This window comes from Halichoerus grypus, chromosome 2 (assembly GCF_964656455.1).
Source record: "Halichoerus grypus chromosome 2, mHalGry1.hap1.1, whole genome shotgun sequence".
Classification (NCBI taxonomy): domain Eukaryota; kingdom Metazoa; phylum Chordata; class Mammalia; order Carnivora; family Phocidae; genus Halichoerus; species Halichoerus grypus.
In genome coordinates, this window is record NC_135713.1 from 99,956,276 (window position 1) to 100,064,010 (window position 107,735).

Consider the following 107,735-nt stretch of genomic DNA (forward strand, 5'->3'; position numbering starts at 1 on the left):
AAAAAGCCCTAGTTCTGTGTGCTATGCTCTTTTTTTTTTTTTAAAGATTTTATTTATTTATTTGACAGAGAGAGAGATAGCGAGAGCAGGAACACAAGCAGGAGGAGCGGGAGAGGGACAAGCAGGCTTCCCGCAGAGCAGGGAGTCCAATGCAGGGCTCGATCCCAGGACCCTGGGATCATGACCTGAGCGGAAGGCAGATGCTGGAGGCTGATTCCATAGGAGTGTTCGCTCAGGAAAATTCATAATCTAACATGTAGCATTGTGTATCCTTTTATATCTGCATGTAGTAGATCAATATATATATATATATTTTAAAGATTTTATTTATTTATTTGAGAGAGAGAGAGAGCATGAGGGGGGGAGGGTCAGAGGGAGAAGCAGACTCCTCGCAGAGCAAGGAGCCCAATGCGGGACTCGATCCCGGGACTCCAGGATCATGACCCGAGCCGAATGCAGTCGCTTAACCAACTGAGCCACCCAGGCGCCCCTAGATCAATATATTTTTAAAATTGTACTCCAAATTCCTCAAAATTTAAAAATAACTACCCTACTATCCAGCAATTACACTACTAGGTATTTATCCACGGGATATAAAAATACAGATTCAAAGAGATACATGCCCCCAATGTTATAGCAGCATTATCAACAATAGCCAAACTATGGAAAGAGCCCAAACGTCCATCGACTGATGAATGGATAAAGAAGATGTGGGGTGTGTGTGTGTGTGTGTGTGTGTGTGTGTGTGTGTATGATGGACTATTACTCAGCCATCACAAAGAATGAAATCTTGCCATTTGCAATGGCATGGATGGAGCTAGAGTGTATTATGCTAAGTGAAATAAGTCATTCAGAGAAAGACAGATACCATAAATCTCACTCATCTGTGGAATTTAAGAAAGAAAATAGGTGAACATATGGGAAGGGGGGAAAGAAAAGAAGAGAGGGAAACAAGCCATAAGAGACTGTTATTGAAAGAGAACAAACTGAGGGTTGATGGAGGGAGGTGGGTGGGGAATGGGCTAGATGGGTGATGGGTATTAAGGAGGGCACTTGTTGTGATGAGCACTGGGTGTTGTATGTAAGTGATGAATTACTGAATTCTACTCCAGAAACCAATATTGCACTGTATGTTAACTACCTAAAATTTAAATTAAAAATTTTTTTTAATTGTACTCCAGAATGTTGCAATTTTAGTTCTTGCAATTTAACTATCTGCATTGAAGGCTAGAATTTCAGTTTCCTGCTCTACTTTGTATTCCAATCTGGAATGTCGGCATTGCTAATTAATTTTTGTCCAATCCCACCCATTTCTCTGCCTTTAATTACATGGTTAGAGATGTGACTCTCCCATACATTAGATCTTTAGGCACAATTCAATACTTAAGGAAGTAAAAGCATTATATAAATATAAAGTATTTGAAATGATGACAGCCTTAATGGGTAGTTAATCTAATTGTGTCTGTGTGTGTGTGTAAATCATTGCTACAATTATTTTAGCATGACCATGTAGTTTTTGAATGATACAGTTTAAATTGGTGTTCTTAACACTGGGGAAGTCAGGTTAATCCTCTTAATGTTCGCTGTCAGATTACTCAAATCTCCAAACATTCCATTCAGTTTATAATTAAACAAGGGAACATTTCCTAATACTCTCAGACTTTTAAACACACGTCTATTATTTTATAGTGTACTTTGATATGTTCTGAAGAGAACTTAGTTTTCTTCCACTTTTTAAAAATTGAAATATATTTTATATACCATAAAATTCACCCTGAATTTTAAAACATGCACACAAGTCAGTGGTTTTTCTTATATTCTCAAGGTTGTACAATTACCACCACTAACTCCAGAAATCTTGTGTCCATTAGCAGTCACTCCCCATTGCCTCTTGCCTCCAGACCCTGGCAACCACTACCCTACTTTCTGTCTCAATTTGCCCATTCTGGACATTTTATATGAATGGATAATACAATATGTGGCCTTTTGTGTCTGTCTAAGAATAGCATAATATTTTCAAGGTTCAGTCATGTTGTGGTAACTGCCAGTACTCCATCCCTTTTTTCTTTTTTTTAAGATTTTATTTATTTATTTGACAGAGAGAGAGCAAGCGAGCACAAGCAGGGGGAGCAGCAGAGGGAGAGGGAGAAGCAGGCTACCCACTGAGCAGAGAGCCCCACCCTGGGCTAGATTCCAGGACCCTGAGATTGTGACCTGAGCCAAAGGCAGATGCTTAACTAACTGAGCCACCCAGGCACCCCACTCCTTTCCTTTTTATGGCTGAATGTATTCCATTGCATGGATATACCACATTTTGTTTAAACTTTCATCAGTTGATGGACATTTGGTTATTTCTATTTTTTTTTGGCTATTATCAATAATGCCGCTATGAATATGCATGTTCAAGTGTTTGTGTGGACATATGTTTTCAATTTTGGGGGGTGAATTAGGTTTCTAAATTAAACTTTTTATCATTTTAAGAGACCAACTTATGCATAGAATGTTATTTTTCTTATTCCCACACTAAACCTAAATCCAAAGGCATGTGTTAGGATAGAAGGTGAGTTGCCATATTTTATTTACTTCCCAAATTCATTCGTTCAACCACCATTTTCCAAGGGCCTACTATATGAACAGTAGTGAACAAAATCCAGAAATCCCTGTCTTTGTGAGGCTTACATTCTAGTTATTGCCAAATTCATAAAGATGAAATAATCAGATTAAGTTGAACTATATGAATTGGTAAGTTTTATCTACATTTTTAACTACAAAATGGCAATTTCATATGGTTCAATTTAATAGTGAGCTAAATTTTTATTGGAATATTATGTAGTATTTTTATTCCACTCAGGTTAATTTCCCAGACAATGCTCACAACGTTGAAAAATCTAAAAACTTTGTTCTTTTAACTATTTCCTAATGGTGTGCATATTAGGTAGTAGTTGAAAATATTCAGAAAGAAAAGCCAGCCTGAAAACCTAAAGACATCATTCTTCAATAGCAAGATAAAGTTTGTTGAATGCTACATGATGCCATGCTCAATGTAATCATGTTCTATAACAATAAATTGTAGCAAAGTTTCAATTATTTTTAATCAAATATTCCTTCCCAGCAACTCAGTAGTATTTTCAACCATCATACACTATTGAACATTGTTTGATAAAAATTCTCATGACTCAGAAACAAAGTAAATATTATTCTCAGAAGACCTGTGATTAGAAATTTATTGATTTTACATGCAGCCAAATGAATGATAAGATTTTAAAAACCAGTTTTTCTTCCTTTTTTCTATCTAAAGGAGAAAGTTCAGAGCTCAGAATATGCTGTCAGAAATTTGGGTTCAGATCTCAATGTTGCCACTTAGTAGTTGGATAAGATTAATCCTCCAGGGAAATTAAACTGCATAAGCCTCTTTTTTCTCCACTGTAAATATGGGATGACGGTAAGTAGTACTCTCTTCCTAAGACTGTTGAGCGGCACATGGACCATTCACCAAGACGGACCATATGCTGGGCCACATGACAAGTCTCAATAAATTTAACAAGTCTCTGACCCGTCTGCCCGAAAGAGTCCCTGTCACATGGTTATTCCATAAATATTTGTTGGATGAGCAAATGAATACAACCCTGATTCCCCATTCCAACACACCTGTGGAGCCGTGCCCATGTCTCGGATAACCTCCTGTCCCTGTGAAAACAGTACATTCTTTCACAGCATTTCAAGGCTTACATCCCTAGGACTAGTTTCAGGGGAGAGAAGACGAAGAGATTTAGAGTATTTCCCCTCTGCTCCTCCTGCTTAGTGAATGAATTCAGTGATTGGCATTTGTTCAAGGGCAACTCAGTTTGGAGTTGGTGAGGGCCTGGCCTAAAGTGCCTCTGGGTGCCCCACCCAATCACGAGTGGGGAGGCTCCCAGGCCCCAGAGGGCAATTTCCTTGTACAGATTTATGGAGGAATTCTTGGGGAAGTCACTGGGGAGGCAAATTCTGAGAAGATGGTGACACATATTGAACAAAATAAACAAGCCCACCTCCCACTCAAAAAATACAGTATGATTCCATTTATATAAAGTTCAAAAACAGGCAAAACTAAGCTACGTCATTTGGGGATTCTATGCGTAAGTGGTAAAACTACAAAGAAAAGCAAAGAAACTATCTTTCTTAAGAAAATAAGGTAAGCGTGAAAGAGAAGAGCAAGCTGTACTTGGGGACGCTGGCAATATTCTACTTTCTTCACCTGGGGACAGGTTACATGGCTATTAGCTTTATAACAATTTACTAAACTGTACGTGTATGTTTTATACACTTTCTGTGGGGATTTTATCTTTTATAATACACATTTTAAGGAATAGAGTTAGGGACATTCTTTTTTTTTTTTTTTTTTTTTTTTTGCTAGTGCATATTCCCTTTCTTTTTTTTTTTAATCTGTAATTTTTTTATTGTTATGTTAATCCCCATACATTACATCATTAGTTTTAGATGTAGTGTTCCATGATTCATTGTGCATAACACCCAGTGCTCCATGCAGAACGTGCCCTCCTCAATACCCATCACCAGGCCAACCCATCCTCCCACCCCCCTCCCCTCTAGAACCCTCAGTTTGTTTTTCAGAGTCCATAGTCTCTCATGGTTCGTCTACCCCTCCGATTTCCCCCCCTTCATTCTTCCCCTCCTGGTATCTTCTTCTTCTTCTTCTTTTTTTTTTTTCTTAACATATATTGCATTATTTGTTTCAGAGGTACAGATCTGAGATTCAACAGTCTTACACAATTCACAGCGCTTACCAGAGCACATACCCTCCCCAGTGTCCATCACCCAGTCACCCCATCCCTCCCACCCCACCCCCCACTCCAGCAACCCTCAGTTTGTTTCCTGAGATTAAGAATTCCTCATATCAGTGAGGTCATATGATACATGTCTTTCTCTGTTTGACTTATTTCGCTCAGCATAATACCCTCCAGTTCCATCCACGTCGTTGCAAATGGCAAGATCTCATTCCTTTTGATGGCTGCATAATATTCCATTGTATATATATACCACCTCTTCTTTATCCATTCATCTGTCGGTGGACATCTTGGCTCTTTCCACAGTTTGGCTATTGTGGACATTGCTGCTATAAACATCGGGGTGCACGTACCCTTTTGGATCCCTACTTTTGTATCTTTGGGGTAAATACCCAGTAGTGCAATTGCTGGATCATATGGTAGCTCTATTTTCAACTTTTTGAGGAACCTCCATACTGTTTTCCAGAGTGGCTGCACCAGCTTGCATTCCCACCAACAGTGTAGGAGGGTTCCCCTTTCTCCGCATCCCCGCCAACATCTGTCATTTCCTGACTTGTTAATTTTAGCCATTCTGACTGGTGTGAGGTGGTATCTCATTGAGGTTTTGATTTGGATTTCCCTGATGCCGAGTGATATTGAGCTCTTTTTCATGTGTCTGTTGGTCATTTGGATGTCTTCTTTGCAAAAATGTCTGTTCATGTCTTCTGCCCATTTCTTGATTGGATTCTTTTTTCTTTGGGTGTTGAGTTTGATAAGTTCTTTATAGATTTTGGATACTAGCCCTTTATCTGATATGTCATTTGCAAATATCTTCTCCCATTCTGTCAGTTGTCTTTTGGTTTTGTTGACTGTTTCCTTTGCTTTGCAAAAGCTTTTTATCTTGATGAAGTCCCAATAGTTAATTTTTGCCCTTGCTTCCCTTGCCTTTGGCGATGTTTCTAGGAAGAAGTTGCTGCGGCTGAGGTCGAAGAGGTTGCTGCCTGTGTTCTCCTTTAGGATTTTGATGGACTCCTGTCTCACATTGAGGCCTTTCAACCATTTGGAGTCTATTTTTGTGTGTGGTGTAAGGAAATGGTGAGTTAGGGACATTCTTAAAAGTTGGTTGGAGACCGACATTTAGTTTGTTTTGTGAATAACATTCCTCGATTACAAGCAGAAAATAACTTTCTAGGGTCAGAATAAGTTGAGACCATCGTCTAAAGAGAGAAGGGAAGGGTTTCAGTCTGGGACAGACTGCAGCCACAATTATGTAGATGATGCAGAGAAAGAGATTTGGGGCTGATCTTTGTTTTAATTATATCAGTCATCCTTGCAGTGGAAAATTGGCCTTGTAGGTTTTTTCAGGAACTGAACTTCCTGAATCTTTTAAGCTCAAAAAAAAGAAATAGGAAAAGGTAAACATTAACCAAATACTGCAAATACTGTGTTCTTATATCTAATTTTAACTTGATGGGGCTCTTTAGCTCCTGTGTCTCCAAACTTAAAAAGTACTAATAATAGAGGCGCCTTGGTGGCTCATTGAGTTGGGCTTCTGACTCTTGATTTTGGCTCAGGTCATGATCTCAGGGTCCTGGGAATGAGCCCCACGTCGGGTTCCATGCCCAATAGGGAATCTGCTTGAGGATTCTCTCTTTCCCTCTCCCTCTGCCCCTCCACCCACTCATACTCTCTCTCTCTCTCTTTCTAGGATAAATAAATAAATCTTTAAAAAAAGTACAAATAATCCTTAACTTATCACAAGGAATCCTGACCCAAGAAAAATCACTTGAACTGGGATGGTATGAAACTCATATACTCCTAGCAAACCACAACCTTCTCTTGACATTTTGTTGGGTATGAATTACAATTCTCCCGTCATTTGTTAAAGGGGTTTCTGCTTGGCAGCTTTTCTGACTTCATTTGGAGATTATTTAGGAGAAACTTTAGGAGCCTGCAAAGGGAAACTAACTACAGCTCCTGAAATGTTGACGCTAACCCACACAGGGTGTGGTCTGAGTGGCACATTTGAGATCTGTACATGAAAGGGAATATTTAGTCACTCAAAAAATATTTACTCCGTACCAGCTCTGTACCAGACCCTGTTCTGAGCCCTGGAGATACAATGGGCTCAAGACAGACAGGGTCCCTCACGGAGGCTTATACTTTAGTTGGGAGAAGACTTACAACAAAGATGATTAAACTGAAAATGAACAAGATAATTTCGAATAGTGATGAATGACTTAAAGAAGTGAAACCAGCTGGGGCGCCCGGCTGGCTTAGTCAGAGGAGCATGTGACTCTTGATCTCAGGGTTGTGAGTTCGAGTCCTGATTTGGGGGGTAGAGCTTAAATAAACAATTTGGGGGTAGCGCTTACTTACATAAACAAACAAACTTAAAAACAAAACAAGAAGTGAAACAGGCTAAGGAGACAGAGAGGGCGGGAGAGGCAATGGACAGGAACTACGTAGGGTAGAGTGGACACCCATGGCTGTCTCAAAGAGGTGATATTTGAGCTGAGACTTTAATGATGGGAAGGAGCCAGTCAGGCAGAGATCTGAGCCAAGAACATCCTAAAGCAAAATCGAGGGCCACTTCAGGCATTTAAAGAACAGGAGGCCAGGAGAAGGGGAGTTGAAGTGTGTGGGAGATGAAGTCTGAGGAAGGTGGAGGTCAGGCCTCGGATGCCCCATCACCTGCATGTGTGTTTTCATCTAACAGAATGGGAAGGCTTTGGAGCGGTTTAGGCCTTTCATAGTAATGAATTTATGTTTTAGCATTTTGTGGAATTTTAACTGTCCACCTAAGCATTTTCCTGTTTTTTTTAAAATAATTTTTGATAACACTGAGGACTTATCTTTTGAAATTTGTAGCTTCTGAACAGAAAGGACTAAACCTGAGCAAGAGAGCCAGGGTGATCAGAAACCAATTGATAGGATCTTGAGAAATGCAAACTGACTCCTATTTATCTTTCTACATGCATCTTCATTAGAAAGGTTGGTCTCTGTGCCTGAGAGGTACAAGCCGCTGGAGGGGCTAGAAACGGAGATGGTACAGGGATTTCTGCAAGTCATAGGATTATTTTTCATGCTTTTTCTATGTTTTCTAAAATTGCTCAGTGAATGAGCGTGTATTCCTTTTTTTTTTTTTTTTAAGATTTTATTTATTTATTTGAGAGAGAGAGCAGAGAGAGAAAGAGAGAGCACGAGCGGGGGTGGAGGGGCAGAGGGAGAAGGAGAAGCAGGCTCCCTGACAAACAAGGAGCCCAATGTGGGGTTTGATCCCAGGACCCCAGGATCATGACCTGAGCCAAAGGCAGACACTTAACTGAATGAGCCACCCAGGCGCCCCCAGCATGTATTCTTTTTGACAATTAGGAAAAACATAGGTTTTCATTTTTCACTTTCATCCTAAGTTACTGTGCTGGAAAATTCAAACTTACAGAAAAGTCGAGAAGATAGCACAATGAGCTATATCCTTCACCCAGATTCACCCATTGTTAAGACTGTTGTTGACATTTGCACTTGCACGCACGCACGCACACCCACACACTAACATACACGGTAATTTTTTTCTCAATCATTTATACTCATTGATATCTTTTTTGGTTCAGCAATTTAAAACTTACTTGCAGATGTGGGGGGGGTGACACTTCACCCCACATACTTCAACATGAATTCCTAAGAACTGAGACATTCTCCTACACAGCCACAGTCAGGTTGTGCTGCTGTCACAGAATACCAGCGACTACCCAGTGTTATAAATAATAGAAATTTCTTTCTCACAGTTTGGAGCATGGAAGTCGGAGATCAGGCTGCCGGCACGGTCAGGTTCTGGTGAGAAGCCTTTCCCGGGATGCAGATAATAGTTTCCTCCTTATTTGGTGAAGGGGGCCAGATCTCTCTCTGGGGTCTTTTGTGAGGGTAGGGCACTATTCCCATTCACAAGGGGTCCACCCTCATGACTTAATCACCTCCCAAAAGGCCCCACCTCCTAACACCATCAGATTGGTTAGGATTTTAACAGAGGAATTTGGGGGGATACAAACATTCAGACCATAACAACCACCATAACATTAACAAATCCCCAAAAATGAACATTAATATATAATCATATCTAATATGTAAGGACGTACTCATGTAGCTACAGTTGTTCCAAAAATGTCTTTTATGGTCTATTGTTGTTGTTGTTTAAATATTTATTTATTTGAGAGAGAGAGAGACCGTGCACAAGCTGGGGGAGAGGCAGAGGTAGAGGGAGAGAAAATATCAGACTCTGGCCGAGCATGGGCCCAGGCCGGGCCCCATCTCACGACTACAAGATCAGGACCTGATCTGAAACCAAGACTCAGACGCTCAACCGACTGAGCCCCCCGGGCACCCCTGTTGTTGTTGTTTTAAATCCAGGAGCCAGGGTGCCCAGGTGGCTCAGTCGGTTAAGCGTGTGCCTTTGGCTCAGGTCATGATCCAGTCCCCGCATCGGGCTCCCTGCTCAGCGGGGAGTCTGCTTCTCCCTCTGCCACTTCTGCTTGTGCTCTCTCTCTCACACACAAAAATAAATAAATAAAAGCTAAATAAATAAATAAATAAATAAATAAATAAATAAATAAAATCCAGGAGCCAGTCCAGGATCATTCCTTGCATTTCGTTGTCGTGTCTCTTTAGTCTCCTTAATTCTTGAACAGTCCCATTACCATTTTTGTCTTTCATGATATTGTCATTTTTAAAAAGAATCTGGTCCAATTGTCCTGTCGAATGTCTCACCATTTGGATTTGTATGCCCCCTCCCGCCTGCCAAATGTTAGAGTTAAAGCAAACCCATTGGCAAGAACACTGTATAGGGGATGCTGTGGACTTCTTATTCCATCACATCAGGAGGCTGACACTATGAAGTTGTCTCAGGACAGTGATGCTAACTTTGAATCAGGTGGTGCCTTACCCTTTATAATCAAGAAGTACTCCGTGGGGTGATACTTTGGCTGTCTTATTCTCCAGCAACCTTTCATCCGATGAAAGCTTTCAAGTATTGCATCAGCTCGTACATGTTATCTGCTAGTACTATCAAGTATTAGCATCAACACTATTGAGTGCCACCAAGAAAAAAAAAAAACACAAAGAATTTCCAAAGTGAAACACATTCTAAGTCATTAACATGTTGACCTCACATTCAAAAAGTTTCCTTTTTGTGATACAATTTTTTTCTGTGTTGCCTTTAAAAAGTCAACCAATTCCCAGGACACCTGGGTGGCTCAGTTGGCTAAGCATCTGCCTTTGGCTCAGGTCATGATCTCAGGGTCCTGGGATTGAGCTCCACATCAGGCTCCTGGCTCAGTGGGGAGCCTGCTTCTTCCTTTCCCCCTGCTTGTGCTCTCTCTCTGAAATAAATAAATAAAATCTTAAAAAATAATAAGTCAACCAATTCCCTTACCTGCATAATATGTATGAGTGTTTATTTACGAAGGAGGGCAGGTGATGCGGGGAGAATGCAAAGCCTACTTTTATATAGCACTCTTCCCTCATGCAGCCTAGGAGATGAGGTGTACATTCATTCATAAAAATAAAAAATAATAAAACAAAAGGACAGGTAAGTGCTGTGTGAGTAGTAAAGATAAGAACACTCTCTTTTCTGACTAAGTGCACCTGCAGGTGAACAGTTCTCTTCCTGGTCTTCCTACTTGTGTCTCTGCGCCTTGCCCTTTGCTCATACTAATTCCTCTACCTGGAATGTTCTCCTTCCACCTTTGCATCTGCAGGCTCATGTCTTAAGATATTGCCACTGCTTCAAGACTGAGCTACCCCCTCTTCTGTTAAAAAAAAAAAAAAAAAAAGGCAACAAAAACGGTTTCTCGGGTGCCTGGGTGGCTCAGATGGTTAAGCGTCTGCCTTCGGCTCAGGTCATGATCCCAGGGTCCTGGGATCGAGCCCCGCATCGGGCTCCCTGCTCAAGTGGGGAGCCTGCTTCTCCCTCTCCCTCTGCCATTCTCTCCACTCTGGCTCTCTGACTCTATTTCTCTGTCAAATAAATAAATAAAATCTTAAAAAAAAAAAAAAAAAGTGGTTCCTCCCAATTCTGCACAAATTCCAGAATCAATTTACCTAATCTCTTGGCTGTTCAGTCTTACACCACTTTCTAACTTGGATTATGTAAGTGGGTGGCTCCTCCTTCTCAGCTACACATTGACTGCAGGTGAGCTCCCCTTCCGCCTTGCCGGGGCTCCCAGTGGGCCCCACTTTCTGGTACTTTGCACTTGTCTTACTTTGAGTACATGAACAACAGTCAATGCTTCAATAAACCGTCCCTACGTTTGTTGAGGTTGAATTATGCTGGTAATAATCTTGATGAGAAACTCTACGTTTCCCTTCTGTGCTTACTTCTTTCCAAACATGCTCCTTACAGTAGTAAGTTAACCAGGAAGTTTCCTTTACTCCCTTCCTCTAGACAGAGGGGAAAAAATAACAGGAAACCAACCCGCAGCAAACAATGAAGATGAATATCAAATATTTGTTCCTTTCTGTACAAAAGGTGGGCACAGTATTAGGTCATCATAGTACCACTTGAAACAATCAAAGTTGCTTTGAGCTTTAAGAATTTTCAGTAGAGCAATTTGGCTGTTTTTATTGAAATGAGGTCACATTAAAATACAGCCTCTTAACAGAAATCAGTAGATATTATTCCAAGTGTCCACAAGTGTCGCCTGGAAGCTGTGCTTAGTCTCAAAGCTGTGATTCAGGAACTCGGCCTGAGGCTACTGGTAGATAACTTCCGTTCTTTCTGTGCTCCCATACATTTTGGACATCGTAAGAAAAGAAATAGCAGGTATTATCAAGTAACTTTCCTGTGTCACTACAACATCACAAGTTAAATATTAACTCCGTCTTGTAGATAAGAAAACTCAGTTTCATAGATGATAAAAATTTGCTTCCAATTACGCAGCTAGAAAAGGATAAAGAAAAAAAATACATGTCTTTCAGACCCAAATCCATGCCATCATCATAAGACTGTGCTTTTAAAAGATTTTTTAAAATTTATTTGAGAGAGAGAAAGAGACAGTGAGCGAGAGACAGAGAGAGAGAGAGAGAGAGAGAGCGCGAGCAAGGGGGGAGGAGGAGCAGAGGGAGAGGGAGGAGGGATCATGACTCCAGCCCAAGGCAGCACTTAACCAACCAACCAACCAACCAACCAACAAGCCACCCAGGCGCCCCAGGACTATGCTTTTTAGATGCCTGCCCCCTCTACCAGACTGTGAGGTCCTTAGGTCCACGATACCTACGTGGTGCATCAATACTGAATACGATCGAGTATGTACCAGTTTCCATGTCCCCTTTCCTCTGTCTCACTGAATGTCAATTTCAGTCTTATATTCACCCTCCCCATGCAGCCAGGGGGCTTCTGGAGAAGCTGACTCCACCCCAGCTCCAGGGGGAGTGGCCTGGTGGCTAAAGATAATCCTAGTCCCTTTGCCAGTGATTGGCTCAGGAACTCACCCCTAACGCCATCAGCACAAAACTGGACACGCTGCTCCACTGCTGTTGGCAGCCATCTCACAACCACAAGGGGAACCCGCATAGAGATCATGTCCACACCAGACAAAGCAGAGACAAGAGAACCAAGAAAAACCAGAGCCTAGAGCCCACTCTGGATTTCCACTTATGTAAGATAAAACATTGCCTTATTCTTTAAACAACTTCAAAAATGTTTGTTGTTGTTGCATTGAGCGCTGAAATGGTCCTGATATAGATGATACACGCACTTAATAAATATCCATTGATGAATATTTTCTTTTGTGCCAGGAATAACCCTTCCAAGGTGGGTATCATCACCCTCATTTTCTAGATAAGGAAATAAAGCCTCAGCAAGTTAAGTGATTTGCTTAAGGTCACAGAACTGGGAGGTGAAAAATGAATTTGGAACTCTAGAAACTAGGATCTTTTGATTCTGTGGGTCCCTTACCTACCATACAAATGAGGGGGGTGAAGGTCCTCACTCTGTGACACCCTTTTGCTTAAGGAAGAACTCACACACAAGAAGTGATAAAACCATTTCTTGGCAAGATTAATTTTTCTGCTTCTTTTACTAAACAGACATTTCCACAAACTTTCACTGACATTGACCAAAACATCCATGTCCAAAATGGCCAAGCAATCATGGTGATTCAATCAACATAGTCTAGGTTGCACTGAATTAACAAAAACCTCACAAAATCTTGGTGACTAAACACAACAAGGGTACATTTTTGCTCATGTTCCATGTCTAAAGAGAGTTGGTTAGGGGCACTGCGTCAGAGTTTTCTTACTCTAGGACCCAGGCTGTCAGAGAAGCCACCATTTCAAAAGTTAACATAGTAAAGGAAAAGAAAGTTCTGGAGGCTCTCACACTGACAATTAAATGTCTTAACTCAGAAGTGATGCAAGTCACTTTCATTAACCGTATATTGCCAGAACTAGACCTATGGCTCCATCCAGCCACAGTCTTCTGTGTGCCTGGAAGGGGAAGAAAACTGGGGATCTAAGTGGTGAACAGCGGTCATGACCACATGATTGCTTATACTGATGCCTGTGTTAATGTTTGTTCTTAAAATAAGACAAAATAATGTAAAATGTAGAGCTTACAAATTTCACAGAGCCCTTCAAAGCACTTTACCAAGGTAGTTTTACTAACAAGACCTCATTTTATCTTCACCACAACCCTTGAAGTAGGCATAGTAGATAAATGTTAGTATTAACCAATTTTATAGCACATTGAGGCTCATGGAGGTTTCCCAGCTTGTCCAAGATTACAAGTACCAAAGCTGAGAATCAAGAGTTGGACTCTGCATCCTATGTTACTTCCAGTACACTACACTATCTTTAAGGAGTCATCTTCAGGAGAGAGTGTGAACACATCAAAGTGTCATCAAACACAGGGACAAACATTAGCCTTAGAAACAAGACAGTATGTGAGGTTTCCTTTGGCAGATTCCACAACTCAATAAATTAATAGTACACATGGTAAGAGTCATCCATTATACACACATATAATTAGGCTGAAAGATAGAGGCAGCCTAGTTCCCTACCAGCATCATGGCCTTCTAGGGACAAAACCATATCAAGCCTTCTAAGAAGTAGTGGAAGAATGACCAAAATGTCTCTCTCCTCTTTCCTTCCCCTGTGACATCAGTCATGGTAGCAAGAGAGAAGAAAAGAGGAAGACTTCCTAAGGGAACTGGACCAGAAGCCAGGAGACCCAGTTATACTTGGGTCTGCCAGAAACCAGCTATGTAATATTTTTTCTCAGTTTTATTTATTTATTTATTTATTTATTTATTTATTTATTTGAGAGAAAGAGCAGGAGAGCTGGGGGAGGGGCAAAGGGAGAGGGAGAAGGAAAGAAGCAGATTCCCCGCTGAGTGCAGAGCCCGAAAGGGGTGGGGGAGGTGGACTCTATCCCAGCACCCTGAAATCATGACCTGAGCCAAAACCAAGAGTTGGTTGCTTAACCAACTAAGTCACCCAGACACCCCAGAAATCAGCTATGTAACTTTAAGCCAGTCATTTCATTTGTCTTTACCAGTGACAATAAAATAATGTCTATTATTTTAAAAGGTTTTATTATACATTTTATCATATATTTACAATGTCTATTATTATTATAAAAGGTTTTGAAAATATAAAGTGCTATAAGTAGTTAATCATTCAGTATTTAATACTAAGTTGCTCTTTGTTCTTGGTCTTGGGGGAATACAAGAATAATAAAGGCATGATTTTTATAATAAAGGCATCTGATGTTTTTGCATGTCTAGCTTCTGTTAAGAACACACAGCTCTGGGGCGCCTTAGGCTCAGGTCCTGATTCTGGAGTCCCAGAATCGGGATAGAGCCCCACACTGGGCTTCCTAATCAGCTCAGAGTCGGCTCTCCCTCTCCCTCTGCCCCTCCCCCCACTCGTGCTCTCTTTCTCTCTCTCTCTCTCAAATAAATAAAATCTTAAAAAAAAAAAAAGAACACACAGCTCTTCCTTTGAAGACTTGTCCCTTCCCCCACTTCATGAGGTCTGACAGAGCTGTGGGTCAGGATGCTTTGTCCCCACAGTGGTGGGTATGCTAATAAAATGTGGCGATTGGTTCAAAGATGGACATAAGACCCAACCAAGGCCTATCAGAGGCTTCCCAGAGATGTGGTAGAGGATTGCTGGAAGAGAATCTCCTTAATCCCTGGGCATAACCATGGTGCTTATGGGAGCTGAGCCATCTTCCTCAGTTACACAGAAGTATAAATAGAGGAAGATGAGACTAATATCCTGTGAGAAGCAGAGAAGACAGAAGGATGGGCTGATAGGGAGCCAGGGAGGCTGAAGCCAAGTCAATTCCTGAACTGTTGTGTTCTCTAAATCAGTATATTCAGTCAGTCTCACCTTCTCACCCTGCTTTGTAAATGCATCTCAGGGCTCAACTCCAACCCTACCTCTTTATCCAAATATTCTCTGGCCATTCCAGCCTACTGTAGCCTCTCTAGAGCTCCCCTCCCCCTCCCCAGAGTTCCTGGCTCTACTGGGGTCTGTTAATCCTGAGATAAGCTCTATAAAAGTGCTTAAGAAAGAAGGATTACATAAATGTAAAAGTAAAGTAAAAGTGAAAATGGTATGTGTTGAATTGTTAAACGTATTCCCTCATGCTCAGCTCAGTAGAACTAAAAATGCTTTTCAAACTGCTTTAAATTCCAAAGAGCACTCTACTTGCTAATACCAGCGCACTTCATCATTCTCAAACCCTGTCTAGCCTTCACATTCTTTCAAGCTTGCCTCGACCAAGCTCTGTTTTTACTGAGAACATCTACAGTACTTCATCCTTCTTGAAAGGTCTCTAGAGTCAACCCTCTTCTTCTCTCCTCCACTCCCTCCCCCTCTCCCCACATTACTCACCCTCTCAGAGTTAGCTTTTCTCTCCAAGTGCACCTCCTACGGGGCTTTCCACTAATCCCAAATTGGAAGTCCTTTCCTTGGTTCCTGTGTTCAAAAATGCAGGAGTTCCTTTTTTCTTTTTAAGGAGTAAATTTTTGTAAAACACCAAGTCATTAAAGTTATTAAAGGTAACTCATCTTTGCCATTCATAAACCAGAGTATTGGCCCTTCACTCAAGTTCACACAGAACTTGATTCAGCCTTGTGCTGAGAAGTTGAGTTGCCAGCAACTTTGCAAAGGTCCCACTATACAATTACCCAGATAGTTGGAATTCCTTAGTTTTCCAGCTAGAAGGCTTTGCTAAGGTGCATTATCAGTGTTGACTCAAGTTGGTCTTTAGGTATTAGGTTAGCTTAGTCTTTCCTTGAAATGTCAATTATTGTTAGTCTAGCTTTATTATTGTCCTTTGGTGTGTTGCTTTGCTAACCATATAGTTTTTTTTGTTTTTTAATTTTATTTATTTATTTGACAGAGAGAGACACAGCGAGAGAGGGAACACAAGCAGGGGGAGTGGGAGAGGGAGAAGCAGGCTTCCCGCGGAGCAGGGAGCCCGATGCGGGGCTTGATCCCAGGACCCTGGGATCATGACCTGAGCCGAAGGCAGACACTTAATGACTGAGCCACCCAGGCGCCCCTAACCATATAGTTTTTTAAGGCTTTATTGTATCACTAGGATTTTGAAGCCATAATTTTCAAGGAACTAGATTTTAAGATGTGTATGGTTTGTATCCTAATAGAACTCTTTTATTCCTGTATGGCTAAATCAGATGTTTTTATAATTCCCTAGAAATGTGCTCACATCTTGACACCTCACTGTTTATACGCTTTTCATGAATTTGTGCTACTTATATAACATATGACCTGGAATCCAGATGAAATGTAATGAAACCACTGGGTTATTTTTATAAGACATGTTTTATAATATAAAATCATGTGAACAAGCTCATATCCCTCTGTTATCAAGTAAATGTTGAGTGATTTTATGTTATGTACCCAGCAAATATCTACCTTCATTTGTGTATGAGGAAAAGCATATTCATGATATCCCTAGTCTATAGTGTGGTATCATGTTGTGATGCAATATTGACATTTATTGTTTTGTTTAAAATATATTGCTCTTTTATTTTTTTATTTTTTTTAAAGATTTTATTTATTTATTTGACAGAGAGAGAGACAGTGAGAGAGGGAACACAAGCAGAGGGAGTGGGAGAGGGAGAAGCAGGCTTCCTGCTGAGCAGGGAACCCAATGCGGGGCTCGATCCCAGGACCCTGGGATCACGACCTGAGCCGAAGGCAGACACTTAACGACTAAGCCACCCAGGCACCCCTAAAATATACTGCTATCTTAGACAAGTGTGCCAAGACTATTCAGTGAGGAAAGGACAGTCTTTTCAACAATTGTTGTTGAGAAAACCGGATACCCAAAGGCAAGGAAATGAAGTTACATGCCTACTTTAGACTATATAAAAAAACTAACTCATGGCACCTGGGTGGCTCAGTCAGGCAAGCGTCTGCCTTCTGCTCAGGTCATGACCCGGAGGTCCTGGGATCGAGCCCCACATCGGGCTCCTTGCTCGGCAAGGAGCCTGCTTCTCCCTCTCCCACTCCCCCTGCTTGTGTTCCCTCTTTTTTTTTTTTAATTTTTTTATTGTTATGTTAATCCCCATACATTACATCATTAGTTTTAGATATAGTGTTCCATGATTCATTGTTTGTGCATAACACCCAGTGCTCCATGCAGAACGTGCCCTCCTCAATACCCATCACCAGGCTAACCCATCCTCCCACCCCCCTCCCCGATGTGTTCCCTCTTGCTGTGTCTCTCCGTCAAATAAATAAAATCTAAAAAAAAAAAAAAAAAAAAGAATGCCAACATAAACAGGAAGCCACGGAAGAACTTTTAGTCTCAAAGTAGGGAGGGCCTTTCTAAGAATGAATTAAAACCCCCCAAAGACCAATAAATTGGACTCTATGAATAAAATGTCTTCATGGCAACATCTGACGGACTGACCCCCAGTACCTTAGAATGTAACCTCATCTGGGAATAGAGACCTTGCAGATATAGTTAAGACAAAATGGTATCGTACTGGAGTAAGGTGGGTCCTGAATCCACCATGACTGGTGTCCTTATGAGAAAAGAAGAGACAGAGAGAGACGCAGGGAAGACACCATGTGACAATAGAGACAGAGAGCCATGTGCTGCAGCTAGAAGCCAAAGAATGCTGAGGGTTGTCACAAACCACCAGGAGCTAGGAGAGAGACAGAGAAAGACTCTCTCCTCCGGGTTTTGGAGGGAACACTGCCCTCCTGTCACCAGAACTGTTTAACAATCTATTTCCGTTGTTGTAAGCCACCCAGCTTGTGGTACTTTGTTACAATATCCCTAGGAAACTAAGAGACCCAGCTTCCTTTCTGGCCCGTTCAGACAGCTAGTCTGATCCTACAAAAGGTTTTGCTCTCGATCACTCTGGGAAAATGCATGGAGGTATAAAACACAAGGTACATTTACGGAGGCTCCAGAGGTTACAAGTGGCCTTGCCTAGAAGTATACTTACCGTGATGAGCCCTGAGCAACGTATAGAATTGTTGAATCACTATATCAAACACCTGAAATGAATATAACACTGCATGTTAATTACACTGGGATTTAAAAAGTAAATAAATAGAAGTTTGTTAAAGTGGCCTCCCCTGACCCCCCAGTTTTAAGTAGCCATGCAGCTCCTCTCTTTGACATCACAATTCCTCTCTGATACTATTCTTATTTATCTTTGTCTGCTTCATGAGAATACAAACTGCATGACATCAGGAGCCTTTTCCTTCCTGTTCACCACTATGTCCTGGGGAGATGCCTAATAGATGGTAGACAATCAATACTCTTTGGATGATGAATGAATAAAAATTGTAAAGAATTCTAGCCCATCACCAACTCTGTGACCTAAGGCATGTTCTGGAGCTGTTCCAGCTCTATGGGTCTTCATCTGTAAAATGGGGAGACGGGTCCATGCTGCAGGCTGGGGGGCAATGGTGGGTGCCATGGGGAGTGGGGGTGTTTTTTGGTTTGGTTTCACTGGGCAGCAATCAACCAGACTGGGTTCTCCACCAGAGTCTGACTTACTGCCGTGTGCCCCGTGGCTACTGTGGCCTGACACATAGTAGGTGGTCAACAAATTTACTGCATAAGTGAATAGAAGGCCTCTGGAGGTGAGGGTTTTGAGAAATATTTAGCATGAAAAACCTGGTACTGAACTGGATGTTGGGAAGATTAAAGTAGTGACGCCACATCCTCTCTTTAGCCTTGGGAACTGGTGTGAGCTGTCCACAAATTTTAAAACTTGTGAAGAAAAGGAAATAACACCCCTCCAGGGCTTTTGAACTGGCAGGCTGTACCCTCTGATTTCCACCACCCCAGCCCCTCAGAGAAGAAAAGGCAGACTTTCAAAGCTGGCAAAATAACAAAGTTTGGTGTTTTAAATGGAAACAAAAACAAACATTGACAAACCTTTTTCCACTTCTCAGCCTCCTCCAGGCAAAAAAACCCACACCACTTTTCTCTTTACAATTTAATATATTAAATTAAGTGCATATGTGATATTCAAATATATATGATTCCAGTCCCTTCTTAATAGTTATTTTATAGATTAATAACACCCAGAAATTTAAAAATTATTTATTTATTCATGTTACATAAAGGTTTTATTAAGTGATTTTGGTAGAATTTTTTAATCACTTTCCCTCCTCTTGTTTGGACCATATGTTGAATAATTATAATGAAATGGCTAGATAAAAATCATTTTCTATAAAATTAGATATAACCAATTTTTGTGTTGCTATTTTGAAAATGTCCATTTTTGTCAGCATGGTGCTTCAGTTATTTGTAACATTCATGCAACTGTCTCAGCACTTAAACGCTTGTATCTTGTCTTCAGTCTAAAGGCTTAACCTAGACTCCAAACAAGGCAAAGGTTACAGTATGAAAGTAAATATTGCACTGCCTCTTAAAATAACTCTGCCAACTGCAATATTCCCATAAAACAGTGTTTCTAAAACCAGCTCTAAGGGTGAAAAGCATAACTGGGTGTTTTTAAAAATTTTAAAACTCGGGGCACCTGGGTGGCTCAGTTGTTGAGCGTCTGCCTTGGGCTCAGGTCATGATCTCGGGGTCCTGGGATCGAGCCCCGCATCGGGCTCCCTGCTCCACAGGAAGCCTGCTTCTCCCTCTCCCACTCCCCCTGCTTGTGTTCCCTCTCTCGCTGTGTCTCTTTCTCTGTCAAATAAATAAATAAATCTTTAAAAAAAATTTTTTTTAACTCTATCCCCAAATGTTTACTTCTGGACAATTACTTCCTATTCTCTTAGCTAATATTTATATATCTAAATGTCCATTCCTCAATGTCTCTGAAAGTGCTCCGCCACAGTGTACTCCCAATTTCGTTCTTATGTCTTACAGTATATTCACCAGGTGTATACTCTATCTGCTTCAGACCCTTTTGACTGAGTGAATTCAAGGATGATACACTGAATGATACACTGGAGCACTCCTTCCCCCACTACAAGCCAGGAACACCTCTGAAACTTCTCCCTTCATTTCCCACCAGTTCATGGACACTCAGGCTTAGAGTACAAAGGCCAGCAGCAGGCTTGGGCACCATGGTACCCAGAAAACACAGGTCTGAAAAGAGCCTTCACTTTTGTTGCTTGCCATTTTTGCGTGTGTGACCTACTGTCCTTACCTAATCTGGCCAGGCCAGCCAGCAGTCTATCTGTCATGCCTGTTGACTGAAGTACACATACCCCCACAACATTAAGTCCCCATCAGATTCTACTATTTTATATTATACTTCTGAAGATAATCTAATTAAGATTATTTTCTGGAGTCTGTATTTATAGATTTTTCTGATAAACAAACATGGATTTATTTTTTTATTTTTATTTTTTTAATTTTTTTAAAGATTTTATTTATTTGACAGAGAGAGACCCAGCGAGAGAGGGAACACAAGCAGGGGGAGTGGGAGAGGGAGAAGCAGGCTTCCCGCCGAGCAGGGAGCCCAATGCAGAGCTCGATCCCAGGACCCCAGGATCACGACCTGAGCTGAAGGCAGACGCTTAACGACTGAGCCACCCAGGCGCCCCTGAACAAACATGGATTTAGTCAAGTTCAAAACTAAACCAAGTCCAGAACATACAAAGAACTTTAACAACTCAACAATGAAAAAAAAACCAATAAAAAAGGAGGCAAAGGCCTTACGTAGACATTTCTCCACAGAAAATATGCCTGTGACCAATAAGCACATGAAAAGATGCTCCACATTACTAATCATTAGGGAAACATACATCAAAACCATAATGAGATATCGCTTCACAACCACTAGGGTGGCCATTTAAAAAAAAAAAGAGAGAAAGTAACAAGTGTTGGTGAGAATGTGGAGAAATTGGAACTCTCATGCACTGCTGGAGGGAATATAAAATGGTGCAGCCACTGTGGAAAATAGTTTAGTGGTTACTCAAGAAATTAAACAGAGAATTACCCCATGATCCAGCGATTTCACTCCTACGTATATAAACCATAATAACTGAAAGTGAGGATTCAAACATAACAATATTCATAGCAGCATCAGTCACAATAGCCAAAAGGTGGAAACAATCCATATCCATCAACTGATGAATAAATAAGCAAATACCCTATACAGGCAAAGAGAATTCATTGGCATAAACCAAACAACCATGTTAGAAAAAAAGCATATTTTGTGAAAATCTGCTAATCATTTGCAAATGTTTGCTCCGCTGTTGTGTGCTAAGACACTGTCCTAAGTGCGCTTTACATGTTTTAGTTCAATTAATCTTTTTTTTTTTTAAAGATTTGAATTTATTTATTTATTTGAGAGCAAGGGGGCGGGGCAGAGAGAGAGCAAGAGAGTGAGGAAGAGCTGGGGAGAGGAGCAGAGAAAGAAGCTGGTTCCCCACTAAGCAGGGAGCCCGATGCGGGGCTCAATCCCAGGACCCCGGGATCATGACCTGAGCCGAAGGCAGATGCTTAACAGACTGAGCCACCCAGGCGCCCCTAGTTCAATTAATCTTTACAAAGGCCTTAGGGGGCAAGTGATATTATTCTCATTATACCATAAGAAACCTGAGGCACAGAGAGGTGAAGTCACTTGGCAAAGGTTACACAGCACATAAGTGGCATTGCCAGGATTTGGACCCAGAGAGGCTGGTCCCAGAGCCAGTACTCTTGGTCACTCCACTCCAACTTCCCACAAAGTTCATGAGCATATGGGATGCAAACAACTTCTGTGAGAGAAAAAACAACAACAACCATGTTTACATCTCATGCGTAGTTTAAGCAAAGCACCTGCTTTGTACACGGGAGGTGCTCAAGTCACAGTCAACTAACATCACAAAGGGGAGATGGGTAGACCAGGCAGGCATTGCAAATCATTCCAGCCTAGATGTGAGCTGATGAGGACGTGAGTGTCACAAAGATGAAGAGGACTTTCTACGATCCAGTCGTGCTCATCATGAGAAGAGGGGAAAATCAAAGAGCCCCCTGCAGGGAAATAGTGGCACGATGCAAGCGACTCCTGAAGAATCACTCACTCACGCCGGCATATTGACAGCAGACACCAATAAGCACCCTCTTGCAGTATGTGATCTCGCCACATCTGCTTTCAAGCCCTTAATCCCCAGGGTTTCTAAGAAAATCCAAGATATCACCACTAATTGTACCAACAGCTGCAGACCGTTTCCACCACTCTGTTGCATCTGGGCGGCTGAACCCCTTGGCGGGCACCTTCCAAATACTTTTGAAGCAGTTCTGCATAGCTTTGTCTCACTGCTTAACTTGGGCTTGCCCTTCGGCAAGAACGATCCGCAGAGTACGCTTGAATATTAACAACGCTGGCAGGCTTCCTGGTCACGAACACCACTTAAATAGGGAAGGGTTGCTGCTTTTCACACATTACTAAGAAAGAGTATTTTCCTCACCAACCATACATCCCGCAGCCTCTTGCCCTATGCACACAGACGGTTCACAGGCATGGATACAACAAAGTTAGAGGAAAAACATGTCAACAGGTAAAAATAATTTTCAGGTTCATTCATTTGTAAACTTTCTGTTTTTGAGCCGCTCACAGAGGAAAAGGTGAAGAAAATGGTTAGAATCTGCCGTCTCACACGTGGGATTCGGTTCAAAGTCACAGACACAATCTTGGGTTTCAAGCAGGACTCAGTAAGCCAACAGTTCTAAGACTGTTGTGTTGCTCTAGCTATCAGTGTTCTCCAGAGACTACTAGAACAGTAAGCAGTTTTCAATTTATGAAAGGGTTATGTTCCTAAATTTAAACCGGGAACATACTTTTCTTCAAACATATGTGGTTGTTAAAAATTGAGGGATTACATATGTACAGTTAAAAAGAACTAATTTTAAGTGTTCAGCTTGGTGAATTTTCTTCTATGTACATACCCAGGTAACCAACCGGATCAAGGTATAACACCCAGGAGGGCCCTCCATGCCCCTTCCCAGAGGTAACCTCTATTCTGAATTCCACCAGCAGAGATTAAATTTTTTAAGTGATTATTTTTATTGATATAGAACAGACATATGTTAGGTGCAAAAAGTGAGTGAATCTCAGGTGCCTGGGTGGCTCAGTTGGTAAAGCGACTGCCTTCGGCTCAGGTCATGATCCTGGAGTCCCGGGATCGAGTCCCGCATCGGGCTCCCTGCTCGGCAGGGGGTCTGCTTCTCCCTCTGGCCCTAACCCCTCTCATGCTCTCTGTCTCTCATTCCCTCTCTCTCAAATAAATAAATAAAATCTTTAAAAAAAAAAAAAAGTGAGTGAATCTCAAGGGTAGAGTGAAACAAATATGTAAATATGTATATACCCGTGTAACTACCACCAAGAACAGTATATAGAACATTCTCATATCCCAGAATGCTCCCTCATACCCTTCCCAGTTAATAACTAGCTCTCCTGAAAAAAAAAGAAAAATTTAAAAAATGGGAGCCTGGCTGGCTCAGTCAGTAGAGCATGTGACTCTTGATCTCAGGGTCCTGAGTTCAAGCCCCATGTTGGGCGTAGAGACTACTTAAAAAAATAAATAAAATAACTGGCTCTCCTGAAGTCATCCCTATTTGTAGGTCACCCTTGCTTAATTTTGCATGTTTGGGGGCTTTAGATAAATCAAATTGTTTAGTATGCATTCTTGTCTGGCTTTTGTTCAACACTATGTCATGTTTTACATATAACAGCAATTTGTCCTTTTTTTATTGCTCTGTTGTATTCTATGACTGTATCATAATTTAATCTTATTTCTACTACTCTTTTTTTCACTCTACTGTTATTTTTTAATAAAGATTTTATTTATTTATTTATTTATTTATTTATTTATTTATTTTAGAGAAAGAGAGAGAGAGAGCGTGTACGAGCAGAGGACGGGGCAAAGGGAGAGGACCCCAAGCAGACTCCCCGATGAGCCAGGAGCCTGAAGCGGGGTTCGATCTCACGACCCTGAGTCGAAAGCAAGAGTTGGACGTTTAACTGACGGGAGCCACCCAGGTGCCCCTCTACAACTCTACTGTTGATGGACATCGGGGTTATTGCCTATTTTGGGCTATTATGTGTAAAGCTGCTAAGAACATTCATTCATTCATTCATTCATTCATTCATTCATTTATTTGACAGAGAGAGACACAGCGAGAGAGGGAACACAAGCAGGGGGAATGAGAGAGGGAGAAGCAGGCTTCCCGCGGAGCAGGGAGCCTGATACAGGGCTTGATCCCAGGACTCCGGGATCATGACCTGAGCTGAAGGCAGATGCTTAACGACTGAGCCACCCAGACGCCCCAAGAACATTCTTGTACATGTCTTTTGATAAACATTTATACTTGTTTCAGGAAGAGGTACAGGTGTATTAGAGCATATAATAGGAAAATTTGACCTGTTCTGGTAAGGCCAGGAAATTATTGCACTAAAATGCTTTTTGGGTAATAATGTTTACTGAATCTCAAACCTGGAGGTCAGGAACACATCTCCTATAACTAGGAAGTTAGTCCTGCCTTTTCTTTCATTCCTAGAAGTGCTCAGGTTAAAGATGTTTGGCACTGGCTGTCACTTATGTATCTGGACTATTCATAAATGAGTAAGATAAAGCCCTGACTACACTCACAATGAGGACAACTACTATTCTGTAGGTGATATTTCTTTTCCTTTTGCTGTCAGCATCCCGATCCCTTCACACGCTGCGGAAATCCCCAAGTGATGACTCTCAACTGGAAGGCCCAGCCCAGGTACTGAAGCTTAAAAGGCCCTTGCTACCCCAGTCTCCTTTGTAACCAGATCACGGCAGGTGACCTGCTTGCACAAATGCACCTGTCGCTCTGAGTCACCTGAATCTGAGTCAGGAGTGCTTCCAGTGTCCAAGCCTGGCAGAGCTGGTGGTGCACCTGGCACACGGAGGGCAGCAGGAGCGGCAGAGCTGTTCCCAGCAGACGGGACTGTAGGTGTCATTCTGGACACTGCTCCTGCTGCATAGCCTCCAACTCAGCTCCTCAGCCAGCCCCGCCATGCTGTAAGCTAGACAGCACATGCTAATACATTCCTCTTGTCCTTAAATCAACCAGCTTTGGTTTCTGTGGCTTATAACTAAGAACCCTGACTGCTAAATCCTCCTAACGAAATTCTCCCATTAATGATGATTACAAATATATATTGTCTTTATAGAACTAGAACAAAAAAACCCTAAAGACTGTATGAAGTCACCAAAGACTTTAACTAGCTAAAGCAAACTTGAGAAAGAACCACCAAGCTGGGGGCGCCTGGGTGGCTCAGTCAGTTAAGCGTCTGCCTTCAGCTCGGGTCATGATCCCAGGGTCCTGGGATCGAGTCCCACATCGGGCTCCCTGCTCAGTGAGGAGCCTGCTTCTCCCTCTGCCTCTGCTGCTCCCCCTGCTTGTGTTCTCTCTCTCACTCACTCTCTCTCTCTTTTTCAAATAAATAAATAAAAACTTAAAAAAAAAAAAAGAAAAGAAAAGAACCACCAAGCTGGAGTTACGGCAATACCAGATTTCAAGCCATACTACAAAGTTATAATAATCAAAACAGGAAGGTACTGGCCCAAAAAAACAGACACGCAGATCAGTGGAACAGGATGCAGAGCCCAGAAATAAGCCCACCCTTCTATGGTCAATTCATGTACAACAAAGGAGGCAAGAGTATACAACGGGAGTAAAGACAGTCTCTTCATAATGGTGCTGGGAAAACTGGAGGGTTACATGCAAAGAGTGACACTGGACCATTGCCTTACACATAAAAATAAACATGAAGTGGATTAAAGACTTAAATCTGAGACCTGACACCGTAGAACTCCTCAAAGAAAACATAGGCAGTATACTCATGGACATTAACCTTAGCACTATTTTCCTGGATATGTCTCAGGAAATATGTTTCCCAGGAAAGGGAAACAAAAGCAAAAATAAATAACTGGGGCTACATTGAACTAAAAAACTTTTGCACAGTGAAGGAAACCATAAACAAAATGAAAAGGCAACCTACTGAATGGAAGAAGATATTTACTAAAGATATATCTGATAAAGAGTGAATCTCCTAAATATATAAAGAACTCATACGACACCAAAAACACGAATCATCTGATTAAAAATGGGCAGAGAACCTGAATAGACATTTTTTAAAAGATTTTTTTATTTGTAAGTAATCTCCACACCCAACGTGGAGCTCAAACTCACAACCCTGAGACCAAGAGTCACGTGCTCTAGTGCCTGAGCCAGCCAAGTGCCCCTGAATAGACATTTTCCCAAAGCAGACATACAGATGGCCAACAGACACATGAGAAGATGCTTAGGATCACTATTCATTAGGGAAATGCAAATCACAACCACAAGGAGCTATCACCTTATACCAGTCAGAATGGCTAGACCCCAAAAAACCAAGAAATGACAAGTGTTGGTGAAGTTGTGGAGAAAAGGGAGCCCCGGTGCACTGTTGATGGGAGGGTAAATTGGTGCAGCCAGTGTGGAAAACAGTATGGAGATTCCTCAAAAACCTTAAAATAGAAGTACCATATGATCTAGTAATTCTATTTCTGGGTATTTATCCAAAGAAAGCGAACACACTAATTTGAAAATATATATGCACCCCTATGTGTATTGCAACATCATTTAAAGTAGCCAAGATATGGAAGCAACCTGGCTCCTTCGATAGATGAATAGATAAGATGTGTGTACATATATAATGAAATATCACTCAGCCATAAAAAAAGAATGAAATCTTGCTATTTGCAGCAATCTGGATGGACCTGAGGGTATGATGCTAAGTGTACTAAGTCAGAAAAAGACAAATACCATACAATTTTACTTATATGTGGAATCTGAAAACAAAACAAACAACAAAAACTAATAAATATAGAAAATAAAATCTTGGTTGCCTGAGGGGCGGGGGGCGAGTGGATAGGCAAATAGGTAAAGGGGATTAAGAGGTGCAAACTTCATTATAAAACAAATAAGTCACAGGGATGAAGAGTACAGCATAGGGAATGTAGTCAATAATACTGTAATAACTTTGTGTGGTGACTACACTGATCATGGAGAGCTTCCCACAATGTTTGTAATTGTTGAATCACTATGTTGCACACCGGAAACTAATATAACATCATGTTATATGATTAAACATATATATATTTATATATATGTATATATCTCATTTTAATTGGTAGCTCAAAAGGGTCTTTGGTGTAAAAAGAGAAACCTTGCATGCTACTTATAATTCAAACTGTCCTGGTGAATGCCTAGGAGGGGTCCAACATCTTGCAATAACTATAGTTTCTTCAAAGCAATTAAATGGTAGGGCTATCCATTAAACAAATTACAGGGCAAGCAGAATTACATCTTTAAACACATACCTGGAGGCAAGGTGCATGATAAGCTGCTCCCAACTGGTAGCCTTTTCCCCTCTCCTTGTAAAGAAGAAAGTTAAGGTGCCCAAATCTGCATTTTGTTAGCTGGAAACTGTCTCTCCTGTTCTCCAGCTTTCTCTTCTCTTTCCTCCTTTTGCTTTGCATCTGACCTTGTGGCTTTGCCAAGTCTATCAGTTGAAATGGAAATGTTATTTGAATGTGTCAAAAGACATTGTGGAGACAGTAGGCTGCACCAGAATACACAGACTTCCAAAGAAGCCCCGATTATGTGATAAATGTACTCATTAAGAGCTCGTGTTATTCATAATGAACCGCACTTCTGCTAATGAAAAGTTATCGATTACATTATCAGAACCAAAAATGTAAAATTAAATGTAAGCATTTTCATAGAGAATTTGTTTACGATATGATTGAAGGTATTTTTTTTTTCTCATATGCTCTCATTGCTCAGAAGAATTAAGTGACTTGTCTGAGGCCACACAGTTTGGACCTAGATTTAACTCCCATTCCTTGCTTTTTATAATGTGAACATCAATAACTTTAAAACAGGGACACCTGGGTGGCTCAGTCAGTTCAGCATCTGCTTTCCGCTCAGGTCATGATCCCGGGCTCCTGGGATCAAGCCCCTTGTCGGGCTCTCTGCTCAGGGGGGAGCCTGCTTCTCCCTCTCCCTCTGCATTTTCCCTCATCCCCCCATTCCCCCTGCCTTGTGTGTGCTCTCTCTGTGCCTCTCTCAAATAAATAAATAAAATCTTTAATGGAAAATAACTTTAAAAAATTAGGTAACTGAATTGCATTAAAATGAAACAGAGAACATAAAAGCTCTAAATTCAGAAAAATTAAATGATCTAGTTTTAGTTAAAACACAACATACTATATAATAAAAAAAGTGTTGTGAATACCAAAGCTCTTCTTTATGTAAGAAGTACATGCCTGAGCAAGATGAGAATGGAGGGATATGCTCCAAAATGTTACCAGGCACTATATCTGCGGGGTGGAATTATGGGCAATTTTATTTGTGTGTGTTTGGGAGGAAAAGTATGAGCTTACCTTCATTTTCTAAATTTTCTGCAATAAATGCACTACCTATATACTTTCTGAAAAATCCTTTTATTACTATTATTATCAGTGATTTTGATATTGTACCTTTAAAATAGCCAATTATTAACTCAATGAAAGGTATATTTTGAATATCTAGTCACCAGTTACTGAGCAAGCATCTTCCTGGTATGTTACATACATCATGCTGTTTTAATTTTTTTTTTTAAGATTTTATTTATTTATTTGAGAGAGAGAAAGCACAAGCAGGGGGAGCGGCAGGCAGAGGGAGAGGGAGAAGCAGGCTTCCCGTGGAGCAGGGAGCCCGATGCAGGGCTCCATCCCAGGACCCTGGGATCATGACCTGAGCTGAAGGCAGATGCTTAACCGACTGAGCCACCCAGGCGTCCCATCCCCCAACACCCCCCCCCCCGTTTTAATTTTTACAAAAGTTTCATCAGGTAATAGCGGTATCATCACGTCACAGATAAGGAGGCTGATGCTGACAGAGGTTCAATGGTCAAGATCACACAGCAAATAATGGAGTCTTGGTTGTGGCGAGCTCAAAGTCCACCTTCTTCGTCTGCTGGGCTGCACCAACCCTCCTACCTTCTGACCACTCCCAGCTTCGCTAGTATGGGAGAGTTGCTCTGTCACAGCCTGGTGTGGCCTCTCAGATACTCTTCTTTAAAAACACATTGAAGGTGTTAAAGTAGACAATGTAAAAATGATTATACGTATCATAAGAAGACTGGAAGGATATGTTCCAAACAGTATATATCGCCAAGGAGTGGAATTGATAGTGGTGGGACTTTTATTTACTTATTTTTTAAAGTACTCTACCCCCAACATGGGACTTGAACTCAAGATCCCAAGATGAAGAGTCACATGCTCTACTGAATGAGCCAGCCAGGCACCCCAATAATGGCGGAACTTTTATTTTCTAAGCTTTTATACTTACTGGTATTTTTTCCTAAAAAATTTTTCTGCAATATTTTTTTTAAAGATGAGAATCAGAAAAAAATTATAGATTTTTTCCTATATTGCCTATCTTTTGAACATTGGCCCATCTCAGTATCAGGTTCAGTACACAAACCATTTCTAGAAATGTGCATAACAAAAACGTGTACGTCATCACCAAGCCCTGGCCTTCTCAGTCAGATCTCCTCTTGGACAACAGCCTCGGGTTCCCTGCTTCACTGACTACTGTACCTTCAATGCTAGAACAGTGATCTGACCAACAAAAGCCTTTGGCACGTGACTGGCAAATGCATGACTGAAGAATATGTACTTTCTTCTAAGTTTTAGATATATTGACATATTCTCCTATTAAGTTTCAAATTAGGATATATGTTAAAGTCATCTGGAAGAAGGAAAATGTACAGGGAAATACCTTTGCTTCTGGATCTCACAACTTGCTAAAGGTGGCTGTTATGGGTTGAATAGTATCCTCCCCCCCTGCAAAAAAATGTTCTAACCTCTGGTACATCAAGATGTGATGTTATTCGGAAATAGGGTCCTTGCAGGGTAATTAGTTAAGACGAGGTCATAGATGAGAGGGTGGGTCCATAATCCAGTATGATTGGTGTCCTTATAAGAAGATAGCCAAGTGAAGACTGAAACACAAGGGAGAAGGCAATGTGAAGGCAGAGGATTGGGGTGATAAACACACAAGCCAAATATCAAAGATTGCCAGCAAACCACCAAAGCTAGGAAGGATTATCCTACTGGTTTGTGAGAGAGCTTGGCCATGCTGACACCCTGATTTCAGACTTCTGCCTGCAGAACCGTGGGACAATAGATTTCTGTTGTTGTAAGCCACTCAGCTTGGGGTACCCAGTGGCCTTGGCTTTGAATTTTTGCAAATAATGGGGGAGGAGGAAACTGGCAGCTGAACATCATGACCTACAGGTTTTCAATGACTTTCCAGTTTGTTTTCTGATAATGGAAAATATTTTCAAGAACATGCCCAGTCAACCCAGGAATGCTAGAAAAACAAACAATGAAGGGCACACAGAAGAAACAAGTAGTTGACATTTTAATATGCCTAGGTATTGACATAAAAAATTTTAAAAGTTAGTGTTACAACATTGGTTTTCAAAGATTAACATTTACGATTATAGTAAAATTAAGTTTCACAAAGTTAAATTTCTTTAACACTTCATTTCACAATGAATCTAACTCCTTACAATCTATCAAAATGGTATTATTTCATGGGTTGTTTTTTTTTTTTTTCCTTTTTTTAAAGCATTGGTGTGCTTCTTAAGTAAAATGTTAACATGGGGCCCAAATATATAAAACAGAAAGTGAAGCTGTTCCAGTTAAGGGGGGGGCTTCGAGAGGGACCTCACACTTCCCCACATGTCACCTCTTCAGACACTTAGGGCGTTAAGCATACTCTGGGAGCCACGGCATTAAAATATTAACAATAGACACTAAATGAGATTTCAAAGATAAAAGAAAAACTAGGAAGTCCATTCAGTATCCGACGCTTTTTAAGCCTCTGCTTTTCCACATGCTTTTCTTTGGTTTCACTGCTTTAGAAAATTCTCTGAACGTTACCCGTCCGAATGGCAGCTATGTGTACTTCTGCACCTAGGAAACTTGCCACAAGATAGACGCTGCTAAATAGGATCCAAGAGCAATGATATTTAAACACATTTTTTTAAGGTAGTCCATTGTTTATACAAATAAAAATAAAACACTTCTCATGGATAAAGCCCCACAGCCAAGAGAATGGTTGGGAAGATGAAGCATCACAATAAATCAAAAGGAGATTCTAAGTAAATGTAGGATCATGGGGCCTTAGCCAACAGGGCAGAAGAGGCAACAATGGTTACACAATCCTTGCACTGGGCATGTACAGGAAGGGCTGAGCTGCAGGGAGGTGGACCTCTGTGCACAGTGATAGCGATTCACGATAGGAAGGGTGTGGTGGACCCCAGTGGGCGCAGAACCACAGGGAAGCATCTGCTTAAGGCTACATGTGGTAAGAGTTATTCACTGCAAAAAAGGAAATCCATGAGACACGTGGGCCTTCTGGTTACCTGGTTGAGCGTGCTCATTAAAAGCCTTTCCTTGGCAGTTTGTTCATGTCACAATCACTTCTACAGAATGCATGCGCTAATGGACTGTGTGTAACGTGCCGGGGTCTCTTCTAAGTGCTTTACAAACATTACTCATTTCATCTTCATAACAACCCTACAAGGTAGGCACTACGGTTAGCTTCAGTTTTGCAGACAAGAAAATAAGCACAGAGAGATCGAGCAACTTGCCCGAGATCATTAAGACTTGAAAATGTTGATCTCGGGTTCAAGGCCCTTTCAAGAGAAGGCAGGACACCTTGGCTAGGAAGAGACACGTGTCCTAGAAAAACCCCAGGAGTCGGCCTGAGTTAAAAAGGGAAAAGCAGCACCAGAATGATACTCCATGTGTTCATCACACTGTGAGGCTATGATCTCTAAACGACTTTTACCTCTAACAGGATAAATATAAAGTATACACAGATGGACACAGCATTTCTTCCATTCTGAGTAAAGGTCCTTGGTAAGTTTGAATTTGTTTTGAAATGTCTGAAGTGAAGTCATACCATCAAAGCATGGCATCCCAGCTAAGCCAACTAGACGCTGATGCAGAGAGCACATACTTCTCTATCACTGACTAGCATGGAAAAGACGGTAAATAAATATTAAGTTTAATATAAAAAAAGTGGTTTCAAATAAGGTTTTAAGAATAACCTTGTACATTCCAATTCATTACTTTATCATATTCTTGAATTCTTTGCTTTATGTGAGAAAGTTTATTCTTCAGATAATCACAGCGTTCTTTTTTTTCCAGAAATGTGGGATCCTGGAGGAGAAACACAACCAATATTTTAGCTTCTAGTTTCCTCAGTGAAGAACACAGAAACGTATTATCACCTGGAAAATGACCCTTCATAGCAGATTTCCTGCAACAGATTTTAAAATCTTCCTAAGAAGAATAACAGCTCTTTACATTTTTAAAGATGATTTTATTTTTTAGAATACTAAAAGTTTCACAGCAAAATTGAGTGGGAAATACAGAGAGCTGAGACAACTTTAACTTTAGTAGTTTAAAATATATCAAAGAGCAAATAATAAGTACAGAAAGGATTAATAAAAGCTCTCTCCAGCCTCTACTGATCTGTGCAATTACGGATGGAGTGAAAAATGTAAATCAACTTAATTTTTTTTGAAGGAAATGTCAGTGAAAAGTTCTATATTGGTGCTCATTTCTCTAGGTTGCTAAAAACCAGGATGTAACAGAATGTGTTCAGGACAGAGAAGAGAAGAAAAGGCATTCAGGAGCCACTCATGTTCTCTAGTAAGTAGCATCTGAAGAAATATTAAAAAAGAGCTACTTTAGCTGAAAGAATCTAAGGTCTGTCAGCTGTCACCACTGTACCTGGATAAGAATATACTTTGAAGAAGAAAATGGGTTTACTCACATTCTTTTTTTTCTTAAACTCTTCATGGATTCTGGAAATTCTCTCATGTTCCTAAAAATAATATATTGTACACTTCAATTAAAACACCTGCATTTACTCAAATCATAGCTCAAGATTATCTAAGTACACTGGGAATTAGAACAGAAAATAATTTTTATCTAAGACGATAATTAAAGTATTCACACACTAAAATTCAATTCACTGGACAAAGATTAGAGGGCTTACCACCTGCCACACTCATTGGGATCTAGGGGTGAACATGAGAGAAAGGCCCCCGCCTGCATGAAACCAGCACCGAGTCCCAGGGCCACTACACACCAGCTGTGTGACCCTGGGCAAGCCGTTTATCCCAGCACTCCGCTCTCTTACCAGTAACCCCAAGTACCTCATTAAGTTATGAGAAGGTTCACATATTTGAAATGATCCTTGTAAAGTGCTTGGTATGTAATAACCACATTACACACTGGGATTAAGAGGTTGAGACTATTCGACTTTCAAAAATAACTAAATAAGGTTCCTTCGAACTAAGAACATATTTATAATAAATACGAAATTTGTTAATGGACTGAACAGTCTGTCCACAGGGAACAGATTACTAAGGCAATTTATCCATGTAAAACCTGTGCTTTAGAGTTGTCAGACACTGTAAACCTAAGACATAAAATATAAAATATAATGTTTAGTTCTAAAAGCCTCCCCTGAGAACATTTCTCATCACCCACCCACATTCTTTTCGTGACATATTTTAATTCTTCTGTGCCTTTCACATGAGTTTCATTTGTGCTTTGATCATTGGCCAGCATCAGGTGACCGGCTAATTCAGTTGTCACCTGTCTGAAGAGGGCCTGGACTGGAGGAAACTAGCTGCCCGGGGCCAGTGGTGCAGTGATGGAGATGCAGGCAGGGATAAGAACAGCAAAACCTATCCTAGAGGCTGTCTGAAAAACGGAATTTAAGACACTGAGGACCGGACAGATTATTTTGAGCAATATTCCTATTTTATAGGCTTAGAAAAGTCATGTGATTAATTTTTCAAGGGCACACAAGCAGGTCTTTGAGAGAACCTATACCTCCAAACCAGCCCGCTGGGCTTTGGAACACCGCCCTGGGGACCTGCCAGGAAATGAATGGGCCTTCCCTCAGATTCCCGTCCATGGCAAAGCTCAGCCTGTGGCCTACGAGAAGTTAACTTTTTGTGATACAATTAATATTTCTACTTTAGATAGGGACTTGAGGAGACATGGAGACTAACTGTGGCCTCGTCATTTGGCTACTTACTTACCATGCTGTGTACAAACCACAGGAAATGATTATTGTTGATATTGTACAGAAATATCATGGGGGGAGCCAGTCTTACCCCGTACTATAATCAGGCCCTTCCCACCCATCAATTGCAGACCCACACAGCTGAGCCCTTGCCCATCCACACAAAGCCCATAAACCAGAGCCCACTGGGTCCAGGCTCAAAAGACTACACGATTGGATTGTCAGCATCCTGTCTGTCAACCAGCTTGCTCTTCCCAGCCTGTGCCCAGCCAGTCTCCTGGGGCCTGCTCAATCCTTCCTGCACTCCTTCGAGGGCTATAAATTTGGGCGACCTCCTGGAACTGTGGACCCTGTTTATCTTTCAAATGGTACTAAGTGACTCTTGACCTGCAATATTTGCTGGATTTTTCCTGCTTCCTGGTACTGGCATCTCATAGGAAACACCATTCCTTTGCTCCAGGAGTGGGAAATTGTTACTGCTCTAGATATTTTGGCTTAGAGAGCTCATAATTATAACTGATTTAAATGTACACTTAAAAAAGTCTGTGGTCAAAACAAAGATGCCCAGTCAATATGGATCACAAGAGCAGAATACATATATATAAAATATGTATATATATATTAGTTATATACATACATTAACTTGCTTGACATTTGTTAAAAATGCTGTGAGTTTTAAAAATTTGAATTATAGGGGCGCCTAGGTGGTTCAGTCAGTTAAGCATCTGCCTTCAGCTCAGGTCATGATTCCAGGGTCCTGGGATCGAGCCCCGCATCAGGCTCCTTGCTCAGCGGGAAGCCTGCTTCTCCTTCTCCCCCTCCCCCTGCTGCTCCCCCTGCTTGTGCTCTCGTTCTGTGTCAAATAAATAAAAATTTTTATAAAAAATTTTTGAATTCTACAAATAATAGCTTAGATTAATACATCGTCTTTTAAAAGGTTAGGATATTACAGACAAATGTTCACAGCATTATTCATCACAGCCAAAAAGTGGAAACAGCCGAAATGTCCATCAGTTAATAAATGGATAAACAAAATGTGGTATATACAAACAATAAATACCACAAAAAGGAATGAAATGCTGAATCTTGCTACAATATAAATGAACCTTAAAAACATTATGGAAAGGGGTGCCTGGTGGCTCAGTCGGTTAAGCGACTGCCTTCGGCTCAGGTCCTGTTCCCAGTGTCCTGGGATCGAGCCCTGTATCGGGCTCCCTGCTCCGCGGGGAGCCTGCTTCTCCCTCTGCCTCTGCCTGCTGCTCTGCCTGCTTGTGCTCTCTCTGTGTCAAATAAATAAATAAAAATTCTTAAAAAAAAAAAAAGTTATGGAAAGCCAAACACAAAAGGCCACATAGTATATCATTCCATTTATATGAAATGTTCAAAATAAGCAAATCCGGGGTGCCTGGGTGGCTCAGTCATTAAGCGTCTGCCTTCGGCTCAGGTCATGATCCCAGGGTCCTGGGATCGAGCCCCACATCAGGCTCCCTGCTCCGCGGGAAAGCCTGCTTCTCCCTCTCCTACTCCCCCTGCTTGTGTTCCCTCTCTCGCTATGTCTCTCTCTGTCAAATAAATAAATAAAATCTTAAAAAACCAAACCAAAACAAAACAAAATAAGCAAATCCATAGAGACAAAAAGTACATTAGTAGTTGTCAGTGGTTGGAGAGGGGCAGGGATGGGGACTATGTGCTGATGGGTATGGGGTTTCTGGAGTGATGAGAATGTTCTAGAATTAGGGAGTGGTAATGGTTATACAACTTTGTGAATGTACTAAAACCCTGTGAACTGTTCAATCTGAATTTTATGGTATGTGAATTGTGTCTCAATAAAAAATGTATATCTGATAAAAAATGCCACGGATTACCAGGGCATCCTGATTCCAGAAATATTAAAATGTGATCCCCGCCCCCCCAACCTTAAACTCCAGAACATTACAGAAAGCGACTGAGTCCCTGGTGACTGCTGTGAGCTCTTCCCTGGCTCCCTCTGTCACTATCACGGTTATCAGTCTGTTGTGTGTGCCCAGCGGCTCAGATCTACTCTCTGTCCTTATGCACTGTGCTCTTTGGACCTGGGGTGCTAACTGCTTGGCTGTTACTTACCCCTGGAGAATGTGGAGAATGCATGACCCCTGGTTGCTCCCCTACACGCTGCCCACCCCTTTGTGAATAAATCTTTTTTGAATTATCTTAGTTTGAGTGTGCCATCAGTCTCCTTCGGGACCCTGATGGACTCAGTATGTATCTTAGGCAAATTTGTATTTCACTTAAGTAAGAAAATAAAACAATTGTTTTATAACTGTTTAATAATTGAGGGCAAAAGACACGAAACTATATAATGTGAACTGTAATCCTGATAGTGCCCTTGAAGATCTCAAATAACTTTCCTAGACACAGACAGCAAATGCACATGGTTATTACACCCTCCCCACATTTACGTGAAGGTTGGATTTTATCCTTCCTTTTTCAGGGCTCCTCCTAGGCAGCTGCAGGCACTGACCTGTTGGTTTTCTGAACAACGTGGCAGTCTGCTCATCACTGCATCCAGCTCATCAAACTTCCTCAAGACGGCCTGGACTTCTGCAGAGAGCTCTTTGTACTCTGAAAACTGGTCTTGGAACACAGCTTTATAGCGTTCTCGTTCATCTTCTGTCTGAATCACAGGGTATTTTCTGATGGAAAAAATTAACCAACGTTGTGACTTTTTCACTAAAAATAGGCTGAATGGAAAATCAGCCTAGCTTATTCCTCAGTGACCATGCCGTATCTTCAATTCAATATATTACCTCTCCAGGAATAAACAACTCTTTAAATATAAATGTTATTAAGCAGAGAAAATGAAATGCCCAAACGGGATCTCTCCATTTCTACCTCAAAGGAGGATTTAAACAGACACTCACGCTACATAGTCGGGCATCACGATAGGCTTAGGGATGTGGCCTGGCGGGATGTGCCCACTCAGAAGTTCAGGTTTCATTTTTGTTGGTCTCAATTCTTTGAAATTAACTTCTTGGTCTCTCTGTCTGTCAGCACCGGTGGCCATATCACACTACAGTTTGGGAGAAAAAGAGGATTTATTTGTAAACAGAGGCAGAGGAAGAGGGCAAAAAAACCCCACGAATTTATCTTAGAAGAAAATGGTGGGGAGAAGCAGGAGGAAGAAAAGTAGAAGCAGCAATTAACATTTCACTTGAGAATTACATGTTTTATAGTCACAAAATTGTTCCGAATGTCTGTAATAGCTAAGGGGAACCACACTGAGGTACAGGAAGGAGTACACGACAGGTAAAACAATCGTGTGTATGTCAAATGTGGATGATGAAATGCTAAATGTGGGGTCTTAAGTACTTTATTTAGCATTTATGCCCCAACTAGCTATAAGAGAATACAAAATGTAGGGCGCCTGGGTGGCTCAGTCGGTGAAGCGTCTGCCTTCGGCTCAGGTCATGATCCCAGGGTCCTGGGCTAGAGCCCTGCATCGGGCTCCCTGCTCAGCAGGGAGCCTGCTTCTCCCTCTGCCCCTTCCCCAGCTTGTGATCTCTCTCTCTCTCTCTCTCAAATAAATAAATAAAATCTTAAAAAAAAATACAAAATGTAGTTCAAAATAAGAAATTCAGGGGAGGGCGCCTGGGTGGCTCAGTTGGTTAAGCGACTGCCTTCGGCTCAGGTCATGATCCTGGAGTCCCTGGATCGAGTCCCACATCAGGCTCCCTGCTCGGCGGGGAGTCTGCTTCTCCCTCTGACCCTCCCGACCCTCCCCCTCTCATGTGCTCTCTCTCTCAGTCTCTCTCTCTCAAATAAATAAATAAAATCTTTAAAAAAAAAAAAAAAAAGAAATTCAGGGGAAAAAATGGAACAAGGCTACTTAAATGGAAAGGGAAAAAATGTCACGGGGAACTTGAGATGAATCAACCACAAGCAGCCACCGAGTAGGTCAGAAAGGGAGACGAGTTACATTGTTTTCATTACCTGAAAAGGAAAGCAAGCAAACACAGAGGAAAGGTGGGGGAGGCCTTTCAGCTGTCCAAGAGTTCTGAGCCTGTGGTTCCCTGGTTTAAGTCACCCCGGTTTCTCAACTGGAAAGTTCTTAGAGGTGTTTTTAGCAAAAAATGGTACATTCAAAAGAGGAGAAGTAGCACAAGATGAAACGGCCTGGAAAGGAAGTAGCGGGGCACAGGCCTCCAAGCTCTAAAATACTGATGCACGGGAAGCAGGACCGTCAATGCCCAGGGAAACCCACTCTGGAATGGGCAGGCTCACATGGACGTGCAGCATTGGGGAAAGACCATTCAGGGGCCCCAATGGGCACTGCCCAGAACACCAACCACACTGGTGAGGCAGGTGGATGCCGGGAGAGGAGTTTCCATTTTACACGGGAACCAGCCAGGTTCAGAGAGATTAAGTAAATTTTCTAGGGCCTCACAGCTGGGAAGTGGAAAAGCCATGATTAAAATCCAGAACTTTCTGGGGCATCTGGGTGGCTCAGTCTGTTAAATGTCTGACTCCTGATCACAGCTCAGGTCTTGATCTCAGGGTTATGAGTTCAAGCCCTGCCTTGGGCTCCACGATGGGCATGGAGCCTACTTAAAACAAACAGGGGTGCCTGGGTGGCTCAGTTGGTTGAGTGTCTGCCTTTGGCTCGGGTCGTGATTTTGGGGTCCTGGAACTGAGCCCTACATCAGGCTCCCTACTCAGAGGGTAATGTGCTTCTCCCTCTGCCGCTCCCCCCAGCTCGTGCTCTCTCTCAAACAAACAAACAAACGAAACAACAACAGAACTTTTTGGCTTATTGATGCTTTAAATGAATAACACGAGGAAGGTTTACTTAAATGCATACTGTTCCATCCTAAAGTGCCCTGCAATTCTGGCAGCTCCCTAGAAATGGTTGCTTTCTCATTAGAGCAGTAAGCACCCCCCTCCACTGGCCCCTTGGGACTTCAGCACACACTTGTTGAATTAAACTTCTTGAACTAAACTGAGAGCAGCTTAGCAGGGCTCCCACTTGGCTGAAAACAAATGACACATTTTAAAACTTTGCTCTTTAGCTTGCCAGGCAGAGCTTTAAAATCCTTTTGTTTCCTGATTTCCCTATCTCTGAGGCTGCCTCTTGAGGTTTGGCTTAAGATTAGCTCATCCTAAAAATCACAAGCTTTTAACTCCCCAAACAGCGCAGCCCACACATTAGCCGCGTCAGCGGGTGAGGCAGCTAACCAGCCCTGGGGAGGGTTATGAAGAGAAGCACGGCCCACGGCACCCAGGACCACAGCAGGAGGGGAACCAGATGGCCTCAGCGCAGGAGGCGCGCTGGCCACTGGGTCCCAAACAGCAAGAATGCAACTGAGGAGCAGGAAACCCCGAGGAAAGGAGATTAAACTGGAGTATTTCAGGGAACACCTTCTGAGGTTAGTATTTATTCTCCTCTGTCTCCACTATTTAAGATGCCATTTCTTCAAACTAAGGAATTCTTACCTGTTTGATCTTGATAATGAACCACAGTATTAAAAAGAGGGGAACGGGGACCCCCTGGGTGGCTTAGTCAGTTAAGCATCTGCCTTCAGCTCAGGTCATGATTCTGGGGTCCTGGGATCGAACCCCGCATGGGGCTCCCTGCTCAGCGGGGAGTCTGCTTCTCTCTCCCTCTGCCTTCTAGCTCCTCCCGCTTGTGCTCTCTCTCTCAAATAAATAAAATCTTAATAAAATAAAATGAGGGGAACCTTTTTTGGCTTAAATAAATGGATTTCTATTTTATGGCATCCTTCTTTAGCTTCTAAATATTTTTTTAATTTTTAAAAAGATTTTATTTATTTGAGAGAGAGAGAGAGAGAGAGCATGAGAGGGGGGGAGGGTCAGAGGGAGAAGCAGACTCCCTGCTGAGCAGGGAGCCTGATGCAGGACTCGATCCTGGGACTCCAGGATCATGACCTGAGCCAAAGGCAGTCGCTTAACTAACTGAGCCACCCACGCACCCTAGCTTCTAGATATTTAACAATCCATTTGCCACACAGCTGGCTGAGGGAGATGCTATGGAGCATGCTCACCCTTCAGAGCTTAACAGCAGCCCCAGGTTCAAAATTCCGGGTTAAAATCATAAATTCTGCCCAGGTAGAATTTTTTCCCCTAGGTAAAGTTTTTCAAGCAGGAACTATCATTTTCCTTATTTGCCCATCCCTAATTCCAAGATTCACTTTTTAATTTAAAAAGGGAGCTTTAAGAAGTCAGAATATTTTCAGAGACTATTTCATCTGCTTTAAATTTTTCTGTTTTTATGCTCTTAACATTTTCTTCCACTGTGTTTGGGTGAACCTCACTGATCATCAATTCAGAAAACCTTATTGAGAAAAAAAAAATCTGAAAGTACACATAAGACAAAGAATCAAAACATCGTTAGGCTCTTATCAGAAGGATGAGTTGGGCTCCAGCCGTGGGACACACAACTCTCAAACAGTATTCCTGACTACAAACACACGGCCCCAGATTTCATATGACCTTTCCTTGCTTCTAGCGAAAAATGAGTCTCGTCAGCAAATATCAAAAAAGCTTTATTGTGATGCAAGAGAAAGTAATTAAAAAACGGGGTAAGTAATGCTATGGTTATAATTATTAAGCTTTTCAAATTAAAAAATGCACTGATGAGGAGGGTGGGGGATGGGCATATGGGTGAATGTGAATGGGAGGTCCCCTTCCAGTCAACTTATTCAAGGGGATTAAAGGCACAGCATAAGGAATACAGCCAATGTAATAGTGTTTGGTGACACATGGCAGCTACACTTGTGAGCATAACATAACGTATAGAGAAGTTGAATCACCATGTTGTACACCTGAAACTAACGTAACAGTGTGTGTCAACTAACTTCAATTAAAAAAATGCTTCAGATAAAAACGGACTGAATGTGCTGCCAAGTTAGAAGTAGTGTGCATTTGTCCAGATGCTGAGCCTCTCTCCCTGAGCACACCATGCACTGATGCAGAGGCCCCGATCCCAAACCCACACCACCACCGTCAATGCTCAGATTGGATTCTGAGTTTTCTAGCTTGGAAAAAAATCTGTCCAGCACTTAGGGATTTATTAGAATTTGTTTCTATCTCTGTTTGATCTTACTTTATGTCTGTATATTTCTTTTTAAAAATGATCTTATTTGCTCTTCAAAAAGTGTATTTGTTAAAATACAAAATAAGAAGTTACAGCCCAGTAAATAGTTCCAAACAAGGGACAGGAAACTTAAGTTCAGAGAGGGTAAGTAACTTCCTCAGAATCCCAGAGCTAGTAGTGATCCAATTCAGATTTGCCTGATTCCAAACTTCATTTTGTCTTCATCATACTACGCTGCCTCTCCTGTGGCAGCCTGCCAATCCCTCCCTACGAAGAACTGGGAAGGAAGCAGGTGAAAACGAATGAGAAACTGGTGATCCAACCTTTTCTAAAAGGTTCCTAGTAGGTAAGTCCAATAGAGATGCCCCAGTTAAGTCACGTGATTCCCTCACAGAGGTCTGCCTCTAGAATACACCTAAATGTTGATCCACTGTGATTCACTTCCCAGGGAAAGAGCCCTGTGAAAGGGTGCCCTTTGCATTCAGCTCCCTTATCTTGAAAGACTGTAAATTAATGGGATTGGTATGATTTTCAAAGCAGCCCTAAGAATAGGGGTTCTAACTCTGTTAAGATTATTCCTGACTATTCCAGGACCTCTTGGGAGCTGGGACCCTGCAACACACCCTGGACATGCTGGTACCAGTTTTCCAGGTCAGCCTAGCACTTGCTGGCAGATCTCCCTAATCCTGTCCTACCTATGGAGCCTGCTTCAGCCACATTCTCACCAAACAATGACGCTGACCACCCTAGCATTCCCCAGTTCACCCAGGCCTTTCAGGCTGACTCTATTCTGCACTTATTTAGGACTCTCACCAGGCTGTGATGCAGCCATGATGGTCATTCCTGGCCAGGGTGGGGTTCACGAGTTTCCCCGTCAGTCCCTCTGAGGGAGTAGGACTTATGAAAGGGTTAAGGCAGTACTGGCAATCTGGAGTAAGAGTATTGGCAATGATCTGGCCAAACAACTCGCATGACTCCCAACTGGGAAGAGTGCTCTATTCATTTGGTCAAGGTCACCAACATTGGAAGGCAGCCCATGGGGTAAGTTAGGGAAGCTGCACTTAAATCTCAGACAAAGGGCCAGTGTTATTAATTATTTAATTATTAATTATTTAAACATCAGCTCTACGTTGCTTATGTCAATTTTATTTGAAGTATTTATTAATTTAATTTGTTAAAATCTTAAAAATTTTTTAATAGGTAATATATACACATGATATATAATTCAAAAGTCCAACAGGGTACAGAATGAAAAGTAAGTCTCCCTCTCCCCCTGTCTTCCCACAGTTAAGGCACTGGCCCTCCTAAAGGCAACTACTATCTATCTATCCATCTATCTATGTAACAGTTTAAAAGTGAGCATCCATTTCGCTTACTCTGATTGTGAGTACCCCTGAGTTAACAAGTCTAACTGAAATGCACATCCTGAAAGCAATAATAAATAAATATTTAAAACTAAAGCACAAGGGAATTAGGAAGTTAAAACAAAGTACAATAAAAGCAAAAAAAAAAACACCCACAGGTACACAGTCATGTGTGTGACTAATTCTATGAACAATGTTTCAAGTGCATAGGTTTGTAGCTTTAGGTCCACCCTGCCCTGTGAAAAAGGAACTTCAATATTCTGTAGACCAACCAATCCCAGCCTCATTTATCCCATGCCTGGTTAGTCAGGGCTGCTCAAGCATCTCATGATTTCTAAAGATTTTGTTTATTTATTTGACAGAGAGAGATACACAGCAAGAGAGAGAACACAAGCAGGGGGAGTGGGAGAGGGAGAAAGCAGGCTTCCCGCAGAGCAGGGAGCCCGATGCGGGGCTCGATCCCAGGACTCTGGGATCATGACCTGAGCCGAAGGCAGACGCTTAACGACTGAGCCACCCAGGCGCCACCAAGCATCTCATGATTTCTAAAGATTTATGGATCCTGGCAAGGTGCAACTGCAAACTGCAATTCAGATGACTTAACATACATGTCAGAAGTTATTTAAGACAACTGACCCATTAAAAACTGTGGCTAATTACAGATCCCAATTGCTTTGACCAAGTAACAATGTTGAATTTGAGACATTATCATCCAGAAATTGATTTCCCCAGGAGATAGCAGAGAACACAAATCTCTCTCTCTCTTTTTTTTTTTTTTTTGAGAAACACAAATCTTTAAGCAAGTTTAGTTTTATAGTTCTTGCTCACTCTCTCTTTCACACATACTAACACTTTGGGGTTTTCTTTTTCATTAGATTTGTAAGCCCTTGGGAAATGGAGATGATGTACCTTGTAGTATTCATATCACTAGGCCACAATCTAATTGGGACATGTTTGTTCACTGAATGAATGATGACACTGATGTATTAATCACAGTCCCTTGAACAAAGTGTCATTTGTCCACTTCATAAACCCCTTACATTACCAGGAGCAAAAAATTTTCATACTGTATTTGTGTTATAGAGAATAAAGTTAAAAAAAACCTATAAAAGGTATTTTCAAAATGCATGCACTTAAAGGACTTGTATAAATTAGCAACTCAAAAAGTAGACAGGATACAAACAGTTAACAGGGAAGGAAAAGCAAACATAATATGGGAAAATGCTCAATCTCACTCTTTATAAGAAAAATGCAAATTATAACTACCTTAGGTATCATTTTTCACCTATCAGGTTGACAGATGTCAAGAATTTTCCTAACACTGTGTTGGTCAAGGTGTAAGGAAGCCTATAGTGCTCCTGGGAGTGGAAATTGGTAAAACTTCTATCGGGCAATTTGGCAGTCAAAATAGACATATACGTTCATACAATGCAATACTGTAGCTATAAAAAGAGAATGCATAAGTTCTTTATGTAGTAATAAGTAAGTATCTTAGAAATGTATTGTTAAGAGAAAAAATAAGGGACATAACAGTGTGTGTGGTATGCCAGCATTTGCGTGAAAGGGGGAGTAAAGTGTGTGTGTGTGTGTGTATACATGTACGTTACATAGACAGATAATATAAACACACGTCTGAAAGGAAACACGTGGCACTGCTAACAATGGTTCCTTCCAAGCGGGAGAACTGGGAAGCTGAGGCATGAGGTGTGAGAGAAGACTTTGTTATTAGAGACCCTCTGAATTTGAACCAAGTAAATACACTCCCTTTTCAAAGAAACAAATCCAAAGGTTGGATTCTCAACTTCTTGCTTAGAAATAATGCCCAATATCTTAAAAAAAGGACTTTTCAATGAGGTAAAATTATGATTATTAATATATATTAGTTTTCTTTAAAGATTTTATTTATTTATTTGACAGAGAGAGAGAGAGAAAGAACGAGAGCACAAGCAGGGGGAGCAGCAGAGGGAGAGGGAGAAGCAGGCTCCCTGCGAGCAGGGAGCTTGATGTGGGGCTGGATCCCAGGATCCTGGGATCATGACCTGAGCTGAAGGCAGATGCTTAACTGACTGAGCCATCCAGGCATCCCAAAATATATTAGGTTTTTACATATATGTAAATAATTATAATAACATATCATTTAATCCTCTTGGCAAATATGTGAGGTAGGAATCAATTATTTTTTTTAAAGATTTAAAAAAAAATTTTTTTTAGGAATCAATTATTATTTTTTTTAAAGATTTTTTTTATTTTTATTTATTTGACAGAGAGAGACGCAGCGAGAGAGGGAACACAAGCAGGGGGAGTGGGAGAGGGAGAAGCAGGCTTCCCGCTGAGCAGGGAGCCCGATGCGGGGCTCGATCCCAGGACCCTGGGATCATGACCCGAGCCGAAGGCAGACGCTTAACGACTGAGCCACCCAGGTGCCCCAGGAATCAATTATTATTATTCCAATGTTACAGATGAAGAAATCAAGGCATGGAAAGGTAAATACCTTGACTACTGCCATAATGTTAGTCAATTCTGGGCATAGGAATTTTCTTTCTGCCACAACAAAATTTAACATCTGAAAGCAAGGTGAGAAGGACAGAAAAGAACAGCAAAGAACTGTAAAAAGACTAAAGAAAGTTTGAGAGAATCCCCTTGACTTAAAAAAATTTAAATTAAACTTTTTAATTTAATTTTAAACATAAGGAGAACCCTGCATAATCTTTTAACTAACAAAATGAAAAGAAGCTATAAAAACTATAGAACTGATAGTTTTGCCCAGTATACACCATATGCATGTCCAATTTGGTCCTTTCATTATGAGAAAAAAGCTAAAAGTTGAACTGGATAATCAGTCAGGAACTCAATGTAACAGATACACTTTCACAGACAGATGATCTACTCTGTAAACAGAGAAGAGAGAAAGTATTGAACAATCTAGACATAAAATACAATGTGAACTTTATTCTTACCATTTTCCTTTTGGATGGCAAAGATGGCTCACTTATCTAGAACAAAAAAAGAGTTAAAATGACTTTTCAGAGGGGTGTGAGGCTACTTTGTAAATATTTTCATCCATTTGCATTTATAGCCCAATCTCAATTTCACAGACATTGATTCTCTACTTGACAGATGTTCCTCCTCCTCATCTGGGCAACTTTCGATGGGCTAGTGGAGAAGCAGACGATGTGGGTTAACTGTAACTCCCTGTCCGTCAGTCAGGAACACACGGCAGGGTTGGAGGTACAGACATGACAGAGACTATTAGGTAATTGCTTTGAATTACCTAGAGATTTTTATTTATTCTTGGCTCCCATTACCTTGTGCAATTAAATAATTTGAAACAGTTATAGTTATAAAATTAATAGAAAAAAACCCACAGGCCATTATAGCCTCTAACTTTTAAGAAGTTACAGCAACATACAAACTGGCACAACCTCCTACATGAGAGCTAATTCAAGTCTAATCAACCATTATAAAAAGTCTTATGGAGGCGCCTGGGTGGCTCAGTCGGTTGAGCGTCTGCCTTTGGCTCAGGTCACAATCCCGGGGTCCTGGGATCCAGCCCCACATCAAGCTCCCTGCTCGCAGGGAGCCTGCTTCTCTCCCTCTCCTCCCCGCTTGTGCTCTCTCTCTCTCTCTCTCAAATAAATAAATAAAATCTTTGGAAAAAAAAGTCTTACGGAAACAAGTTTTGAGAAAGGAGAAAGAAAGGAATGTATTATGTTGGTAATTAAAGTCATACTCATGTGGAATTTTGAAATGACATTAAGAAGTCTGTTGTTGGGATGTCTGGGTGGCTCAGTTGGTTAAGCGTCTGCCTTCGGCTCAGGTCATGATCCCAGGGTCCTGGGACTGAGCCCCACATCAGGGTCCTGGGACTGAGCCCCACATCGGGCTCCCTGCTCAGCGGGGAGCCTGCTTCTCCCTCTGCCTGCCGCTCTCCCTGCTTGTGATCTGTCTCTCTCTGACAAATAAATAAATAAAATCTTAAAAAAAAAAAAAAAGTCTGTTGTTATTAGACTTACAAAAAATCATGAGTAAGTGTATGTGTTTCATATCTGCACTTCACATTGATTAAAATTTGAAATTATTTTGTATACACAGATGTAAATTTAAGAAATATGCTTAATGTGCTGAGATAAATTTTTAGAAATAACTTGAATCTATGTTCTAGTAAGTTCTAGCAAGATTAATATATTTTGTGATGAGACAGTATGGATCACAATGAGACATGCTGAGGTTCTTTGTGTAACACATAAGGTACCTGTTAGAAAATTAGTGAAGTTTTTTGTTGTTGTTATGTGTAAGATTCCTATGAGAGATTAAATACAAAATATATAGGTGAGTAAATAAATAGGTTACTGAGTAAATAAGGGCAGGACTTCATTTTTACCTATAGTTTTGCCCATATATATAGTATTTGCAATTATATAGTATCTAGGAAATCTTTTAAAAGTGGGAAAAGAGGGCGCCGGGGTGGCTCAGTAGGCTAAGCGTCTACCTTCTGCTGAGGTCATGATCCCAGGGTCCTGGGATCAAGTCCCGCATCGGGCTCCCTGCTCAGCGGGGAGTCTGCTTCTTTCTCTACCCTTCCCCATGCTCATACTTTCTCTGTATCTCACTCTTTCTCTGAAATAAAATATCTTAAAAAAAAAATGGGAAAAGAAAAATGCATAATAAGTTGACTCAAAATTAAGAAAAAATTAGTAAGACATTGTTGGTAGCATAGGAAATTCTACTACACACTTCTCTGAAGAAAACAAAACATTAACTTATTTCAGGGTATAATGAAGCTAAAGGAACATACTCTAACATTTTTGCTACTGTTCAAATAAAATAGTTTTAAATATGGCTTTTATATAACCTTATCCTCCAGGTATTATTATTAATAATAATAATTCTCCTTCTCCTTCTTCTTATATTTAATTAGTTAAATCCTAGAAATAAAAACAAATGCCAGGCTCCCATTCTAATTTGGGAACACACATCTTCCCAAAATAAGAATGAAACATCAAAATGCCTGGGCAAGTTTTCACAGAGTATGTTCATTACAACTCAGCCTCTCAATACTTAAAAAAACCAAACATGGTTCACTCTACTCTTACTTGACTTTATTTAAGTCACTGGAAGAAAGCGCTGCTCGTCGTTAACATGTATATGAGCACTTTCCTCCTATAACCTAAAAGTTTTGTTCTTTATTAAGCTTTACCACACTAAAGAATCAACCCTGTTCTCAAACTTACTTTAATGAGGAGATATTTATTGTACTGAAAGTGGTGTTATTCTTTGTTGCGGAAATTTGGTAGCTGTGTCTCCCCTTAAGCATCACAGACGTAGCGCAGCTAACAAACTCTATACTGTGTTCCGTATCTGGTGCCCAACGCAGTGCTGTGCATCGGTGACACGCCACGGTGGGTTATCCCACCAAAAGCAGATCGGACACTGAGCTAGGACTTTCGAATTTCAGATCATTTAAGAAACAAAAATGGCTTTTATAAAATCTTTGTTTTGACAACTATACATATCTAACAAGGGAGAAAATAACAGGAAAAAAATGAAGGATGGTGAATGAATGAAGGATGAATGAAGGATGGTGAAATTCCTTACCTCCTGTTGTTCCATGTACTCCCTATGTCTCCGAGCTGCCTCGTGCCTCCATAACTTTAGGCAAACCAAAGCACTAATGAGATAAACAATCATGGTGACAAACAGGAAGATCATCGCTGCTATCTGTCCTCCTTCCACCCGGCAGAACACTGCATTCATCGGCGTATTAAACAACGGATAGTAGCAGAGTCCACCTCGGTTGGTATCATTCACATAGACTATGGCCGCAGCCATATACAAAATAAACAAGGCAACGTTAACTCCAAATTCAGTTAGAGGCCACCAATTAGAATCCAAAAGAATGGTCCGGTAATACATGGACATGCCGAGAACCAGAATAATAACGGTGGCGATCCAAGCTAATCCAGCAACCACGAGTACAAACGGGGTTTTGGGGCCACTGTAGTAATAGCCCCCATAGGTGCTGCCCAGGCCACCAATACCTCCCATGCCATAGGGCTGTGAGTAGCCAAACAGGTTATACCACTCGCTGTCCTTGTAAATGTAAGCTGTGACGCAAGCGAAGACACCAGCCCCCAAAAGCAGCTCCACCACACCCAGAATTCGCAGCAGGCCTGCCCACGACTTCATGTAGGCGTACCTCAGGTTATACTCTTCCACCTTCTCACTGTACGTTCGGGCGGTCTGGGTGTGTCGGCCTAGTGAGCCATAGGGGTCGTGGGGAAACATCGCCTCAGCCTCTTGCGGGGAATTAAAGGTTCCTTCTGGGCCTCTGCAAGGATCCCTGTAGGAGCTGGGGGGTGAGCGGTGGTTTGGTCTTGCGGGAGAAGCTGGGGGCGAACACTCCACTCCATCCGAGATGTAGCTGATGTCAGATACCGGCTTATCCCATCCCGGGTCCTTCTTCTTCCCTCTGAAGAAGTTCTTCCAGGACTCAGGGACAAAGCGCCTTACGGGTTTGAGATCTGGTGCTATGGCCGGTTCCTCGGTGTCACTTGAGTAGAAGTCTGGGCCGAATGGTGGCTGTAATGGGAGAGGGGGTGGTGGCAAGGGATCAGCGCTCACGGCCAGCTCACTGTCACGAAGAGTCTGGAGGGTTCCTATGGTGCCATCCTGACAGGGTGAGTCCCTTGGGACTTCATCATAGTGCCTGTCCCGATTCCTGGATCTTCCATCATTTGACGACATTTGTGACTTTCACACCTGTGGCCAAGATTAAAGTTATCACTTATGCCTATTTATTCTTTCAATGATGCTGGGATTTTATTCACTTAATGGTAGATGATTGTATTTAGGAAACCAATATGGTCAGGTCTAATTATCATGATATGTAAAAATCATAATATAAATATTTTAAACATATACAACATAATAACCAGGGATAACATCATCATTCTATATGATTTTAAGGGCAATCAAAATTAAAATCTTAGTTCTGAATTAAAACATTTGTAAGTCTAATTTATCTATGAGCGCAGTAAACGTGTAGAAACCACGTAAGAAGCTAAATTTTAATCATACAGGATACTAACACATCCCAAGTAGAATCCTTTCCTCAAACACCTAAATCAAAATATTTAATAGTTCGAGCATACCAAAGTTTGATGAGCCAGCAAATACTCTTCATTTTCATTACCTCAAATCTCCTTTGGAATGGCTTGGGAGAAGCAGTCTGTTAAATACAGGGATTGAAGAGCCCCTTTCTTTCTCAAATCAGGGAAGTCAGTTTAGGGGAGTTCCTTCTTCCACTCTAAAATATTAATACTTGATACTCGATTTTAAAAATTGAATTCTCACGGCGCCTCAGTGGCTCAGCCGTTAAGCGTCTGCCTTCGGCTCGGGTCGTGATCCCAGGGTCCTGGGATCGAGCCCCGCATCGGGCTCCCTGCTCCGCGGGAAGCCTGCTTCTCCCTCTCCCTCTGCTTCTCCCCCTGCTCATGTTCTCTCTCTCTCGTTCTCTGTATCTCTGTGTCTCGAATGAATAATAAAAAAAAAATCTTAAAAAAAAAAAAAGGAAATGCATTTCTCTTTAAAAAAATTGAATTCTCGGGGGGAGGGGGGATGGGTTGGCCTGGTGATGGGTATTAAGGAGGGCATGTACTGCAAGGAGCACTGGGTGTTATACGAAAACAGTGGATCCTGGATCACCATATCAAAAACTAATGATGTATTGTATGGTGACTAACATAACATAATAAAATCTAAACAATTTAAAAAAAAAAAAAATTGAATTCTCGGGGCACCTGGGTGGCTCAGTTAAGCGTCTGCCTTCGGCTCAGGTCATGATCTCAGGGTCCTGGAATCGAGCCCCGCATCGGGCTCTCTGCTCGGCGGGAAGCCTGCTTCTCCCTCTCCCACTCCCCCTGCTTACGTTCCCTCTCTCGCTGTGTCTCTCTCTGTCAAATAAATAAATAAAATCTTTAAAAAAAAAAAAAAAATTGAATTCTCAGAGAAAAAAAAATCACTGAAGGTTAAGATTCCCCGAAAGTACAACACAGAGCAACTGTGTATATCATGTGTAGCACTCTTCTCAGAGTGGCCACCCAAAGGCGATTTGCTGTTGCCATAACGACACTCAGTATCTCAGAGGGGATTTGATCCACCTAAAAAATAAGGCAGAGAAAAAGCACTTTCACTAAACCTGTTAATTTCCTTCACAAAATCAGTGAACCTGGACATGTATACAAAAAGGACACTAATCGCTAATGTAACTTAAACAGGCACAATAAATTTCTCCCTCACATTGCTTATAAGCGAGTACTTACTGAAAACTCACATACGGGCATACAGCATGTACTTGGCACTATGAAGGTCTCTAAGTTTAAATGGAGAATCCCACCTTTGTGGTGTTGAACCATTTATAAACTCCTCAGGCTTTGTTTTTTTGTTTTAGTTGAGAGAGAGAGAGAGAGCAGAGGCAGAGAGAGAATCTTAAGCAGGCTCCACACCCAGTGGGGAGCCTAATGTGGGGCTCGATCTCATGACCTGAGATCATAACCTGAGCCGGATGCTTAACTGACTGAGCCACCCAAGTGCCCCCCTAAGGCTTTATTTCATTTTGTAAAATGGAGACCTATTGTTCAACAAATTTACCAAACATCTGCCATGCACCAGGTATGCTAAAAGTGTTATCAGTGAACAAAACCAACTGAAATCCCTGCGTTCATGGAACTTAAGTCTCAGTGGGGGGATTAGAGAGGACAGATAAGGGAAGTGAAATACATCAGATGCTAAGGAACAAAGTGAAGAATGGTGATAAGGAGCACTTTGCCTGTCAGGTGTTACAATTTTAAATAGAATGACTGGGAAGTCTTCACAGAGAATGTGACATCTGAATATAGAAATGAAGGGGGTGAAGGAGGAAGCCAGACAGCTATCAGGGAAAGTGGTCCAGGCAGATGGAACAGCGAGTCAAAAGCCTTGAGGCAGGAGTGCCTGGCAAGTTCAACAACTATTAAGTCATGGAGGCCAGTGGGGCAGCAGCAGAGTGAGTGAGAGGGTAAGCAGCAGAATTAAGTCCGCCTGAATCATTAGAGAGGGCCTTGAAAACCACTGGAAAGGATTTTGGCTTTTACTGGGAGTGAGATGAGAAGACAAGGGAGCATTCTGAGTAGAGCACTGACGGGATCTGACGTGTTTTAATGGGATCACTCTGGATGCTATGTTGAGAGTACACTCCAGGAGACAAGGGAGACAACAGAGGCCACGGACTGAATCCAGTGGACCACGGTGGTAGCAATGGAGATAGAAAGAAGTCAGATTTTTTAATACGGGGAATTAAAAGTTTTTATTATAGAAAATTGCAAACATAATAAAAAGTGAAAAGAATAGTATCATGAACCCTATGTACCCATCAACCAACTTCAATAATTATCAATTTATGACCAATCCTGTTTCATCTATCCCTCCTACCTATTCCTTCTGCCAATTGATTGCTTTGAAGCAAATCTCAGACATCCAATAATTTCATATGCAACATTTCTCCACCCCTCCAAACTGGAGATAGCCCTGGGACAAGCAGCCTGAAGAGTTTGAGATACCCATTAGAAATCCAGGTGGAGACGTCCAGGCGGAAATGTACACACAGAAGGGTAGGTACTACCATAGAGTAGATACTGTCACCCACGGAATGGGTGAAAATGGAGAGAGTTCTAAATTTCTGGGTCTTCTAATGGGGTATCCCAATTTTAGACAATTACTGTGCTAGTTCCAGCATGGTGCCCAGTGCAAAGTAGGAGCTCTATAAATGATAGCAATAAGCAGTTACTTTTGTCTCAGTCATTTATCTCATCTGCATCTAAAAACATTTTATTTTACTTTTTAAAAGACTTTATTTAAATTTACTTGACAGAGAGACAGAGAGCGCACACATAAGGGAAGCCGAAAGCTGAGGGAGAGGCAGAAGCAGGTTCCCTCAATCCCAGGACCCTGGGATCATGACCGGAGGTGAAGGCAGAGGCTTAACCAACTGAGCCACGCAGGCGCCCCTGTGTCTAAAAACATTTAAATTCTAGAAATGCACAGTACGACTACAGTTTTGAAATACACTTTCCTAAGAAAAGTAGAAAAAAAAGCACATAAATAACTTCAGCAAGTTTTACATAACTCAATATCCCGTTGCTTAACACACTGGTAAAAAAAAAGTGTGCTTCACTGTAATGGATTCACTTTATCTTCACCTGTGTAAAGTGGCTCATTTGAATTAGAACACCTTACCAATGTTTACATAATAAGAATTTTTAAATAAGCAAAAAAAAAACAGATGTGGAGAATCATGGAATAACAAAATACGTGATTTTAGAAGGGAATGGTGAGCGGTATTTGACCACATCGTCGTTATCTGGTACCCCTCGTGTATCTTTGAGGGTGTCACTGAGAGCCCTCTTGGATTCAGCACGCTGAGGCACAGTGGGGTCTTTGTTTTGGACAAGCCCCGGGACTCTGGCTCCATTCTGTAGGAACACACAGCTCTGAAAGCCATAGCGTGGGAGGATAAATGGTTTCCCCCAAGAAAGTGACACGGGAACCTTTCTCGGTCGCCTTTACAGAAACAGAAGCCTCGCTTTAGCGAGCTTTAAAGTTTTGCTGGGCCCACGAGATGTTTCCGGGCTCCTTGGGAGCAGGGCAAGCCCCGAGGGTTTTAACTCAACCCACCCGTGAGTGACAAGGGACACCGAGCATCTGCGCTGGGGTCGCTCTCGAGCCCGCCGCTCGGCGTCCGGTCCCACCCATCTCTCTCAATCATCGCGTCTGCCCACCCCAGGGAGCACTCGGTCTGCGCGTCCGACAGAAAACCCACTCTCGGTCCGTCGAGATGACGCCCGAAAGCGGCCGGAACTAGGTCCATGCGCAGGTCGGGCTCAGAGGATCCCGGCGCCGGGGAAGGGCGGCGGGCCGGGCGCGCCTCGCCGCGCACCTGTGTCCCCTGGGTGAAAGCGGGCTGGCTGAGCGGCTCTCCTGACGCGCAGGCCCCGCTCTCCCCGGGGCCCTCACCTCTTCCCGCGCCGCGGTCCGGCCTCGGCCGCAGGTTATGGCGGGGCTGAGTGGCGAGCGCCGCGGGCCGGGGCGCGCGCTGCGGGGCCCGGAGCCTCGCTTCCGCACCCGCGCACCTGCCGGGGGGCCGCCGGGCCCCTCCCCGTCCACCGCCGCCTCACGTGCCCCCCCCCCCCGCCCCGGGCCCACTCACCTGCGCGGTGGCGGGGAAGAGCGCACACGCTGCCCACGGGACTGAAACCCGGCTCAGCTCCCGGGGCGGAGCCCAGCCAAGTTTGCCCCGCCCGGCTTTGTCAGGCCCGGGCTCCCGCTCCCGGCCCGGGAGGGTCGGAGCCCGCCCCGCACCTCGGAGCGGCGGTTACAAACCCAGCTCCGCCCGCGCCACGGCGCGCGCACACAGCTAGGAAAGGTAGTAAGAGGTGTGACCAGTCCGCCGGAGAGTTCTCATCACAAGGTTGCCATTCTCTTCCCTATTTTTGAAAAGTTAACAACGGATAAAGGAGAGTCAGGTACTACGCCCAATGATACCTGGCCGACAATACATGTTAGGAAATGGTAAAAGAAGAAACGAAAAGAAGTTCAACATTTTAATTTTGATATAAATTAAATACTTTCCAAAAAGCATCTAAAATAGTCCACTGTACAGCATATAAAAATGGTATTTGAGAAGTTAGAGACCAGAGAGAAACTGTGGATAAGGCACAAAGTTTATTTACACTCATAATTGTATACTAAACTGTTTCATAATTCGTATTTACAACCCCATAAAGTTTTAGTATTCTGAATTATTCCTTCACATTCTTTGATATTTGGCATAATGTTCACTCTTCATTCACACTGACCTCCTCTCCCAACACCACTCACAAGACTAAATAAATACTAGAGAAAAAAATTAAGATATTATTTGAAGCTTGATCTGTTTACTTCAAAATGACAGAGAAATCAGGTTCTTGTGCTACAAGAGTGAAGAATTAAACTGTCATTCACTTGAAAAGTATATTATCTCTGTTCAGATACCACTGAATAAAATGCACATGAACCTGCCAAGCAACAACATGACCGGCAGGCTGGTTTCTAGGTCCCATCGCTCTCATAGTCTTCTATTACCAGCTCTTCTTCCTCCATGTCTCCTTGCGCGGAAAAGGGCTGAGGCTGGCTGGCAGGCAGCTCACTCCCACTATTTTGACTCAAAGGCAGACAGCAAGTTTCAGGTTCGGCGGTTTGTGTGGGTTCACCCAGAGCTTCCTCTGCAGGCTGCCCTCCATTAAGCAGGGCTTCATCTCCACTGTCGGGGTCTATCAATCCAGGTTCCCTGTCCGTCAGGGCTTCCATTTTCAACCTGCCAGATTCATAATGCAGGCATCAATAATAACCAAAAAGACGGATACCTTTAAGTTATACCATGCGTGTGAGAATTACGAAGCCATCTCTTCACTTACCTTGACGTGCTCACTGTTTAGCCAAGCCCTTTGGTTTATTTAATGATACAAACAAAAGTACAAGGTAAATGACAAAATGTGAAAAAATCATTACAACTTACAATACAAATGACTTAATTAATGTCTTTGCTAAAGAGTTCTTACAAATTAAAAGAAAAATTAAATAGAATAGAAAAATGGGTAGGGCACCTGGGTGGCTCAGCTGGTTAAGCGTCAGGCTCCTGATTTTGGCTCAGGTCATGATCTCAGGATCGTGAGATCAGGCTCCACACTAAGAGTGGAACCTGCTTATATTTTCTCTCTTCCTAGCCCTCTGCCCCTCCCTCACCTTGTGAGAGCACATGCATGCACTCTCTCTTAAAAAAAAAAAGAAAAATGGGCATAAAACATGGACAATTTACATAAAAAATACAAATGGTAACTAAATTGTTCAACCTAATTAGTAATTTTAAAAATTGAAATTAAGGGGCACCTGGGTGGCTCAGGCGGTTAAGCGTCTGCCTTCAGCTCAGGTCATGATCCCAGCGTACTGGGATCAAGCCCCGCATCGGGCTCCCTGCTCAGCGGGAAGCCTGCTTCTCCCTCTCCTACTCCCCCTGCTTGTGTTCCCTCTCTCTCTCTCTCTCTATGTCAAATAAATAAGATTAAAAAAAAAAAATCTTTAAAAAAAAAATTGAAATTAAAATAATGAACTACTACCATCATCTTTAAAACTGGCAAAGACCTTTTATTTATTTAATTAGTTATTAAAGTTTTATTTATTTAAGTAATCTCTACACCCAACGTGGGGCTCAAACACACAACCCTGAGATCAAGAGTCGCATGCTCTTCTGACTGAGCCAGCCAGGTGCCCAAGACCTTTTAAAAAGATTTTAATAAAACCAGTGTCAAGAGCTAGGAGAAAAGAATATACTGATACACTGTAAGTGGACATAAAATTGGCAAAATATTCCCGGAAGTAATCTGGCAATATAGAGCAAAAGCTTCAGAAAAGTGTATATCCATTGATTCTGCAAGTTTTTCGGAATACATCCTATGTAAATAGCATTTGATGTTCACAATGATTAAAGCTATGAGGAAAACTGTGATAAAGTTGGAAATAAGCTAAATATACAAAAATAAGGTGTAGGTTGTATTACAGGAAATTAGAGAACTATTGAATATTAACTATCAAGCTGAATATTTAGTATTGTCAACATGAATCAATGATAATGTTAAATATGGTCATCATGATTACTGATTTAAGTAAGCTCTACACCCAATGTGGGACTCGAACTTATGACCTTGAGATCAAGAGTCTCATGATCTATCTCGACTGTGCCAGCCAGGCATCCCTAAATATGGTCATCATGAATGACTGCAATAAGTAGCACTGACAAATCCTGTCTCCCAAGTTAGATCAAGTAGTTGAACCAATAACAACAGTTAAAAAGCCTTTTTAAATAAAATGCCAAGTATATAATTTGACCTTACAAATAAGTGAAGTAGAAATGAAATACAGGTGTTGTGTTAATCACTGATATTAGCCCAGAAGTGATTTTGCAATAAAAGGAGCAGCACAGATAATGATTTACCTCTCTATATCTAAAAAAACTACATTTTTAAAAATTTGTCTGAATCTTCTAAGAGAAGGAAGTTTAAAAAAAAAAAAAAAAAAAAAGAGTGCTTTTGTGGTAGTTCCTGGTCACTGCAGCCTTTAAACACAGGCTAAGAACACCTCTGGGCAGGAAAGGTGAAAAGGGGTTTTCACATAGGCAAGATTTGCTAAATGGAGGATTTTAAAAATGCCCTTGCTTTTATGATTCCATATGTGAGCTAGTGAAAATATATTGTTATATGTAATAAAATGGTGGATCTACAATGCAATCATATGACCATTAATCACTGGGAATTATATGTATCTCTTGGATTTTACAGATAAATTTTACTGGCTGTATACTGAATAAATTAGGTAACATTCAGTGGATGTTTCAGTAATAGGTCTTGAAACAGGTTTTGAAAATTAAAACAATCAGCTTACCTTCCAAAGTGTCGTTTCAGAGGAAGCCTTCCAATATCTTGGATAAAAGAAATTTGAGCTGAAACAGAGATTTTAAAAAAGCTTTAAACAGACAATTCTCTGAAGATAAACAAATGGACAACAAACACATGAAAGGATGCTCAAAATCACGAATCCTTTGGAAAATTCAAATGAAAACCATGGGATACCATTTCACATCCTTTAGGATGTCTGTTAGAAAAAAAAATAGAAAAAAAAAAGGTTTCACAAAGATGTGGAGAAACTGAAACCCTTGGGAATTGCTGGTGGAAATGTAAAACGTATAACTGCTTTGGAAAATGGTAAAGCAGCTCCTTAAAAAATTAAAGACAGAATTACTATATGACCTAGCAATTCCACTTCTGGGTATATACCCAAAAGAACTGACAGCATGGTCTTAAAGAGTAATTTGTACACCCAGGTTCATAACAGCATTGTTCACAATAGCCAAAAGGTGGAAGCAACTTATGGGTCCATCGGCAGATGAATGGATAAACAAAAGGTGGTACATACACACAATGTGATGTTATTCAGCCTTAAAAAGGAAATTCTGATATATACATATATATAATATTATATATATTTATTTTATTTTATTTTATTTGGGGCAGAGGAAGGGGCAGAAGGAGAGGGAGAGAGAGAATCTTAAGCAGGCTCCACACCCAGTGCAGAGCCTCAAGTGGGGCTCAATCTCACGATGCTGAGATCATGACCTGAGCCAAAACCAAGAGTCAGACGTTTAACCAAGCGAGCCACTTAGGCCCCCCAATACATGCTATAATATAGATATACTTTGATGACATGCTGTGTGAAATAAGTCAATTACAAAAGGACAAACACTGTTATGAGTCCACTATGTGAGGTACCTAGAGTAATCAAATTCAGAGACAGAAGATAGATGGTGGGCAGGGAGTGGGAGGTAGTGTTTAACATGTGTAGTTTCAATTTTGCAAGATGACAAAGTTCTAGGGATTGGTTATACAAGGTGAATACGCTTATCACCACTGAACTACATACTTAAACATGGTTTAAGTTGATAAATTATATATTCCGAAGAAACATTTATTCAGGAAAATCTAACTGCAAGAGTCTGTGGCATTTGAACCAGGACTCACTCCTTTGCTTCCTCAGCTTTAAGGAGACTTCACGCCAGATGGGTGCAGCCAAGGACCCATAGGACTCCCTCCCTCCTGTGGCCAGCCAAGAATTCAGGACTCCCTTTCTCCAACCCAAACCATGGAAGCTCTATCCTAGTAGCGCAACAGGCTGAGAATACTGCCTCCTCCTTGAACTGCAATGGCCCTCGCCCAAGTTCATCCATAGGGCAGAGGGCCCATGCTGTGAGGGGCCCAGCCATGATGATCAGAGGCTACCTCCACTTGAGCACTCACCCAGAACAGTGACTCACTACAGGGGCTCAACAGTAGATCTGAACTGGCAGAAGAAAGAATAAGTCAACCTGAACAAGACTGATAAATATTGCAGAATCAAAGAAAAGGGAGAAAATGAAAGAAGAGAAATAAACAAAGCTATCAGAGGTATGTGGGATACCTTTAAGCATTCCAACAAACACTAACAGAAGACCACGATAAAAAACAAAGAGAAAGGAGTAAAAAATAAATAATGTCTAAAATGACATAGTAAATAAAGAAATGGGGGAAAAATGGTAAGAAAAACCAAAACATCTTTTTTTTTAAGTAGACTTCACACCCAATGTTGGGGCTTGAACTCCCACCCCAAGATCAAGAGTTGCATGTTCTTGGGGCACCTGGGTTGCGCAGTGGGTTGAGCGCCCAACTCCTGGTTTCAGCTCAGGTCATGATCTCAGGGTTGTGGGATAGAGCCTAAGGGCTCCATGCTCAGCGCTGAGTCTGCTTAAGACTCTGCTCCCTCTTCCCCTCATCTTCCCCCCCACCCCGCCCCTCTCGCATGCGCTCTCTCTCAAATAAATAAATACTAAAAAAAAAAAAAAAAAAAAGTTGCATGCTCTAACAACTGAGCCAGCCAGGCGCCCCCAAAACATCTTATTTTTGACTGAATTTTATGAACCCTTCAAAGTTTGTAAACCAACACTATGAGAGCTCTTGGATACTTACCTTTTTAAAGATCCACTACAGAACAGAATCAGGATTTTTTTAAAAAACAGCTTTTTGATATGGAAAACTGAGTTTGTGATCCTGTAATCTGAATTTTTAACTAGCGGACAAATGATTCTCCAGATAATTTCAGTGTAAGTAGTCTAAACCAGTACTAGATACTAAACTGGGAAAGGTTAGAATAAACTCTGCTGTGTTAGGCTGAAATTCAATGTATTGGTGTGAACTCATGGTTTACACACACACACACACACACACACACACACACACTTCCTAGCTCTGTTCCACTGAAACAGCCTAGACACAATGATACTCCAGTAGCAAGGACCATACCTAGTATCCAGACCCTAAATTCTTTTTTTTTTTTTTAAGTAGGCCCTACGCCCAACATGGAGATTGAACTCACAACCCTTAGATCAAGAGTCACATGCTCTATCGACTGAGCCAGCGAGGCACCCCCAGATCCTAAATTCTACATACTATTTCCACTATAAGGAACCAGGGCTCCTGAAGTATAAAATGATCCTGGATTTCTGATATTTATAAAAGGGACATCAGAGAGAGCTCTCTCTTTGCTCTGCTCTCTGCCATGTGAGAATATAAAATGGCTGGATCTGCTTGTATCTTGATTTTGGACTTTCCAACCTCCGGAGCTGATTTAGTACTTATTTATAAAATATGGAGTGCTATCCATGGTAAGTGCCATATGCCAATTAAAGCATATGCCTAATATTTGTATAGGCACAGAAAAAAGTCTGGAAGAATTTACACCAACCTTTCAAAAGAAATTACCTGTGGTTATAGGGAACTTTTAATTTTTACTTTATATACTTCTGTATTGCTTTATTCCTTTTTAAATCAAAAACACGTATTCTGGATCAAAAAATAAAGGAAAAAAAACTTAGCTCACTAGAATATAGCAACGAGTTGACCTACAGAAAGATAAAGTTATAAAACACTACTTCTTGGGATAACTAAAAACCCATGTTATTACCTGGATTTCTCATTGGTATGGTTAGCAAGGTAAGGTATGGCAACAGCTGAGTTTGGAGGCATAAAGCTGGTAAGCAGAAGTCAGAAAAAAGTGCTTTTGCTGCCAAGCAATTTTCCCGATACTGTATAGAAAAAAAGAAAAGATGAAATGAAAACTAAAGTAAAAAAATATGGAGATGTATCCCTAGACAAACTAAGTTTACTATATCACAAATTGTATTTATATACCACATACTTTTAAGAGTTTATCTAATTAGTTTTTTGTAACTGTCCTAGCCTTACCTAATAAAGCATTTTACCTATAAAACTATTTCATATTTGACATAATAGCAATAAGAATATTTTTTTAAAAATTTTATTTATTTATTCATGAGAGACAGAGAGACAGAGAGAGAGGCAGAGGCAGAGGGAGAAGCAGGCTCCCCGCAGAGCAGGGAGACCAATGTGGGACTCGATCCAGGACCCTGGGATCATGACCTGAGCTGAAGGCAGATGCTTAACAGATTGAGCCACCCAGGCGTCCCAGCAATAAAAATTTTTTAAGAGACCTAAGGTAGAAAGAAAAAAAAACTTAAAAATGAAAGGAATTTTGTTTATGAGCATACATCATAAATTATGTGAGGATATTGTTTCTCAGTAAAAAAAATTTATATTCTTCAGTTAACATGGGTACAATGCTAGGCTGAGGAGGAGAGAAGCAATCTGCCTTCAAGGAGCTTACAGCTTTACAGAGACAATCTGTATGTAACTATAAGGCAAAATTAATTTTCATGCTATAAAAAGCAAAGCAAGTCAATAAGGGACATAAATTGGTTAAAAGTCATGAAATTCTCCAAGAAATCTGTTGGAAAAAATGTCTTAGGTAATGAATTACAGGCTCATATTTAGCCATATGATTTACGAACTGGAAGACATCTTAGAGATAATGTAGTCCAGAGACCACAAATTCAGATGCTGTAGGAGACAGGCGGGTATATAAATCAGTGCAGTGAGACAGCTGGGGAAAACAGTACCCACCACTCCCATCTTCAAGGGACAGATGCTACTTGGCTTGATCAGATTGCTGCCATGTAAAAATATAGGCCAGTGCTGCCCTACTTTGCATTCTTTTCAGGAGAGTCCAGGAATTCTGAGCCAGAAATCCATATATGAATTTTAATTACCATACTCATTTTTTAAAAGACTGGAAATTCATGAAAAAAAATCTTTTTGTGTGCAGTATTCAACATGGGGGGCCATCTATTTTTGATTTCTAATCCAATCCTCCACATTTAAAGCTGTGGAAACTAAGTGCACATTAGGTAAAATAACGCGTCCAGATGGTGAGAGGCAAGTCAAGGATTTATTTTTCCTTCCCTTTTTTTTTTTTTAAAGTAATCTCTAGGGGCACCTGGGTGGCTCAGATGGTTAAGCATCTGCCTTCGGCTCAGGTCATGATCTCAGGGTCCTGGGATTGAGCCCCGCATCAGGCTCCCTGCTTGGCGGGGAGCCTACTTCTCCCTCTCCCTCTACTGTTCCCCCTGCTTGTGCTCTCTTGCTCTCTCTGTCAAATAAATAAATAAAATCTTAAAAAAAAAAAAAGTAATCTCTATACCCAATGTGGGGCTTGAACTCACGACCCTGAGATTGAGAGTCACATGCTCTTCCAAATGAGCCAGCCAGGTGCCCCTATTTTTAATTAAAACTAAAAGATAATTATAATGATACTGTGAATTCAATAATAATCATCTAATAAATATGATATGTGTTTTCAAATTTTGAGTGTTTTCCTTAAAAATAATGAGGCATTTAAGAGCATCCTTTTTATGTCTTACTATAATTCTAAGAAAACTGTGGCTGTTAGCAACTACTTCTTACTCTAATAAAACACTTTTTATTTATAAAACTTATAAAGAAACAACAGCTTTATTGAGATATAATTCACACACCATAAAGTTTACCTATTAAAAGTACACAATTCTTTTTTTACCTTTTTATTTATGAGAAACCACTGGGGTTTGTGCAAGGGTCGAAAACTTGATCCTCCTCCTTGGCAATGAGCAAATCCTCGGGCTTTGTTGGAATGTATCACACCTCTCGTAGCTATGGATGTACTATATTGCCTGAGTAAAGAGCGTGTCTAAAAAGGAGACAAAATGTAAAATAAAGAAAATCAGAGATTTACAATGCAGTGCTATTGGTACTGCTGACACCAAAAAACCACTAATCAGATTTACTTAATGTATGTTCACTTTTTTTTTTTTTAAGATTTATTGATTTATTTTAGAGAGAATGTGCACATGTGTGAGTGAGGGGAGGGGCGGAGGGAGATAATCTTCAAACAGACTCTGCCGAGTGTGGGGTGGATGCAGGGCTCTATCCCATGAACTATGAGATCACAGCCCGAGCTGAAACCAAGAGTTGCTCAACCAATCAAGCCACCCAGGTGCCCCAAATGTATGTTCACTTTTTCCAATATTACCAAAGCCCTGAAAATAATATGCTATAAAATTACCTAAATCAAATTCAACTGAGACACAACAATTAACCGGTATGTGTGAACTCTGAATGGATCCTGGATGCGGGTGGTGAAAACAACTTAAAATACATTTTTTTAAAAAGACTTTATTTTTTATTGCTTCTTAGCCTTTTGGCTAAGATCAAGTTAAGATTTTATTTTTGAGTAATCTCTACATGTGGGGCTCAAACTTACAACCCCGAGATCAAGAGTTGCATGCTTTACCGACTGAGCCAGCCAGGTTCCCCTTAAAATACATTTTTTTTTAAAGATTTTATTTATTTATTTGAGAGAGAGAGAGAGACAGCAAGAGGGGGAACACAGGCAGGGGGAGTGGGAGAGTGCGAGTGGGAGAGGGAGAGGGAGAGGCAGGCTTCCTGCTGAGCAAGGAGCCTGATGTGGGGCTCAATCCCAGGACCCCGGGATCATGACCTGAGCCGAAGGCAGATGCTTAACGACTGAACCACCCAGACAGCTGATGAAATCAGAATAAGGATAATATGTTACTGAATTAATGCTAGTTTCCTTAAGTGTGATAAACACTCTGTGGTTGTAATAGGGCAATGTCCTTATGCATGCTTAAGTATTAAGTGATGTGGTACCTGCTATTACTTTCCAATTACTGGGGCCAAAACAAGTGTGTAAACACACAGAGGTTAAGCAAATGTGGCAAAATATGAAAAAGTGGTGAAGAAAAGCTAAGGGTATACAGGCATTCATCATACTATTCTTTCAACTTGCCTATAGGTTAGAAAATTTCAAAATAAAAAAGAATATAAGAAAAATTAAGCAAATGCAACTGCTGAATAGTGAAACTAAATATAACACAGAAACCATATAATACATGTTTTTTATTGTATCTTTCCTAATTTTAATTATTAATGCTATTTCAATATTTATAATACAGAAACATTAACATATCAAAACAGTGTTGTGCAAAAGAACTTTCTGTAACAGAAATGTTCTGTTATTTAACAAACTGTTCAACACAGTAGCTGTTTAACACAGTAGTTACTAGCCACATGTAGCCATCAAATGCTGGAAATGTGGCTACTCTGTCTGAGGAACTGAATTTTATTGACTTATTTATGTATTTATTTAAAGGTTGTATTTATTTATTTGGCAGAGAGAGAGAGAGGGCTAGAGAGGAAAGTGGGGGAAACAGTACAGGGAAAGGGAGAAGCAGACTCCCTACTGAGCAAGGAACCCGATGAAGGGACCCTGAGATCATGACCTGAGCCAAAGGCAGACACTTAACCGACTGAGCCACCCAGGCGCCCCTGAATTTTAAATTAAGTTTAATTTAACCTAATGTAAATAGTCGTATGTGGCTAGTGGCTATTACATTGGTCTGAGCAGTGTTAGAATGTTATGGAAAAATATAAATTTTATAGTGAATAATTTCAAATTTGTAAAAAAATTTATTTAAAAAGTAAAAGAAAGTATAAAAAGCACACTTCTTCCCCTTCTACTTTTCAATGGTTGTCAAAATTTCTGAATATATATATTAATTTCATAATCAGAAAGTAACTTTAGAAAAAATTAGTGTTATCACCAAAAAAGTCAGATTAACCACTGTCATTACAAACACTGGATTGGATGAATTAATTTTATTATTGTTATTAAGAAGTTACATAAGGGGCCCCTGGGTGCCTCAGTCAGTTAAGCATCTGCCTTCGGCTCAGGTCATGATCCCGGGGTCCTGGGATCGAGTCCTGCATCGGGTTTTCTGCTCAGTGAGGAGTCTGCTTCTCCCTCTGCCCCTCTCCCCTGCTCGTGCTCTCTCTCTCAAAAATAAATAAACAAAATCTTAAAAAAAAAAAGTTATGTAAGATGTCAAATGAGGAATAAAAGTAAACTTTCTCAATTCTGAGGAAACATTCATAAACAAAAACAGTTAGTCAAATGGTCTTACATTCCAGTCACCACTGAGGGTATCTGCAAAACTCAGAAAGTCACTGGCTCTCACAAGATCATCTACTTCCACGAAGAAATCTACGTAGTTTTGGTGAAGATATAAATTAAATAACTCTCCTGGCATGTGTGACATTTCTACTACTTCCTATAAAAAGAAGCAAACACATATAATTTAGGCAAAAATGCAGTGGTTAAATGTGTACATCCATAAATGTAAATAATATACATCCTGTAAAAAGTACTAAATGTTTAATTAAAGACTTTACCTCAGGTTGAACAAGTAAGGTATCCCGCTCATACTCTGATAAATGCGAAGGCAACCGAGGGGAATCCAATTCTGTTAAAGATGCTCCTATAAAAAAATTTCTGGAATTATTAAAAATACCACCACGTACAGTTACATAGAACCACTCATTTGAAGGTTTTTTCAAAACTTTAGGCACATAATACCAAACATACTAAACAAGATGTTAAAAATAAAAAAACAAAGTAAGTGGAGGCTTATGTGAGTTACCTCACTATTACAGTGCCTTGCTGCTGTATATAAAATGAGTTGTCTCATTATCACTATTCTTAAGAAATCAAATTAGAATTCTGATGTCTGGATTATGGCTTTTCTAGAAATAAAATATTCCAACTCACAAAGCACTCTGCAGCATTTCACCTTTTCAGCTCTGCATTGCTTTCTTCTTTTGATCCTCATTCTCAATATAAAAATCTTTACTATTTTCTTTACTATGTAGGATGAGGCTGCTTTCTGCATGGGACAACAGGAACCCTGTTCCTTGATGCAAGAAGTTATAAATGAATGTTGAGAAGGCAAACAAAAAAATAGAAGGAAAAGAATCAGTGGGAATAGCCACTGAGGTTCGGAGGTAAGAGACCCAAGGACAGAGGTGCATCTTACTTCCACCTAAGTGTCCCTGTTTCATTTTGTTCAGGTGGCAGGAAGGTTTCCATTTAGAAATCCCAAATTTTCAACCATCTGGAAAGAAGAAACTGAGAGATATTAGCCTAAAACAAGAAGGATGCCTGGAGTGAGAAGACAATGAAGCAGAAATAGAGAAACAACAGAAGACAAAGAGGCAAGGAAGATAAGAAGATGGAAAACAGGTATGTGAGGCACTCAAGAGTTTTATAGGACGATAAAAACAGCTGTTTATTTTTTTTTTAAAGATTTTTTATTTATATATTTGAGAGAGAGAGAATGAGAGAGAGAGAGCACATGAGAGGGGGGAGGGTCAGAGGGAGAAGCAGACTCTCTGCCGAGCAGGGAGCCTGATGCGGGACTCGATCCAGGGACTCCAGGATCATGACCTGAGCCGAAGGCAGTCGCCCAACCAACTGAGCCACCCAGGCGCCCTAAAAACGGCTGTTTAAAACAGCTAGGTTTTTGGCAACCAGAAAATAGTCTCAGATAATAAGAGGTGTGATAAGCATGAAGCTTCAACAAATGTCTGTCCACATACTGTTTGTGATCCACTGAAGCAGCTATTTTACAAGAGGTCTGAAAAACTATCTGAGAGGAAATTGAGGACACGACACATAGAACTTTTCTCAATGGTCCATTATGATGATTTACTTTGTGCTATAACAGATAAAACGGTTCCAAACTACAGCAATAGTTTCCTTCAAAATTTGGTAAGAATTGTTTCAATCTATATAAAGGCATGTCAGATGCCCACCCACCCCCCACCCCCAATCCTAATTCTCTTCCTTCAGGATCCGCAGACTAAGAACTGATGTTTTCTACATGAAAAACAGAAGTCTGGGATTTTTTTGAAAGGAAAAACAATCTGGGAGCTTAGAGATCAGTGATCCGAGTGGAGGGACTGAGGGGAAGCAGGCATTAAAGAAAGAAGAGGGAAACAGAACATCTCCGGCTGGGGAGAGGGCAGGTAGTAAAGAGAAATGTAAGGAGTTCCAAAGAAGTCTGAAGCTACCTGGCAATTTGTCTAGGATCCTGGTGTCCAGAGTTCAAGCCTAAGAGGGCTTTGGGCTACCAACACCTGCCACTAAAATTCTAGAGAAACTGATGTCTTACCTGCAGCAAACTATACTTTTAAATAAGATTTACAGACATGGATATAGTCTACAGTAGTTTTTACATTTAGTCCTGTCCATAGTCCAAAAATACTCTATCTACATACATTTACTGGCTATGTCTTAGGTCTTGCCAAACAGTATCAGACCTAGCCCTAGATGCGAAATATGTGACATTTTCAAAAACTGGTATTTAATTTCAGTTGTAAGACTAATACCTAACAGATTTTTTAAAAAACATATCAGATTTTCTTACTTTTACAATATAATATTTTCCCCAGAGCTCTGAAGAGAAAAAGAGAAGCATCTTTGCCACCAATAGCTTGGACCTCCTGGTTTTCAAAAACCCTATCAGTTTTTTTCCTTTGTTTTGATTTTGACAGCGCAGCATCTGATTTTATTGAAGACACTCCTTTCTTCCTTGGCCATAAACGATTTTCTCCTAAATAATATACACCCAAGAGACAATATTGAAAATAAAATTAAAATATGAAAAATAAAACTGACGTTTTATGTAAGTTACACTAAATAGTCAAATTAAAAAATATTTTTTCTAATAAACCGTAATTACAAAATATATGAACTCCGTTGTCTTTGGGTTGCTACACTATTAAGATGGAATAAAACATCATCTAAAAGTACCTTATGACACAGATTTCAAATTTTCACCCATAAACACATTCTCTAATATAGGCCTATCATCTTGAATTCTCAGGGTACTGCTTGTGCAAGGTACTGCTCTTGGTGTATGGTATGTATTAGCCAACTAAATCCTCAAAATAACTTGATTAGGTGAGAACTATTATCACACACATTAAAGACAGGAGTAGGAGATAAAGAGAGATTAAGTAACTGCCTCAAGGGCATCAGCCAGTAAGTGACTTGAGTCCAGGCAGTACAGTTCTGTAGTGCATGTTCAACAACTATTCTGTACTATCTCTCTACTGATCTGGGAAGTCTTTAATTCATGAATATGCCTGTGTTGAAATTTCATTGGTAAATCTACTGTTCAAAACTCAGAATGCATCACTTAAGAAAAGCAGCCTGGAAGAGCAAAAAGAACATAGGATCTGGGTTTGATTCTTATTATTGTTTATCTCATTAAGCTGGTCAAGAATTAAATGAAGCAATATATGCTTACTAATACAGTTCCTGACCCACTCAAAAAATATTTTCTTCCCTTTAAAATTTCTGAGCTCAGAGAATAAGGTTATAAATGACAGGATTGCAAACTGGCCTACTTCAGCCTTCCCAACCCATAATTCCAGTAGTGAACCTAAGCACCATTTACACTTATGTTTCTATAGGAATAAGCAGAATTCTGGTTTCGGTTGTATTACGCTGCTTATTTACTCTTCTCTACAGTTATTTTGAAAAACAAAGATATAAACTAAACGAACAGGTTATATTTGTAGGTAGATGCTAGGATTGCAGGTGGATTTTGAGAGCTCCAAAGATGGCTTTTAATTTTTCAAGGTCAATTTCTCAATGTGAAACATCAAGTAGGGTGCTTGTTAAATGTTTTCTGATGAGAACCATGTACAAGAAACCATGTGCTATCTCTCTCTCTATTTTTTTATATTTATTTGAGGGGCGCCTGGGTGGCTCAGTTGTTGGGCGTCTGCCTTTGGCTCAGGCCATGGTCTCAGGGTCCTGGGATCGAGCCCCACATCAGGCTCCCTGCTCTGCAGGAAGCCTGCTTCTCCCTCTCCCACTCCCCTTGCTTGTGTTCCCTCTCTTGCTGTGTCTCTTGTCAAATAAATAAATAAAATCTTTAAAAAAAAAAGATTTATTTATTTGAGAGAGAGAGACAACGAGCATGCAAGCACACGAGCAGGGGGAGGCGCAGAGGGAGAGAACCTTCAAGCAGACTCCCTGCTGAGCGCCAAGCCCCACATGGGGCTCCATCCATGACCCAGGAGATCATGACCTGAGCCAAAATCAGGAGTCAGTCGCTCAACCTACTGAGCCACCTAGGTGCCACTTTCCCTTATTTTTAAGTAGGCTCCATGCCCATCGTGGAGCCCAACACAGGGCTTGAACTCAGGACCCTGAGATTAAGACCTGAGCTAAGATTAAGAGTCAGATGCTTAACCGACTGAGCCACGAAGGCGCCCCTGTGCTATCTCTTTTAATATAGCATGACACTGCACCTTTTTTACAACAAAGGTAAATCAATTTATTAAATATATCATATATAAATTAAAAATAAATACAAAAGTAAATCTACGTAAGCAAAATACTATGTATTTTTAAAAGATTTATTTATTTTGGAGATAGAACACATGCACATGCACTCAGGGGAGAGAGGGACAGGAGAACCTCAAGCAGGTTCCATGCCCAGTATGGAACCCCATGTGGGGCTTGATCTCACAACCCTGAGATCATGACCTGAGCTGAAATCAGGAGTCAGATACTTAACCAACAGAGCCATCCATTAATGAATTAAAATTCATTAATAGCTGACCATTTCCTGACTCCTTAATATATATCAAGCACTGGAATAAACACTCTACAAGTATTAACTCACTTTCACACAAGTCTGTAAGAGAGGTTCTCATATAAAAGGTGAGGATATGCAGGCACAAAATGATTGTCATTTGCAAGATTATTCACCAGTAAACGGCAGAGCCAGGATTTTCACCCAGGAAGTCTCATCCAAATTAACTTTAAAAAGTAAAGTAGCAAACCACATAAATCAATCAGGTTTTGTCTCAGGTACACAGATATATACAATGACATATTCACAGGGGTGTGTGTATGTACGTGTACATACATGATTTTATAGAACAGTCTCAAAAAGAACAGTAGATGGAGATATGTATCAGTAAGTTAAAATGTTTAGTTTGATTCAGATTCATGAACAATTAAGAGAAAGTCGCCTACACAATGCAGTAAGAATTTATCTTTCATAGTTACCTTTTGAAGAAGAAAACTGGAGGCTATTTATTGCACTTCTGATATCACCAGAACATCCTTGACAGAGCAACTCTAGAGAACTTTTATCAGGGATAATAATATTTCCTCCATTCTAAAATGAAAAATATTAAAGTTTAAAAAACTAGTTTCTAAAACCAAAAAAACACTCCCTCATTCTCTCAACTAAATGAAAAAGTACATTAGAATCTTTTAAAGATGCTAAAAAGCTTCCATGTTAAACGCCAATCTGCTCAGGAAAGTCAATGATTTATCATAGCTTAAGATAAATTCAAGAGTATAAAATAATTTTACTTATTTACTTGGACTGTTATATTTTGAAGTTCTCTTACTATAATATATATCCATATATATATACGAATTATCACTCCCTTGTCAGTTCAAGTATAAGACCAGAAAAATTTATCTATCCCTTTCCACCTTAAGAAACTCCTAATGGTTTACTGACAACATGACTTAAGTTGAATCCAGGTCACGATCTCAGGGTCCTGGGATTGAGTCCTGCAGTGGGCTCCATGCTCAGTGGGGAGTCTGCTTGAGATTCTCTCCCTCTGCCCCTCCCCCTGCTTGCGCACACATGCACCCGTTCTCTAATAAATAAATAAATCTTTAAAAAAGATATATATATTTCTGTGGAAGGAAAATTCCCTCCAAAGTGTCTCTAACAATTACTAATTTTAATTTTTTTTTTTTTTTTTTAAGATTTTATTTATTTGACAGAGAGAGACAGAGCGAGAGAGGGAACACAAGCAGGGGGAGTGGGAGAGGGAGAAGCAGGTTTCCCGCCGAGCAGGGAGCCCGATGCAGGGCTCGATCCCAGGACTCTCGGATCATGACCTGAGCTGAAGGCAGACGCTTAATGACTGAGCCACCCAGGCGCCCCTAATTTAATTTTTTCTACCAGTGGTATGTGAGAGTGCCCATTTTTTCTTTATCTTTGGCAATCTTGTTTATTGATCTCTTAAATAAACTTTTTCAAACTGATACATGAAAAATGGTGTCTGGTTTATTTATTTTATTTATTTATTTTTAAAGATTTTATTTATTTTTTGACAGAGCAAGACAGCGAGAGAGGGAACACAAACAGGGGGAGTGGGAAAGGGAGAAGCAGGCTTCCCGCCGAGCAGGGACCCCAATGTGGGGCTCGATCCCAGGACCCTGGGATCATGACCTGAGCCGAAGGCAGAGGCTTAATGACTGAGCCACCCAGGTGCCCCATGGCATCTGGTTTAAGTATTAATTTTCTTTGATTCCTAGTAGGGCCAAACACCTCTCATGTTTACTAGGCATTTGTATTACTCTGTGTATTGGCTTCTCTGTTCTTAGAATTTTTATTGATTTATTTTTTTAAAGATTTTATTTATTTTTGCGAGAGAGAGAGAGCGAGCGAGAGAGAAAGCACAAGCGGGATGAGGGGCAGAGGGATAAGCACACTCCCTGCTGAGCAGGGATCCCAAGGTGAAGCTCGGTCCTGGGATGCCAGGATCATGAACTCAGGCAAAGGCAAAGGCACCCAGGCACCCAGGCACCCGTTTTTAGCCTTTTTAGGTAGGCACGTTTTTATATATTCATGTGTTAATACTTTGTTACATAACTTGCAAATATTTTCTTCCATTCTCATGCTTGTCTTTTAACTTAGCTTACCATGCCTTCTATCATTTCCTAAGCTTTTCATTTTTTTGAAGTAAATCCAATGTTTTTAGGGCTTTTGTTTCTTACTTAGGAATACTTTCCTTCAAACCAAAGTCAGTACTTTTTCTTAATACTATTCTCATTTTGGGGCACCTGGGTGGCTCAGTAGATTAAGGATCTGCCTTCCGCTCAGGTCATGATTTCCAGGTCCTGGGATGGAGCCCCAGGTCAGGCTTCCTGCTCAGCAGGGAGTATGCTTTTCCCTCTCTTCCCCTCTGTCCCTCCCTACTGCTCATTCTCTCTCTCAAATAAATAAATAAAATCTTAAAAAAAAATACTTTTGTCATTTTGGTTTTTGCAATAAGATCTTTAATCTACCTCGAAATTATTATTATTTTTCTAAAGATTATTTATTTTAGGGAGAGAGAGTGCATGTGCAAGGGGAGAGGGGGCAGAGGGAAAGATTCTCAAGCACTGAGCGCACAGCCCAATCTGTGCAATCAGGGCTCATCTAAGGACCCTGAGATCATGACCTGAGCCAAAATCAAGTCAGAGGCTTAACCAACTGAGCCACCTAGGCACCCCTAGAAATTATTTTTGTACATAGTATAAAGATGCAACCTTATGTTTTTCCATATGGATATCCAATTGTGCAAATACCATTTATTAATTATAATAGTCTCCTCTTTCCCCAGTGATGTAAAATACTATTTCCATTATACAGAAAATTGCCATTTACACATACTGATCTATTTCTGTGCTGTCTTACTGAATCCTTCCTTTTGTCTGTTACTGTGTCAATAGTACACAGCTTGTAATATTCATAGTTTTACATTATGTTCCAATACATAGATAGCAAGTCTCTCTTCATTATTCTTTTACAAAATTTTCTTGCTCATATCTGTGAATTTTCTCTTCCAGATAAACTTCATTTTTATTGTGAATACATTTATTTAATTTAAAATTGTTTCAAGAAGAGTATTTGTTTTTGAAAAATTCTAGTTTGGATTACTTGCCAAAAAGGAAAAGTAATTTTTTTTTTAAAGATTTCATCCATTTATTTGAAAGAGAGATAGTGTAAGAGAGAGAGCATGAGTGGGGGGAGGGGCAGAGGGAGAAGCAGACTCTTCAATGAACAGGGAGCCCGAAGCGGGGCTCGATCCCAGGACCCTGGAATCATGACCTGAGCTGAAGGCAGACGCTTAACGGACTGAGCCACCCAGGTGCCCCAGGAAATGTAATTTGAAATTATGATCCTTGGTAGCTGAAGGAAATACCATGGATGTTAATCACTTTGAACACACAAATGTGGTTGAAATGTGTGATCACACTTTACATACTTACTGATATTAAAAAGAATAAAGATCTTTTTTTCTTGTAAAAACAGAAAAACATCTATTTAAACTCAAAAAAGCCCAAACCTAAGATACTCACCATTCTTTTTTTCAACTAGATCACTTAAGATGTCAACACTCTTTCTTAAATCATTAACTGAGCTACAGAATGCCAGAGATTAAAATGTTTTGATCTTCCTCTACCATCATTATCATCCTTGGAGACCCCAGACAGTATCTCAACATTTGATCTTATAAAAGCTTGAAAGACGTGAATAGTGTGCTGGTTGTTGCTCCTGTGATGTAACAGTATCAACAATAATATCAGAAGTATACTAGTTCTAGGGCGCCTGGGTGGCTCAGTCAGTAGAGCATGTGACTCCTGATCTTCAGGTTGTAAGTTCGAGCCCCGTGGCGGGTGTAGAGGTTATTTAAATATTAAAAAATCTTAAAAAAAAGAAAAAGGTATACTAGTTCTGACATTCTTGCAGGTCCACTAGTTAAGGTACAGCATGTTAACTTCGTAACAAAAAAGTCACAGTATCTCTTTTTACTATTCCAACACAACTTGCTAAAATGAATGCCATTTGCAATTTAACTACTTAGTCTTAAAAATTTGAGTTAATGTGTTAAGGTGCTATGATGTTGATTATTTTTATTAATGCTCAATGTTTGTTTAATAAATATTTAAAAGCTGTAGTTTGTAGTTATGCTCCTGGTACAGAACGTAGTTTGTTTCTTTTTTTTAAAGACATTAAAAAAAAAAAAATCACAAGTAATCCTACCATCCAGAACCAATCACACTCAGCATTTTTATGTACTTTCTTCTAGTACGTACAGGTTCAAGTATATATGTGCATTCTGCTGTTATTGAAAATTGTTTTTTAGCACAGTGAAATGGAGTGAGAATGAAACTTCAAACCTATCTGATACTTAATAGTTGTGGGATATTATGCAAGTTATTTCCCCCCAAAAGCTGTTTCCTTATCTGTAAAATAGGGATTATGTACCAATTTTGTATGGTTGTGGTGAGATTTAATAAGATCAGGTATGTAGGGGCGCCTGGGTGGCTCAGTCGGTTGGGCGTCTGCCTTCAGCTCGGGTCGTGATCCCGGGGTCCTGGGATTGAGCCCCGCGTCCGGGCTCCCTGCTCCACAGGAAGCCTGCTTCTCCCTCTCCCACTCCCCCGCTTGTGTTCCCTCTCTTGCTGTGTCTGTCAGATAAATAAAATCTTTAAAAAAAAAAAAAAAAAAGATCAGGTATGTAAAGATACTTTGCATAGTGCCTGACATATATCAAGGGCTGAAGATAGAATTTCTATTGTTAACTTCATTTATTTATTTACTTAAAGTAATCTCTACACAGAACGAGGTCACAGCCCTGGCTAAGAGTTCCACACTCTTCCAAATGAGCCAGCCAGGTGCCCCTGCATCTTGTTATTTATAACTTGACATTAAATTGTATTTCCTCATGTCACTAAATATTCTCAAAACACTAATCAATTACATGATACCTCACCATAATAACTGCTCCCTCTATTACTGGACTCAGTTTCTTTCTAATTTTTCACTATTAATAGTTTTTATTTATTCCACTAAGTGCTCTACATAATTTTGTTTAATCCTCAAAGCAAACTCTCGCTTGGAGATTTCCCTCAGTTACTATGATCCAAGTGATGAAAAAAAAAAACAAACCCTTACATTTCATGCAAGATCTAGTTGATCTGTAGCAGTAGGGCCCCTAGAATCATGCTGCTGGGAGAAGTTCCATCAATTTATTTTAACATCATGTTGATTTGAAAGATAGAAAAAAAAATGATGTATTAAAAATGACTGCTGGGGGGCGCCTGGGTGGCTCAGTTGTTAAGCGTCTGCCTTCAGCTCAGGTCATGATCCCAGGGTCCTGGGTTTGAGCCCTGCATCGGGCCCCCTGCTCACTGGGAAGCCTGCTTCTCCTTCTTCCACTCCCCCTGCTTGTGTTCCTGCTCTCGCTCTCTCTCTCTGTCAAATAAATAAATAAAATCTTTAAAAAAAAAAAAAATGACAGCTGGGACGTCTGGGTGGCTCAGTCAGTTATGCGTCTGCCTTCGGCTCAGGTCACGATCCCAGGGTCCTGGGACTGAATCCCTCATCGGGCTCCTTGTTCAGCGGGGAGCCTGCTTCTCCCTCTGCCTGCCTCTGTCTCTCTCTCTGACAAATAAATAAATAAAATCTTTGAAAAAAAAAATGACAGCTGTTTCACAAGAATATTAATATACGTAACACTACTGAACTGTACACTTAAAAATGGCTAAGATGGTATAGTTGATAATACTGTATAACTACTTGAAAGCTGCTGAGTAGATCTTAAATATTCTCACCACAAAAAAGAAATGGTAATTACATGAAGTGATGGAGGTGTTGTGTAATACTATACCAGTGATCATTCTGCAATACGTAAGTATATCAAATCAATGTCCTCTACACCTTCAACTTACTAAACTTAAATGATATTATGTGTCAAGTGTATCTTCATAACGTCAGAAAATAAATGGTTAAGATAGTAAATTTTGATGTTTTTTACCACAATAAACATACTATTAAATTAAAAATTGACAACAGGACAAAAGTAGAGTTGGACTGTTGATGACTAATGTACCTAGATGCCAGGAAACAGTTTCTTGATAGTAGACACAATTTATAGCACTAAGCCAAGCAAAGGGAAATTTACTTCAATGTGAAAGAGAAAGCTAGGTTTAATAATAGAGAAAGGTTAGGGATTTTTAAAATCAGTATTTCCTGCCTTTTCTAGAATGATAGGCCTGACAAATGTAAACAAATATTTTAATTCTAGAAAGTGAAATAATACGTTTCTAACTCCAAGTGTGGCTTTCTAAAATTACAATGTAAGATTCAAATTAATCAGTTCTTAAGAGACTTACCTTGTTAGCTTCCATTGTCACTATTCGATTAAGAAATTTCATCATAATTGTTGGTGCCACAGGGTTAAAACTGTTAAAAGTTTTATAAAGAAAGATAGTGTTTAGATGATCAACTTATAAATATAACATGTATGTGAGCATTACGAGCAGAAATTTCGTTCTTACCTAATGTTTGCTATAGCACACTCTTCCTGAATTTCTTTGGGAAACAGTAACCTTTGATTATTATCTCCACTGAGACTGTCAGAAATTATAAATATTAGAGGACATCGACCAGTGTGCACATATTTCCTAGAATAGAGGATAGCAATGTTGAAATATAAGCTATTGCCCTTTTATTCAAAGTTTGAGAAAACTTCACTGAAACTCACCTGAGAATTTCATGTAAAGTATGAGAATTTCGATAAAACTGGTTAGGTAAATCCTATTGAAAAATGATAAATATTATTGTTTTATTATTGTATAAATTTATACAAGATTCATATTTACCATATTAGGGAAAAAACGTTACCTATTCAATGTATTGCAACTAAAACTTTTACAGAAATTAAGGAAAACGTGAAAAAGTACATGTCCAAACAATAAAATCTATCTATGGGAAACCCAATTTTCAATCAAATTTCTTATGATCATTACTAGTCACAGTATTTTCACTAAGACATAATTTTCCAAATTATTTCTTTTGCTTTTCTATACTGAAGGCATTAAAATTTTAAATTTCATTAACCTATAGCTACTCTATTCAAGTTTACTGAAAAAGACCTGAGGTTTCTGCTATCACCGAGCTTTTACATTACATTTTATCACTATTAATACTATGGAGAGAGTTAATGGCACTATCAATAAGATATATCTTGCAATTATTTACTCAATAGTTACACCAGGATCTCAAAATTTGTCCATACTTCAACCAGAATTATCCTCTTATCAGTTCTTAGATCATCTCCAAGCATTTGTAGTTTGTTATACTTTGTTGCTCTTAGTAGAAACTCTTTAAAAACTGCTATCTGAGACTGGTAGGGAAATACATGGAAGCTGGATTCTGAAAGAAAACATATTTAACACTTTTACTTTCAACATATTATGTATATATCAAAATTACACATACATATATAACACACACATATACGTTACTGAATATATCTGCATATACCTGAAGGAGCTTACAACATTGTAGATTTTTCTATTTAGGCAAAACTGTACAAATTTTTTTTTCAAGATTTTATTTATTTATTTATTAGAGAGCGAGCGAGAGAGAAACAGTATGAGAGGGGAGAGGGTCAGAGGGAGAAGCAAGCTCCCCGCTGAGCCAGCAGCCCGATGTGGGACTCGATCCCAGGACTCCGGGATCACGACCCAAGCCGAAGGCAGTCGCTTAACCAACTGAGCCACCCAGGCGCCCCAAAACTGCACAAATTTAAAATAGGATATTCATTTCAAAAGATAAGAGTCATCATGGACCACAGTGAATTTTCTGTAACAATGAATGTTAATATGGAATTAACTGACTTTAGAACACAGCTGTCAATGTAATAGTCACACAACTGGTAAAAACATTTATATCTTTTTTTTTTTTTTTAAAGATTTTATTTATTTGACAGAGAGAGACAGCAAGAGAGGGAACACAAGCAGGGGGAGTGGGAGAGGGAGAAGCAGGCTTCCTGCCGAGCAGGGAGCCGGATGCAGGGCTCGATCCCAGGACCCTGGGATCAAGACCTGAGCAGAAGGCAGACGCTTAATGACTGAGCCACCCAGGCGCCCCAAACATTTATACCTTTGCCTCTACAATGAAAATACTCCAAATGAGTGTGTTGATGATGAATCAATTAGTCAGACTTAATCCTCAAAGAATCCCATTCTCCTCTACTAGAAGCAAGCTTCCCCTCTTCTCCTGAAAATACTTGTCTGAAACTGGGAAGTATGAAAGAAAATGGTCTCATATAGTTTAATCTGATTGCTACTCTCATTTTGTGAAGCTTTTGATAGTGGGCAGATGCCAATCTAGCATAGGGGTGACAACATAAATTTTCTCACAAAAACATATACCCAAAAGGATCTTAGGCATCTCAAGAATATAGATGGGGAATTCATTTCAAACCTCCTTTATTTATTTATTTTTTTTTTAAAGATTTTATTTATTTGACAGAGCGAGATACACAGTGAGAGAGAACACAAGCAGGGGGAGTGGGAGAGGGAGAAGCAGGCCTCCTGGAGAGCAGGAAGCCCGATGCGGGGCTCGATCCCAGGACCCCGGGATCATGACCTGAGCCGAAGGCAGACGCTTAACGACTGAGCCACCCAGGCGCCACCCATTTCAAACCTCCTTTAAACATACATAGACTTTTCCCACTATTTCCACTACCTTCATAGCAAATCTTACCAGGATTAAGTATCTCCTTGAAATCATCTTTTTGGAAGTCTGGTAAAATTGGATTAATCCACTCTTGTACTTGAATACCATGCTCCTTTGATAGTATTTTTATAGTTGTTGTTTTTCCACATCCAGGAGGACCTGTTATTAATAAAATAGATCCACCCTAAAACCAAATACAAACATTAATCAAAAATCAAAATCACTGGAATGCTAAAATATTATGTTTGAATTTTCTTTCAAATATAAATTACTTCTATAAATATTTATTGAATATCTGGTATAAGCTGATTAAATTTTACACTGATGTTAGCTGGATTATACCATCTTTAGATAAAAGAGGATAATCTTATTTCCTAAACTTTAAGCATAACTTCTGATAGTTCTTCAATTCTTGCATTATGTCCCTCCCAAGGACTACTTAGTAGTCAAATTAAAACAACTAAACTTCAGCTAGATTAAGGAAGTAATGTCTGAAACAAGTATTTTTAGAGGTTACCTGAACTCAAAATTCAATCTTAATACAGACCTCTTTGGATTATATGCTTTAATATTAAACAAGTATAATATTCTTATGGGAAGATGTTAGTTAGGGTATCAGAATCTTTAAGAAATGTCTAATAAGAAACATATTTTCCAGAGACAGAACTCCAAAGAGAGACTAGAGGTTGCAGGTCACAATAATTATCTCCTCGTATAATAAATCTGATAAAAAAGTTAAAGCTTAATAAAAAAGTTAAAGCTAAAAAAAAGTATCACGGGAAGACGATTTCCTACATTCCCTGGTGGGCTATAATCCTTGCTCAACTGTTTACCTTTACTAATATAAATAAGGGCCTTCTACGTGGCCCCAGAAGACAACCAGTCTCACTTTTTAAAATGTATGAGTGCATGAGTCATAGTGGTATCAGCCATGACTTTAATGATTCAATAATACATATTAAATATGGTGTCTCTGAACAAAAACAAATAGAAAACAAGGTTATATACTGATGAGTTGACGTAAATGTGACCAGAGGAAGACCTTTTTGCAGGAATCTAACTCCTTATTTCTCTTAGGAACTATGACTCATTATTTGCTTATTGTTTCTAGTAACTTTACAGGACATACCTAATGTAAATAATGAGAACTGACTACTTCCAAATAGATTACTTTTAAAAAAAGAAAAGGAAGATCGGGGCGCCTGGGTGGCTCAGTCGTTAAGCGTCTGCCTTCGGCTCAGGTCATGATCTCAGGGTCCTGGGATCGAGCCCCGCATCGGGCTCCCTGCTCTGCGGGAAGCCTGCTTCTCCCTCTCCCCCTCCCCCTGCTTGTGTTCCCTCTCTCGCTGTGTCTCTCTCTGTCAAATAAATAAATAAAAATCTTTAAAAAAAAAAAAAAAAAAAGAAAAGGAAGATCAAGCATGGGCACCCATGTATGTTTCTTATACAACAGAATCAAGTGTCTTGTTTTTTGACACAGTGAGTAGAGCTACATAGCAAAAGTTTTGCTTCCAATAAGAGAAGTGGGAGATAGTCTATCAGAACACTAAAACATGAAGACTTCTGTTAATATTCCCATCATTTACATTATAATAGTTTTCTTTTTTTTAAATTGAAGTATAAATGGCATATGGCATCCTAATAGTTTCATATGTACATACTTTTTCGATTCGATATTTTTATGTCATAAAATTGTAAGTCTAGTTATCATCTGTCACCATACAAAGTTACTGCAATATTACTGACCATATCCCCTATGCTGTACATTTCCATCACACTATAACAGTTTTACCATATTTTGAAGATGTTGCCCTGAAAAATTAAAGTCAATGTATATTTTAAGTACTTACGATAAATTTAAGAAAAAATAATTTTAGCTTGCCCATAGAAAAATCTACAAGTTATCAAATTTTTTTTTTTAAAGATTTTATTTATTTGAGAGAGTGAGACACAGTGAGAGAGGGAACACAAGCAGGGGGAGTGGGAGAGGGAGAAGCAGGCTTCCCGCCGAGCAGGGAGCCCGATGCGGGGCTCGATCCCAGGACCCTGGGACCATGACCTGAGCCAAAGGCAGACGCTTAACGATTGAGCCACCCAGGCACCCCTCAAAAATATTTTTGAATAAAAATGTCTTATAATTACTGTTATCATTGAACTTTTGTATAATAAAGAATATTATGATTGGTGAGGATCTAACTTCTTAGAGGGAAGAAGGTTTTATTTTCTTAAAGATTTTATCTATTTGTCCAAGAGAGAGGAGAGAGTGCGCACAAGCAAGGGGAGCAGCAGGAAGAGGGAGAAGCCGACTCCCCGCTGAGCGAGAAGCCTGATGCGGGACTCAATCCCAGGAACGCTGATCCCACAACCCCTAACCAACTGAGCCGCCCAGGCGTCCCAATAAATAAAATCTTAAAAAAAAAAAAAACATCACCATTTCACAATTTTAACAAAATAACTGATTCAGGCAAGGACTGAAAATGGACACTAAAGCACTTATGTGAAAGACTGCTGGGGAACTGGACATTTAACATTGTGAAATTATCTCTATGCCCATAGATTATGTTGCAGTTGCAAGGGAAAATTTCTGACTATTATTGGGGCGCCTGGGTGGCAGTCAGTTAAGTGTCTGCCTTCGGCTGAGGTCATGATCCTAGGGTCCTGGGATTAAGCCCCTAGTTGGTGGGTTCCCTACTCAGCAGGGAGTTTGCTTCTCCCTCTCTCTGCCCCCAACTCATGCTCTCTAATAAATGAATAGAATCTTAAAAGATTTTTGACTATTATTTCCTTAACTTAGTGATCAAACGTAACATGAAAGACAGCAGAAGAACCAAACATATTTTCTGATATGGTGTAATATAAAACATACACCATGACCTAGAAGGTTTTTTTTTTTTTAAAGATTTTATTTATTTATTTGAGAGAGAGACACACAGCAAGAGAGGGAACACAAGCAGGGGGAGTGGGAGAGGGAGAAGCAGGCTTCCTGCAGAGCAGGGAGCCCGACGCGGGGCTCTATCCCAGGACACTGGGATCATGACCTGAGCCAAGGGCAGATGCTTAACAACTGAGCCACCCAGGCGCCCCTGACCTAAAAAGTATTCTTACAAAAATGTTGAACTTGAGTCTAATCAAACCCTTGATTCAAATTTCCAGGCCACAGGAAATGCAAGGTAGAAGAACAAGTTAGTCATCACGAAGAGGAAACAACGTGACAAATCCAGAATGTGAGAGTTCTACACGTCACCTGGCCTGGCCTCTTCAGTAAGTCAATGTCTTAGAGAAAAAAAGAGGGTAAAAGAGAACCATTCTAGATTTTAATAGACCTAAGAGGTGTAAGAATCAAATGCAACATGTAGTCCTTTATTAGATCCTGGTTGTAACAAATCCACCATAAATGACATTTTGCAGACAAACAGAGAAATGTGAATATGAAACGAGCATTAGATAAAATTAAGGAATTAATTTTGTGGGGCGCCTGGGTAGCTCAGTCGTTAAGCATCTGCCTTCGGCTCAGGTCATGATCCCAGGGTCCTGGGATCGAGCCCCGCATCGGGCTCCCTGCTCCGCGGGAAGCCTGCTTCTCCCTCTCCCACTCCCCCTGCTTGTGTTCCCTCTCTTGCTGTGTCTCTGTCAAATAAATAAATAAAATCTTTAAAAAAAAAAAAGGAATTAATTTTTTTAGACAGAATAATGGTATATATAGTTAATTAGGAAAAATGCTTTATTTAAAAAAAAAGAGGCATACTGATGTTTCCAGAAGTCTGACTAAAATGTCACATATTCATAATTGAATATTTAAGCGTGAAAATGATGGTTATATAATAGGCATAAGAGTATTCATTTATTATTCTACTTTCCTTTATGTTTGGAGAATCTCAAAATAAAGTTTAAAAAGAGAATATTCTAGCTTGGAGGCTAAAAGTAATTACAGAAGTAGGAAGTGAAACACAAAACATCTGCCTTAAAGTGAATGATGACTGTTTTAGGCTGTATTTAGTACAAAAACTAATATGTAATTTGCCTGCTTGCTTCAGCGTGAGATAATCTGATGTGCTAAATATACTAGAACCCTAACTGGTTTATTACGCTTTATGATGATGATGAGACATAAATGGGGAAAAGATGTACAAGTAAAGGAGAAAACTCAAAATCTCTGAGTCTTTTAGTGAAGTTTGTAGTAGTAAATCAGAGACTTTTTTATTGTAGGTGATCTGGACTTAACAGAGTCATCATAAAAGTTTAACTTCTGGGTGCCTGGGTGGCTCAGTCAATTAAACATGTGACTTCGGCTCAGGTCATGATCCCAGAGTCCTGGGATCAATCCCCACACAGGCTCCCTGCTCCGTGGGGAGGCTGCTTCTCCCTCTCCCTGCCGCTCCCCCTGCTTGTGAGTACTTTCTCTTTCTCTGTCAAATAAATAAATAAATCTTTTTAAAAGTTTAACTTCTTACAACCAACTGTAAATCAGAGAAACATTTGATGTTACATATTTTAAAACACATTTCTTATTGAATTACCTGTTTTGGTTGCCCTTCTAAGACTTTAGCTTTTAACCAGGTTTCAACTTCTTCAATTTTCTTTTTATGCACAGCAAGTTCATGCTAAAAATTTCAAGTTTAAAATAAAACATTTTAACTCAAGAATTTTTGGTATAGCAGCACACATTAATCTAAATTAAGCATTTTTAATGAAAAAACTAGCAAACAACATGATACAAGAATTAAAAAGTCTTCGCTATTGCACTTCATTTTTTATATTGAAAAATTCCGTTCTTAAAACTGACACCATTGTATGAGAATTTGGGGCAGGTTTGGAATTACATAGTTTTTTAAAATCCTGAAATACATTTTGGGAAGGGAATAAATAGGGAGAGATATTACACTTAAGAAAAAAATAAAATTCTATATTGGGATTAAATTAAATCTATGACAAATAACCAATGGTACAATTTCAGAATAACTTGAGAAATGCTGAGTCATGGAACATAAAAAAACTAGGAATTACTGTTTTTTTTTAATTCATTCAGAAAAATATTTTATGAGTAATAATCTGAAAATATACATTCCTCTCCTTCCGGAAGTTAAATTATGTGCACCTGTTTGCATCCTTTTTAATACCTGAGTTTCTGGCTTGTATTTATCCACCCATGGTTCATTTTCAGACAGATACTCTTTTGAATTTTCTAGACCATAAATCTTTTCTGAGGAAGATGGCTTTTCTCTTTTTCTAGCTAGAAATCTGCTACTTTCTAATCTGGAAGGCACATTTTTCCTTCTGTGACTTGAGTTATTCACACCTAATGATGTGGCAGTAATAGAGATGCCTGTAGTCTCTGAAAAATCATCAAATGATGGGTCTACCCAGTCTGTTACCTGAAAAAAAAAGAAATCATGTAAATATTACATTATCTACATATGTTCCCCATATAAGTAAATTACTCTACAAAAAATATATATATATTCACATATCTGCAACATTTTAAATCAAAACCTCACAAATTAGTTCTTTAAATAAAGCTGGCACTATATGTATTATTTACTTCATAGTAGGTACATATGCATACTTGTCCACTTGACCAGGGTAATGACAAATGCCATATAAAGGAATATAGAATACAAACTTAATTCTTTTTACTAATTATAATCTTCCTAGTACAGAATAGGCTGATTCTTCTTAAGCTCATTTGTAGGTCTGAAACAAAAATATTAAAATTATGTGTCAAAAAAGAAGCAAAACAAAGATAAAATCTTATTTTAACCATATATAACCATAAGAAGAGTAAACTTTCTGCCTTGACCAGGTTAATACATTCACAAACTAAGAACCATTGCATATATCCAAATAATCCCTATCAGCTTTAGGACTCTGAGAAGATAGAGCCTAATAATCCTGATGCTATGAATAATTTGTAATTATGACTTGATTTTATTTCTCTTCAGCCCACTAAAGCAAATAGTACTTTCATAAAAGGGAGGCAGGCTTTCCAGGGAGGATGATTTGTTTCCCAGATTTGTCTAAGAAAACAGAACTGGGATAATAGAGTAGCAAAATCAGTGAGTTCTACTTCATGTTCTTCTGGTCTACAGAAACGGCTGATCTCTCCACACTTCCCTTCATCATTACCCTTTCTTTAGAATCCTTTGTAAGGATACACAGAGAAAGATGATGAATTAAGCAGTTTGAACCTAAAAATACTTGGAAGTATTAAAAAGGTTTTTTTAGTAACTAAAATTTTTAAGATGAATTTTCTTAATATTCCTACAGTATAAATCTAGAAAAACCTAGCTTAGTACGTGACTTTTGAATTCCTTGGCTAGCTAGTAAGGTGGAACCAAGATTATATTTTCCTTGAAGAATACTCAGCCATAGTTGTGAACCATTTATTAGACAATGCTAAGGAAAAGCAAGTTGGGGAGTAGAACTATTTCAGGAATGAAAGTCACACTTCACTCCCCCTTTAAAGACAGAAGATAGGAATATTATCAGTGAGTGAAGAAATGAAGACCTATGGAAAAAACTTTCAGTCATAGCCAAATAAGTCATTTCCTCTTCTTCAAAAGACTGTCTATAGTACTACAATTTTGGCTCTTTGCTTCTAATTTTAAGAGTTTAGGGGGACCTGGTTGGCTCAGTCCGTTAGGCATCTGCCTTCGGCTCAGGTTGTGATCCCAGGGTCCTGGAATTGAGTCCCACCTCCGGCTCCCTGCTCAGCGGCGAGCCTACTTCTCCCTCTCTCTCTGCTCCTCCCCTCAGCTCCTGCTTGCTCTCTCTCTCTCTTTCTCAAATAAATAAGTAAAATATAAAAAAACAAACAAGGGGGGCACCTGGGTGGCTCTCAGTTGAGCTCCGACTCTTGGTTTTGGCTCAGGTTGTGATCTCAGGGTCATGAGATTGAGCCCCGAGTTGGCTCCATGCTCAGCACAGAGCCTGTTTAAGACTCCCTCTCCTTCTGCACCCCCCCCTCCAGCTTGCATAGGCTCTCTCTCTCAAAATAAAAAAAATAAATCTCTAAAAAAAAAGAGAATATGTAAAAATACCATGTTATAGTAAAACTTTTGATAGCAAATCTGATCTTGCCATTCTGATCTGTAAGTTACTTATACATTTTATAGTTTTATTTCTTACATAAATGTGGACTCCTATTTACTGGGAAAAAGAGAAACAGCAAAGTTTAATAATTTACTTAAGATCAGAGAAAAATAAGACCCACCAGTAGGAAAATAACAACCCAGCAAATGAGCATGATACACACTGACCCCCATCCTACTCTACCACTAGCCTTGCTGAGAACTGGCACACGAAAACATATGATTTTTAAGAGGCAGGGCTTGTGGTTAAGCTTTATTTTTATTCATCTTTTAAAGATTTTATTTATTTATTTATTTGAAAGAGAGAGAGAGAGAGACAGTGAGGAGAGGGACAGAGTGGGAGGGAGAGAAAGGGAGAGAATCCCAAACAGACACCGCACTGAATGCGGAATCTGCCACAGAGCCCAATCCCATAACCCTGAGATCATGACCTGAGCCAAAACCAAGAGTCAGATGCTCATCAACTGAACCACTGGCGCCCCTTATTGTTACACTTTAACGCTAACTATGACTCATATGTTTCTCTTTCTTCTATTGATCTTTCATTCCAGAGTTTTCAGCCTTTCTTTGTGTCTGGAATTGCAAACACCTTTTTAAAAATTAAGGTTGTGCTTTTAGTCATTTCACGACTTATTATTACAATTTTTAGATCACCAATTACAACAGATACTGGACATTGTTACTTTGATGGCAATAACAAGTCATTAAGAACATACACAAAAATTATCATTCTTTTTTGGGCAATTATTACATGGCCATTTTAGTGTATCATACCTTTGTGGAAGATACCTTTGGTCTAAGAAAAGTTTTTGACATTATAAACTTTAATAGTTCCCATCCGTAGTATACAACCTGTAGTACATTAAAGTATAATTCACCTAAGGAAACAAAAGAAAAAAATGTCAAATTAGGAAAAACTATAAAATAGATGTAATATAAACTGATATAATCCACAGTATGATAAAGGCTCAAAAACTAATGAGATGACATAGTAAACATAAAGAAGTCAAAATGCTAAAATAAAGTTTACTTTTAATCACTGTAACTGTGTCAATCCACATGTGGTGGTATAACAGTCTTTCATACGGACTCAATAACGTATTAGAGAAAACAGAAAAAAACACCTATTCGACATTCTGTCAGTAAGAAAATCAGACAATTCTATTTGTGCAGCTTTTATGCTGAAAGTTAAAATTTCCCTCATTTTAAATCACAGTTCCAGGGTTTTTTCCCGCAAAATTTCAAAAAAACTCACCATGTAACAAATTCAGACTTTCACTTACTTTGGAAAAAGACTTTAAATCTAACTGTATATTTCTTTGTAACTCTTTTCCTTACTTGAACATATTAGGAAATTTGGGGGCAACACTGTTTTCCGACTTCAATAATTCTCCAATGTTTACATAAACTAGTGAATTCACCAGTTTGAAGTGAGCTCGAAGCAATGCTTTTTAAGGTCCGCAAACTTGTAAACTGGAAGGTGTATTGGACTTTAAGGTTTGGATGCACATACGGTATATAACGTGCAAAAGCCTCCATACACGAAAAAATAAATTGTACACAGACACACAAACTGTTCACATTAAATATATTTTTGCTTTGGAGATTCAAAGAGATACATGGGTGGAAAAAACACTTATTGACTAAATATAGTTGGCAGGTCGAAATAAAAGACGCAGACTGTTTTTACGGTTAGGACTGCAGTCGCTCTTTAGAAACAAGACTGACAATTACCTCCTTTAAAAAAGAAGATAACTGTCCCGGATGATGTCAGGTTCCTGAAATGAGACGTCAGAGGTAGAAAAGACCTTCAAGAATACTTCTAGCCTACCCACCACCCGCCCTCACACACTGCACCGGGGATACTAAGCCCAGACATTCGTCCAACGTAATGCTACCAATCAGCGCAGAGCCGAGAGGAGCTCGCACGTCCCGACTCCAGGCCAGAATTTTGCACCCCCACCCTCTGTCCCCAAATGGGATGGGCAGGTCTGGAGGAGGAGCGAAGAGAGCTCGGGGAGGCGTTAAGGCAGAGATGGGTTCGCGTCTCTAAAACATACACAGATCAAAGCCGCAGCCGCGGCGGCCTTACTTTCCGGGAGCTTCATCCCCTCGTGGGCGGAGAGAAGCGAAGGAGCCAGGCTCTGCTCCAGCAGAAGGGCAACCACCCGGCCCTACCCGGGCTCAGCGCCGAGCCTCTCGGAGGTCCCGCCTCCCGGGGACTTTCTAGGCCGGTCGGCGCTTCGGCGACACAGGCAGAAGGGCGGCCGCCAACGGCGCCAGTGGCTTAGGCATCTACCGCATTGCCTGACCCGAAGCGCGGGCCCGACCTGTGCCCCTGCCTTGGACTCTTGCGCTGCAAGCGTGCTATAGAAAGCCAGGTAACCAGTGTTCAGTGACTAGGCGGTGGAGACGGGCCGCGAGCGCCGCACAAGGCCTCGAAGCCCCCGGAGCCACTGGCGCTTGCCGCAGCTCGCCGCTTCCGGCTCCTCCCTGCTGTGCGTAAAGCGCGTGGGCCTGGACGCCCGGAGCCAGCGCGGTGAGGACCATGTTGCTTCCGAACATCCTGCTCACCGGTCAGGCGCGCGGCGGGGAGGCGCTGGGCGGCGGGGTAGTCCGAGGGCGCCGAGTGCCGTGGGGCGTCGGGCGCCTGAAGGGGTGCCGTTCGGTGTTCTGTTTCGAGGCTAGTGGAGGGCCGCGCGGCGTGGCAGTTGTCGGGGCCTCGAGACCGGTTCCTCCGACCGTTGCGGGAGGCGGGGTAGGGGGCGGGGAATGTTGATTTTGTTGGCCCGAGGCCGCTCGGTCAGAGAGGGAGACCTGTTCAGGTCCCCTTTCTGGCAAACTGCCGAATCTTTCGGAATCTGGTTTTTGTTTGTAAAATTCTGTTAATTTCTTATTTAGCAGGGTTGTCTGTAGAATTTTAGCGAGGTAATGTAATTTACTATCTGACCCTTAGTAGGTCATTTAATGCTGGACGCCTTGTCCTTAGGCCTTCATGGGCTGTATTTCATTTTCCTTTGTATCTGACAATCACATTTGGGTAAAAGGGTTCGAATATTTATAGGGTAGGGTAATTAACTTGCCGTGTACGTTTGTTGAATTAGCATCAGAAGCTTTTTTACTGTAAAATTCCCGGGGTGAAAGATAGCCGTCTTTCATACTGGCTAAATTTTTTCCATAAGTAATTTCTTAATTTTTTTATTTTTTTTAAAGATTCTGTTTATTTGACAGAGAGAGACAGTGAGAGAGGGAACATAACCAGAAGGAGTGGGAGAGGGAGAAGTAGGCTCCCCGCTGAGCAGGGAGCCCGATGCGGGTCTCGATCCCAGGACCCTGGGATCATGACCTGAGCCGAAGGCAGACTTTTAACGACTGAGCCACCCAGGCGCCCCAGTAATTTCTTAACTTTTTAAAAATTAAAGCAAATAAATGATGGTAATTTGAGATGGCTAGTGTTACTCTGGGAGTATCTGTTATGGTGGCAGGCAGTCTGCGAATTGGTATCAGAATCCCCCAAGCCCCACTCCTGACAGATCAAATACACTTGGTGAGATTCTGTTATGCAACAGGCTTTGAGTAGTTTTTGATTAGGTTATAGTGTATATTCACAGAGAATTGCTAATTAGGAGATTTTTCATTTCAGTTGTTGAAAACTTTAAAGGGTAGATAGGTGGCTAAAGTCTAACAAGTATCTGTGGCTTGTCTTACAGGTACACCAGGGGTTGGAAAAACCACGCTAGGCAAAGAACTTGCATCGAGATCAGGACTGAAATACATTAATGTGGGTGATTTAGCTCGAGAAGGTAAGGGATACACTGGCGTTGGTTTTAAAAAAAGAGAGTAGGTAATGGAATGTTAGTACTATACTTGTGAGAGGGTACAAAAAGCAGAGACAGTGCCATTAAGGAATTTATGCTCAGTTGGAAACCGGTAGAAAGAGAACGTAATATGTATGTAGTACGATGTCTTGGTGGTTTTGACCATTCTACCCCATCCTGCCCCACTTTGTTGGCCAGTAGTTCTTCTGAATGGTAATAATTGGGAAGGCTTCCATGAAGAGATGGGACTTGGGGAGAATGTTTTTGAGATGGGCAAACACATAAAGGTTTGGATGGTACCAAGCATATTTGTGGAGATGGTGAGTATAGATCTCACTGGAAGGACAGATTATTTTGAACTCAGTCAGTAGGACATGACTTGTTCTATGGTTTCTTCTTAGCTTCGTTTGATAGTTCATGCCTGCACACAACTGCACATTATTCTAAAGTGATAAATGTTTTTATTTTACCTTGTTTTCTCCCAGTCTTTTATGACTGCCTTATTTGTGTCTTCATTTTTTTATTCTGTAATGATTTGTACAGGATAGAAATTCAATGAATTTAAAGGGAACTTTTAAGTGTTCCTCTTTAAATTAAAAAGATATAACATTTAACAATTTTAAATATATTTTCAAAAACTTAACAGTATTTAAAATTTTTGCAGTTCCTGACAGTTGCTATTAAAGTAACTATTTCAGATTTGATCTAATGTACATATTTTTTTCAAATGATCTAAAGTCTGATCAACGGATATCATGGAGTCTGGCAAGATGGCTTCTCCCAAGAGCATGCCGAAAGATGCACAGATGATGGCACAAATCCTGAAGGATATGGGGATTACAGAATATGAGCCAAGAGTTATAAATCAGATGTTGGAGTTTGCCTTCCGATATGTGACCACAATTCTAGATGATGCGAAAATTTATTCAAGCCATGCTAAGAAAGCCACTGTTGATGCAGATGATGTGCGATTGGCCATCCAGTGTCGTGCTGATCAGTCTTTTACCTCTCCTCCCCCAAGAGATTTTTTATTAGATATTGCAAGGCAAAGAAATCAAACTCCTTTGCCATTAATCAAGCCATATTCAGGCCCCAGGTTGCCACCTGATAGATACTGCCTGACTGCTCCAAACTATAGACTTAAGTCTTTACAAAAAAAGGCATCTACTTCTGCGGGAAGAATAACAGTTCCACGGTTAAGTGTTGGTTCAGTTACTAGCAGACCAAGTACTCCCACGCTTGGCACACCAACCCCACAAACCATGTCTGTGTCAACTAAAGTAGGGACTCCAATGTCCCTCACAGGGCAAAGGTTTACAGTACAGATGCCCACGTCACAGTCCCCAACTGTAAAAGCATCAATTCCTGCAACATCCGCAGTTCAGAATGTTCTGATTAATCCATCATTAATTGGGTCTAAAAACATTCTTATTACCACTAACATGGTGTCATCACAAAATACTGCCAATGAATCATCAAATGCATTGAAAAGAAAACGAGAAGATGATGATGATGACGATGATGATGACGATGATGACTATGATAATTTGTAATCTAGCCTTGATGCTTGTAACATGTATACTTGGTCTTGAAACCATTGTACTGAGATTAAACATGCATGCTGGGTATTTTCAAGTTGTGTTGTAGAAAACTTAAATGGCATTTAATGAGTAAATATGGTTATCCTTTCCGCTTGAGATGTTGGGTTTTCTTTAATAGGATTAGTAATGGTTATTCATCATCCTTTAAGTGTAAAAATAAAAATGTTCATCAATTTGATCATCGGTACTTTGGCAGTTATGTTTTTAGAGCAGTTTTCTTACGTGTCAACAGGAATAAACTTGAAGTTGTGATCTGTTCATAAACAGTAAAATGGTACTTCTAGTGTCTTCAGATGTTTATTTTTTTTAAGATTTTATTTGAGAGGGAGCGAGGACAGAGACAGAGTGGTGAGGAGGAGCAGAGGAAGAGGGAGAAGCAGACTCCATGCTGAGTGCAGAGCCCGACGTGGGGCTTGATCTCATGACCCTGAGATCATGACCTGAGCTCAGATCAAGAGTCAGACGCTTGACTGACTGAGCCACCCAGGCGCCCCTTCAGATGTTTGGATCACAGTATGATCTCTGGTGTATAAGTCACTCTTATGGCTCCATTTCTAAGATTGCTGAAGTGTTAACCATGTCTCTTTTTTGGAGAGTCCACTTCATCTGTTTGGATTTCTCTTCTTCAGTCACTCAGCCTCTTCCTTGGTCCTGTTTTTCTATCTCTAGTTATATTTAAGGACCCTTGGTGTGTCTCCCAGAATGTCCCCACTTTAAAAATTTTTTTCCATTATCCCTTTTTGCAGCTCACTTTTGCACATCTTAGCTTTGTCATATTTTTGGTACTATAAGTCAGTATCACGCTCATATTTTTAATCCAGGTCTGGTATTTAAGTATAGTTAATAAAACTTAGGTATTTGCTTGCTGTTTTACATGGCTAGTCAGTCTCCCATTTTATACCTATATAAAATCTGGTTTTCTTCCTTTGCCTGTTGAACTTTACAGTCTCTGACAAGTGATTTCAGTCACATAGTTGTCAATTTCAGTCTTCCAGTTTATCTTACCCACTGAATTTAACATTTTTAAACTTTATGAAGTTGCTGTATAACCTACTACGAATAGTACTGAGAGGAACAGTAACACTAGACATTTGGTTCCTTTCATACTTGTACTCGACACTGTTTTTAGCCAGTGTATGTACACCTAACTGTGTATAGTCCCAAATGTCCTCTGTGGTTTTTAAAGATTTTATTTATCCATTTGAGAGAGAGTGTGCACGCACAAAGCAGGGGGAGGGGCAGAGGGAGAGGGAGAAGCCGGCTCCCCGCTGAGCAGGGAACTGGATTGGGGGGCAGACCTCGATCCCAGGACCCTGGGCTCATGACCTGAGCTGAAGGCAGATGCTTAACCGATTGAGCCACTCAGGTGCCCCAGATGAGGTTCTTTATAAGGTTGTTCATAATGTGCTAGATTGTTTTTTTTTTTCCCCCAGATGCCATTTGAATATATCTAAAAATCTTTTTTTTAATATCTGAAATTCTTAACTAGAAAATATGCCAAGATAAAATCTTAACTAGAAAATATACTGAGACACCTGTCCTCATTTTTCTCAAATAGTGATATATTTTAAGGGAAATCATGTAAACATCTATAAAGCAGTGGTTCTGAGATAAGTGTGATTTTGCCCTTCAGGGGACATTTGGCAATTTCTGGAGATTTGATAGTCAAGACTGGGGTTGAGGCCAGGGATTCTATTGAATATCCCACAATTCACAGAATAGCCCTCCACTCCTATAAAATGAAGCTCAAAATGTCAGTAGTATTTGAGATTATGAAACCGTGGTATAAAGAAGACAAAAAGCCACCCTGGTTTTAAATAAATGTGTCTAAATGGAGTTTATTGCCATTCTAGTATTCCTGTTGAATGTAAGAGATCATTCGTAGGCCATTTGGAACCAAGGCAGGAAAAATTAGGTGGGGAATTAAGTTTAATAAAATTATTGGGAATCGTAAATATGGTGTGGCTAAGGATGCTTTTCTTACCCTTGTTATTCCCAGTCTCAGATTCTTCCTCACTTGATATCCTTTCCCATATGCAATCACTTAGTTACACTTAGCAGCACCCCTAATTTTCCTGCCACAAGATTATCAGTCTTCAGCCTCTGTTCGTAAACCCCAGGATTCCCATAGGTCTAGACAAAGTATTATATTAACATTGGATCCATTGGAAACTGGTTGTGAAGCACAGCTGAGCCCTCAACACTTAAAATCTTGATCTTTTTCTAACCCAGGAGTTGGCAGGCTGCTGCTGTTTTTTATAGGAACCACACTAGCTGAAGACTAGCCCACAAAGCCTGAAGTATTTACTGTCTGGTCTTTTACAGAAAAAGTTTGCCATCCTGGTCCTAACCTCTTTATCCCGTTTTTTCCCTCCACTGGAAGGCTTTGAAACGAACCTCTATGGGCCCCTCCAGCACTGCTGTCTCCCAGTCTGCATGTGATCCTCTCTCTCGCACCATATACTTCTTTTTTTTAAAAGATTTTATTTATTTGAGAGAGAGAGAGAGAGCATGGGGAGGAGAGGGGCAGAGGGAGAAGCAGACTCCCTGCTGAGCAGGGAACCCTATGCGGGGCTTAATCCTGGGGTCACAGCTGGACAGGTGCTTAACTGACTGAGCCACCCAGGGCCCCCCCCCCCATATACTTCTTTCCCCACGATTTCAATGCAGCTATATTGTAATTTTGCCCCTCCCTTTAGTAATCTCATCCACTCTGGACCAGTCACTCCCTTTTAAAAGAGCCTAACTCCAAGACACCTACGAAAGGTAGCCACCTTGGTAGTTCCCAGACCTCTCCAAACTAATAGACTTAAAAAGCACATGCTCTGAGGGCGCCTGTGTGGCTCAGTTGGTTAGGTGACTGCCTTCGGCTCAGGTCATGATCCTGGAGTCCCTGGATTGAGTCCCGCATTGGGCTCCCTGCTCGGCAGGGAGTCTGCTTCTCCCTCTGACCCTCCCCCATCTCATGTGCTCTCTCTCTCTCATTCTCTCAAATAAATTTTAAAAATCTTAAAAAAAAAAAAAAGCACATGCTCTGAAGTCCTACCTGAACTTGCCCACTCGTGATTCCTGTTCCCCACGCATAGAGACACATTCAAACATTACACAGATGCATTTGCCCTGTAAATCTTGATGGTTTGCCTAAATATGATCCCCATCCCATTTTAAAGCCCATTTCTGCTGAATCTCCTACTCTTTAGTATCTTTTCCTTCCCTCTTTATTATTGTCCTTTAAAAAAAAAAAGAGGGAAAAAGAATAAATAAGACTTGAATTTTTTCTGATAAAGTCCATCTTCCATAATATATAGATGATGAACGGTCATACTTTGCCTTCAGCCTTCCCTGCAGCCACTCTCCTGAGTCCCCTTCAGTCTATGCACAGCGCACTTACTGTTCCTCAGACACTGGGAATTGACCTCCATGTCTTTATATGTGCTATTCTATTTTAAGAGTTTTATTTATTTATTCATTTGAGAGAGCGAGAATGAGAGAGAGAGCACGCACATGAGAGGGGGGAGGGAGGGTCAGAGGGAGAAGCAGACTTGATCCCAGGACTCCAGGATCATGACCTGAGCCAAAGGCAGTCACTTAACCAACTGAGCCACCCAGGCGCCCTGCTCTTCCTTAAAAGGCCCACTCAAATGTCACATTTTGTTGCCAACTTTTCTAAGTAGATTTCATTGTGCTTTATCTACATAAAAGGTCAGGTATTAAAGTACTCAATCCTTCCAAGCCAATTAACTTCTTGTACTAGTTGCGTCACAGACATAAGCTTCTTGTTGGATTGAAGTAAATAAATGTTTCCAAAGTAAGAAATCTGAAGGTCACCTGGCTGGCTCTGTGGATAGAGCATGCAACTCTTGATCTCAGGGTTGAGTTCAGGCCCCATGTTGGGCATGGAGCCTACTTAAAAAAAAATTAGGGGTACCTGGGTGGCTCAGTCAGTTAAGCGTCTGCCTTCGGTTTGGGTCATGATTCCAGGGTCCTGGGATTGAGCCCCCACAGTGAGCTCCCTGCTTAACAGGGAGTCTGCTTCTCCTCCTCCTGCTCCTCCCCCCTCACTGCTCGTGGCCTCTGTCTCTCTCAAATAAATAAATAAAATCTTTTTAAAAAATTGTATAAAGTAAGAAATCTGAAAATGTTTTAGTATTGGCAACAGCACCAAAATAGATAGCTAGCATCCCAGTATCATTAAATAACAGCTTTCATGTGAGTGTATAAATTCTAGGATGGCAGTTAAAGAAAATGTAATTTTATAGTTTAACAACAGCTGGGAAGATCTTTTGAAGTAAGAACTTACCATTTAACTGGCCCCACAATCATTTTTCTTCTGCAACTAACCTAACTTTAAATAAATCATAAAAATTTGTTGAGAAAATTAATTTTCTAAGCTTTTGGTACTTTAATCAATTCAAGCCTTTTCATCTCTTCTAGATTAGGACCCTATACATTTACAACTCTAAATTTGACTTCCAACTGAAACTTTCTGAAGTAGCATATGTTAAAAAAAATTAAAAGCAGGGCGCCTGGGTGGCTCAGACGTTAAGCGTCTGCCTTCGGCTCAGGTCATGATCCCAGGGTCCTGAGATCGAGCCCCGCATCGGGCTCCCTGCTCGGTGGGAAGCCTGCTTCTCCCTCTCCCACTCCCCCTGCTTGTGTTCCCTCTCTCGCTGTGTCTCTCTCTGTCAAATAAATAAATAAAATCTTTAAAAAAAAAAAAATTAAAAGCATACATTTTTCCCTTTTTTGGGGAAATTTGAAATGAAGTTTAGAATCCATTTCTCCATTCCCTGTGGTACAGGTTATAATAATCAGTCATCTAATATTCTGCAGTAGCCTTGATCTGGTGTCCCTGCTTCTGGATTTGCTTCTTTTCAATTCATTCTCTACACAGAAATCAAAATTATTTTTAAATATTTGTAATTGATCAGGTCATTTCATGATTAAAATGCTTTAATGATTTTACTTTGCCTTGGGATAAAGTCTAACTCTGCAACCTTTAAGGCCCTTTTTGATCTGGCCTCAATTTACCTGACCCTTTATCATCTATTTTCCAACTAGTCTAAGAGACTTTCCCTCCCTTGAGTCCTCCCCTCCTAATTCTCTCTGGCTTTGAATATCTTTTTTCTGTGTTGAAAATAGTCCTCCCTACTTTTTCCCTCCGGTTACTGCTTCAAGTCTCCCCTTAAGTCACTTGCTCCAGGAAGCCTCCCCTGATATCCCATGTTTATGTTCCTAACATAATAGGTGTCCATACTTCTGCTCTTATAACACCAGGAATCATAAACATTAAAGTATTATCCTAGTATAATTTCTAGGTTACTTGTCTGTCCTCTCTCATTTTATTGTAAACTCTTTGAGGGAAAGACAATGTTTGCCTTCCTGGTCATTTTGCTAACTATTAAATCCTTATTAACCCTACAGATACTTATACATGGTATTTGATAAATGTTTTTTTTTTTTAAGTGAATATTTGAAAGCTTGGATTACACTACTAAACTACATTAACATGATTTAAGAAATCCTGCATTTCAGCATTGCAGTATAAAGACTTTAATTCTAAGTTAATATTGCAGTAGTTGTCTTTATTTTTGACAGCATATATTTTTTTTTACTGTTATGTTAATCACCATACATTACATCATTAGTTTTTGATACAGTGTTCCATGATTCATTGTTTGCGTATAACACCCAGTGCTCCATGCAGTACGTGCCCTCTTTAATACCCATCACCAGGCTAACCCATTCCCCCACCCGCCTCCCCTTTAGAACCCTCAGTTTGTTCCTCGGAGTCCATAGTCTCTCATGGTTCGTTTTCCCCTCCGATTTCCCCCCCTTCATTTTCCCTTCCTTCTACTTCTTTTTTTTATTAACATATAATATATTATTTGTTTCAGAGGTACAGGTCTGTGATTCAACAGTCTTACACAATTCACAGCGCTCACCATAGCACATACCCTCCCCAATGTCTATCACCCAGCCAGCCCATCCTCCCACCCCCCACCACGCCAGGAACCGTGTTTGTTTCCTGAGATTAAGACCTCCTCATATCAGTGAGGTCATATGATACATGTCTTTCTCTGATTGACTTATTTTGCTCAGCATAATACCCTCCAGTTTCATCCACGTCATTGCAAATGGCAAGATTTCATTCCTTTTGATGGCTGCATAATATTCCATTGTATATATATACACCACATCTTCTTTATCCATTCCTCTGTCGAGAGACATCTTGGCTCTTTCCATAGTTTGGCTGTTGTGGACATTGCTGACAGCATATATTTTTAATGATTTCACTAGTCTTAAAAGTCAAGGGTTTAAAATGTGAAGGAACAGGGCGCCTGGGTGGCTCAGTTGGTTAAGCGACTGCCTTCGGCTCAGGTCATGATCCTGGAGTCCTGGGATCGAGTCCCGCATCGGGCTCCCTGGTTAGCGGGGAGTCTGCTTCTCCCTCTGACCCTCCCCCTTCTCATGTGCTCTCTCTCTCTCAAATAAATGAATAAATAAAATCTTCTATAAAAAAATAAATGTGAAGGAACATCAGTATTTATCTACTTCAGATTCCAACCTCGTACAAAATCAGCAGTAGGTATTAGATTTTGTTGCATTGTAAAAATAACACACAGAAGGGGCGTCTGGGTGGCTCAGTCGTTAGGCGTCTACCTTCGGCTCAGGTCGTGATCCCAGAGTCCTGCGATCGAGCACCACATCGGGCTCCCTGCTCCGCGGGAAGCCTGCTTCTCCCTCTCCCACTCCCCCTGCTTGTGTTCCCTCTCTAGCTGTGTGTCTCTCTCTCTCAAATAAATAAAATCTTTAAAAAATAATAATACACAGAAAAAGTACTCCAAATCCTAATTTATTTCCATCTTTTGTTTTTCTTCTAATCTTTGGCCCTGTTGCAGACAACTTTGAATTCTGCTTTTTGTTTTATCCTTTGTGTTGTAAGTATTTATCATGTGCAACCTAGTCTATACTACATAAAACTACCTTAATATTTACTTTAATTATATTTCATCAAATTAGAAAACCGAGATTTAAGTATTTCCTTATTGTTGAATGTTTTTTATCATTTTATCACTTAAAATTTTTTCAGGTTAGAAGTAAATGGTAGAGGAAATCTGTGAATGGCACATTTTTCTTTTTTTTTTTTTTTAAAGATTTTATTTATTTATTTGACAGAGAAGAGAGATAGTGAGAGCAAGAACATAAGCAGGGGGAGTGGGAGAGGGAGAAGCAGGCTTCCCGCTGAGCAGGGAGCCCGTTGTTGAGGCGCTCAATCTCACAACCCTGAGATCATGACCTGAACCAAAATCAAAAGTCGGATGCTTGACCGACTGAGCCACCCAGGTGTCCCTACCTTTGCCAAAATACCCAAAGGAGGGGCGCCTGGGTGGCTCAGTCGTTAAGCGTCTGCCTTCGGCTCAGGTCATGATCCCAGAGTCCTGGGATCGAGCCCCGCATCGGGCTCCCTGCTCAGGGGGAAGCCTGCTCCTCCCTCTCCCACTCCCCCTGCTTGTGTTCCCTCTCTCACTGTGTCTCTCTCTGTGAAATAAATAAAATCTTAAAAAAAAAATACCCAAAGGAAAGATGTGGGAAGACTATAGCATGCTCTTAGAGATGGCTAAAAGGATGGTCTAAGCCTGCCTTCTTACCGGTCTCTTAGAGATTCAGGTGAGGGTGGGATTATGTTTATTTATGTGGGAGAGAGCAGGAGCACAAGTAGGGGTGGAGAGGAGGGGCAGAGGGAGAGGAACAAGCAGACTCCCTGCTGAGCAGGGAGCCTGGGGAGCTTGGGGAACTCAAAGCAGGACTGGATCCCAGGACTCTGGGATCGTGACCTGAGCTGAAGGCAGACGCTTAACCGACTGAGCCACCCAGGTGCTCCTATGTATCACCTTCTAAAGCAAGACATCTTTGAAAGCCAGTTTTGATTTGTTGGAAAATTCTAATGTGAGATTTAAATCTGCCTTCTTTATAACTGCCCATCATTCATGTTTTGCTTCCTGAAGTAAGATGTTTATTTAACCTGTGGGTTTTGGGGATACTGGAAATCTAGAAGTAACAACACTGTTCAGGAGCACTTGGGTTCTGACTCTTCTTCCCCAGTCCCCACGAAGATGTCACCTCTGTGACAGAGGGCTCATTCTTAGAAACGAGAATCTGTCGTTGCTTTTACTAAATTCCATCTCCTTAGCCTTATAAATGTGATACTTAATCTGCTGTTAATGTGTGTGTTTGTATTCATGTGTCCCCTCTTCCCACCAAACAGTAGCTCAACAAAAATAAAATACAATCCTCTTCTAACAGCCCCACAAATTCTGAAATTGTTTTTTAGTTGGTTTTAATTTTGGTAACTAAAATTGGTATCAGATAGATTGCTATCCAAGTTTCCTTTTAGATAAAATTCTAATTTATCAGTATTGCTCTTTGCATTTGGTGTCCATGTGACATCTACTGTGTTAGTGCCCTCTTCAGTCTCTAAAAGAGTAATTGATGATACATTTCCTCTCCTAGTGTCTAAAATTAATTGAAGACTACTGAGTTACTTAGAAAATACTACTTTACTTTAATATGCCAATGTAAATCTCTTTTAGGGCAGTTGTATGATGGCTATGATGAAGAGTATGAATGCCCCATTTTAGATGAAGACAGAGTAAGTACAATTTTTTTTTAATAAAGTATACTTCTTTTTTTGTTTGTTTGTTTTTAAAGAGAGAGAGAGAGAGAGAGAACACAAGGGGAGGGGCAGGAGCAGAGGGAGAGGGAGAGAGAATCTTAAGCAGGCTCCATGTCCAGCACGGAGCCTGACACGGGGCTTGATCTCACAATGCTGAGATCACGACCTGAGCCAAAATAAAAAATTGGACAATAACCAACTGAGCCACCCAGGTGCCCCTATAAAGTATACTTCTTAAAATTTAATAGGAAAGTTGACCTCATTTTTTTTTTAAGGAGCATTCTTTTTTTCCCTTTCTCACAGGTAGTTGATGAATTAGAAAACCAAATGAGCGAAGGTGGAGTTATTGTTGATTACCATGGTTGTGATTTCTTTCCTGAACGCTGGTTTCATATAGTTTTTGTGCTGCAAGCAGATAACAGTGTATTGTACAAAAGACTTGAAACAAGGTAAGAAAGGAAAAACGTTGAATTCTTAAAGTATGATATAAACCTTTATTCGGATTCCTGAAATTGGCCAGTATTACCATGATAAAGGATTCTATTTGAAAATGTGATTTTTGGTCTCTCATTATAAACCATGTCTATATGGTACCAATGTTCTGAATCCAAAAGAAAAAGATTCATGTGTAAAACACAGGCAGTAGTTTATAACTGAGTAAATGAATACTGCAATTGACAGTTTGATTCAGTAAAATATACTATACAGCAACCCTATTTAGTCATGCTCTTTCCTTAATGTAAAACCTTACTGGGAAAACAGCCAAGCCAAGAACATACTCTTGACTACTGATTGAACATTACCCTCTCACATTATCCCCTCAACATGAATGGGAGAGTTTATGAAAAACGGACATGATAAATCAACATTTCACCACCTTTAAAATATATTTGAGTTGGTTCCTCCAAGAGGGCATCAGACTTAATCCAGAATAACCAAAAAAGAGAAAATTTTTATGGGAGACGTTTTTCCACTGTCTTTTGATTCAAGCTGGGAAAGATGGAGGTTCTAGAAGGATTTACAAGACAATCTCAGGAGGAAAGCTCCAAAAGTTTGCCCCTAAGTTCAGGATTAGAATTTGAAGGTCTCACTGACGGTGGTAGTCAGCTGTCACTAACCATCACTGCGTGGGATACTTGCAAAATCCTTGCACCAAGGAATATAGTAGCAAATACACAGGGAGAGTTGGAGCTAGACCTGAAACTTTAATCATCTTTCTTTTGGCAGTGAAAAGCCATTAAAAGTATTTTAAATGGGAAGAGAGACCATAATGGTACACATCGTTTTCTCAAACAAGCCAATTTAAAATTTTTATTAAAAATTACTGTTTTGGGACACCTGGCTGGCTCAGTACAGCATGTGACTTTTTTTTAATATTTTATTTATTTATTCGAGAGAGAGAGAGACAGCGAGAGCAGGAACACAAGCAGGGGCATAGGGAGAGGGAGAAGCAGGCTCCCCGCTGAACAGAGAGCCCAATGCGGGGCTCGATTGCAGGACCCTGGGATCATGACCTGAGCTGAAGGCAGCCGCTTACCCGACTGAGCCACCCAGGCGCCCCACAGCATGTGACTCTTGATCTTGGGGTTGTAAGTTAGAGCCCAGGTTGGGTGTAGAGATTACTTAAAAATAAAATCTTAAAAAAAAAAAAATCACTGTTTTATGTAAATAGCCAGACTGACAAGGTCTGAAAAAGCTATGAGAGCTAGTCTTCTTCTGTTTTTAGCCACTGAAAAAGTTACAAAGTAATCATCTTTAAAAAAACAGCTTTACTAAGTTCACATACATAAAATGTACCCATTTGAAGTATACAATTCAGTGGTTTTTAGTATGTTCACAGAATTATGCATCCATTACTACAACCAATTTTAGAAAATGCTCATTGTCCCCCTCCTCCCAAAAAACCTGTACCCATTAGCCGTCACTCTCCATATATCCCCAGTCCCCCAGTCCTAGGCAACTGGTAATTTACCTTCTATCTCTGGATCTGCCTATTCTGGACATTTTATATAAATGAAATCAGTATGTGGTCTTTTGTGGCTTTTATTTAGCATAATGTTTCAGGGTTCATCTGTGTTGCAGCATGTATCAGTACTTCATTTCTTTTTTTTATCAAATACTATTCCATCGTATGGATATACCATATCTTATTTATCCATTGATCAGATTATAGATGTTTGGGTTGTTTCCATTTTTGGCTATTATAAATAATACTGCTATGAATATCCGTGCCTGTGGTTTTGTGTGGACATTATGTGTTCATTTATCTTGGATATGGAATTTAAGAATGGGACTGCTGGGTGATATGGTAACACATGTTTAGCCTTTTGAGGAACTGTTAGACTATTTTCCAGAGTGGCTGCACCAATTTACCTTCCCAAGAGCAATGTATGAAGCCTCTAGTATTTCCACATCCTTGAGAACACTGGTTATCTGTCTTTTTGATTGTAGCCTTCCCAGTGGATATAAAGTAGTATCTCATTGTGGTTTTGATTTGCATTTCCTTGATCACTATGATTTTGAACATTTTTTCATTTGCTTACTGTCCATTTGCTTACTGTATATCTTCTTGGGAGAAAGAGCTCTTCAGATTCTTTGCCCAATTTTTTATTGGGTTATTCTTTCTTTTTAATTAAGTTATAAGAGTTGTGTATTTTAGATGCAAATCTCTTATCAGATACTTGATGTGCAAAAATTTCCTCCCATTCTGTTGTATTTTCATAAAGCTAATCACCTTTTAAGTAGTTCAATTGAATCTTGTTACAAGGTTGAACTAATTTGAATTTGAATATTTTCTTTATCTTTTTCATTAGCTGATTAGTTGGCTAATTTACATATCTGCCTAAAGATTATGTAAGTTAATTTCTTTAAATGTCTTTGGAATTGGGAAAGCATAAATAGATCTATCTGTATGATCAAGTACCCAATTATATATATAGTATATATAGGATTCCCATCGTAAGTATTCCATTTTTTAAATAGATTTTACTTTTAAGTAATCTCTGCATCCAATGTGGGGCTTATAACCCCGAGATCAAGAGTCACATGCTCCACTGACTGAGCCAGCCAGGCGCACCCCCATGAGTATTTCATTTTTATATGCCATCTAGTTATTTTATCTGTCTATATCTTAGCTCCTCTAATGCTTTTGAAATCTAGGACCACAGCTATAGACTTATTTCATAGCTCAATATCTGTGGTACGTAGATATGTTTGCTAATTGAGTGGATGACGAATTGTGGGGAGAAAATTAAGATAAACCTAAACACTGGACCTTAGTTTAACCCTCTTGTCAAAAAAGTCTCTCATATTTACAGGTGCCAGTCTTATTTTCTCAAGGTAAATAGACTACAAGAAGTATTTTTGCATGATTTTTCATGTATTTAAAAGTGTCCAGTTTCTAGTATGTTTCTAAACTTCCAGTTAATGTCATTCAGTTTGCTTTTTGTTTTCTCCTCATTGCCTTCCAGGGGTTATAATGAAAAGAAACTAAAAGAAAATATTCAGTGTGAAATTTTTCAAGTTCTTTATGAAGAAGCATTAGCATCCTACAAGGAAGAAATAGTACATCAACTGCCCAGCAATAAACCGGAAGATCTAGAGGATAATATCAATCAGATATTGAAGTGGATTGAGCAGTGGATCAAGGATCATAGCTCCTGACTTATAAGACTGGCCACTTTACAACCACTCTTGTTATATCCCTGCCATAATGAATAAATTGTCCAGTTATCAGTAAAACTTTCTTATTAAGATTGTGCTGCAGGACTAGTAGATGGATAATCTAAAGGTTTATGTTTGGGCTTTTTTTCTCCACGAGAAAGCAAAACATTCTCAAGTATAGTATATATAATATCATTAAGGATTTAAAGTAAAAACTGTCATCTTAAATGCTTCAACTGCTGAAGAATAAATAAATCTGACCAAATGGGTGGCTATCTTCTAAGCTGGTTACAAAAGAAAATGAAGATGAGCCCTTAAAATAAAACTTAAGACTAAGGATAAAACATCAGAGTTTTCATTTTTATTTCTTAAAAAAACAAACACATGATTAAGTGGTAATGCTTATACTCTGTATAAAAACCAAAAGGTACAAAAGAGTATCCTGGAAAGGTAGATTTCCCTTCCAGGCCGTCCCTATTCTTCAGCCACCCAGACACCCCCCGCCCCCTCCCATTAGGAAGTAATGTTGCTGGTTTCTGGTGTCTCTTTTCAAGAGATTTTATGCCTGGGAAGTGTGTGTGTATGGTAGTTTCTTTAAGCATGTGGAAGCATGCTGTGTATGCTGTTCTGTTTTGGTTTTTTTTTTCATTTAATATGTTATGGAGAGTATATCATCTCAGAACATACAGACCTCCCTATTCTTTTATTTATTTTTTTAAAATATTTTAGTCCTTCATTTTTCTTTTTTAATTTATTTTTTATTTTTATTTATTTATTTTTTTAAAGATTTTATTTATTTTTTTGACAGAGAGAGACACAGCGAGAGAGGGAACACAAGCGGGGGGAATGGGAGAGGGAGAGAGAGAAGCAGGCCTCCCGCTGAGCAGGGAGCCCGATGCGGGGCTCGATCCCAGGACCCTGGGATCATGACCTGAGCCGAAGGCAGACGCTTAACGACTGAGCCACCCAGGCGCCCCCCTATTCTTTTAAATTAAGGTAAAATTCACCATTTAAAAGTGCACAATTGACTGGCTTTTATTATACTCACAAGAATGTGCAGCCATCACACATTAACTGTTACTATCTAATTCCATATATAACATTTTTATCACCCCACCCAAAAGAAGTCCCGTACTATTAGCAGTCACTTCCCATTTTTCCCTTCTCTCAGCCCCTTGGAATCACTGATTTGTCTATATGGAATTTGCATATTCTGGGCATTTCATATAAATGGAATCATACAATATGTGGTCTTTTGTGCCTGGCTTCTCTGACTTAGCACAATATTTTAAGAGTCATCCATGTTGTAGCCTGTACCAGCACCTCATTTTTATAATCAAATAATATTCCACTGTATGTATCACCTTTTGTTGATGCATTCCATCAGTTACATGATTGGCTTGTATCCATTCTGGGTATTATGAATTATGCTCTGAACATATGTGTACATGTTTTTTTGTGGATGTAGGTTTTCAATTCTCTTGGGTATACAGGGAAATTGCTGGGTCATACTGCAACTGAGTTTAACTTTTTGAGGAAATACCAAACTGTTTTTGCAAAGTGGTTGCATTACTTTACATTCCCACCATCTATGTAATAGGGATCTAATTTCTCCACATCCTTGCCAACACTTGCTACTGTTTATCTAATAGTCATCCTGTGGATGAAATTGTCGTATTTCGTTCTGGTCTTCAGTGGTCTTCATTTTGGTTCATTTTGGGGTGGGTGGGGGGATGGAGGGGCAGCAGGAGACAGAATCTCAAGCAGGCTCCACGCCCAGCAGAGCCGGATGCTAAGCTGGATCTCACAACCCTGAGATCATGACCTGAGGCAAAATCAGGAGTCAGAGGCTTAACTGACTGAACCACCACCCATGCACCCTGGGCTGTTTTTCATATGCCTATTAGAATATGATTCCTATGGGGCGCCTGGGTGGCTCAGTCGTTAAGCATCTGCCTTCGGCTCAGGTTACGATCCCAGGGTCCTGGGATTGAGCCCCGCATCGGGCTCCCTGCTCGGCGGGAAGCCTGCTTCTCCCTCTCCCACTCCCCCCGCTTGTGTTCCCTCTCTCGCTGTCTGTCAAAATAAATAAATAAAATCTTAAAAAAAAAAAAAGAGTATCATTCCTACATCTTCTTTGGATCCCTAATCTTTTTTTTGTTTGTTTTATTTAAGTAATCTCTATACCCAGTGTAGATTAAGAGTCTGAGATTACTATTTTTAGTAATACTAATGGCTGTTTTGAAAAGACAGTATTCTTTTCATTACTGGGATTCACTAAATTATCAAATGATTGCTAATTATCTTAACACTAAAATTGATTCATCATAAAGGTTTTCCTTCAACAGAAGGGAGATTATGATCTATTAGGGAGTTTAATATGGAGCTATACACCTTTTGGGAATTTTGGAAATATACTTACTAATTTCAGTCCTATGTTTTCATGTGAAACTAGTAACAATTCTTTAACATCTTACAGTTATTTGAAGAAGAAGGTCTTAGGGACGCCTGGGTGGCTCAGTCAGTTAAGCCTCTGCCTTAGCTCGGGTCATGATCCCAGGATCCTGGGATCGAGTCTTGCATCAGGCTCCTTGCTTAGCCGGGAGCCTGCTTCTCCCTCTGCCTCTAGCCCTCCCCCTGCTTGTGCTCTCTCTCCTCTTTCTCTCAAATAAATAAATAAATAAAATCCTTAAAAAAAATTAATAAGGTCTTAGAAATAGCCCCATTTACTGTTTGGTTTTAGTCAAACCTACTTGTTAACTTTTTTATTAAATAGACTAATTTAAAACAAACTTAAGGAGAGGGGCACCTGGGTGGCTCAGTCACTTAAGTGTCTGCCTTCAGCTCAGGTCATGATCTCAGGGTCCTGTGATGGAACCCCACATCGGGCTCCCTGCTCAGTGGGGAGTCTGCTTCTCCTTTTCCCTCTCCCTCTGCCCCTCCCTTCCACTTGTGCACCCTCAATCTCTCTCAGATAAATAAAATCTTAAAAAAAAAAGATAAAAAGTGTACCAAATTTTAATTTTTTTCCTTTTTTCTTTTCTTTCTGTTTTTTAATAGGGGAGAGCACGAACGCAGTCCCCCACTACCACAAATTATGCAGTTGAGTTTGCCACATTTGGGGAAATCGCAGGGGTCAGCACATCTGGAGTGCAATGGACAAGCCTTGCCCTGGGAAAACCACCTTCGTGATCATGGTATCTCCCCTGCCAGGTTTAGTATAAAAGTGTATCAAATTTTTAATCATTTTCTATTTCTGTAAATGAGACTTCTTTTTTTTTTTTTTTTTAATTTTTTTTTTATTTATTTATCTGAGAGAGAGAATGGGAGACAGAGAGCATGAGAGGGGGAGGGGCAGAGGGAGAAGCAGACTCCCTGCTGAGCAGGGAGCCCGATGTGGGACTCGATCCCGGGACTCCAGAATCATGACCTGAGCCGAAGGCAGTTGCTTAACCAACTGAGCCACCCAGGCGCCCCTGTAAATGAGACTTCTTAATAAGATTTATTCAGTTCCTCATGAGTGCCTTAATAAGCTTAGATGTATGCATAACCACTATTTTCCTTTTGCCCGCCCTCGTTGGTATATATATTCTTGTGCAGGCTTTGAAAAAGAGGTTTGGCCTCACTTCATCTATATTTCTTCTTACCACCAATCCCTGACCAATATTTAATTTTTTTTTTTTTAAGATTTTATTTATTTATTTGACAGAGAGAGACACAGCGAGAGAGGGAACACAAGCGGGGGAGTGGGAGAGGGAGCAGCAGGCTTCCCACGGAGCAGGGAGCCCGACGCAGGGCTCCATCCCAGGACCCCGGGATCATGACCCGAGCCGAAGGCAGACGCTTAACGACTGAGCCATCCAGGCACCCTAAATTTGTTGGTTTTTAACAAAAAGTGATAGGGGTCAAAACTGCCAAGAAACATTTATCCTTTCCTATGGAGTGTACAGAGTCCAAGGTTAAAAAAAAAAAAAAATCACAGTTCTTAGTAACTTTAACTGCTGTATATGTGAAAAACAATGTCATGAAAATTATTTATATATATCTAGACTTTTATTTAAAATTTAGTTCCTTAACCCTTTTGATAACATAAATCCCTTTGACAGTCTGATATAAGCTATGAACACACTTCCTCCAAGGAAGACAGACACACATATATTACTATAAAATGTTTTTTAGGTTTTTCAAAGACTCACAGACCCCTGAAATCCATTCAGAGGTTTATTGTCTAAAGGGCTTATTTTTACGGAAGGGAGGATTCAAAAAATTACAAGGTTGGGGCACCTGGGTGGCTCAGCTGTTAAGCATCTGCCTTCGGCTCAGGTCATGATCCCAGGGTCCTGGGTTGGAGCCCCGCATCGGACTCCCTGCTCTGCGGGAAGCCTGCTTCTCCCTCTCCCACTCCCCCTGCTTGTGTTCCCTCTCTCACTGTGTCTCTCTCTGTCAATTAAATAAATAAAATCTTTACCAAAAAAAAAATTACAAGGTTAGTGAATAAAAAGCCAAATGGTCATTTGGATTCCTGGGGGTCCTCATCAGTGAATTAAGCAAGAAAATAAATAAAGACATACTGAGCTGAAAGGAAAAAATAAATTATTCTCAGTTAACAATATTATGTAGAAAATCCAAAGACAATCCACACAAAAGCTGATTCTAGAATTTATATGGAGACATGTAGGAACTAGAGTAGCCAAACAATGCTGAAACAGAAGAACAAAGTAAAAAAAGAAATAAAATAAACAAACAACCCTACTGTACCTGCTTTCAAGATTTGCTATTAAAGACTAAAGCAAG

General features: G+C 40.3%; 4 protein-coding genes and 1 non-coding gene across 14 annotated transcripts; 2 read left to right on the forward strand and 3 right to left on the reverse strand.

Moving 5' to 3' along the window:
- Positions 1-30,678: 30,678 nt before the first annotated feature.
- Positions 30,679-54,169, reverse strand: MARVELD2 (MARVEL domain containing 2). 3 transcript variants are annotated; one of them, XM_036072119.2, is made up of 7 exons: positions 54,089-54,169; positions 48,442-49,605; positions 45,804-45,839; positions 37,293-37,441; positions 36,893-37,064; positions 33,127-33,177; positions 30,679-32,507 (listed from the first exon to the last, which is right to left on the reverse strand). In XM_036072119.2, exons 2-7 carry the CDS (start codon positions 49,588-49,590, stop codon positions 32,385-32,387), a joined length of 1,680 nt encoding a protein of 559 aa, XP_035928012.2. In that variant the 5' UTR covers positions 49,591-49,605; positions 54,089-54,169; the 3' UTR covers positions 30,679-32,384. The 3 variants fall into 3 exon arrangements, with proteins under 3 accessions (XP_035928012.2, XP_077923355.1, XP_077923356.1); XM_078067229.1 differs by lacking the exon at positions 54,089-54,169 and adding an exon at positions 49,998-50,353; XM_078067230.1 differs by lacking the exon at positions 45,804-45,839.
- A 300-nt stretch (positions 54,170-54,469) lies between these two features.
- On the reverse strand, positions 54,470-87,405 carry RAD17 (RAD17 checkpoint clamp loader component). Of its 7 annotated transcripts, none has more exons than XM_036072116.2 (18): positions 87,275-87,403; positions 86,917-86,960; positions 85,957-86,060; positions 83,212-83,466; positions 82,612-82,695; positions 78,122-78,278; positions 76,647-76,783; positions 76,113-76,165; positions 75,907-76,032; positions 75,742-75,811; positions 69,838-69,949; positions 67,175-67,360; positions 65,142-65,227; positions 64,874-65,020; positions 62,431-62,580; positions 60,463-60,583; positions 57,355-57,412; positions 54,470-55,234 (listed from the first exon to the last, which is right to left on the reverse strand). In XM_036072116.2, the coding sequence occupies exons 3-18, from the start codon at positions 85,996-85,998 to the stop codon at positions 54,970-54,972; spliced, it is 2,049 nt and encodes a 682-aa protein (XP_035928009.1). In that variant the 5' UTR covers positions 85,999-86,060; positions 86,917-86,960; positions 87,275-87,403; the 3' UTR covers positions 54,470-54,969. The 7 variants fall into 7 exon arrangements, with proteins under 7 accessions (XP_035928009.1, XP_077923351.1, XP_035928007.1 ...); XM_078067225.1 differs by having other exon boundaries at positions 87,243-87,351; XM_078067227.1 differs by lacking the exon at positions 86,917-86,960 and adding an exon at positions 55,335-55,362 and having other exon boundaries at positions 55,039-55,234; positions 87,275-87,405.
- Positions 87,406-87,665: 260 nt separating this feature from the next.
- Positions 87,666-103,285, forward strand: AK6 (adenylate kinase 6). 2 transcript variants are annotated; one of them, XM_036072130.2, is made up of 5 exons: positions 87,671-87,758; positions 88,893-88,985; positions 99,196-99,254; positions 99,582-99,727; positions 102,749-103,285. In XM_036072130.2, exons 1-5 carry the CDS (start codon positions 87,731-87,733, stop codon positions 102,939-102,941), a joined length of 519 nt encoding a protein of 172 aa, XP_035928023.2. In that variant the 5' UTR covers positions 87,671-87,730; the 3' UTR covers positions 102,942-103,285. The 2 variants fall into 2 exon arrangements, with proteins under 2 accessions (XP_077923357.1, XP_035928023.2); XM_078067231.1 differs by lacking the exon at positions 88,893-88,985 and having other exon boundaries at positions 87,666-87,758.
- On the forward strand, positions 87,711-90,697 carry TAF9 (TATA-box binding protein associated factor 9). Its single transcript, XM_036072121.2, has 3 exons — positions 87,711-87,758; positions 88,893-88,985; positions 89,739-90,697. The coding sequence occupies exon 3, from the start codon at positions 89,756-89,758 to the stop codon at positions 90,551-90,553; it is 798 nt and encodes a 265-aa protein (XP_035928014.1). The 5' UTR covers positions 87,711-87,758; positions 88,893-88,985; positions 89,739-89,755; the 3' UTR covers positions 90,554-90,697.
- Positions 103,286-105,998: 2,713 nt separating the features above from the next.
- LOC118522832 (U1 spliceosomal RNA) lies at positions 105,999-106,163 on the reverse strand. Its single transcript, XR_004910806.2, has one exon. It is a non-coding gene; the product is annotated as a U1 spliceosomal RNA (small nuclear RNA).
- Between the last annotated feature and the right edge of the window lie 1,572 nt (positions 106,164-107,735).

Bases quoted from the DNA above. Each gene is read 5' to 3' on its own strand.
- MARVELD2 (XM_036072119.2), bottom strand. From the start codon at position 49,590: ATGTCGTCAAATGATGGAAGATCCAGGAATCGGGACAGGCACTATGAT. The intron at 45,840-48,441 runs GTAAGGAATTTC...TTTTTGTTCTAG, and splicing joins AGTACATGGAACAACAGGAG to ATAAGTGAGCCATCTTTGCC. The intron at 32,508-33,126 runs GTGAGTAAACCC...TTTCTCCTCCAG, and splicing joins AGTTTAAGAAAAAAAAGAAT to GATCCCACATTTCTGGAAAA.
- RAD17 (XM_036072114.2), bottom strand. The intron at 83,467-85,956 runs GTATGATACACT...TTTTTTTTTCAG, and splicing joins CAAAGGTATCTTCCACAAAG to GTAACAGACTGGGTAGACCC. The intron at 60,584-62,430 runs GTAAAAAAAGAA...TTTTCTATACAG, and splicing joins GGTTTCTCATAAATAAAAAG to TATCGGGAAAATTGCTTGGC.
- AK6 (XM_036072130.2), top strand. From the start codon at position 87,731: ATGTTGCTTCCGAACATCCTGCTCACCG. The intron at 87,759-88,892 runs GTCAGGCGCGCG...CTTGTCTTACAG, and splicing joins TCCGAACATCCTGCTCACCG to GTACACCAGGGGTTGGAAAA. The intron at 88,986-99,195 runs GTAAGGGATACA...AATCTCTTTTAG, and splicing joins GGGTGATTTAGCTCGAGAAG to GGCAGTTGTATGATGGCTAT.
- TAF9 (XM_036072121.2), top strand. From the start codon at position 89,756: ATGGAGTCTGGCAAGATGGCTTCTCCCAAGAGCATGCCGAAAGATGCA.